This window comes from Phocoena phocoena, chromosome 4 (assembly GCF_963924675.1).
Source record: "Phocoena phocoena chromosome 4, mPhoPho1.1, whole genome shotgun sequence".
NCBI classification, from domain to species: domain Eukaryota; kingdom Metazoa; phylum Chordata; class Mammalia; order Artiodactyla; family Phocoenidae; genus Phocoena; species Phocoena phocoena.
The window spans coordinates 58,554,134-58,680,574 of record NC_089222.1 but is presented as its reverse complement, the minus strand read 5'-3'; the positions used below and the strand labels follow the sequence as shown (position 1 = coordinate 58,680,574).

Sequence of the window (126,441 nt, the reverse complement as noted above, 5' to 3'; positions counted from 1 at the left end):
AAATCGAGGTGTCAGCAGGTTTGGTTTCTTCTGAGGCCTCTTTCCTTGGCTTGTAGATGGCTATCTTTCCCCCTGTGTCTTCACATGATCTTCCTTCTGTAAATATCTTTGTTCTAATCTCCTGTTAAAAGACCAGTCATACTGGATTAGGGCCCACCTAATGATATCATTTTAACTTAATTACCTCTTTAAAGATCCTATTTCCAAATAAAGTCAGAGTTTGAGATGCTGGGGGCTGGGATTTCAACATATGAATTTTTTGTGGGGGGCACAATTCCACCCATAACACACACACACACACACACGTATATAGATGTATGTATACACACATATCTGAACCTAATTACTGTATATGTAGAGAGATACATATAGACTCATATATATGTGTGCATATCTATTCATACACACATACATATGTGAATATATGTGTATATGTATACACACATACATATATACACACATACATAGAAATGATATTTTTTCTGAACAATTTGAGAGTAAGCCAGAGACGTCATATCACATACACCACCTTTACCCCTAAATATTTCTATCTTCTACCCCTAAATATGTCCACTTCCTAAAAATAGGGATATTCTCTTTATAACTGCAGAGCGTTATCAACTTCTTAAATGCACTCTGAAATAATACTTTTATCTAATCCACCTTCCATACTCTAACTTGGTCAGTTGATCTAACAAGGTCCTTTATAACATACCCCCCCCCTTTATAACATACCCCCGCCCTTCCAGTACAGTGAAAGGTATTGCATTTAGTTGCATGTCATTTATCCTCTTTTTATATGGAAGATTTTCACAGCCTTTCTTTGTCTTTCATGACATTCACATTTTTAATAAACAGTCTAGCTTTTTAAAAAATGGAATGTTTACATCTTGTGTGTGTGTGTGTGTCTGATGTTTCCTTGTGATTGGATCGAATTAGACTGAGTTTGGCATACTGCACAGGCTGTGTTCCTCTCAGGGTATATCCATGTGTCCCCTCATATGTAATGTTAATTTTTTTTTTTTTTTTTTAGCTGTGTTGGGTCTTCGTTGCTGTGCGCAGGCTTTCTCTAGTTGCTGCGAGCAGGGCCTACTCTTCGTCGTGGTGCAAGAGCTTTCCATTGTGGTGGCCTCTCTTGTTGTGGAGCACGGGCTCTAGGTACACAGGCTTCAGTAGTTGTGGCACACAAGCTCAGTAGTTGTGGCTTGTGGGCTTAGTTGCTCCACAGCATGTGGGATCTTCCTGGACCAGGGCTTGAAACTGTGTCCCCTGCATTGGCAGGCAGATTCTTAACCACTGCGCCACCAGGGAAGTCCCAATGTTAAATTATTGTGTTTGTGTGTGTGTGTGTGTGTGTGTGTGTGTGTGTGATGTTAGCTTTGATCACCAGGTCAAAGTCTCACTTCTCCACTGTACAATTAATGTTTAGTGTACAGTTACTTTGTATCCTGCTATTTTCACTTAACACTAGAGAAGATTGGCAGAAACTGCTAGTTTTTCCTCAGTATCCTTTCTCCAAAATTTTTTAGCTGGACATGTTTCTTGAGGCTGAGTATGGTCTTATGACTAAGTCCTGTCCAGTGGTATGGGAACAGAAGTGAATGTGATTTCTAGTTCTATGTTTTAGATGGATAGAACATGCTTCCCTCTCCTACTTCCCTCTTCCCAGTGGCTGGGATTTAGTCATGATAGCAGAAGCTATGTTAGTCATCTTGAACCATACAATGGAAGCAGCATGTGGAGAATGGCAGAGCAACAAGATAGAAAGAGACTGGGATCCTGAGAATTCATGGAGGGGAGCTGCCATACCAGCTGAGACTTTTACAGAGATAAAGAAAGAAACTTCCTTCTCATTTGTGATATATTTGGGGTTTCTGTAATAGTTTCTCTACCTCTGTCTTAAGTAACATAGGTATTTCCCCTCATTGCTACATACTTTTCATAATTATTTTTAATGGCTACACAATATTCCATCAAGTGATATACTAGTAATTAACAAACCACTCGCCTATTAAGTACATATTGCTTATGTTTTTTCATTATTGTATATGATGTGATTAAGAGTTTAATGTATATATGGCTTTTTCATTTTTGTGGATTATTTCTTTAAGATAATTCCTTAGATATGTGATTATTAGGTTAAAAATAGAAGAGATCATGGCTCTAGGTAGGTTTTGTTCAAATGTCTTCCAAAACAAACTCTCTGTGGTTAATTCTGATGTGCAATGTTGAATTACTACGCTTTCAGATAACTAATTAAATGTCATGATAAGTGATTTGAAAAACAAAAATGTGAATTATTAAGGTTAATTATAATTGATACATTAGAGGATATTTATTTTCATATTTTCCAATGTCAGTGGTATTACCATGTTAATGCAATATACAAAAAATGTCCAAAGTATGGGTACGTACCTGGAAGATATACTGCATCACACCATGACCAAGTTATTGCCTTTTCAATTCTCCATTTGATTTCATAAAGGAAAGTCTCCATTTGGTAAAAATCTAGGTAGAATATAATCCATAGTTATACCTGTGATTGCCTTTTAATTATGGGAAAGGACTTGTTTTCTATTTATAGTCATAATATAACATTTAAAAAAAAATTAAGTTTAAAAAGGTCAAATTAAAGAAAATATTAAGTATATATCCTATGTGGAAGTAAAAATAGAGACAGTTGAAATCGAGGACTGCAATTTGGAAATAATTACATAAGGAAAGATATTGAGCCCTAACAATCTCTGCTAACTCCTTGTGATCTCCAGCAGAGTGTATTTGTTTTTAATGAGAACAGTATGGTTAATTTACATTGCAGAATTTAAAGTTAACAGGCCTGAAGCAGAGATAGTATAGGATATTTAGCAATTTTCTTGAAAAAGGAGTACACCATCTCAATCTTTAGTTGACAGAGAGAACTTTATCACCTATTACTTAACCAGTGTAGTAGGCACTTTACATGCATCATCCCGGTGATCCTCACAATACTACCGTGGGATGAAGAGCGTAATCCCCATTTTAGAAATAGGGCTTAAAGCAGTGAAGTTTTCTCAATATGAGATAGAGGGAAGATTAAATATAAAGTTCCTAATATGTCTGGCACATGCAGCAGATACCAAATAGATAGTAGTCATTATTATTGTCATAGTGTTTGGCAAGCTCAGAATTTAGTCTGAAGTCTGCTCAGTTCAATCCCATGTCTTTATAGAACACCATGCTGGGTCCTATAGAATTACGGAAAAAGAAAAAAGATAATTTAAAGATAACTCAAAATTCATGTTAAATCCATGAATCATTAACTCAATAGATCTTTACTCAGTGCTTGCTATGTTCCAGATGCTATGGAACGAGCATCCAATCATTCCATGTACCCTTAGTCTAGCTCGGGATGCCACAGGTTGCTACAGTGCCCTGTTCTTTCCCAGCACATGTAATCTGATTTAATGCCTATCATCTGTGCTGAGGAGTGTGCTCTGGGGGAAACATGTCCTGTGACAACCACTTGACCTCCGGTATGCATCTTAGTGACCAGTAGAGTTTTACTAACGTTTCCCTCCAAGAAACACTTTCAAACTTTTTTTTAAAACCTCTCCATTATATATATATGATCCCAGCTATGCTAAAAAAAAAAAAAAATTAAAGGAAATTTCTCAGATTTCTTTATGGCTGGTGGGATTCCAGTATTTCTTGTAACACTTTCCATATATATATATTTTTTATAAATTTATTTTATTTTTGGCTGTGTCGGGTCTTCGTTGCAGTGCGTGGGCTTCTCATTGTGGTGGCTTCTCTTGTTGTGGAGCACGGGCTCTATGCGCACAGGCTTCAGTAGTTGTGGCACACGGGGTCACTAGTTGTGGCTCATGGGCTCTAGAGCACAGGCTCAGTAGTTGTGGTGCACGGGCTTAGTTGCTCCGTGGCATGTGGGATCTTCCCGGATCAGGGCTCGAACCCGTGTCCCCTGCATTGGCAGGCGGATTCTTAACCACTGCATCAACAAGGAAGTCCCACACTTTCCATATTTTCTATGTTAAGTTTTTGTATATAATAATAGAAAGAAGAAAATAAAGTAAAACCTACTGGTGTTGAAAAATAACGTGAAGTCTAACAATATTGAATGTAAATGTACATAGGTGTAGCATCATTTACAACGACCACTGACAAGACCTATCTGCTTCCATTCTCCTTCCCCTTCTCCTACAAAACCAAATGGTTCGTGCAAGCAGGGGTTCAGGGACAGCATGTCCTTCTCTCAAATACTTTGGCAGCATTATGAGGTGGTAATTGCATAGGGAATCCTCAAAACAAAATCTGGAAGCAGCTGGGCGAGACAGCCCTCTTCTGGGGAAATAAGAAAATGCCATCACCCCAAAGGATGTTGGCTGGATTGTAAAGGGCATTTAGGGCCCTTAAGGCACAAGGGCACTCAAAAGGTATTCGCTGAGAATAATGAATTTTTGAAGCTAAAAGGTTATTTTGGAAGTTGAAGCATAAATGTTTATTTTTGTAAATATTGAGCATGTGTTTAAAATTTCTTAGCCTCAATTTCTCATCTGTAAAATGCAGAAAATGACCTCATAAGGTCATTTTGAAAATAATGTGAATAAATGCAGTTATTCAGCATAGTGCTCAGCACATAGTAAATGCTTAATAAATGACAGTCATTATTTTAACTCTTACTCATTTCATAATCTTTACAGTAATCATTTTACCTTGTGGAACTTCTCCAGTGTTTACAAAAAAGGACTCTAAGGAATCTGAGATATTGCATCTAAGAAAAACGAACATGTGTATGTATATACATTTTAAAGGAACGATTTATGGCTAAAAAACATGAAAACGTTGAACTTTGAGATCTCTTCACTGAAAAATTGTTTATTAAGGTGTTAATGTTTTATATAATTGGTTCAATATTTATATAATTTAAAATTCTGAGTTGCCCTTGAATAATCCACATATCTACAATACTCACATGTATATAAACTACATATTTCCTGATATTTAACATAGACTTCTCTAACTTCCATTTATCAGACAAATAAAACATTAATCTTTCAAAGCTACACCTTTAGGAGTTCACAAATTCCTATTTCTTTGAGTTTTTTTTTTATTATACTTAAACATTCTTAAAAGAGGAAGCTGAAAGCCCCAAACCAAAAGCCTTAATCTGCCTTTCACAATATGTATGTGTATCAAATCATCATGATGTACACTTTAAATATCTTACAACTTTGTGAATGACACCTCAATAAAACTGGAAATAAAAATGAAATCACACACAAAAAAGCCTTAATCTGAACCAATGTTGAGAAATGGAGCAACGAATAGGATCTTTTATTCATCACACAGAAAAAATACAGAATATATCTAGTAATTTAGTATTGCCTAAAGAGAATATACTTTGTATTTAGAGAAATAAAAGATTAGTTGTCAGGAGTTGCTTTTGCAGAATGATCAATAAGTGTCTTATCAATGGTCAGATACTGATACCAGGGACCATCGCCTCTTGCACGCATTAGACTTCGTACTTCCAGCTCCTTTAACCTGTAACAAACAGAATGGTGATGTTGTGACTACAGCATTTCCAATTATAAAGTTAATGAATTATCTCCATAAAGAACAACAACTTGAGAGTCTTGCTTTTATGTAAAATATAATGTCCCTCCACAGATCCATATGTATGCATATATCTGATATGTACCTATAAGCAAAATTTGGGACTTATTTTGGCTTTTATTATCTTGCTTATGTAGTTAGCCAATGAATATTGCTTTTAATCACCCAAGCGTCACTTGAATTGATAATCAATTCTCTCCTCCTGTCCCTGCTCTTTGTCTGGACAGATCACTTTCACTTGAATAGTGATAATGCATTTCCTGTCTTCTTGCCTTTTAAATGTTAAGAGAGTCATTTACAGAACGCCTACTATTATGACCACATACTGTGCCAAGTGCTAGAAATTAAAAGGGAACAAGCCTTCCTGGAGGAGCTCACATCCCCTGTCTATACTGGCTGCCGATCACCGTTAGGACAGAAAACTTCCTGAAAGAAGAGACGGTAACTTATTCACCAGCCACCAGCATCACACTGAGCCTGGTCAACATTGGACAATCCATATTTGTAAAGAAAAGAAAAAAGAAAAACCAGGATTAAGAAAAACATTCTCTGACTCTAAGATCTACTTATTTGTCCTCATCCTTCTTCACAAACTGAATAATCTCTATTTTAGAAAGATACTTTCCTTCTTCCACAGCCAAGCCTTTGCACAAAACTACCACGCATTCCTGGAATAATCCCTTCTCCATCAAGCCTTTTACTTTCCATTTTTATAGACTACATACTAACTTTTTATGACTGGAAATCTGTCACAGTTAAATTATTCACTTTATTAACCATAACCAGTTTACCAACCCTATCTATGACAGATAATATACCTTTGTGATAGTGTATATAAGAGAATACATTTATCTTTTTTTTAGGATTAAATATCAACCTTTTTCTTTTCTACTCTTTATAATAATCTAAAATGCAAGTAATTAATATATTCATCACAGGGGACTGGTTAAATAAATTATTGTTCACCCATATAATGGACAACCTATGCACCTGTTAAAAAGAATGAGGGAAATCTATATATAGTAACATGGAAGGAGAGGACAGATATATCATTAGCTTGAAAAAGCAAGGTATAAAATGAGTCTGTGTGGCATCTTCCCATTTCATTAAAAAGCAGAGAAAATCATTTGTGCTATGTATATGTACACATGTACGGAGTATTAAAAATTCTGGAGGACCAAAAATAAATTATCTCTGGGGGAATCAATTACGTAAGACAGTCTCTTTCTATTTTATACCTTTCCTTTAAGCTTCAGTTTTCCAAATACCTAAACATATATTTTTAAAAATGTGTAGGTACTCCCCATTCCATTCTCACACTTGCATCTTTCTTTTAGGAGTAAAAGTCAGGGTCCTATTTTAGTTTTTTAAAAAATATTTATTTATTTAGGCTGCTCCAGGTCTTAGTTGCAGCACACGGGATCTTCATTGCTGCGTGTGAGATCTTTTTAGTTGTGGCATGCGGACTCTCAGTTGCGGCACGCGTGCAGGATCTAGTTCCCCGACCTGGGACCGAACCCAGGCCCCCTGCATTGGTAGCGCGGAGTCCGACCCACTGGACCACCAGAGGAGTCCCCTGTTTTTATTTTTACTTTGCTTTGTTTTGAAATTGTTTGGGATTGTTATATGTCTAAGAAATTTTGTAATCTGATGTTTTATCAAAGGTATATGTCTGAAGTTCAAAAACGTCCAAAGCTAACTAAGTATGAGGCATAATGCTATTCCATGCTCTTAAATACTTAATGACAGTTCTATATGGTAACTACACATACATGTAATTACATATCTACAAAACAAGCCAATCATATGTTCATTTAATCATTTAAATAGCTTTCAATATCATAGCAATTTTTGTAAACTACAAAATTAGAGCAGAATGAACAGAAAGCAGATCAATGGTAGCCTGGGGCCAAGAGTAAGGGATGGGGATTGATTGAAGGGACAGGAAAGAAACTCACTAGGTGATCATAATGACCTCGATAGTGGTGGTTACAGTTATATATTTTGTCAAAACCCACTGAACTTAATGGGTACTTTTGATTGTATGTAAACCTCATTCCAAACACCAAAATAAATCTCAGAAAAGATCATATTTAAAAGTAGAAAAAGAAAATATGAGTGAACATTAAAAAATAATTTTGGGGCTTCCCTGGTGGCGCAGTGGTTAAGAGTCCACCTGCCGATGCAGGGGAGACGGGTTCATGCCCCAGTCCGGGAAGATCCCACATGCCACCGAGTGGCTGGGCCCGTGAGCCGTGGCCCTGGAGCCTGTGCTCCACAACAGGAGAGGCCACAGCAGTGAGAGGCCTGTGTACAGCGCAAAAAAAAAAAAAAAAAAAAGTTTGGACTTGTGTATTTACTTATTTTATTATTATCAGAGACCTATATATGACACAAAATTCCAGAAGCTAAAGAAAAAGACTGACAAGCTTGACAATCATTAAATGAGTAAATATATTAAAAGCAATTAAAGCATCAGTACACAGTAAGTGTTCAAAAACATATTAGCTACTACTGCATTTTTGTTATCTGAAACATAAAAACACTAAGTTGCAAAAAAATTCTACACTGTCAGAAGACAAATGACAAGCTAGGAAAACATATCTGCAACAAAAACAGAAGAGGCTATTTTAATCAATGCACAAATTAATAGAAAATGGGCAATTTATGAAAAAGAAATATAAACAACCAATAGATATATGAAAAAATACTCAACTTTGCCAAAAAATACAAAATTGAAATGATGAGATAACATTTTTCAACTGTCTTATCAGCAAAAATGTTTAGGTTTGATAAATTCCTTTACTGGGAAAGGTATGGAGAAACAGAATTATCCTGTATTGGTGACAGAAAAGACCACTGGTATAACTTTAAAGAAGAGTTTGACAAAAGCTATCTAAAATTTAAAGCATAACATTTGGTTTATCAGTGCCACTGCTAGGAATTTATATTCCAGATACACTGAATAAATATGGAAAAATATATGAGGATATTCACCACAGCACAATGTATAATTGTCAAAAAACTTGGAAAGAGCCTAAGTACCAACAATAGGTCCCCCACCGGTTAAAAAAATTAAGGCACTTCCATCCAGTGCAGCCATTAAAAAGAATAGAGTATATGCTATTACCGAAAGATCAAGATACAATTGGCCCTATCTATCTTCGGAGGGCCAACTGTTCTATGCCATTTTATATAGGGACTCGAGCATCCTCAGAATGGTATCTACTGGAGGTCCTGGAACAATCCTCCTCAGTTACCAAGGAATGACTGTATATTTACATGAAAGGAAGACAAGGTACAGAACAGTGCTGATAACAGGATTCCATTTGTGTTAATATATTTTGTAAATGATATATAAAAAATATATTTTTAATGCATAAAATATAAGAGATCATTAAATAGTAGTCACCTTTAAGGATGACACTGGGTGTAAGAAGAAAGGAAATTGGGTGGGGAAGGGGAAGGAGAGGGCTACCTTGCACTTAAAAGTCAGGACATTCCAAAAAACAATTCTTTTTAATCTGACAGATATTATCTCCTAATAGCCTTCTAGTCTCCAATTCATAATCTCCTCTCTAAACAGGCTAATTCTTTCTCCATCTTCACCGTTTTACACAGAGCATCCTACACTGTTGAAATAGTTTTATTAAATTTCTTCCTGTGGTTTGCAACTGTAGGAAAGGATTTTCTTCCCTGCACTCCAACCTCTGCCCTTTTTTTTTTTTTTTTTTTTACCGTAATTCAGCTTTTTCAGCTTCAACTTGAAGGACAGCCATTGTTCTTTCATAATTCTTTTCAGGACTATCAAAGAAAGTTCGGGCAATCCATCTTGATATAGGATGCTACAAGAGAAAATGTGTTTAAAATTAGTGTCTGAAAAGTACTTTGCTTTTGCAGTTTACTATTCTCCTAAAATGACCATCTCAGGTAAATCAATAACACTTTTATGTATCAACCACTTTATATATTTTTCAAATAATTTTAATTTGTTCGGTAGATACTACCTTTGTCCTCATTTATAGATGAGCAAATTTCACAAGGTTGTACAGTTACTAGGTTGCAGCATCTGCACTCAGGCCAGGTCTGTCTGACTCTAAAACCTGTGCTCTTTCCTATTATACTACACTATAAGTATCTTAACTGGCAGATTTTGGAGCCAAACCTGGGGTCTGGTGATCTCAAAATGGTGCTCTTTCCACCAGTCAGCCAAGATAAACTAATTATATGGCTTACCTTAAGATTTAATAATGAAGTATTTCTTTTCTAAAATATAATTCATTCAGATAATAAAACATGATAAGATATACTGTAATCAAGGCCATCTCACTAAAACACTTGTAAAGACAAGTAACAGAATTAATTTTGGGTTTTAGTAGCCATGACAGTATGGTAAAATGACTAATTAACAGTGCAGGCTCTGGAGTCAAGACTGCCTGGGTTCAAATACTGACCCTATCCCTTAGACAGAGCACTTAACCTCTTTTAAGCGTCAGCTTCCTCATCTCTAAAGCAGAAATAATAATAGTACCATTTACATGGAATGAGATAGTATTTTCAAAACACTTATCATAGTGCCTGCTACACAGTGGGTGTTCAATAAATGACAGCTAGCATTAGTAACAGTACAGTTTTCCCTATGGCATAGAACATAGGATAAATTCTGACTGTTACTCTCTAGGTTGAGAACACAGTGCAGAGTCAGTCTTTAAAAAACCATAAAGCTTAAGGTAATAAAACAATGCAGAAAATTACCAAAAGTTACTTATAAAAAGTGAGCACAAAATGTATCATTTACTTGTTATAAAAAATTGAATACAAAACTATACCACAATTGCTAAATTAAGATATTAACCAGTACATTGACAAGACACCTAACTGAAAATAACTTTCAGTGACCTATACCAACCTTGAAATATTCCCAGTGCTCTGGGGTATAGCCTTCTGGAATTTCTGCTAACTCAGCTTCACCTAATAAGAGAAAACAGTGATATTCAACTTTAGTATCAGGAGTTTATAATGTTAATTCTTCACTATTTAAGTAAGAAACCAACCTCTTGTGATTTTAAAGAACATTTTGTTTTGTAGCAATGAAGATATCTAATATTTTAAATTCACTTCAAGCTGGTGGAAAATCATTCATTAGATAGTTTTTAGATGTCTTCTATGTGTAATGTATTGTATATAGGCATTATATGAGGGTTCTCGTTTTGTTTTTATATAGTGTAAGAAGATATAATAAAAGACATACTATTCCTCTGGTTTTCCTTAAACATCCTAGACAAAATATTTAGGATTCAAGATGTTAGAAGTACTGTGAGCAGAATTTCCCAGGAGACCTAATAGTTACTATCATTCACAAATCTATTCTTTCTTGGAAGATTATAACTTTATATGTTCCAGGATGGATAAAAAAAGTTCTTCCATCCCTCAGCCTCTTTTCCACCTCTATCTCTTTCTATTTTCCTTATTCAGACTTCTCAAAGCTGGTTTTGGGAAATGAGAAAGAGGAAGAAGACAGGCCTTTTATGTGGCCTATAGAGTCAGTGACCTTAAAGGTTTTTGGAGAAAACAAAAAGTTAAAAAAAGAACCACTGTGTGCTACTGCAGATTAAGATTTGGTTATTTTAAAATAAATTCTCATGTTTATGTTTATTTTATTATTTGAAGAACTTTCCCTTATAATATCCATAATTCCTTTTTTATATTAATGTACACAGGTTTTAAAATTTTACTAATTTAGTTGGTGGGGGAGATACTTACCAATGAATACATTCACCAGAGTTATGCCAATTGCTACTGGAATCCCAGTCAACAAAATGTAGAATCTCTGTTAAGATTAAAAAAAAAAAAGTTTTCACATAACCATTTCCTAACTCCTTTCCTCACACTCAAACTGTCCTCATTACATGATTTCCTTATATTTCTTATAACATAAACTTGCCAAATTGGAGATGCTGTATAAAATTATTTATTTCTGTAATTTTCTTTTGCTCTAGCTTTTAGATGCCTATATTTAGTGTCAAAAATGAAAGAAGAAAGCAAAGACTAATTGTATAAGACAATATATATTTAAGTGATTTTTCATTTTTGGTTAAAGCAATGTCATAAAAGAAATTTTTATATTAACAATAAAAGTGTAAGAAGATGAGGGTGATTTCTGGAGTTTGAGTTGGTCATCACAAGAAAAGTAGGAGCTCAACCATGGAGATGGAGAGGGCATTAAGCACAATGGACAGGCAAGGGAAGGTCTAGAGGGCAGCCAGTGGGTCACGGCTTTAGGAACAGTGGCAGAATCCAGTCTTCCACCTTCTAAGTCTCTACTTTTCTTTACAGAGTCTTGAGATACAAACATGCAGTCAATGCCCTGCTTCACTCTCTGAAATCAAAGTTCCTAAACAACAAAGAAATAAAAAATCATATCCCAAAATAATGGAGTTACATATTTAAAGAAGTCCTTCAATGAGTTCTTTGTTAATTTAAAGAATATATTAGTAATATAAATAATTATCCCCAAATGAATCCATTTTCAGTTTTATAATTTATAGATTTTTCTTTTGGTCAGGGAACACAGATGATTTCAAAACACCATAATCTTGAGAAGAAAGGAATGTTTCAATTTTTACCTCCAATATGCATGAATTCTCTTTTTGAAGAAGGAAAGGTTCACTAATTTAAAAATAAATTCAGGGGGCTTCCCTGGTGGTGCAGTGGTTGAGAGTCTGCCTGCGATGCAGGGGACGCAGGTTCGTGCCCCGGTCCGGGAGGATCCCACATGCCACGGAGCAGCTAGGCCCATGAGCCATGGCTGCTAAGCCTGTGCGTCCGGAGCCTGTGCTCCGCAACGGGAGAGGCCACAACAGTGAGAGGCCCGCGTACCGCAAAAAATAAAAAAAATAAATTCAGTAACAAACCAGACCTTACTACTCAATCTCAACATTTTTTTGAGAAAAGGAATATGAATTTACAAAAAAAAATCTTTTATAAAATGAAAGATGTTTTCTAAATAGGAAAAAAATTTCCTATTTATATGTAAAGAGTTTAGTTCAACAAGTTTTAACTCACCATTAATTTCAAAAAACGTCTGTCATAGAATCCAGAAGGCTTGATGATAAACAGTCTTTTCCCATGGTCTCCACTGTGTCGCACAGGAGCTGGAAATATTAAATAACCCTGTTATATACAAGGTTTATAAGGATATACTGTTATATTTTGAGATAAAAGTCAGACTATACGAAAATGTACATGCATAAATGTTTAATATGAATTAAAATAAAGCATCCCGGGGGCTTCCCTGGTGGTGCAGTGGTTGAGAGTCTGCCTGCCAATGCAGAGGACGCAAGTTCGTGCCCCGGTCCGGGAAGATCCCACATGCCGCAGAGCGGCTGGGCCCGTGAGCCATGGCCGCTGAGCCTGTGCGTCCGGAGCCTGTGCTCCGCAGCGGGAGAGGCCACAACAGTGAGAGGCCCGCGTACCGCAAAAAAAATAAATAAATAAAAAAAAATAAAGCATCCCTTCCAAAAAATATATATACATATATATATATGATTAAGATAAAAAAATACATGCTTCTTTATTTGAGTACTAAAGGCAGGGAATACTAGGATATCTTTAAACAGAGATTGATGTACTGTTCTAAACTACAGCTCTCCTCATTTTTATTCAACATATTCATCAATATTTTCATCATTTTTATTCATCAATATTCAAGATATTGATATTTGTTGAATAAATATCTAAATGATTATTTGAATTTGTTTCAGTAGCAGGCAGGGAGATCAGATACTCTTGGTGGGCTACGTACCTTTGTTTACCTCTGCAATAAATATTTGTTAATGCTGCAAAAGAAATTAATTTAAATTGCGTCATATGATGAGGCAATATACATTAGGGACTTGATGCAAAATAAATGGAAAGATATTTTTTCAACGTCTCTCTAGCAGGAATTTGAACTTGTTCAAAAGAACACACTCTAATATGTCTTGATAAAATCCCTTTATGAGCCATTTCTTCTTTTTTTTAGTTGATATAATAATTTAATAATTATTATATTACATAATTTATTATAAATTTTACAAAAATTTATATTTTACAAAATATATTACAAAATTTTACAAAAAATTTTTGTAAAAAATAATTTACAATGTTGTGTTTGTTTCTGGTGTACAGCAAAGTGATTCAGTTATAAATATATATATTCCTTTTCATATTCTTCTCCATCATAGTTTATTACAAGATACTGAATATAGTTCCCTTCGCTATACAGAAGGACCTTGTTGTTTATTTTATATATAGAGTTTGTATCTGCTAATCCCAAACTCCTAATTTATCCCCCTCCCCTTGCTTTCCCTTTTGGTAACCATAAGTTTGTTTTCTATGTCTATGAGTCTGTTTCTCTTTTGCAAAACTTCATTTGTATCATATTTTAGATTCCACGTATAAGTGATATATAATATTTGTGTTTCTCTGTATGACTTACTTCACTTAGTATGATAATCTCTAGGTCCATCCATGTTGCTGCAAATGCGTAAGCCATTTCTTATTGTAAATATCCTTCTCTTCAAATCCTCTCCCAGACGGTATTTAATCAAGCCTTGCTGAAGATAAACTGAGGCAAAACTCTCACTCTTGGATCTGCTTTCTATGCGATTTCCCTTTCTTGGAAGTCTGGAAGGACCACTATGGCCACTCTAAGCCCTTTCTGCTAAAAGCAGGAAAGGCTCTAACATTACTGAGAAACTGAGGGTTACTATGCTTCTGCTCTGTAACCGCATTCAAGGGAATTTCCCATGAGTCATTGCCGAATAAAAAACTAATTTCCCATTAAAGGAATTTTAATCATAATAGATGTCAGAAAGATTTGTATCCTTTGTTCAAGCTTAAATGTCAAGAATGACCTCCCCTCTCCTGAAATCTATTCTTTAGGCCCAGGTGACATCTCATCCTCCAAGAAACCAACATGCTTCCCAACCAGATGAGAGCTCTCCTACCTCTGAACTGCTGTATATTCTACTGATGTGTAAACTTGCTTTCCCTGCCCCCACTGAAATATAAGTGCCTCGAAGGCAGGAACTGTCTTAAATTTTGATACCACCTGCAGCAGCCTGCAATGAATTTAGAAGGTTAATTCACAAGAGAATTAGAAGCTGGCACAAGTTTACTAAGTATAAATCATCTACTAAGGCTTCTAAAATAACAAGAGAATTTGACAAGGTAAGTATGTATTTCTGCAAATCATTTGAAAGATACAATAGAAATTTCTGTGGACTAGATGAAAAAAATGGGCTGGAAAACAGTACAAACCACTCATTAATTCAATAAATATTTCAGTGCCTACTATGTACAGGTCTTATGCTAGGTCTATAGTATAAGAGGGATTTAGATTCTGCTGGGAGGAAAAAATAGATAATTACAAATCTATATTGTAAAAGACAACAATCTTTGTTGTCTATAAGGACAACAAAGGAAAGAAACAGGATGTAGTGTCAGAAAAGAAAAGGCTCAGAAGTAAAGCCCCTCTTTAGACAGGCTGGTGGAGTTGGGGAGGTATGAGGAAGACACATTATAAACTGAGAGAAGTAGCAAGTTAGAAGAAATCTGTTATGGGTAATTGGTTGATTGATTATACCCAAAAGGTGCTCATTACTTAATGCAGTAACCTGCCAAAGGGCTCTCTCACAATTTCTATGAATGGCCTGAGTGTGGTGGAGATGGTATTCCTGATGATACAGAGCTACTGCTACAAGAGTGGCTACTACACTAATGATGAAATAGGATCCCCCCCAAAGTCCTCCTACACATTTACAAAAGGCTGAATCTAAAAGGATTAAGTATAGTAAGTGGAAAGTCCTACTTGAACACTCCAGAAGTTTAGTGGCTCACAAACTTAAGAAAAGTCACTGGTGGGAGTTCCCTGGTGGCCTAATGGTTAGGATTCTGGGCTTTCACTGCCATGGCCCAGGTTCAATCCCTGGTCGGGGAATTGAGATCCCGCAAGCTGCGTGGAGTGCCCAAAAACAAAAAAAGAAAAAGTCATTGGTGTCATGTGGATGTGGTTACCAAAAAATCCCAAAGGTAATCCAATCTTAATCTGATGTACCAGAAATACAGGGTCAAAACAGAAGGAGCCCTCCACCTCCATGTCTTACCAGACCTGTGGAAGTATGTCCATCCCAGAGTACACTGTTTTAGAGGGACAATCTGGAGCACGTCCTAAGTTAAGCAACCAACCTGGAAATTGACCTACTGAAACTGAAAGAACTGAAGCTGACTGGCCTACAAAAAAGAAGTCAGGATAGAGACCAGAGAAGTGCCTTTAAATAGCTGAAGGCTGTCCAATGACAAAGGCTTACACTATTCTGTGCTGACCTGAAAGGAAGAACTAGGATCAATGTGCGAAAGAGAAATTTTTGGCTTAATACAAGGAAGAAGTTTCTAACAATTTTAGTGGTTGAAAATAAAATTGGACTGCCTCCCCAGTCCCCATTATGGAGTTATTCGAGTATCACTAATGGAATGTAACAAGGATTAGCATACTACAGGGGGTGGCCTATAAGATTTCTAAGGTCCTTTCCCTCAAAGAATCTGAATAGATGGCCTCTCTTAGAATAAAAAGACGTACCTTTCCTACTGATCAATCTCAATGGTTTCCTTCCAATACCAAGAACTCTTTCCTGCTTTCAGGTCTTTGCACTTAACCTTCCTCTTTGCTTGGAAGCTTTTCCTCAGGCTCTTTGAATGGCTAGCTCCTCACCCCATCCTTCAGAGGTAAGATCAAATGTTACCTCCTCAAAGAAGTTTTCTCTGACTACCCTATATCCACAGCTGGTATCCCACTTATTCTCCTTAATATCATTTGGTTATTTCCTCTAGAACGATAAGCACTAAGCTGAATCATTCAGTAGTGTATCTCCAGTGCACTTTAGTGTCTGCCACATGGTAGGAACTCCATAAATACTGTTGAATTTACATTTCTTAAGTAAATTTAATATTGGTAGGGGATCTTTCTTTAGTCCCTGAAAGTAAATCTTCTCTGAAGAGACAGTATACTCCCAACTTTCCCTTTCAATCAGACGGACAGACAGACACACACAGAGAGAAACACGTAAGGATTAAACTCTATGTGGGGTTTTAGGGACAACTGATTACAAATGACAGTATTAGTAGATGTGGAAAGTGTAACAAACAAAAAAAAACTATGGAAGAAAGCTTGAGCTGGCTGCATTCTAGCAATATTAAACAGTTAGTAATGTGAACTTCTTGCTTTCTTTACATATAATTACCCTACTGTTAAACAACAATTATTCATGCCATTAAATGTGTTAGGTAACTGTTATACTATTAACTGTTCTAAAGGATATTTCATAGCACTAAACTCTTTTCAAACTTCAGAGCCTTCATGATTTGTTGTTGTAGTAGGGCCATCTGCTTACAATCTAAAATTATTAGCGTGAACATTGCTTACAACCAGGTGACTGCCAGGATTTCTGGAACTCAATCCTTCTGCCACAAAAATAGGCATTTTCCTCCACTCTCTACAGCCTGGAATGTCTCAATTAAGGTACTCAGTAATTACGTGGAACTAAGGTTTCACTAACCAATTTTTTTTAATGCAAATAACTTCAGGAAAGTTATGCTTTGGACAATTGTGGTACTTGTGAGGATCAAATAAGATAATATCAGATTTTTTTGTGTCTCCAAGACAACACCCAAAATTGGTCATTTTCTTTCCCTCATTCTCAGACCATTCCCAGTTAATGGCACCACCAACTCAATTACCCAGGCTAAAAAATCTCAGTCATCTTCCTGTGCCTCATTCATCAGCTGTCAAGGCCTCTTGATTCTAAAATTCAAACTTTCCATTTCTCTCCAAGACCTTTTCACCTCAGTGGCTTAAGAAATCAACATGCCTGATAAGCCATCCAATATTCAGAAGCATCTTCCTAAAACATACTACTGATGCTGCTCTTCCACTAAAATACTCTCGGGTGCCTACAAAATCGTTAAGATACTTTGGCTTTGTATTCAGTCCCTCCCCTAATTAGGTCCTAACTTCTCTTTTTTTAACCTTCTCTCTCAACACCTACCTATCCCAAGAGCCCCATATTCAGATATATCTGAAAACACATCCTTTACTTTTCCATCAATTGCACCTGTTAAAACTATCCCTAGAATCCAGTTAACATGCCTCATCATCCATGTCTGAATTAAGCCACACTACTTCGTTTAATACTCTTCTCAGGTTTTAAAGCCATAATTATATGCACATCAGCCTTCAACATAAAAGTTCTCTGCAGCTGAGGGGAGAACTTAAGCTTATTTCTAGAATCCCTTGATATTTGACATTTAATAAGTAATTAAACAGAATACTTTTATCTGCTTATTTTCTGAGAAAGGTTTTCACTGAGAGTGATTGATGATAACATGACAGTACTAGATGTTTAAGGTGAGACCACAGGGCCCTGTAGAAGGTAATGCCCAGTGCTGTAGATTTTTCCCACTCACTCTTTACCACTACCTTTGAGGTAAGTTAAAATTATCACCCTCTTTTTAGAAACAAAACAAAACAGTTCTTATGGTAAGAGACAAGTTCATTCAAAATGACATTTCTAGAAAGATGCAAAATTATGCAGAAACACATTTCAGGGTTATAAATATTTGTCAGTGGGAAAGAGATTAGTTTTATTTTATTTCCGTCAACAGAAAATAAGCACACTTGTAATAAAATCCTCTTTTCTTTCTAAATCCTCTTTTTTAACGATGAAGAAATGCAGGTTTGGAGCAATTAAGTGCCTTCCACTTAGCTTCCCAGATGTGATGACCCAAGCTCACAGAGTTACTAAACTCTGGAGCTAGGATTTAAACCTAGGCGGTCTATATCCAGAGGAAACAAAACCAGACAAAGGTTCTCTCCTCTGTTGGATCTTACGTTCTCCTAGAGGCAGACATAAACAATAATATAAAACAGATTACAACCTTTCATTCCACAGTGATAGATTAGGTTTCACATGCAATATACCTTTGAAAGCAGGTACACTGCTGAAACACAGTAACCTCACTATAGCTATCACATCCTTTCCTGCTTCCAGTGGAAAGGGTGTAGATTACCTGCGAGGATCCTTCCAGAACTCCAATGGGGAATAGTGTATAAATGGGATCTAGGGGAGAAATTTTACCTCAGTTTATCTCCAGGTAGGCATGATTAAGTACTATGGGGGGAGGGGGTATTTGAAGAGGATATTTGTAATCAGAAATGGCTTACAAAGGAATTTTATCAAAGAATGTAAGCACATGTAGTTTTGTAACAGGTTCAAATTCCTGCCAGAAATTTGTTCAATGCCACTTTTTTTCCTTTCCATTTTTCCAGCAAGTCCCTCATGGCATCAGTGTATAATGCCTCATCATGTGAAGTGACATAATTCAAATTAAATTGGGAGAAGAGCAGTAAACAGAAAAAGATATTTTTAAGTTGGAGAAGAATCTTTTGGGCTTTAAATTTCACTTCCTCTGTATCTACTTGTATTGCATAGGACAAATCGCTTACAGTATATTTTTGATCAAGAGGATTAAATGAATACCTTTAATATCTTAGAATGGCGCCTGGCACATAATGTGTGCTCAATAAATGTTAGCTCCCATTATTATTATTCACTTAATACAGTAGTGCATTATTTTTGTAATAATTGAGTCGCAGTTTCCTCATCTGTAAAATGGGGTAACACTGTACTCACTTTGCAGAATCCAAAAGGGAATAAAGCAGACTGAATACAAAGCATTTGATGCTTTGCTATTATGATTATTCATTCCCCTAGAGTTCAATCCACAGTCTCCAAGAGGCTCCAAATAATCCTCCCATGACTGCACTGACTTTCCTAAGACCTAGGAACTTTTTCTTCATAGGTCCCTTCCTCTCTAAGAAGACATTAAAAATAATTATTTTATGATTCCGTTGATATAAAACGAATACAATTCAGGCTGGATTCAGCATCACATATGCATTAACATTATAGCCCTTTTCCTTCTGATTTTAAAAGAAATTTAAATTAAAACATTTTCGTGGACACCTAAAAGTATCATGAAGGCACTGTGCCTAGCAGATGAGTTAGCCCTGAGCCTCTCCACCTGGCCATATATCAGTATTATTACTTAGCATCATTGGGCTCCTCAGCAACATGACTTCCCACCTTGTGAGATTAAAACGTACCGCAGGTGGAACATACAAAGAATCTTGGTGCCTGAGAGACATGGGTCTCAGCTCTTTGCCTTTCTAACATCAGCTTCATCCGCAAATTACCACCAACAGGATAGGTGAATGACAAAGCGTCTCACAAATTCTAATTAATTACTTAAACACGATCGATTTGATTACTCCAGGAAAACCCTCAGTCTCCTCACATAGCCCATGCTCCGTCTCTCAAGTCCCAAGTCCTCAATTTCTCCCAGCTCTCTCCGGATTCCACCAAGGTCACCCGGGAAGAGTCCTCCATCTCTCCTCCCGCGTTTCCTGATAGCGCTTTCCCCCAAAGCCAGTACCCACCGACAGTCTTCGGAAAGTCACGGGTGAGGAAGCCCCCGAATACAAGTCTAGTGTCAAGGCGGCGGCCAGACAGAGCGGCCACTGCAGAGACCGAAGCCCGCTGTAATAAACTCATGGCCGCCATGGCTACTACGGGCAAGAGAAGAGCGGGCAAATGTAACGGGAGCCGAGAGAGCCAATTTCTCAACGAGGGCGAAGCCGGAAAGTGGCCATGTTGAGTGAGGGCAAAGCCAATTCCTGTTCTCGTCATCCGGTCGGCGTGAGACGCCGGAAGTGACATCATCGTTGGCGGAAATGCTGTTCGCTTACTTATGCGGAAAAATGGCTGCCGCCAGTTTGGCTGTTTTCTGCTGGAGAGTGTCGGCGGCCCTGAAGGCTTCCAGGTCGTTAATAAGTCCTCAGGCCCCTGCTAGCACAAGGTAAGTGATGTGAGGAGTAGGTCTGTCCACTTCTCCAACTTTGGTTCTTGTTTGGTTGGCGAGATACTGAGAAACGCTTAGGGATAGAAAGGCCTCTGGGATGGCTGGGCCCGAACCCACCTCCGTGAGGAGTGAGTAACCTTGGAGAAGTCCCCCACCTGCGACATTTCCGTATCTTCCTCAAACATTTTGTTGCCACCTACTGTGGACCAGGCAGTCGTGGGGTCTGTAGAAAACCAGTATTTGTTGAACTAAACCTAGAGGTGCGGAAGCATCCTGTTCGGCTGGGTGAGTTGGAAAAAACTTCACTGAAGAGCTTTTGGCTGTGGAACTGAAGGCTGTGTCAGATTTGGATGGATTTAAAAAGGGGTGGGAGGGTGTACGCCCAGAGTCTGTCAAAAAGAGATTGTTCAGTAAATGTTGAGTGAATAAATGAAGGTAGCCAAATGAAGGTAGTCATTTTTTTTTTAAAGGAAGTAATGTATGTGCTCTTGAATCCAGCACATTTATTGGGCATCTCTCAGATATAGTGAACTTACATTAGCCTCAGAGATAAGCAATTTTTTTGGTTTGTTTTTTGCAGAGGTTCAGGGGTTGTAACTGGAAAAGTAGCAAACTTGAATTAATCGTCTCTTCCATCTCATCATCGTTTTTCCTTAAAAAAAAAAATTCTGGATTTTTATCATTACTGTTGAATAAATATCTGTTCATTTACAGACACTTTGGAAAATAGGGTAAAGTGCTTTGAAGAAGAAAGTAAACATCAACTATGGTTTTACCATTCAGAGATAAACAGATTTTCTTTTATTCTTTTTAACTTTGAATATATAGACATACATGAGATTTTAAAATAAAATCAGGATAATATTTACGTATATGCATTTTTGTGTTCTACCCTTGTTTCTCCAACTTTTTATTTTAAAAAATTTCAAACCAAAAGGAAAGTTGTAAAGTAGTACAAAGAATAACTGTATACTCTGCACCTATGTTAACCAATCCTCAGCATTTTGTCACATTTTCTATACTTTTTATATCCATACCTTTATTTTTCTGAACTATTTGAGGCATGTCAGAATTGCAAACATCATGACACTTCAGCATATATCTCCTAAGAGCAAGAACATTGTCTTTTTTTAAAAAATTAATTAATTTATTTTTGGCTGTGTTGAGTCTTCATTGCTGTGCACGGGCTTTCTCTAGTTGCGGCGAGCAGGGGCTACTACTTGTTGTGGTGCGCAGGCTTCTCATTGCAGTGGGTTTCTCTTGTTGCGGGGCACGGGCTCTAGGTGCGCGGGCTTCAGTAGTTGTAGCATGCGGACTCAGTAGTTGTGGCTCGCAGGCTCTAGAGCACAGGCTCAGTAGTTGTGGCACACGGGCTTAGTTGCTCCGCGGCATGTGGGATCTTCCCTGACCAGGGCTCGAACCCGTGTCCCATGCATTGGCAGGCGGATTCTTAACGACTGCGCCACCAGGGAAGTCCCAAGAACGCTGTCTTAACCACAATACTACAATGATCACACTGGGGAATTTTTCTTTCTTAATTTTTAATTCAGAGTCCAGTCAATGAACATTTATCCTGTTAATTGTCGTGTATCATTAGTCTTCTTTAATCCAGAATGGTTCGTTTTTTCTCTTTCATGATATTGACATTTTTAATAAGGTCAGCCTTTTTAGAATATTCCTTCATTTGGATTTGTCTGATTGTTTCCTCATGATTAGATTCACGTTAAATTTTTCTAGGTAGGAATACAACATTTGTTATACACTTCATTATTGTATTTTATTTCTCCAGGTCATTAAATATTCTTTATAAACATGACTTTTAGATTACTGCATAATAGATTATCATACAGATGCACAATAATGTTTTTAACCATTCCCCAGTTGCACATTTACATTATTATCAGCTTTTTGATATCATATATAATGCTTTAATAGACTTTTTAAAAGTATAATTGACTTAAAATATTCTATTAGTTTCAGGTGTACAACATAGTGATTCTATATTTTTATACATTACAAAATGATCACCACAATAGACACTTTGATTTATCAATTCCCATCTATGATAATTTGTCTTTTTTTAAAAATTTTTATTTTTTATTTATTTGGTTGCATCAAGTCTTAGTTGTGGCATGCAGGCTTCTTAATTGTGGCTCGAGGGCTCCTTAGTTGTAACATGTGTGGGCTCCTTGGTTTTGGCATGTGAACTCTTAGTTGCAGCATGCATGTGGGATCTAGTTCCCAGACCCAGACCCCCTGCATTGGGAGCTTGGAGTCTTAACCACTGTGCCACCAGGGGAGTCCCTCTGATAATTTCTTTAGTTGAAATTTCTAAATTCAGTGGAATTACTGGGTTAAAGGAGGAAGCATTGGGGTCTCTGATGTGTTGCAAAATTAAAGTTCAGAATGTTTTTATCTGCTTATATGCCCACTAGCCACATATGAAGGACTTAAAAATGTTACCTTAAAATATAATTATGTCGGGCTTCCCTGGTGGCGCAGTGGTTGGGAATCCGCCTGCCAAGGCAGGGGACACGGGTTTGAACCCTGGTCCGGGAAGCTCCCACATGCCGTGGAGCAACTAAGCTCGTGCCCCACAACTGCTGGGCCTGCGCTCTGGAGCCCGCGAGCCACAACTCCTGAGGTCTGGGCACCTGGAGCCCGTGCTCTGCAACAGGAGAGGCCACCTCAATGGGAAGCCCGTGCGCTGCAACGAAGAGTGGCCCCTGCTCACCGCCAACTAGAGAAAACCCGTGCACAGCAACAGAGACCCAGTGCAGCCAAAAATAAATAAATTAAATAAATAAATTTTAAAAAATACCTTTAAAATATATAATTATGTCAATATATTGGCTCTGAAGTTACAGGATAGCAACATACATAATGGCATGTTAAAAATAATTTCTAAAGCATTTTATGAGTTTATCGTTTCTTGGGCAGAAACCCCAAGTTGGTTTTTTGACATTGTAGATGAGGAAATGATTCCGTTTATTGCTTATAAAATCCAAATGTTGTGAAACTTGAATCACTTGTTTATATATGTTCAGTTGCAGGTTTTCTCTTTGTCTGTTGACTAAGAATACACCAAATGTCACATCTTTTCATCAGTGTAGATTACTTCATACCACATTGTCTAGGAGAGGACTGGAAGAATTTTTTGATGACCCAAAGAATTGGGGGGAAGAAAAAGTGAAATCTGGTGAGATATTTGGGTTGACCTATATTAAATAATTTTATTGAACCCTCTGTCATTTTGGGATTATTTATCCAGTTTGGGAATTACTTAAGTGTTTCCTTTTTTGATTTCCTTTGGGAATGTCTATTAGAGAAGATTAGAAGGACAGTATAATAGTAGAGTTAACTGTTCCTTGGAAGGTTGGCAAAAGGTTTAGAAGAGGAGTAGGTTGAAATTAAAGTGCGGTTTGGGGTTTGTTTTACATTTCATTTTTTTAGAGATAGTTGAATATTAATTTATAATGATACTAAGTATTTTGACATTAGACTGTGAAGGTACATTCTATACTAATAATAACAGTTTTTGAATGCTATTGCTAGTCACATTACTAATATTTTCATATGTGTTATCTAATTTAATCACAAATCCTAATTTTATATTGTACTATAATATAATAAAGCTATTACACATTTTATAGATAAGGAAACAGGTTTAGAGAGGTTAAGTAATTTGCCAAAGGGCATGTAGCTAGAAAATTATTTCATGTTATGAATTTATCATTTTAATAGGAGCTTCATGGACCTGTCAGCAATTAAGGAACAAAAGTAATGAAGATTTACATAAACTTTGGTAAGTATACTGAGTACATTAACATCTAAGTGTTTGAAGCAGTTATAGTATAATAATGAGGTATAAACTTTATCTGATGTAAGAAATTAAGTAAAGTGATTTATAGTACTGTTTTGTGATATATAAGATCATTAAAATTTTTATAAGTACTACAGAGGTTAAATTACATTATGACAGATATATCAGAGTTCTTAAGTAGTTGGGAGTTTAGAAATTTTACTGTAACTGCAACCAGTCATACTACCACTTTTATACTAAGAATTTCAAGAAACTAATAAAGCAAAATGGGGATGAGTTGGTCACATTTAGGCCTTCTTCCTTTTTATTACCTTTTGCATGGTCTGGATGCTTTAGCTTTGTTGCTTTGAGGAAGAGTATTGGAGGGTGCACTTAATTGGAAATTTGGGTAGGTTTTTCTGGCAGATTCTCCTGATAAATTAGAAAGAATTGAGAGGATTTAAGACAGATTTGCATTGTATATATACATATATAAATTGAAGTATAATTGACATAACATTGTATTAGTTTCAGATGTGCAGTGTAATGGTTCAACATTTGTATATATTGTAAAATGATCACAATAAGTCCAGTTAATATCTGTCACCATACATAGTTACAAAAAGTTTTTTTCCTTGTGGTGAGAATTTTCAAGATCCATTCTCTGAGGTACTTTCAAATATGCAGTACAGTATTATTGACTATAGTCACCATTGCCGTATATAACATCCCCATGACTTTTTCCTTTTATAACTGGGAATTTGTACCTTTTGACCCACCTATCCCCCTACATTAATCGACTATATTTAGCCCAGAGGTATGTTTGTTTGGGCTGTGCTGTGTTTTAAAAATTGGAAAGTTTCACACAAAAATAAGGATTTCTGGCTCCTCTTAAATAATCAGACCTGTGATGTTGCAACACTGAACCTGCATTTTTACATGGTGACAGTTGGCTGGTCTAAATGGAGCAGTGCATACCACTTCTTACCCATCTTGTTGTTCTTTCACCATGCTCCCTTCACTCATAATTACTATTTGTCCAGGCACTGTAGTAGGCATTTAAAGTTTTATTCCTTGATTTAAAGGGTTATCTTTCATGGCAGATTAAAGAACTGTAAAATGCTTATAAAACCACTAATATTACAGGCTTATTTATGTGATACAATAAGAAATATATATTTTCTCTTTGTCTCTGATCGCTTAACACACAGCTCCTAAATCCCTTGGAATTGCCTGAGTGATATGAGTGTCTTCTAATCAGGCAGCTCTTGGGGGTGGGGGCTGGGGGGTATTGTTGTGTAGCTTCAGGATAGAGGCTGATTGCCAGAAAGGCCAAGGTGTGATTAGCAGATAGAGCATTCAGCCTCACCACCACCCCCACTTTTGGGGAGGGAGAGGGACTAGAGATCGAGTTCAGTCACCAGTGGCCAGTGATTTAATCAATCATGCCTACATAATGACACCTCCATAATAAACCCTAAACAACTAGGTTTGGAGAGCTTCCGGCTTGGTAAGTACATGGAAGTTCTGGGAGGGTGATGTGCCTTGAGAAGGCATGGAAACTTTGCACCCCTTCCCCGTATCTTGTCCTGTGCATCTCTTCCATCTGGCCGTTTCTGAGCTGTATCCTTTATAATAAACCAGTAAGAGAGTAAAGTGCTTTCTTGAATTCTGTGAGCTATTGTATCAAATTATCAAACCCATGGACAAGGTTGTTGGAACCCCCAGTTTGTAGCTGGTCAGTCAGATATGTGGGAGGCCTGGAAATTGCTGTTGGCATCTGAAGTGGGGGGCAGTCTTTCTTGTGGGACTGAACACTTAAATCTGTGGAATCTGGCTCTGACTTCAGGTAGTTAGTGTCAGGGAGATGGAAAAGACAACATGTTACTGTCAGGAGAGAAAAACCCCTCATTTGGTGTCAGAAGTGTTATGTTTAAAACAGCACAGATTCATGGTAAAAAATATGTTGTTTTAAAGCACGTTTATTGTTGGTTATTTGTAAAGGGATCATTAAGGCAGTTTCAATATTCATCCTGGCTAAAGCCAAATAGTTTATCTTCTGCCACTCCTTCCCCCCAAATTGTCTTCTTCCATACCCAAAAGTACCCCAATTCCTTTGTTTCATTTTCTTTGCCCTCCACATTTATTTCCTTTCCTTTCTTCCAGCTCTGATTCTCAATCAAACTTATTTATTCACAAAAGTCACACTTGAGCTTTATCACCTCAGTGTTTTGATTTCAGTGATTTGATTGTGTTTGCTTTGGTTTCCTTTCCAGCCTAACATACCCCATCTCTATGAAGCTTTCGTTGATCATCTTAGCCAGAAGGAATGTCTCATCTCTCCCACTTAATTCTCCTGGTAGTTGTTGTCTATACCACTGAGTATACCACACCACATTTCAGTTGTGGAGGGAGGGTTTTCCACCCAGGGAGTTCAGGATTTGAATCTTGAATTAGGCACGTGCCCCCCGAAACCTTACTTCTCTTAGCTTTAGTTTCTTCATTTAGAATGTGTAAATAGTTCCAACTTCAGAATTGTTGTGAGAATTCAGTGAAATAAATGTATATATGTGCTTATTTAGCACATTGCCTGGTGTATAACAGGAACTGAATAAGTGTTATTTATCTTCCATCCTCTCTCTCCACTTGGAATGTAGGGACTACGTTTTATGCTTTTTTGTAACTCTTCTGGCACTTAATGCAGTATGTGGCACATGGAAAATTTATTGAACAAACGAGTAAGAATAGATATAGTTCTATATAAAGGGTTATTCTAAAGGACTTTTGAGTACAGATCATTAATTTTGATGTCAAAAAATCACAGTTTTATTAATATAAGCACAGAATAGCATTACAAGCTCTGTTTTTTGATATAGGTATGTTCTCCTGAAAGAAAGAAACATGCTCCTAACCCTAGAACAGGAGGCTAAGCGGCAGAGATTGCCAATGCCAAGTCCGGAGCGGTTAGAAAAGGTGAGATTTGTGGGAGGCTGGAGACTGCTGAGTGTGGGATAAAAGCTAAAAGGTGTGAGTGTATGGTTCCTATAATTCTTGGCAAGTAGATTTCTTTCTTTCTATTTCTGCTTGATTTTTAGAAAATTACAGAGCTATGCAACTATCACTACTATCTAATTTAGAACATTTCCATCACTCCAAAAAGAAACCTCATGCCCATCTGCAGTCACTCCCATTCCTACCTACAGCCCTCAGCATATGTGTGGACATATGTTTTTATTTATCTTGGGTAGATACCTAGGAGTAAAACTGCTGTGTTGTTTGGTAAATCTGTGTTTGAAATTTTAGGAAACAGCCCAACCGTTTTCTAAAGTACCTGCACTATTTTACATTTCCAGTTCTGGTTTAGCTACTTCTGTACCAACTAGGTCAGATTTGTTTAATGCTTTTTTTTTAATTGATGTAAAACACCCATAACAAAACTTATCATCTTAACCTTTTTAAGTGTACAGTTTTTAAATTAAAGCATAGTTAATTTATAAAATTGTGTTAGTTTCAGGTGTACAGCATAGTGATTCAGTTTTATATATATGTATTTTTTTCCAGATTGTTTTCCAATATAGGTATTACAAGATATTGAACATAATTCCCTGTGCTGTGCAGTAAATCCTTGTTGCTTATCTATTTTATGTATAGTAGTTTCTGTTAATTCCATATTCCTAATTTATCCTTCCCCCACTCCCTCTCCTCTTTGGTAACCATATGTTTTTTTTCTATGTCTGTGAGTCTGTTTCTGTTTTGTATATAGATTCATTTGTATCTTTTTTTTTTAGATTCAGCATATAAACGATATCATATGATATTGATCTTTCTCTGACTTCACTAAGTATAATATTCTCTAGGTTCATCCATGTTGCTGCAAATGGCAGTATTTCATTCTTTATTGTGTCTGAGTAATATTCCAGTGTGTGTGTGTGTGTGTGTGTGTGTGTGTGTGTGTGTGTGTGTGTGTGTATGTATGTATGTATATATATACATGTGTGTGTATATATATGTATTTGTATATATACACCACATCTTCCTAAGCCAATTGTCTGTTCATGGGCCCTTCAGTTGTTTCCATGTCTTGGCTGTTGTAAATAGTGCTGCTGTGAACATTGGGGTGCATGTATCTTTCCAAATTCGAGTTTTTCTTTTTTCCAGAAATATACCAAGGAGTGGGATTGCTGGATCATATGGTAGCACTATTTTTAGTTTTTAAAGGAAAATTTTCTGTAGTGGCTGCACCAATTTACATTCCCACCAAAAGTGCAGAAGGGTTCCCTTTTCTCCACACCTTCTCCAGTATTTATTATTTGTAGACATTTTGATGATAGCCATTCTGACCAGTGTGAGGTGATATCTCATTTGGTTTTGATTTGCATTTCTTCAATAATTAGAGATGTTGAGCATCTTTTCGTGTGGCTGTTGGCCATCTGTATGTCTTTGGGGAAATGTCTATTTAGGTCTTCTGCCCATTTTTTGATTAGGTTGTTTGTTTTTTCAATATTGAGTTGTATGAGCTGTTTGTGTATTTTGGATATTAACCTCTTGTCAGTCACATCATTTACAAATATTTTCTCCTCTTCCATATGTTGTCTTTTCATTTTGTTGATGGTTTCCTTTGCTATGCAAAAGCTTTTATATTTTGATTATGTCCCATTTGTTTATTTTTGCTTTTATTTCCTTTGCTTTGGGAGACTGATCTAAGAAAATATTGCTATGATTTATGTCTAAGAACATTTTGTCTGTGTTCTCTTCTAGGAGTTTTATGGTGTCATGTCTTAGATTTAGGCCTTTAAACCATTTTGAGTTTATTTTTTCATATGGCGTAAGGGAGTGTTCTAATTTATTGATTTACATGTGGCTGTCCAGCTTTCCCAACACCATTTGCTGAGGAGATTCTTTTCTCCATTGTATAGTCTTGCCTCCTTTGTCTAAGATTAATTGACCATAGATGTGTGGGTTTATTTCTGGGCTCTCTATTCTGTTCCATGGATCTGTCTCTTTGTGCCAGTACCATAGTGTTTTGATAACTGTAGTTTTGTAGTATAGTCTGATGTTGTAGATTAATTGACTGTGGGTGCATGGGTTTATTTTTGAACTCTCTATTCTGTTCCATTGATTTATATGTCTGTTTTTGTGCCAGTGCCACTGTGTTTGGATTACTGTAGTTTTGTAGTATAGACTGAAGTTTGGAAGGGTTGTACCTTCAGCTTTGTTCCTTTTTTCTCAGAATTGCTTTGGCAATTCTGGGCCTTTTGTGGTTCCATATAAATTTTAGGATTATTTGTTCTAGTTCTGTGAAAACTGTCATGAGTATTTTGATAGGGGTTGCATTAAATCTGTAGATTCCTTTGGGTAGTATGGCTATTTTAACAGTATTATGTCTTCCAGTCCAAGGGCATAAGGTATCTTTTCGTTTCTTTGAATCATCTTCAGTTTCCTTTATCAGTGTTTTATAGTTTTCAGTGTATAGGTCTTTCACCTTGATTAAGTTTATTCCTAGGCTTTGTTTTTTGACACAATTTTAAAAAATTTTTTTAACTTTGTGATATTTCATTTTTAGTGTAAAAAAATGCAACAGATGTCTGTATATTAATTTTATATCCTGTTACCTTGCTGAATTCATTTATTAGTTCTTGTGTGGAGACTTCAGAGTTCTCTATATAGAGTATCATGTCATATGCAAATAGTGACAGTGTTACTTCTTCCCTTCCAATTTGGATACCTTTTATTTCTTTTTCTTTTCTGATTGTTGAGGCTGGGACGTCCAATACTACGTACTACGTTGAAAAGAAGTGGTGAGAGTGGGCATCTTTATTCCTGAATTTAGCAGGAAGGCTTTCAGCTTTTCACCATTGAGTATTATGCTGGCTGTGGGTTTGTCATAAAGGGCTTTTATTATGTTGAGATATGTTCCCTCTCTGCCCACTTTGGTGAGAGCTTTTAACATGAATGGATGTTGAATTTTGTCAAATGCTTTTTGTGTATCTATTGAGATGCTTGCTCATGTGCTTTTTATCTTTCCTTTTGTTAATGTGGTGTATCACATTGATTGATTTGCCTATGTTGAACCATCCTTGTGACCCTGGAGTGAATCCAACATGATCATGGTGTATGATCCTTTTTAAGTATTGCTGGATTTAGTTTGCTGATATTTTATTGAAATTTTGTGTGTCTGTATCATCAAAGGTGTTGACCTGTAATTTTCTATTTTTTTGTAGTGTCTTTGTCTGGTGTTGGTATCAATCAGGCTACTGGTGGCTTCATAGAATATCTTTGGGAGTGTTCCCACCTCTTCAGTCTTTTGGAATAGTTTGAGAAGGTTTGGTATAAATGTGTAAGTTCTTTGTATGTTTGATAGAATTCCTCAGTGAAGCAGTCGGTCCTGGACTCTTGTTTGCAGGGAGTTTTTAAATTACATATTCTATTTCACTTCTAGTGATCGATCTGTTCAAATAATCTGTTTCTTCTTAACTCACTTTTGGTAGGCTGTATGTTTCTAGAAACTTTTCCATTTCTTCTAGGTTTTTCAATTTGTTGACATATAACTATTCATAGTATTCTCTTATGACTTTTTGTATTTCTGTGGTATTGGTTGTTATTTCTCCTCTTTCATTTCTTATTTTGTTTATTTTGGTCCTTTTTTCTGGGTAAGCTTGGCTAAAGGTTTGTTAATTTTGTTTATGTTTCAAAAAACCAGCTCTTAGTTTTATCGATCTTTTCTATTGGATCTCTATTTTATTTATTTCCTCTCTGATCTTTATTATTTCCTTCCTTCTGCAGACTTTGGGTTTTGTTTGTTCTTCTTTTTCTAATTCTTTTAGGTGGTAGTTTAGGTTGTTTATTTGAGATTTTTCTTGTTTCATGAGGAAGGCTTGTATTGCTATGAACTTTCCTCTTAGAACTGCTTTTGTGGCATCCCAGTGGTGGTTATTGTCTTTTGCCTTGAGGTATTTTCTGATTCGTTCTTTGATTCCATTATTGACCCATTGGTTTTTTTGTAGCATGTTCTTTAGTTTCCATGTGTTTGTTCTTTTCCCATTTTTCTCACTGTGGTGCATTTCTAGTTTCATACCATTATGGTCAGAAAAGATGCTTGAGATAATTTCTATCTGCTTAAATTTGTTGAGGTTTGTTTTGTGACCTAGTATGTGGTCTGTCCTAGAGAATGTTCCATTATGCTTGAATGCATGTGTATTCTGTTTTTTTTTAATGTAGTGTCCCATATGTCAATTAAGTCCAACTGGTCTGTTGTGTCATTTAGGACCTCTGTTACCTTACTGATTTTCTATCTGGATGATCTGTCCATTGATGTCAGTGGGGTGTTAAAGTCTCCTGCAATTATTGTATTATTGTCCATTTCTCCCTTTACATCTGTTAGTATTCATTTTATATATTTAGGTGCTCCTATATTGGGTGCATATATGTTGACGAGTGTAATATCCTCTTCTGTATTGATCCTATTATATAGTGTCCTTTGTCTTTCTTTATGGCCTTTGTTTTAAAGTCTATTTTGTCTGATAGGAGTATTGCTACCCCACTTTCTTGTCATTTCCATTTGCATAAAATATCTTTTTTGATCCCCTCATTTTCAGACTGTGTCTTTCACCCTGAAGTGAGTCTCTCAGGCAGCATATTGTAGGTTCTTGGTTTTTTTAATCCAGTCTGCCTCTCTGTGTCTTTTGATTGGAGCATTTAGTCCATAGACATTTAAAGTAATTATTTATTAGTATGCACTTTTTTCCATTTTAATCTTTGTTTTCCAGGGGTTATTTTATAGTTTTTCTTAGTTAATTTCTTCTTTTTGTTTTTCCTTTTGTGGCTTATTTTCTTTTGTAGTATGCTTGAGTTCCTTTTTTTTGTTTGCCACGCTGTGTGGCTTGCAGGATTCTTATCTCCCCAGCCAAGGATTGAACCTGTGCGCTCGGCAGTGAAAGCACAGAGTCCTAACCACTGGACTGCCAGGGAATTCTCTTGAGTTCCTTTCTTTTTGTTTTTGTGAATCTGTTGTAGGTTTTTGATATGTGGTTACCATATCATAAGTATGGTATGTTGACCCATAACTATATCTAGTTGCTTTAAGCTGATAATCATACAAGTTCAAACACATTCTAAATGATCTACATTTTTATTCTTCCCTCCCCAACATGTTGTGATTTTGGTGTCCTGTTTTACATCTTCATGCTTATCCTTTTGCTGTTTATTGTAGTTACCATTGCTTTTACAAAATTTCTTTGATTGTTTTTTAACCTATGTACTGGCTTATTTAAATGATTTTCAGTCCTTTTATATATTTGCCTTTCCTACTGTGATTTTCCCTTTCCTGTAGAGTCTTTCTTCTTTTCTATTTAGAGAAGACCCTTCAGTATTTCTTTTAGGGTAGGTTTAGTATTGCTGAATTCTTTTATTTATTCATTTATTTATTTGTGGTACGCAGGCCTCTCACTGTTGTGGCCTCTCCCGTTGCGGAGCACAGGCTCCAGATGCGCAGGCTCAGCGGCTATGGCTCACGGGCCCAGCCGCTCCGCGGCATGTGGGATCCTCCCAGACAGGGGCACGAACCCGTGTCCCCTGCATCGGCAGGCGGACTCTCAATCACTGCACCACCAGGGAAGCCCTAAAATTATTTTTATTTATTTATTTTTAAATTAAAAAAAATTTTTTTTGGCTGTGCTGTATCTTTGTTGCTGCATGAGGACTTTCTCTAGTTGCAGCGAGTGGGGGCTACTCTTTGTTGTGGTGCTTTCATTTTTTTCATTTGTCTTTCCGTCTGCTATTTTGATTGGGTAGTTTCCATTATTCTGTCTTCCAGATTACTTATTTGTCCCTTCTGCGTCATTTAGTATGCTATTCATTGCTTCTAGATTGGTTTTCATACTGGCAGTTGAATTGTCTAATTTTGATTGGTTCATCTTTATAAAGCTTCTGGTTCCTTGTTATAGTGATCTTTATTTTTATTATTTTTATCTGCTTTTATTTATTTATTTAAAATTATGTGTTTATTTATTTATTTTTGGCTGTGTTGGGTCTTCGTTGCTGCTCACAGGCTTTCTCTAGTTGTGGCAAGCAGGGGCTACTCTTCATCACAGTGCGTGGGCTTCTCATTACGGTGGCTTCTCTTGTTGTGGAGCATGGGCTGTAGGTGTACAGACTTCAGTAGTTGTGGCACGTGGGCTCAGTAGTTGTGGCTCATGGGCTCTAGAGTGCAGGCTTAGGAGTTGTGGGTGAGCCACAAGTTGTGTGTGAGCAATGGGCTTAGTTGCTCCACGGCATGTGGGATCTTCCCGGACCAGGGATTGAACCTGTGTCCCCTGCATTGGCAGGTGGATTCTTAACCACTGTGCCACCAGGGAAGTCCCTGCTTTTACTATTTCCATTTTGAACTCAGGGTCTGTAGACTGGTGAGGTCTATTTTATTATTTGTTCTTTCAGGGGATTTCTCTTGTTTTTTTAAATTGGGAGTAGTCCTCTGTTTTTTGTTTACTAAACTTTCTCTGTCTCTGTGAATTTAGGAAAAACAGTTATCTACTGTGGTCTTAAAGGGGTGTTTTTATGTGGGAGTGTCCCTATGTAGACTGTGTCCAATATTCTTGGTGTGAGGGCTGGTTTTGGATGCCAGTCATGTCCTTCTTAAGAGTACTCATCATTATTTCCTTGATAGGGGGTGTGACTGGTGTCTAGAGTCTGTGCTGGATGTGAGGCAGGGCTTCCTCTTGGCTCTGTAGCTGTCACTGCCCAGTCAGGGGTGGGGTCTGCTCCCCAGTTGTTGGAGTAGAAGCCTGAGGGTCAGGTTCAATTAGTCTCTGTTGCCCTGCCCCAAAGGAGGTGATTGCTGAAGCAAGTGAGGCTCCTGTGGTCACAGCAAACCTGTGCACCACCTGTGTGGTTCTGTCTGGAAGCATCCCAGGGTCCTATCACTTTCTGTGTTGTGTTTGTTCCAGATCTAGTACAAGGCTGTGGCATGGAGTAGGGTGGAGGTTGGGGCATTGTGTCTGCAGGAATTGAGGTGGCTGTGCTACAACCTGAGATCTTGGCTGCCTCTGTGACAGACTTCTCCAGGACCTGTCTTCCCCAGATCCAGTGCTCAGCTGCACAGAGAGGGCAGAGCCAGGGTGCTCTCTCTGGGACACCAAGCCTGGCCTATCTGGGTACTCTTGCCCTGGGCCTGTCTGCCTGAGATTTAGCGCTTAGCTGCTTTGCATTCTTGTGGCCAGTGCCCAATGCGCCCACTGACAGTGTCTGCCTGACTAGACACTGTTCCCATGTGTGTACTGATAATAGTCTCTGTGGCTCTGCCCAGATCACATCCCAGGCACCCTGGTCTGTCTCTGCCTAAATAGACTGCATCTTTGCCCTGATCTCATGCCAGGCTACGGTGTGGAGTGAGCGAGGCCGGGGCATTAGCCCTTTCAGATTGGGAAGTACAGCAAGGCAGCAGCTGCCAGTACAAGGCTCTCTCAGACCTAATTGTTAGCAAGCCAGCATGTGTGCACTCCTCCCAAGTAGAGTCTAGGCTTCTCTAGCTCTTCTGTCTATCTCAGCGGATTTCCCACCAGGCAAGGGGGCTTGTCTCCTCGTGCAGGACCCCAGGACTGGGGTGGAGGTGCCCAGATTGTGGGTTGATCACTCCCTCCCTAGAGTGAGGGTCTGCCCATGTGAACCTTCTCTTCCTTACAGATCCTTCCCAGGGGCACAGGTCCTGACCTGATGCCCCTTTTTTTTTCTGTTCTACCTGGTTACATGGAGATCTTTCGTGCAGCTTTGGTTGTGTAGGAGATCTTCTGCCAGTTTCCAGTTAGTTTTCTGTGAGAATTGTTCCACATGTAGATGTATTTTTGATGTGTTTTTTGGGGGGAGGTGAGCTCTACTTCCCCCTACTCTGCCATCTTGATTCCCCTGCTGTAGCTCAATAATATTATGTTCACATTACTGTAAAAAGGTCAACTATTATTTAGGTTAGATTTTCTTCATCATTAAAAAGAAATCACTTGGGTTCTTTATTTCCATTCCTAGAGGTAATCAATCCTGTGTGTTGCCTATTTATCCATCAGAATTTTTCTCTGCATGTAGAAATGTGCCTGATAATTTTTATTTACACAAATGTGGTTATACAGTATATACTCTTCTGAAACTTGCGTCTTCTACTTATTAGTATATTTTGGAGATTTTTCCGTATCAGTAAGTGAAGAAGATCTGCCATTATTTTTTTCATGGCTGTACATGTTTAAGATATTTCTTTCATGTAGAGGTTTTATGTTTTATTTAGTTAGATTTATCAGGTTGTTTCTTTTTTTCATAGAGTGCTTTCAGGGTCAGCTCTTTATTGATTTTTTTCTGTTTCGTAGTAAGTAGTCAGTGAGATTGGAACGCAGCTTTTTGTAATGGCTTCAGTCTTGCTGCCTTACCTCAGCTGCTTCAGGTTTCTTTCCCCACACTGCTCACCACCATTAAGACCTGATATTCCTGCAGAGAGTCAAAGAAGGTATTGGATAAAATCTCAATTATTTACCCTAATTATGGAGAAGGTTATTCTGCCTTTATAAACATTGATTTAATCATATTTTGGGGTTTTTAAACTTTATTTTGATAAAACATGAGGCTGGCAGAAAAATTACAAGAAAAATACAAGGAGGCATCCTTCACCCAAATTCCCTATGTATTTTACCACGTTTGTTTTATCCGTCTTTGCCTCCTCTCCACATAACTACATTTTTCCTCAGCTATTTGAGAGTAAGTTATATATGTGATATCCCTTTACCCATAACTACTTCAGTGTATACTGCCAAAAAAACCACGGATATTTCCTTATATAACCACTGTACAGTTTTCAAAATCAGGAAATTAACATTGATACTATAATCTACAGATCTTACTGAAATTTCATTAGTTATTCCAACATGTCCTTTTATAGCAAAAAAACCCCCGGGCTGGTGTGTTTTCAGTGTTGTCTCTTGAGTCTCCTTGAATCTGATTACTCAGTCTTCCTTTGTGTTTTATAACATCGACACTTTTGAAGAGGATGGGCCAATTTGGGTTTGTGATGTTTCTCATGATAATCATGATGATTGGCAGGAATATCATAGAAGTGATGCTGTATTCTTCACAGTGCATCATGTGAAGAGGCATGCAATGTTGATTTGTTCTGTTACTGAACTTGTTAGCATTAGTCATTTGGTTAGCCTGGTGTCAGGTTTCTCCACTGTAGAGTAACTAAATTTTTCTTTACATTGAGATCATGTAAATATCTTTTAAACACTCCAACTTGGACTCGTTGGTTTTAGCATCTATTGATGATGATTTTTGCCTCAATCAGTGATTATTACTGTGATGTTTGCCAAATGGTGATTTTCTAATTTCATTGTTCATTCTACATTATTTGTTAGCTTTCTTCCGTAAGAAAGGGCTTTTCCTTTTCTCCATGTCTTCCTTTCCTTTCCTTTCCCTTTTCTTTCTTGAGTCATGCATTCCAATTTTATTCAATGAGTTAAAATCCTTTAATATCATCATTCTAGATTTGGCCAGTGTGTTTTCCCTTCAAGCTGGCCTATATGTCCTCATCATTCTTTGATGAGGAACGGCAAGATATTCTGGATTCATCCTGTACTTTTCCTGCCCCAATCCTGGAATCAGCCGTTTTACAGAGGAACCCTGATTCCTTTGAATGGAGAATGGTATATTTAGAAACTAAGATCTGGGTGGTACATGTTTTCATTGCTACAAAACATTTGTAAAGTAATGTTACTTTATTTTTAGGTATATTTGGCAACTCTTCTTTTAAGGAAAGTTATGCTTTAGAGACTCTTCTAGGTGGATTGGCTGTTTATAAGTAGCACATTTTTTATTTGATGAAAAAGCTTTTGCTATAATGGTGCTGTTCTAATAAGACTTTTAAACTTCAATAATAGATTATCCCCTCTCCCTGCTTTATTTTTTTATTTTTTTTCCCTCTCCCTGCTTTAAAAAATATATTTCAGAGGTGAACTTCAGCCCAGTAAATCATATGTACTATACTTTCTGAATTAGTAGAATCTAAAATAGTAAAAGTTTTAAACTGAAAGTGATTATAATTTTTTTTAACCTCAAATACAGTTTTCTCAGTGCTTTGTGACACTTTGTGACATACTACTAATGAAAATTTATCAAGAAAAGTTTTAAAAGAATTATTCTCAATTTAAGATATAAGCTGAAGCTTCGGAACTATGTAAGGACACTTTTGGCTCTGGGAAAGTTGTAAACTAGAAAAGAAAGCTCTTTGAAGTTGGCTTTTTTGAATGGGGTGTATCTAATTGATACTTTTGATTTTCTTTCTCATCTGTTGGCATGAACTTGAATAATTGGATGTTAACTCTGTGGACTTGGTAGCCATTTATTTTCTTATCTTTGTGAGCTAACATTAGATTTCAGTTAGGAACCTCAGCCCTGACCTTGGGCAGACTCTTTAATGTAGGACTAGTCAACAGCCAGGTTTACTGAGTTCCTAAGGGTCAGAGAGCTTTGTATTAGGCCCTGATTGGTGTGGTCTCTTCACTCTTCTAAGTTTGTCTGTCTTCAAGATGGGATTTGTCATTCTTACCCATCTTTTATTTCTCAAGGATTTTGTAGAAATTCATGTAGTGTGAGGATTCAGTGTGGCTTTGAGTTAAGTAGGCCATAAAAGTGCTGAGTGTGAGCTGCATATATAGGTTATGAAGTAGTTTATCTAAATATGTGGCTTTCACATCTCTCTTAGGTTCCACAGCTACCTGGGGAATTATCTTTATAATCTAATACCCCTCCCCTTTTTAGGTTTCTTATAAGGAACAAGTATTTATATACAGTATTTCATAGCTGTTATGATGCTTAAGATAATACACATATATCACTACCTAAAAATGGCTCTCAGGATTTAGAATTATGAAAAAATTTAGCTCACCTGTCACTACAATCCCCAATGTATGAATATTTATTTTTGAATAAATATATATTGCTCAGCCAATATATTATGTACAATGTCAAACATAATAGAAATGTTAAAAGAAGGAGATAAAAAATAGAAGTTCTAATGGTATCTTCTTGTGTCTTGATGGATCTTTGGAGATTAGTATCAGGATAGGTTGGTATTCCATTCCCTATAATAGCAACAGCTGCCAAGTAGGTCAAAATATCTGTATCTGAGTGTTAGGGACACACTAATTAATTAAGGCCAAAACATAGGTTTTAATATTTAAAAAGCAGCTGTTAATCACTTCTTAATAGCTCATTGAGTTTTAAAATGATGAGTCAAATTGGGTCTCCAAAAGGAATCTATGCAGGTGTATCCTACTCCAAACAAAAGTAATATATGGAAATTTGAGCTGAATAGATTTTCATTTAAATGAAACTAAACTTAAAAAAAATTATAAAAAGTGATATTACGGACACCTATGTATATGCATACCCAGCCAGAAAGATTTTTAGGAAATATTTGACAGAATGGTTCTTTGACAAAAAGATTCATCATAGGTTTTCTGTAGCATAGTCATTATGTGTTTTCTTTCTTTGGAATTCTGTCATGTGGTGATTGTTGAAATTATATCTTTCTGTTCTCTTCTCAGGTAGTAGATTCCATGGATGCATTAGATAAAGTTGTCCAGGAAAGGGAAGATGCCCTCAGACTTCTTCAGACTGGTCAAGAAAAAGCTAGACCTGGTGCTTGGAGAAGAGACATCTTTGGAAGAATCATCTGGTACATAGTGGCTCTTCTAAGATGAGAGTGAAGTCCCATGCCTCATTCCCTATCCAGCATCTTTTAAGAATATGAGATATATTAGCTGTATCTAATATACAAAGAGGCCCCCAAACCCCTTTTGAACTACAGGATATGAATGAAGGTAGCTGTATCTGATAGCCAGGCATCCCATTCCCATGATTCAGTTATTTATGGGTTCTTTATAATAGTGGTTCTTAATCTTATGTGAATCAAATGACCTTTTAAGAATTTGATGAAAGTTATAGATCCTTCCCCCAGGAAAAAGTTACATATGCACATATAATTTTAGAGGGTTATAAATTCCATGAAGCTAATTTTAGGACACACCTATCCTCTTTGCCCATTTCTGGAACCTGGAACTATTAAAAAAAGAAGCTCTCCAGGAATAAGGCCGCATGAACTGGTCTCAGTTTGCTCCCATTGCCATTAGGATAGGCCCTAGTCCAAATTTTGAATAAAAATAAACAGTTTATTTTCATTAAATCTTTCCACCTTTGTGGCATCTTGTCCCCTATGTCCAGTTCCAAAGTCCTGTCAGACGTTGGGAAAGGATGTGATAGTAAACATTCACACTGAGGTATAAGTAATTGAGAAGACCCAGTATATTCTCTCTTCCAGGGGTTTATTTGCATTTGGGTTGAACTACCAAAAGGAAGCATGTTCAGTAAAATTTTTGTCATCAGTCAGCAAGATGAGGAAGGCATTTTGGGTGGTTGGAGACCTTCCCTGTACTCCTGAAATTACACTACAAAACAGCACTTACGCATTTGGTAGATTGTTTTAATGGAGTTTGCGGTAATGGGGCTGCTTGGAGCCAAATTTAGGGGAATGGCTGTGTTGTCTGTAACCGTGTAATCCAGTACAGAAAAGAGAGTAATTGCCAAAACACCTGCCTAAGAACTTTGATCTATTTTCTTTTCTTTTCTTTCTTTTTTTTTTTGGATCTATTTTATTTTGTACTAAACTTTATTGGGATTAATCCAATTGAGGCCAGTTAGGAAAGGGTGAGGATACGGGAGAGAATGTGTGTCAATTTTAGAATCTGTAAGAGTGCTATTCTCATTAAGGTTTAAAAATTTTTGCTTTTTAACTTTCCTGGAGTTAAACAAAGTAGGGAACAAAGCAGTTATATCAGGACTTGCCTGATGGTTCAGTGGTTAAGATGTGGCGCTTCCAATGCGGGGGCTCCCGTTCAAATCCTGGTCTGGGAACTAAGATCCCACATGTTGCGTGGCCAGGAAAAAAAAAAAAAAAGCAGTTACATCATCTTTCCAATGTAGCTTATTAAATGAAACATTATAATTCCAATGCCTTTTCCCTAATTTTCTGTTGCATGTTAAAATATTTAAATTAGCCTTTTAAATGCAGAGATTCTTCAAAACATTACATCTAAATTTTTTTTTCTGACAAAAAATCATGTGGCAGTAATGTCAGAGAATACTTTTTGGATGTGTCTTTCCCTTGGTTGTTGAAAGATAGTGGTAGACTATCATCCTGCCGAACTGAGGGGATTCCTGATAAACTGAGGGAATTCAGTACCTTTATCTGTTCTGCTTAAAGCAGTGTGGTTCATTGCTCCAGTGGCACTGCCTGTCAAATTATATGCTAAATGCCAAAATTACAAAGAGATCGGAACTTAGGCTTCTGACATTACAGGTTAATTCTGGATTTTTAGAGAAGATTGGTTATATGCCCTGAAATTAATCCTTCTGTTACTTTTTTAATTGAAGTATTTTCAAATAAATGTTACAGTGAATTCACAATTTCCTTTTTTCCTACTCAGCATTATGATTTTTTAGGTTTTGTTATGTTGAGGTAGATATAGATAGATATCTATATCAGTTGGTGCAATTTACTTACATTTTAAAAACAAAACATACATGTAAATATCAGTGTTTCAAATTATATGTGTGTGTATACATATGTATGTGTACATATATAAAATTAGTACACACATATATATGTAGTAAAAGTACAAAATATATCTGGTAATGATACACTCCAGTTTATGGCTAGAAGCTATTGTGAAAGTAGAGAACTTAAGCTGTGTCTTTAAACTTTTATATATATATATATTTTTTTAAAAGAGTGATCTGAAGCAAACATTGCAAAATATTAACATCTGCAATTTTGCAGTGGATTCATAAGTGTCTTATATTTAAGCTATAAAAATTTTTAAATCTTTTAAAAGCCAATTACATCTCATTTTATTGAAAACATATTTAGTTCAAAGAAGGCTAAAACTCTGTAAAAAAGTGAAAATGTATTAAATGTTTTCTGTAGGGTGATACCTTTTTGTTTTCTTGGCAGGCACAAGTTCAAGCAGTGGCCTATACCTTGGTACCTAAATAAAAGATACAATAGAAAACGATTCTTTGCAATGCCCTATGTGGAACGTTTTGTCAGGTGAGCACAAGTACCATTAGTACTAAAATGTATCGTTACATCAGATGACGTGTGTTAAGCTTTTATATAAATAATACATATTCATTGTCAAAAAACTAGAAAAATCAGGTAAAAAAAGAAATTAGTTTTATGTAATTTCACCATCCAGAAATAGCTACTGTTAACATTTTAATGTATATCCTTTGAAAAGTTTTGTTGTCTTTCTATTCATCAACCTGTTCTGTGTAAGTAATGATTAAACCTTTTTGGATTGTTAAAAGGAAGGTCCAAATACTTCGCTGCATAGAACGTGAGCTCATGTTATTGCAGGGCTTGCTGAAATGAAATAAGCAATTGAAGAAATTAACTGCACTGGCTTTTCCTCCTCGCTGTCTCCAAACCTAATGTGCAATTTGATCCTTTTGTCCCTTAGCCGTAATAGGTGAAGCTGTAAATAATGTGACTTTAATGTATGAGAATTTATGAATGCAGTGTCACTTTTACAGGCCTTAAATATATTGTTTTTGAAACTACCTTTAGCCTTACCTTCAGAACATGCAGCATAACCTTCTGAATATTCTTAAGAATAGCAAACCTTTAACATGGGTTTATTTTTTTTAAATGGCCAAAATTTAGTTGGAGCAAAGACTGATGAATAGAATGCGTAATCTGATTTCAACTTTGTTTAGTCTTACTTTACACTTAATTTATAAAGTAGCTTATATGTTTGGTATATGTATTTTTATCTCTATCCAAATATAACCCTTATCTCAAATTTCTGTGACCTCCCCCATAGCACTGGCATATTGTAGTTATTCAGTACCTTTTTTTTTTTTTTAATATAAAGCCCTGTATTTCACCTTCACTCTGGAATGAGTTTTGCTGAATATAGAATTCTTTTTTAAATAAATTTATTTATTTTTGGCTACATTGGGTCTTCATTGCTGCGTGCAGGCTTTCTCTAGTTGCAGCAAGCAGGGGCTACTCTTCTTCGTTGCGGTGCACAGGCTTCCTATTGCGGTGGCTTCTCTTGTTGCGAAGCATGGGCTCTAGGTGCGTGGGCTTCAGTAGTTGTGGCTCGCAGGCTCTAGAACACAGGCTCAGTAGTTGTGGCACATGGGCTTCGTTGCTCCGCGGCATGTGGGATCTTCCTGGACCAGGGTTCAAACCCGTGTCCCCCGCATTGGCAGGTTGATTCTTAATCACTGCACCACCAGGAAGTCCCAGTACCTGTCTCTTAACTGTATTGTTATATTTCAATTTAAGTACAGTAGAGGCTTGGCATCCATGAATTTATCATTTGCAATTTTGATAATTCCAAAGTGACCTTATAAGTCAACATAATTTAGCTGAGGCACAAAGGCCTAATGCCCTGGGATGCTGATAGGTAGAGGCAAACCCAGAGTGGCTAGTCCAGCTAGCACTAAGCATCATCTCTTAGCATGGCTTTATTCTCTCAGTTGTGGGGAAATGATGTTAGACTGAGTGCTATTTGAAATTAGGGAATTCCTAAACACCTCAGGACGTATCTCAGGATGTAAAATATCTAATGTATTCAATAAAACTACATTATTTCTAAAAATAAAGGAGAAAGTCCAGTCTGTTAGAGGCTCACAGGTCTGTTCTTTCTTTCCAGTCAGGAAATAGGAAGGAGAATTGGTGTAGCGTTACAGATGCTTTTGATTTCATGTTTATCTTTGACTTGTGTAGGTTTACAATGATTATTCAAGTTTAATAATATACATTACACACCTGATACAGAGACGGGCATGATTGAGGTCTTTAAGTGATTGATTTGGACATATATTGACAGTACCGAGTAACAGGGAAATAGTTTTGTATAAATTGCTGTTATGCTTTTATTTACCTAGATTGAGAACTGAGAAACAAGCCCGCATCAAAGCAAGGAAGAGAAGTTTAGCAAGCAAGAAAGAAAAGTTTCTTCAGGAAAAGTTTCCACATCTTTCTGAAGCCCAGAAGTCAAGTCTTGCCTAAGATATCTGAACTCTTAATTTACCATTTTGTTCTTCTTGGATTACAATCTGTATACAAAAGTAAATACATATTAAGTGGTTTATAAATAACTTGTGTTTTTAGTCAAATGACTGTCGACTGTTTTAAGTGTTATTATGGCATGCTAAATCTGGAAGTGGTCAAAATCAGGTATAAAGTTCAGATTAAATTCCCATTTTATAAATTCTGACATCTAAGCAGACTTTTAATCGCCTGTATCTTAGAGTGGGAAAGTGATATAACTGCTATAGCAAAGGCAATAAGGTAATTTTGGAATTCAGGTAACCTTTTTACTACTATTGTTACTAGATATGAAGGGGCTATGGATTCTACTGTTAATAAACAGTGAGTACTTCCATTCAAAATAATGATAAATACATTTACTACTTAAAGTGGCAAGTTACAACACAGCAGTCCAAAAAAAAAGTATTTCTGGAGTGGCTAGTAATTTTTATTTAATTTTAAAAGCCTAAGGTAAAAAACATAGGCAGTAAGTTTTACTAGTCAATAAAAAGCAATTCTACCATAAACAGAGTTGGAAAGCATTTTACTGAAAGCAAAATATTTAGAGAAAATAGACATTTTTACAAAATTATAAAATGCTTGTAATAAGAATAAGTGCATTTCAAGGAAAGCACAAACTTATTTTAATTTACAGAGCCAGTTAAAGCCTTAAAAAATTTAAGTGGAAATTGAAATATGCAAAAATGTATAAACATTCTACAAAAGATGGTTGTTCTTTTCCTGAGTATACTAAAGCTATGAAACGTAAGGTGACAAAGAAGGTAGTCATTTGGGAACTCTTCTCAAGGGCATTTCCTTTCTACACACTGCTTCCCTCCTTCTTCATATTCTTGTTTGGAAATCCACATCTGCTGAAAGGTGCCCTGTGAAATGGAAAGAAAAAATTACGTATGTACCTTTCTATTAGAAAATTTTTTCTTTTAATATCTTCATTATCACAACTCCTAATTTTTGAAGAACTCTTAAACCCCTCCCCAAATAGTACTCAAATTACACCCTTCTGGGCTTCCCTGGTGGCGCAGTGGTTGAGAATCTGCCTGCCAATGCAGGGGACACGGGTTCAAGCCTTGGTCTGGGAAGATCCCACATGCCGTGGAGCAACTAGGCCCGTGAGCCACAATTACTGAGCCTGCGAGTCTGGAGCCAGTGCTCCACAACAAGAGAGGCTGCGATAGCGAGAGGCCCACGCACCGTGATGAAGAGTGGCCCGCACTGCCACAACTAGAGAAAGCCCTCGCACAGAAATGAAGACCCAACACGGCCATAAATAAATAAATTAAAAAAAAAAAATTACACCCTTCTTTTTTCTGCCCTCCTCCAGAACACGCAAAGACACTATTTAGTCTTGCCCAAGTTTATATAGAATATTAAATCTTTCTATACTGTCATGAGGATTTAGAAAATGCTGGGAAAGGAAGATGAAGAGTTTAGCTATGATGGACTGATTAAGGCAAAAACAGAAATTGTTGGAAGGCTTGATCCTAGTACAGCATTGATGAAATGTTCTAGCATTTGATTAATGGTAACGTTTAGAACTCAAACTAGGATAAAGTTTTACAAGTACACAAACGACAGTACACACGCACTATGCAAAATAAACAGAAGGTCAAAGGAGGAAAATGACTAAAGGAGGAAGGAACGTGGACTACGTTACTACTAAGACGTGTAAGGAGAAGAAATTCGTTCCCTATGATTATTCAAGTGGATTCATATATTGTATCCAGTTTTGAACTAAGATCACTAAAAGACTAGAAACAGAACATAGACCAGAAATATATAAATGGACAGTTACAAACATTTAATAGTTAATAGCTTTTTAAAATGTTTAGCATAAGTACTTAGTGACATTTACTTTGGCTGCTCTGAGGTGAAGGGGAAATCCTCCAAATTTAGGGTGCAGATAAGTACAAGGACTTCCTCTTGATTCACAGTAGGCACCAGTCCAAGCAGCATGCAAACCCCAACACCATGACTTCACCATTTGCCCTAAGAACCAATTCCTGACTTACTCTACCTCACCAACAGGCCAGGGAGCAACCAGAACCCAAGAAGGAATGATTTAATTTTTTTTTTTTTTTTTTTTTGCGGTACGCGGGCCTCTCACTGTTGTGGCCTCTCCCGTTGCGGAGCACAGGCTCCAGACGTGCAGGCTCAGCAGCCATGGCTCACGGGCCCACCCGCTCCGCGGCACGTGGGATCTTCCCAGACCAGGGCACGAACCCGTGTCCCCTGCATCGGCAGGCGGACTCTCAACCACTGCGCCACCAGGGAAGCCCGGAATGATTTAATTTTAAATGTGCTGCAGGTTAAGTCCTGACCAGAGCCAATGGGAGTATTATTAAAAGAGGCAAGGATAAGTTAACAGATGCCCGCCTCTGTGTGAGAGGGGAAACTAATTAGGCTGACAATACCCACTAATGAGGCATTGAGGCATTTTGTCATTTTGGAACATGTAAAACTGGTATCAGGTCCTCTACTAATTTGATAGCTAAAAACTGCAAAGATAAATGATCCATGGGGATTTTTAGTCTTTCTACTAAATTTAGTATTTTCAGTGATACATTTAAGTTAAATAAGAATCTTCAACTATTTTGTAAAGTAGTTTATCTACTAACCAAAGAAGCTAGAATGGAGCCACCGATCCATGAACTAAACCTCCGTTCCACTGTTGTATTATTTGCAATCAGTTTCAACCGCATACTCTAAAATAGAAAGGGAAGAATAAGTATTAGTAGGATCAAATAGAACAAGTGACTTAACTTAGGAAATTCAAGTTATGACCTTTTAGTGGCTCTGGTTCAAGCACTAATTACACATGATTATTTTGTAGTAGCCAGATTAATAGTAGGCATAGGTTGGACTACTGTATAGGATTTTAAAGTACTTTGATTATGTCTTGTAATGTGTAGTTGAATAAGAGAATAAATTATATAAACCTTACAAAACTGCATACTAGATAGCATGGCATTCAGAATTTAATCCTAAAACAGCAAAATAAGTACTTAACACTATAAATCAGGTACTGTGCTAAGTGCTTCATATATTATTTCATTTTGTCCAACATCAAGTATAATTATTATCCCAACCTGCTGCCCTTTCTGTAGTGCTCAACTTTCTAACTTACTTTTTTAGGCCTTCAAAATCCCTCCTCATTTAGTTCATCCCTCATATCTTAGTTCAACCCTCCCTATTCCTCCCTGCCCCCATCCAAATCAAAACACAGGCATAAGATCTCAGGAAAGTTTATTCACACTGCTTTCTTTCAAGTTAGTGTTTCTGTTCTGCTGGAACACTCTCAATAAACATGGTTTTATGGCTCAGCACTATCCCTATCTCACTTCCTGTATGGAGAGATTTCCCCCCTACCTAGGAATTTGCTTCTGGGGAGTTCTCAAACTGTTGATACTTACCAATTATTCTATATATGAACATACAGTTTGAGTCTTTTTCACAGTGAAATAACTGTGTATGTAGCAGGGGTGGAGTATGTGGAATGGGAGGGAGGGGTGCTGAGAGCAGGAGGGATGAATACAGGGTTTTGTAGGTGAGGAACTGGTTGATATCTATTACAATGGATTTCATTAAATTTTTTTTGTTGTTGTTGATTTCATTACATTTTAATTGCCTCCTAAAAGACAAGGATAGTATCTAACTGGTCTTGACCAGACCCTGGACAGCCCAAGTCTATATTCATTATTCTGGGACTTTTATGAAATCTAATGATTAGTACTATAATTAAGGTAGATGCCAGGTCAGTCTATATCTCCAAGAATGTACGGAGGTATCAATCTTGTGCCTATATCAATACTTACATAACAAATATAAAAATGTGGCATATGTAAAACAGTCCTTTTTATGAGAAACCAAAGGCTATCAAATACACAAATTCTATAGATTCTGTTAGGGCCTATGTAATCTCTAATAAAGTTTTTTAAAATGTAATATTTATTGCAGGATACCTTACAAAAAACTACTTGATGGAAGTTTAAAAATCTAAAGACTATGACTACTATACTACTCTGTTACTAATGTGCCACGTAAACTACCTTCTCCCTAAACCAGGTTCTTCTATCCTTTTGAAAGTTATCACAGTGCACCAAGGGATGTTTCTAAAACATAAAAGCTCTTCAGTCCTCTGCCAAATTTTATCTTGTAAGTTTGCTATTAATAAGTGACATGACCTGGTACCTATCTCTGTGGGTTGAACTGTATCCTCCAAAGAGGTATGTTGATAATCCCTAGTCCCTGTGAATGTGACCTAATTTAGAAATAGAGTCTCTGCAGATGTAGGGTGGACCCTTAATCCATTACAACTAGAGTTCATTTAAGAGGACATACCCACAAAGGGAGAATGCCACATGACAACGGGGATAGACACTGAAGTGCTATAACTGCAACCCAAGAAACGCCAAGGATTGCTGGCAAATCATGCAATGCTAGAAAGAGGGAAGGAAAAATTCTCTTCTGTACGTTTCAGAGAGCATGGCCCTAATGACATGTTGATTTCAGACTTCTAGCTTCCAGAACTGAGAGGTAATAAATTTCTGTTGTTTTAAGCCATCCAGTTTGTGGTACTTTGTTACAGCAGCCCTAGGACATAATATACCATCATGCTCATCTTTCCAGCCATATAGCCCTCCCTACTTCTACACAGACTATAAGCCAACTACTTCAAAATATTGGAATATGCCATCTTCCCTTCATATTCGGCACATGGTATTCCCTCTACCTAGATGTCCTTTCATAAACTGCCAACCAGCTGAACTCCTATTCATTCAAACAGTTTCTTAATGAGGCTTTCCTCTGACACTCCTAGGGAGTTAAGTGCTTTCCCCTCAGTGTTCTTAAGAGTGCCTGGTTGATGACATACTGAACCACTTAGCACGTTAGTTTTTATTTTCTGCATGTCTACTCCTCCTAACTGACTAAGCCCTTGGTGGGAAGGGACTATATTTTCTATCCTTAGTGCCTAACAGACTATAGGTACTTAAGTATGGACTCAATGAATAAAGTGAGATTCAAACAGTACAAGAGTAACTAATAGATGTCATCTAGAAAAATTTGATTAATAAGGGGTATTAACTTTAAGTAATACCATACCAGGCAGACACAAAATACCATCAACCTACTGAAAAACAAACTATATAAAGTTTCACCAGCAGTGAGGATACATATGACTGAAAAATACCACTAAAGAACAAACAAAACTTACCGGGGGTGTTTTCTGAGAGAGTTCTCTATTCAACCTGTCAGTAAAGCTCTGAATTAGCGTGTTTCCTCCTGCCACTATAACGCTGCCATAGAGACCCTGGGATGAAAACAAAAATAAATTAGTTCCAAATGTTTCCAACAGTTTTAAATACAACTACAAATGAAACCATGTCTTCCAGTACAATTTTCCCTTTTTTAATTTTTTACTTCTACATAGACCTACTAGTTTAATCTAGTGGTTCTCAATCCTGGCTGCATATTCAACTCATTAGGGAGCTTTTAAAACACCAATACCTGGGGGCAATTAAATAAAAATCTCTGGGGATGGGGTCCAGGAAAAGTTTTTGTTGGTTTATTTAAAACTCTCCAGATGAGGGCTTCCTTGGTGGCACAGGGTTACGAATCCACCTGCCAATGCAGGGGACATGGGTTTGAGCCCTGGTCTGGGAAGATTCCACATGCTGCGGAGCAACTAAACCCATGCGCCACAACTACTGCAGCCCGTATGCCTGTGCTCCACAACGAGAAGCCTGCGCACCGTAACAAAGAGTAACCCCTTGCTCTCTGCAACTAGAGAAAGCCCACGCGCAGCAACAAAGACCCAACGCAGCCAAAAATAAATAAATAAATTTATAAAAAAAGAAAACTCTCCAGATGATTCTACTGTGCATTAAAATTTAAGAATCACTATCTTAAAGCAATTATTCTACAATCCAATCATAATTTTCTGGCAGATAGCTGCCAGTATTTCATTAGAGGTATATTTCATAATTACATCATCTCAGAATGCACATCTAGAAGTTACGATGTTTAAAATTAGACAAGGTTTAATGATTATGGTGGATAATGCATACTCTGACAACAGTCCTGGCCAAAATGACTGCTACCTTTCTCTTCTGCAGAGACGAACTTTTTCAAAATCCATGTGCTGAGGCCTCCCCCGCCAAAAACAAATTCTCAGTAATAAGGAGTATATTTACCTCTAATCTGCATGTATGCATCAGAAAGTTAAATGTCAGCCTGCTTTTTTAGTGGCTAAATTCATATTTTAAAAATTTATTCCAAATGTCTAAATCATCTAACTTTTGAAAGAGAAAATGGAATATAGAAGCATCTCCTCCTTTGCAGTCAACAATAGTTTAAAGGAGAAAACTCAACAAAAAACAAAGTTAGCAATGTCTTACAGTAAATGTACTTCAAATCAACTGCCTTCCCCTTGAGTTTACACTAAAATATTGCATACTTACAACCCCATTATCCTAGAAGCAGCACATCCCTGGCAGGTAATTAGTTGAAATAAAGAACATTTTTCATAACTACCCGGAAGTCTTTTTTGAACAACATGATTTTTTATAGACCCTTAGCTATTAGCACTATGCTCTAAGCAAATGCATTAACTCAAAGAAAATCAAGGCAATATGTTGGCTACAAATTAAATCTAGCTTTTAAATAAGATATAATCTAATAATTAGTGTGGTATGGAATATGGAGTTAGTCCTTAAAACTTGGCAAGAAATAAACTGATGAAACAAACAGCTTGGAAAAGCACAAAAAATATGAAGCTTATATCTAAACTCCATGTAAAAGTTACATAATTTAAACCCTAAACCACACCTTCCTGAAAAATAAAAACTGTACTAGGTACATTAAAAATCACCAATAATCTATATCTTGGTATGTCACGTTTTAGGAAATCTCTAGAACAGTAGTGTTCAAAAGAACTTCCTGTGATGATGGAAGTGTTCTACATCTGCACTGTCATAGAGCAGCGACTAGCTATTTATAATGTGGCTAGTGCAACCGAAGAATTGAAATTTAAATTTCTGTTTATTTTAACTGAATTGCCACATGTGGCCAAAAGCTACCACACTGGACACAGCTCTAGAGTTTTGCATTTTTCCTTTTCTAGTAGAACTTCATTTTTTTACATATTTTTATAAAATGGACTTCAAAGTCAATGGCCAAAGTTGCCAACTTAAATAATGATGGCCATTATAAATAATGGGGCACTAGATTGCCCTAAAAGATACCTTTATGCCATAAATGAGACTGGCACTTACTGGTCTGATATCAATATCGCACATTCCAACACTTGTAGTGACAACATGACTGACGCCCAGCATTGTATTTCCTGATAACCCCTATAACAAAATAGAAATGAGTAGTCACACAGAAGACCTTCAAACAATAAAGCACATCCAAAAAAGTTTAGTCAGTCTTATTTAGGTTTTGTAATTACAAGAGATCTTTAAAGGAAAAACCAGGCTAATTATAAAAATAAGCTTTTATACCTTTACATTGGAAGGGTCAAATAATCCTTCAGGAATCTTTAACCGTTCTGCTCCAAAATCACAGTTGTAGCCATTGGGGAATTCATAATGAACAGTTGGCATCTGTGCGGCTACTCTGAAAACATATCAAACAATATTAAACAAAAGACAAAAACAATCCTCTTCAGAATTATAAACTACTAAGGAATCATCAACTTATAAGAAAGCAGAGTGATAATATCTTATTTTCTTTTAAAATGTTATTCAGTAATTCTTAACTTTTTACCTTTAGACCAGTTAAGCATATTCTACAATTTTTTAAACTAAACAAATCAATTTCTTTCCTCATTTATAAAGTACACAGTTTAAAAAAAATTTTTTTTATTTTTATTTATTTTTGGCTGAGTTGGGTCTTTGTTGCGGTGCGCAGGCTTCTCATTGCAGTGGCTTCTCTTGTTGCAGAGCACGGGCTCTAGGGTGCACAGGCTTAGTTGCTCCATGGCATGTGGGATCTTTCCGGACCAGGCTCAAACCTGTGTCCCCTGCATTAGCAGGCAGATTCTTAACCACTGCGCCACCAGGGAAGTCCCTACAGTTTTTTTTAAATTGAAGTACAGTTGATTTACAATGTTTTGTTAGTTTCTGGTGTACAGCAAAGTGAATCAGTTATATATTAAGTATACAGTTTTTTTTAAAAGATTAGTATGAAGGTTTTAATAAGCTATTAAGTTTTAAGTCTTGTAGAAAAAATAAGAAAACATACTGTTCATCGTAAGTTGAATCTGATACTTGAAGTACTGAGGCTTGAAAATCCTGGATAACACACTATGGATTTTAAAAAAAGGATAAGAAACAAAATTATTGAGATTTGTCTTTGCAGTCTATACTTCTGTAACATTATTTTAAAAACACTTTTCTTAATGAAACTGTACCACATTCCTGGATGGCTAACTCATTTCAAGGGTATAAATCTACCCAGTAAGGACTCTGAGCATCAAGAAACCCAATTCTAAACACTCGCATTATAAGTTAAATTATATAACATTTAAATTACAACCATTATGGAAAAATGATGAGATAAAAACAAGTGGGAACCCTTGTACCCCAGTCCTACATAACAAAATTGGTTTTAGAACACTGTTTTCCCATTTAAAAATTTTTTTTCTTTAAAATTTTTATTGGAGTATAGTTAATTTACTGTTTTCCCCTTTAAAATAAGCTCAGAAGCAAGATTTCATTAGCTGAATATATATAAAATGCATATATATTGTATCTTATGGAATTTTTAATGACTGACATAGTATAAAACAGTTAAAAAATTTGCAGTGAAATACATAGGACCTCTGAGCTGCTAAAGAAAAATCCTGTCTAAGGTCTAGGCGCAATTATTAATCATCTTCACAATTTTTCCTTGTACCAAACACCCACAAAAAATCTTTATCCTTAGGTGTAAGAAACTGTCAAATAGGATATATCCCTGCCATAGTAAATGATGACTTTCATATCCTTTTACTGTTAAAAATGAATGTATATTGTGGTGTGAGAGGTTGTTTTACTAACCTCTCCCCTGTCAGTAAGTCATGTTCAGAGATGGATTTTCAGTAAAGAAAACCTTTTGTTGGCTCCTTGCTGTGAACAGTAACACATTTTTTTACATAGCTGACTCATATTAGGAAAGAGAACGTAACTGAGCCACACCAGCAGGCCTCTATACACTAAAACCATTTTCTTAGTCAAAAAATGTACAGAATAGCATAATGCTTGTTTTTATCCCAAAGCTCCTTTCAGGTCTCACCACAGTAATCCAAGTGAATATAGTTTGTTGAGATATCTGACAAGCATGAAAAGCACACCCCTACTCCGCCAAAAGCTATTAATTGTTTGTAAAATACCATTAAAAATATGTTTGAAAATATAAAGTGCTCATACTCTAGTCAAAGACTTACAGCCTATAATGCTTTCATAAAGAGAATAAGGGTTACTTACGTTACACATGTAATTGTGCCAAGACCTTGTAACCTGTGGCAACTTCTCTTTTCTTTTCCAGTTTGCTGGAGATCCTTCACGAACAGCTTCCTGAGTGCCAAGAGCAAGTGCTAGGTTAACAGAGTTCACAACATGGGGGTGGGGAGTTGGAGGTAAATCCCAGAAATAAAATTCATTCATCACTTACTTTTGATGCAATCATATATGGAGGAATCAGTTCTATATTCATTTCTTGGAAGAGTTCTCTGCACTGCATAGTAATAAAGTCTCCAGCAAGAGGGGATTTTACAATGCCTATGAAACAGATTAAACAAGGCTAAGAAAGCATTCCATCCAAACTCCCTGGGACAAATTTCCTCTGTGTATTTATACATGATTAATTGTTTTCAAGCAGAATTAATGGAACTATCCCTCCAGGCATGAATGAAGCCATGCATCAGTTTTAAATATACACTATATACTAAAGATTTAAAAAAAAAACACTTAAAGACATGACTGGGAAACTGATATGCTTTGATAGTCCAAGTCATTGCTTTATTTCATGATCTGTGTCCTCTGTGCGCCCTGGTTAAATACAGTTACCTTGCTGAAGGACATAGCCATCGTGAACTGGAATTGCAGTGGTATGAGTGGCTCCACTGTCCAAGATAAGCCCAGTAGAACGACCATTAGCAAATCTAGTTTAAAGCATTAAGGAAAAGAAAGTATCAAGGTTCCTAAAATAATGTTTATTGTAAAGGGAAGGTTTTATTAAGGCATTTTTAAAACATGTGCGTTGTGGCTTAAAATGCGTTAAAAAAAAATAAAATAGGGCTTCCCTGGTGGCGCAGTGGTTGAGAGTCCACCTGCCGATGCAGGGGGCACGGGTTCATGCCCCGGTCCGGGAGGATCCCACATGCTGCGGAGTGGCTGGGCCCGTGAGCCATGGCCACTGAGCCTGCGTGTCTGGAGCCTGTGCTCCGCAGCGGGAGAGGCCACAACAGTGAGAGGCCCGTGTACCGCAAAAAAAATTAAAAAATAAATAAAATAATAAAATAAATACGGGGATGAAAGTTGGCATCAAATAATAACTCTGGTTTCAAAACAAATGACAACAGGCAGGACTTCCAGAATGGTGGTGTGAGGAAGTCAGAGAAACCTTTATCCCAGAAAGACATCTGTTAAACTGGTCCAAATCAGCACAATTATTCAAAGTCCCTGGCACAGATCAAAGGGCTACAACAAACTGAGAAGCATTTAACAAAATCTATAGAAACTTGGTAAGAACAGTGGGAGGCTGTGACATTTGAGATAAGAACTAAAACCATTCTCACATAGGATTAAAGAAGAACCATTTCAGCAGTTTGGCGGGTGAGTGGCTGTTATCATCATCTCCCCCAACTCAATAGGAAGAGCTATTCCAGGCAGATTCAAGAGCCAGTGAATATCAGCAGACTCCACTTATCCCATTTTCCACAGCTCTGTGCTGCAGAAGGCCTACATCACATGAACATCATAAACCAACATTTAGGAGTAGAGCCATTCACTGGATCATCAAATATTCACTGAGCATCTATTATGTGCCTAGTGATAGGTCTGGTGCCCAATAAAGGAGGGCAGCAGGGAGGTCATTCTCTCACTAGCACTCCTTAAGCAGAGAAGACACAAAGAGGTGAACCAAAACTGTCTCTGCCCTGAAGGATATCCTGATAAGTGCAGCAGAGATCAATAAAGCTATAAAAAGAACAGTTTGAGATGCCATGGGAGAGTATATAGGAATATAACCGGTCCCTGGGAAATTCAAGTATAAGCTGGGGAGGGGGACATGGGGAAGACGAGACACATGCAGGAAGGCCAGGAGGCAAGAGAGCGTAGTGAAGAGGTCAGGGAAGTGCAGCGTAGTTCAGTGGGGCCTGAAAGGAGAAGAAAGGCAAGGCTGTGGAAGATGATTCTGGCTTAAATCAGCAGACTGGCAATTACCAAAGATGATCAGAGCTGCAGTGTGAAGACTGGGCAAGATAAGAGGAAGGGGTGCACCTAATGCAATGGCAGTGGATAAAGAAATAAATGGATTTGAGGGTTTGGTTTGGGGCCGGGGGAGGGTGGAGAATAGACAGGTCTTGATAACTACAAAATCTGAAGGGTTAATGAGAAATATTTCTGGTCTAGACAACTGGGAGTAAGATAATACACAAAGGAGAAAGAATAAATTTGATGGGAGAGAAGAATTTTGGATATATTGAGTTTAAAGTGCTTAAACAGATAACTAATAGAAAAAAGTTATAGTAGACAGCTGGACGTGGGCCTGGAGCTCACAAGAAAGATCTGGGATACAGACATGGATTTGGAATTTGTCAGTGTATAACTGGTATCTGAAGCCAAGGAAATAGATAGTTAAACCAGAAAGAACATGTCAAGAGAGATGAAGGGCTAAGGGCAGAGAACTAAGGCATGGGCAGGAATGATCAGAGGAAAGAGGTCTGAGAATAAATGGCCAGAACGATAGGTTAGTAATTTATCTTTGCTATTACTGGTACTCCATTGATCTCTGGCCATCTATATACATAAACACTAATTTTATCTCTGTTAGTACAAAGTGATACAGTAACACCAGACTAAAAGTATGTAAGCTCTCCTAAAGATGGCAATTATAAAACCTGGACAAATTATTTTAAGTGACCATTTTAAGATACTGGAAAGTATTCAAAAGTAGTCAAAACTCAGCCAAAACTTATCTTCATGAAACTGCAACCAGAGGGGGTAAAAACTGCAAGTTTGCAGCTTCCTCACCTAAAAGTGCTTCCCAGCTCCATGGCTATAGTTCAGGAAAGCAGTGATGAAAAATCGCAACTTTACCACCTTGAGTGAACACAGAAAGGAGTTCAGGGCTGGAAGAAAAGCTGGACATTTAAGGTAGAAACTCTGGAAGAAAGAGAACCACAGAAGGGATAAAACCCAAAATCTGAGTATAAAATCTACCCAAATCTCTGGTTGACAACTGAACTATTCAACTGCAGGACTGCAGGGGGACCAACAAAATGCAGAGAACAGAAGGGCAATGCATTCTTGAAAAACAGAGGTGCACCAATGAGTTCTGTGATTTTGCTACCTTTTTAAATAAATGAATTCTCCAACAGCATGTAGCTCTGACAGCAGAAGGCTGAAGCCTGCCTCGCAAACTGAGGTGTCAAGAGGACAGAGCCTGAGGCTGGCAGATAAGAGCCCAGCTATCAATTAAGTCAGATAAAACAATACTACTCTTCTTACTAATATTTTTGTTTTGGAAAACAGAGTTATCTTTTTCATAAAACTGTTATTTTTGTCGACATTAATGTGTGTATTTTTGTTATTTTTAATTAAATTAATAAGAAAATGTTAAAAGGAGTCTTAGTTTTAAATTCTCAAACAGTAATATTGATAGTTATAACCTACAAAAAACAGAAGCTCTGCGTCATCCTCAGTAATTTTTAAAAGTGTAAAGGAATCCCAAGGCCATGGTTAGGAAGTCAAAACAATTTTTAGAATAATACTAAGATGTTATTTGCCCTTTTCACTGTCATTCTCTCATAAATGTACAAGAGAGTTTTTTTCCAGAGGCTATGTCATGTGTGATACACAACAGACTGAATGTGATATGAGAATCCAACTTCTGCTGTTAAGTCCAACGTTAAAGACATTTGAAAAGTTGTGAAACGAAGCCACTCTTCTCATTAATATTTTTGGTTTTGGAAAACACAGTTATTTTTTATTAAAATATTTTATTTATATTATCATACAATGGGCTTATTAATTTACTTAAAATAAGCAAATATAATTTTTTTAAGTTTCTGTCTTAATTTCTAATATGGCAAATACTACCAGATATGATCCACATAAATAAAAGCTCTAGGTATAAAAAGTTTGAGAACCTCTGGGCTAGAAGAACACAGTAAAAAACACCAGTCAGCAAAAGCCAGAAGTGTTAGGAATTCTAGAGGACAATCTACTTCCCTTACCAAATAAATTACAAGAGAAAATAAAGGTGAGGGTGGGTACAATCTACAGACCACAAGAGACCTAAGAGACATATCGAACAAAATACAATGCATGATCCCTGTTGTTTGGGTCCTGATTCAAATATACTACACTGTTTTTTAAAAAAGAAAATAAATTGTGGTTATATCTTTAAAAAAAGAGACATATGGTAACATCTTGTACAGATACATGCTTAATGTCTGGGATTTACTTCAAAACCATGGTGGGAGGGGGAGTGCCTGTGGTTATAGCTAATACCACTTAGCTCTGTGTTGAAAGTTGTTGACCCTGGGTGATGGGCACATGGAGGTTCAATATAATATTCTATCTTATTTTGTGTAAGAAATTTTCTATAATAAAAAGTTAAAAAATAAAACAATACCAATTCTGTTTACATACTCCTTGTAAGGAAGCAGCCAAACAGATCTTATGTTCAAATTCAGAACTGCCGTTTTCAAGCTGTGGACTGGGACCAGTTTGCTTACTTTGACTCTGATTCCTGACAGGATTATTATGAAAATTAAATGATATAATGCACACAATGAGTCTGCTAATACTCTCCCTCCTTCCTCTACTCAAAACCTGCAATGGTTCTCTTGAGTCTAAAGTTTACATTTTTAAAATCTAACATGCAAGCCTTCTATAGTCTGATCTAAACATATTTTTACAACTTGTTCTGAAGCCGAACATAAATCTTCAACTCTAAACTAAGTCACTGTGAAGAATGCTTACACTTTCCACCTCCACATTTGTGCTAAAGTCATCTCCAAGACACACCACGACAGACAAATGTTAGATTACAGTTACCACAGTGATTCTCACACATATAAAATTCGCTTGAATATTACAGCAATCCAGGGAGGTATACCAGATAAATGAGTAAAAAGTGAAGTTCAAATTTTAAGTACCTAATTCAAGATCAGTTTATAAGCACTGGAACTTGAACTCTAAATGTAGGTCTCCTTTCCCCACATCCTGCAACTAAATTCTCTTTTCTTTACAAAGGCTTGTCAGGCTACAATATTACTCCACTGAACTACAATTGCTATTTGAAAAATTCAAATTAATCATGTACTTCTTTATGACTTTTGCCAATGCTATTTTGAAGTACTATTTAAATCTGTTATTTAGTTTTCAACAAGAATATTATTCTTTGAGATCAGGACATAATATTTCCTTGTCTGTCCCTTAATATGCTTGTAAAAAATATTTGGTGATTAAACCTTAAATGAATTTACAGCCAATTTCCACTTTTCTAAGGTACTGGAGAAGAGGAAGGAAATGGCAATCTTTGAATTCAGCTAGGTCAACTGACTTAAATACTGTCCTGTCGTCACATTCCCCTTCTAAAAACAAAAATTTCTGTTTTTGTTAAACTTTGTTAAATTAATGAGAAGAATTTGAGTGCTTCTTTCCTGTCTCCCTCTCACATTTTCACATGCATCAGTTCCAATAAGAATACTAAAAGATAGATATCTAAAAGCAATGGAGAAAAACGCCTCAACTTCTGAACAAGCAAGAAGTGGCTCCTGGCTTCCTGCTGAAGGTATCACCTTTAGCAGCACCACAGTTACTCCTAAAGAGAAGTTGGGTATTACTCTTTCAAGGATACGCTGTCAAAACGGCAGTTTTGCAAAGGAAGAATGCAGGGATGTTGTAGTGTTCAAACATTAACTCTGTCAGTTTCTCTCTCTTTGCTCTGGTATTCCACTTGAAAAGAGGGAAAAAGAAATGCAAATTATTTATTGTTTAAAAACTAAAGTGTTGATTTATCTCAAAATTCATTTTAGCACTACATTAACAAAGATGTAAAACATTAATAATAGAGTAAAATACCATGGAAAATCTTCTTCATAATATCTTTACAACATTTATTTCTATGTATTTGTAATAAATTTAATAAATATAAAGTTTATTATTTAATACATAAAATTGTTTGCTGCTATGAATTCTAGAAATTACACTTTTCAAAGTATATGGAAATCTGGATTCTTATAAACGAAGTATTATTAAATCTTATTTTTTTAAATCTTAAGAGTGAATCTAAGTGTGAGGGACAACTCGAATTCCGTTTGGAGGCATCTTTGAGCTCGTGGAGTACACATAATGAGCAAAGCTCACCCTCCCAAGTTGAAGAAATTTATGGACAAGAAGTTATCATTGAAATTAAATGGTGGCAGACATGTCCAAGGAATATTAAGGGGATTTGATCTCTTTATGAATCTTATGATAGATGAATGTGTGGAGATAGCAACTAGTGGGCAACAGAACAATACTGGAATGGTGGTAATACGAGGAAAGAGTACCATCATGTTAGAAGCCTTGGAACGAGTTATGAACAATAGCTGTCTTCAACAGAGAAATCAACTGCTTCCACATGTCCCCTCTCCACATTTTACTGCGATGAAAACTGGGTCGTGTACATTTTCTTACTGAACTTTTTTGTTAAATAAACTTTGGTAATAGTCAAAAAAAAAAGAGTGAATCTAGTCATCAAAATCTTAAATATGCATTTTAAATCACCAAGTTCTCCCACTTGTAGATGGTACTCAAAAGAAACTAGAGTTTAGAAAACAATAACAAAATACTGATAATTTATAATCATTATCTAGTCTTCTGGGCCCTTTTGACTCTGTACCAAATGTATTTCACAAGAGACTCTGGTCTAGCAATTTCCAGCCCTAGTTCAACATTGACTTTAAATATAAATTTTATTATTTAATAAGTATAATTGTCTGCTGCTACGAATTCTAGAAATTACAGACTTTTCAAAGTATAGGGATATCAGGATTCTTATAAACATGAAGTATTATTAAATCTTAAGAGTGAATCTAGGGACTTCACTGGTGGCACAGTGGTTAAGAACCCGCCTGCCAATGCAGGGAACACAGGTTAGAACGCTGGGTCTGGGAAGATCCCACATGCCGTAGAGCAACTAAGCCCGTGAGCCATGACTACTGAGCCTGCACTCTAGAGCCCGTGAGCCACAACTACTGAGCCTGCATGCCACAACTACTGAAGCCCGCGCAATCTAGAGCCCGTGCTCCACAACAAGAGAAGCCACTGCAATGAGAAGCCTGCGCACCTCAACAGAGTAGCCCCCACTCGCCGCAACTAGAGAAAGCCTGCATGCAGCAACGAAAACCCAATGCAGCCAAATAAATAAATTTATATTAAAAAAAAAGAGTGAATCTAGTCACTCTTAAGGTTGAGTATAAAAGCAGATATACACTGCCCTTGAGGGATAAGGGACAACTGACCAAAATGGGAAGCAGCCCAAGGAACTCAAATGTTAAATTCCTGGAAAAAACAGATAAATAACCACCAGAACCCACTAGGGTGCTTTAATTATTGTTCTTTGAGTATTTTAATTATTGAAATAATAAAAATAAAAGTTGTAAGAGTATTTATAAATGAATATCCCTTTCCCTAATCTTCAAAATTCAAAATATGAATTTCTATGTCTCTTAAAGAAAAAGGAAATACTCTTCAAATGAGTAAATAAACAACCTAGAGAAACTCGAAAAAGTTTGTCTCACCGGTGCTTCTGACATGAGAACAGGATGCAGGCTGGCTTCTGATTTGACATGCATTTTGTAGGTATGATCCAAAATAGCCTGGAAACTATCCCAATCTTCAACTAAAATATAAGATTAATACCTTGAAAATAATGCTTAATCGAAGATTAATACAGCATCTTTTGAGAGACTGTGTCTAATGGTTTAGCACTAATATTGATACTGTAATATACAGAACCTACTTATTTTACAGCTCTGCCTCATAACACAGCACTTCATATAGACATCATCTTTGTCTTCTAGATACGGTTTCTCCAGCCCCAACAGTTACAACCCCTAGACCTGTCCCAGGTGTAATTAATGTATCAAATAGACGTAAAATACCAAATAATTATTATTCAATAAGTACTTATTGAAGGCCCAAAACGCAATTCAAATGGTAGGAGAAAACACAGAAGAACTGTATGATCTAGCATTTAAAAAGCTTACAATCTATATGAAAAAAGATGTAAAGACTTAAAAAATATTAGAGAATAGTATGTTTTCAATTTGCCTTCCACCTAAACATCCCACTGAAACTGCTCGCATAAGTTACTGATGAGCTTCTAACAGGCAAATCCAGTGGATACATTTGTAATCTCATCTGACCTCTCTAAATTACTATCTGACACTACTGACTCAAGAGTTTACAAACTTTTTCTGCCGCAGTCCAACAAAGCAATTTCATTCCTTGATAGGCCTCTCAGGATGGGGGTTTTTTGATCAATGGACCTCCTCTGTAGCTTTAACTTCTCTTTCCTCTTCTTAGCGTAAAGCTCAGTGCCACAGTTGAGAACAATGAGAATCACTGGACTTCTTTACTTCTAGAACTTTTTCTTCTCTTGGCCTTCTCCTGAATTTTCTCCTACTTCCCTAACTGTTCCTTCTATTCTCCTTCACAGGCACCTCTATTGGTTACATACATGGAAATAAATTTTCATAAGGAATCCTATCCTCAATCCTCTTCTCATATCCCAAACTCTTTCTGGTAAAAAAAAAAAAAATCAGCTCCATGTCTTAAAATCTCTCTCACCTGCTTACTAGATCAGCACCTATATTCAAACACTTTGAACTAATAAACTCATCTACTTGCTGTGCAGAAAGAGCTAACTTAGCAGACCTGAGAAAGGCCTGCTTGCAAGGCTGACCCTTGGCTGGCATCTAGGAACTTGTTTGGTAAACAGTTCCCTACACTGATATAAAACTTCCCCCAAATACGAATAGCTCACTGTGCCTCAACTGTTTATACAGTGTGGTTTATGTGGAATACCTTTCCTTCTGGGAGTCTGGGGTTTTGGAACATGTTAGGCACAGAGTACCTACATGACCAGCCCCTAATAAAAACCATGGGTACTGAGTTCTTTTTTTTTTCTGTATCCAAAAGACAGTCATTTGTTCCAAGTATCAAGATAATATAAGAAATAAAATATTTGCAACAAAAAATGTCCTTCCAGTTTTTTTTTTTAACAGCTCTATAGAGGTATAATTTTCCATAACATGGATCCATTTTAAGTGTACAATTAAATGATTTTCTTTTGTAAATCTACAAAGTTGTGTGAATATTATTACAATTTAATTTTAGAATATTTCCATCATCCCAAAAAGAAACTTTATGCCCTTTTGCAGTCAATTCCCATTCCATCCACAGCCCCAAGAAACGACTACTTTACTTTCTGTCTGTATAGATTAGCTTTCTCTGATCATTCCATATTAGAGTAATCATACATTATGTGGAGTTTTGCATCTGATTTCCTCTATTTGGCGTAAGGCTTTTGGGGTTCTTCCATATTTTAGCTTATATCAGTATTTTGTTCTTTTTATTGCCAAATAGTACTTCATTTTATGGGTATACCACATTTTGTATACCCATTCATCCAATGATGCACCTTGGGCTATTTCCACTTTTCGGCTAATATGGATAATGCTGCTCTGAACGTTTGCATATATGTATTTGTGTGGACATATGTTTTCATTTCTCTTTTGTTGATACCTAGAAGTGGAACTGTTTGGATTACATGGTGAATTTATGTTTAACCTGTTAATAAACTGTCAAATTTTTCCAAAGCTGCTGAACCATTTTTTGTTCTCTTCCAGAAACAGATATGGAGGTTTCAGTTTCTCTATATCCTCATCACACTTGCTACTGTCTGTCTTCATAATATAGCCATCCTGTGAGTGTGAAGTAGGGTACTGAGTCTTTAATGAGCTCTACTAGTAGACCACACACACATGTTCCTGGTTACTGGAGGGATTAAGCACATCCTTTATGACTTCACTGTAAGCTCTTGGAAGCTTGCACTGGTTTCCTCTGGACTTCTCTACATGCCCCTTTTTTCTGTCAGTTCTGCTTTGTATTCTTTCAGCATAATAAACCTTAACTGTGAGTACACTGACATGCTGAGTCCTGTGAGTCCTTCTAGTGAAAAACTGGACCTGAGAGTGATCTTGGGTCTTACACTTGCTTTTTAAGACCATAAAACTTGCTCCTTCCCCTGCTATTCCTACCTCAATGCATGGTACCCCCCATTCAGTGACTCCAATCAAAAATCTAGGAAACTTTCTCAACTCTTTAAACACTTAGTACCATTTGTCTTGGATATCTCTGACAGCCACCTCAGGATCTCTGCCAACAGTATTAAAATTTTAACCCTCTTCATTTCTCATTTGGACTCACCTCCCTAACTGATCTTCCTATCTCTAGTATCTCCCTCCAATCCAGCCTACACAGGACTGTTAGATTAATCTTTCCAGCTGGCACATATGAGCATTTATATATAAAATACTGTTTAAATTCCTTTGGAGTTACCTTTCAGTTACCAGCTTAATATACTCCTGGCATTACATGCCCTTTTATGATTGCTCTCTGCCTACCTTTCCTGCAATTGGCCATAATGTACCTACTGTTACAGCCATACTTAATTGATGACACTTCTAAATATGGAAGTTTCTTCCACAACACCATCTCTTCACACATGCTGGTTGCTCTAATTTACCCAGCCTTGTCAGTCAGGCTAATTCTTATTCAGTGATCAAGATTCAGTACAAAAGTTACCTCCTTTGTGAAAACCATCTCTGACCCCCAATGATAGAGTTAAATACCCACCCCTCTAATCCCACTGCTTATCAAACATAGTTATATTATAGCACTTATCCTATATATATATATATATGTGCGTGTGTATATATATATATACACACACACACACACACATATACACACATCTATCTCCTCTACCTATGAGTTTCTTGAGGAAAAGAAACACGTTTTATGCATCTTTGTATTCTCAGTGCCTGGAACATCAGTTTATGGAATAAAAACAAAAAAAAAATAGCTGATGTTCAACTTTTAAGAAGCCATTGGTTTATATCTAAAATATACTATGCATACTCTACATTTAGAATCAAATCCATAGAAAAAAACATCGTACCCATCCCATTTTTCAGTGGTGAAATGGCCTCTGTATTCTCCCTCGGAACACGCAGGGCATTAGTATCTATGTAATAGGTGGGACCGCCTTGTTTGCCTTTATCACCATCTATTTCCATCAATGTACTTCCATCATCTCTTTCTACCACCATACCAATAGCAGTAGGGAAATCCACCTGTAAGAGTCAAAAACATTATTTACAAATTTTACCTGCTTCTACCAAGAAGTCATTTCCACCAACTAATGTATTTTACCATATTTGCGTCAGAATTTCCGCATGAATTTAACTCTACATGAATGGCTTTTGCATATCCAATTAACTCTACCATTCCACTTACCTTGGGACAGTCCTCACCAGCGTACCCAGCTCTCACAGTATAGGATCCAATGTCAAAAACAAGGGCTCCAACTTCATCTGAAAAGATGAAAAGATAATTAACATTAACGACTTACAAGTATCATGTGAAAATTAAGAGTACGTAATGTGCTTATATTCATATTATTACTAGCTTGAACCAAGTTTTAAATACACCTTAAAGATTCACTTAATTAAAATATAACAAGTCATACACAGTATATCAGTAGAGGTTCAATCAGGAAAGAGGTGGTACACTAAAATTAGGCAATTTAAGGAGAGTTTACTTATTAAAGGGTCTACTTACAAAAATACAGGCAAAATATAGGAAAACCAGAAAGGACAGTATGGTACCCTAGGACTAGTAATAACAGAAATCTGTTGCCACACTTAGAATTGAAGAAACCAGAACCCGGAGAGAGACCTGTATTGGGAGGGCATCGGACAGGAGCTGTGATCTTCAGTTGAGGGATGGAATCAGCCTTGGCTGACCCTGAGGAAAAGGAACCAGACTAATACATTTGCCAACCTCTCTCACCACTGGCTAGGGTGATCTTATAATTTCTCACCCAAACTGAGCCACTACTGAATGTGATAGGAGCCCCTATTAATAATTATACCAGGACAAGAGACACAAAGCAGCAAGTATGGTTACCCTACCATTGGCCAAACCAGAGGCCAAGAGAGTTCACTGATGCAGTCTACAAGGGTCAGTCTTTAAGGGCACAGAGAGGGTGGAAATGGGTGGAAAGTGGATCTGGAGGGGCAAAGGAAAGCTATCCAGTACACTAAGGTATACCATTCTTTTCATACGTTAATCAACATGATATTTCATGCAATTAGGGAATAAACTTAGCAAAACCCCAAGAAAAATAAGGAACCTAAAGAATAAGAATTTAAGGTATAATAATATAGGCCAGGTAAAAATCATTAAAATGAAGGTATCATTGAAGTTTGCACATTTCCAGATTTGTAGGAGATAAAAGTTTAATACTGAGAGAGAAAGCTAGTATTTTTTTTTCATATTCAAATTCAGAGAAAAGCCTCTAATTACACTTTAAAATGCTTCACCCAAAACAGCACGCCTCCTAAAACAAAGCACTTGGGTTTTCTAGGCACTGATTTTTCAAAGGATTTTTTCACTCAGTCATTAAAAATAATAAAGAAATACTACTTAGCTCAATTAAATTGACAAAAATTAGTAAGGCTGATAAGACCAAGTATTGTCAAAGATGTAGAAAAAGAGGAGCTCTTACACATTTGCTAGTAAAGTTGTAAACTGGGACTTCCCTGGTGGTCCAGTGGTAAAGAATCCGCCTTCCAATGCAGGGGATGCAGGTTCAATCCTTGATCAGGGAACTAAGATCCCACATGCCGCGGGGCAACTAAGCCCATGCGTCACAACTACTGAGCCCATGCGCCTCAACTAGAGAGACTGCGAGCCGCAAACTACAGAGCCCTGGAACCTGTGCTCTGGAACCTGCACACCACAACTAGAGAGAAGCTCACGCGCCGCAAAAAAAAAAAAAAGTTGTAAACTGATACAAGCACCATGGGCAATTTAGTCATATCTACTAAAGTTGAAAATGTGCATACATAGAAATTACACTTATGTCTTCTCTAGAGAAACTCTCTCACGTATATCACAAGGAGACATGTAAGAGAATGTTCACTGGCTATGTGACCTCAGGTGATTTACTAACCTCTCTGCCTCACTTTCCTCATATGTAAAATGTGCATAATAGTCCCTATCTTGCAGGATGCTAGAAGTATGGAAGCACTTAGAACAGTACCTGGTACATAATAAGCACAATAAGTGGTAGCTCATTATAATTATTATCATCACACTGCGTGCCACAGGAATAGGTAGGAAGATTAAATGGTCTCTCAGTAGGAAAATAAACTACAGTTTATTCATAGACTGAAATACTACATAGCAGTTAAAAATGAATGGTCTAGGGCTTCCCTGGTGGCACAGTGGTTGGGAGTCCACCTGCCGATGCAGGGGACGTGGGTTCGTGCCCCAGTCCAGGAGGATCCCACATGCCACAGAGCGGCTGGGCCTGTGAGCCATGGCCGCTAAGCCTGCACGTCCAGAGCCTGTGCTCCGCAGCGGGAGAGGCCACAACAGTGAAAGGTTGCGTACCGTAAAAAAAAAAACAACAAAAAAAACAAAACAAAAAAAACAGAAAAAAAAATGAATGGTCTATATCTACATGTATTAACATGGATAAATCTCAAAAGAATTAGTTTAAAAAGCTAGTTACTATGCACACATATTTTGATACTACTTAATTCATTATGGATTCACTCACTTAATAAAAGTATAAAAATATGCACAGGGTTGGGGAATATTACATACCAACTTCAGGTTTCTGGTAACCTCTAAGGAGGCAGAGAAGAGGAATCTATATCAACAATATAGATTTTATCTATATTGTTGATTTCAACAATATCAATTTTATTTCGTAAAATATCTGAGGCAAATTTGACAAAACATTACATTTATTTAATCTCAGTAGTGAGTACAGAAGTATCATATATAAACTTACATATACTTTACTTTTTAATGTTTAAAGTATTTCAAAAACTAAAAAAATAATTTAAAAAATAAAGATCAATTATTACACTACAATTATCACAGTTGAGAGATGGTGTCCTTACAGAATAGTGATCTCATTTTTATTGAAATAAAATGAAGAGCCACCTATGTTTGAAAGGAAGTTTCTGTATTTGTTACATTTCCCAAAGTAATCAACTTTTCTCTACACAATCTCTGATCCAAATTATTTTGTCTGAAAGGAAAGGTCCTTAAAAGCAGAACATTGCATCTGTTTTCACCACAGCATGTAAACTAAGGTACAAACAGTAAGTATTGTACACCAATGACATGAACTGGTAAACTCTAACACTTTGATTAACCAGAATGTTGGGTAAAGAAGTATCCTAACTAAATGAATTAATTGCTTGGTTAACCAAAATTTTCTACTCCTGTTCTCAAGGATCAACCTTTTGCCTTGCACCAGGGCTTTTAACCTTTTCTGTTCCATGGACCCCTTTGACAATGTTCGAGGCTGAAATTCATATGTTGAAGTCTTAACCCCGAGTAACTTAGAATGTGACTGTGTTTGGAGATAAGGTCTTTAAAGAGATGATTAAATTAAAATGAGATCATTAGGGTGGGCCCTAATTCAATGACTGATATCCTTACACGAAGAAGAAATTTGGACACAGATATGTACAGAGGGAAGACCATGTGAAGACACAGGGAGAAGACGGCCACTGAAAGCCAAGCAGAAAGGCCTCCAAAGAAAACAACCCTGTCAATACCTGATCTCAGACTTCTAGTCTCCAGAACTGTGAAAAAATTAATTTTTGTTGTTTAAGTCACCCAGTCTGTGGTACTTTGTTATGGTAGCCCTGGAAAACTGATACAGACAGCTTAGGACACTTATGAATGTCTTCTTAGAATGTTTTCAAATAGCCTATAAAAGAAACTAATTAGAATAAAATTCAGTTAGTTAGGGCTTCCCTGGTGGCGCAGTGGTTGAGAGTCCGCCTGCTGATGCAGGGGACACGGGTTCGTGCCCCGGTCCGGGAAGATCCCACATGCCGCAGAGCAGCTGGGCCGGTGAGCCATGGCCGCTGAGCCTGCGCGTCTGGAGCCTGTGCTCCACAACGGGAGAGGCCACAACAGTGAGAGGCCCGTGTACCGCAAAAAAAAAAAAAAAAAAAAAAAATTCAGTTAGTTATATCCATGGACTCCTTAGGGAGGCCAAGGACTCCATGTTAGCAGTCCCCTCCTCTAACTTACCCTTTCTTAGGTAACCTGCTCCACTCTTACAGCCTCAATTTCTACCTAAACAGTGGTACTTCCAAACTCAAATCTCTCTCAAGCCCTCACCTTCATCCAGATCCAGATCTCAAACTTCTTACTGTACACTGCTTTCACCTGATGTCCCATGGGTACCTCAAATTCAACATACCTGAAGCACTGTCTCCTTGTCCCCATCCTGCCTAATCTAATCTCAGCTGTGCTTATCACAGTTAGTAGTGGCTCCAGTCATCAGAGGCAAAAGTCTTCCTGAACACCTTCATATTTCATATCCCTCATCAAGTTCTGACAAATATTTCTGCTACATATTTCTCAAATCCCTTCTTCTTTAATACCATTGCCACTGCCTTGAGTCAAGCTCTTATCTCAACCAGGAATTACAACTCCCTACAGGTATTGTGCTTCCATCTTTACCGTCTCAATCCACCTTTCAAACTGCTGCACTGTTATCTTTCAAAACTGTAACTGAACATTTTGGTACATAAATCCTTCAATGAAAAGAAAAGGGAGAATCATCAGTGGTTTTCCATCATCCCAAGATAAAATTCAAATTATTCTACCCAGGTGATATTCAAGACCTAGCATAATCTGGCAGTAGTCTCTCCTCCCACCTCATACACTACCATTACTGAAGATTATGTTGTCTCCTAAACACACCGTCTACTCTGCATATGCTGTCCCTCTCTATTCTTCTTTCATCATCCTCATAACCTCCTTTGTAAAGTCCCTTGACTCTTCCACATTGAGTTAACTTTTTTGTCTGTGCTATCTTTGTATCTTCTATATATTGTCATTATTGAACATACTTCACTGAATTTATCATCCATATAAGACACTATAAACTATAAGCTGCACCATTAGTTCACGCACCACTAGGAGAAAAACATGCTGCCAATTAAGCTCTGCCACGCCATCAATAATATTCCAACTTCAGCTCTTTAAATGTGTGTGTGTGTGTGTGTGTGTGTGTATGTGTGTGTCTGGGGTGGAATGTACAACTAAAAATAAATTAAATATGGTGTCTATTTATTTGACTGACTCACCTACAAGACTGCGAGTTTCTTGAAGGCAGAAGCTATACTTTGCACATAGCAAGCACTCAAAATTTTTTTGTGTGAAAAGAAAAATCTAACAAATCAGTTATTTTCCTATCTTAATCAGTGTGGTAAACTGGACATAGTAGAATTTTAATTTGAAGAAGACTCTTGATTCTCAAGAATTTGGAAACCCTTTCACAGTAAACCCTTTGGAAAATATGACCCACTATAAATACTGGCCATACAGTAGTAGCTCAAACACAAAATCATACACTTATTTTTGTGAGTTTTATATACTTTATATGTGAGATAGGCTTTAAGAAATATTCCTCTACATATGCAAATGAGAAACAGGATGTTTATTCTGAATACCTAAACCATACCTGAATATGTTGTGGTTCCATACTTGAAAAATGGCTTATGGAGAAACAACCAAAATCTTTTTATTTTTAATTTTTTTTTTATGGGGAAGGGTTTTACTGAAATGCCTTTTCTTTTCCTGCTCCCCACTTACTAGAAAGTTATGTAACTCTGGGCTGGTTAACCTCTTCTACACCTCATTTTCTTCTTTAATAATATGGGGATAAGTAGTACCACCTACAGTGGTTGTTGTGGATTAACTGACCTAATGCATGTATTAAACGCAATGCATGAAAAGCCTCTGGAACAGTTCTTGGTACACAGTATGCACTCAATAAATGTTAACTGTTGGCATTATTAGTATCCATTTCTACGTTAGTCACATTAAACAATGCCTTGTAAGGAAATACTCAGTGGACAGCCTTTAGGTTCTTGGATCAGTGAACCTGAAAGTCAAAAGAGTCAGCAGCCTCCATAAGGCAAAGGTACATAGATCAGGTCTTTCTGTCAGGATTACATCTTCAGATGGGGAAGAAGTAAATCATGAAGATCCACTAGGCTTTCTCAAAAGTAAAACTGGAAAACTACTGACTCTCACATTTGAGAAATCAAAACCAAAAGCATATATGGAGAAGGAGAGGGTGAGGGTCAGCGTGTCACCTGAGTGGGGACTCAAACGTCACTCCAAAACTACTAAAACCTTTGAAAACCTTATTATTTTCATCTCCTACCTATAAAATGCCATCCGCTTCAGAAAGCAACAATAACAAAAGCAACACTTTGGGTTTGCCTCTTTCTTCTCTAACTCATCAAACACAACACAAAGCATGAATCATACACATCAGTGCTTCATCTAGGTATCTTGCAAAACCGGAGGCTCTGACTCAGTAGATTTAGAGTGGGGCTTAAGAGTCTGCATTTCTAACGAGCTTGCAGGTGATGCTGATGCTGCCGATCCTTGGATCATACTTTGCGCAGCAAGTGTAGCATTATCCCATTTACCTTCACAACCACCCCAATGGGTAGGAACCATCATTCCACAAAAGAGGAGCCTGAAGTTGGGAAAAGTTAAGTAACCTGCCCAAGGCCAATGAGCTAACTAAATGGGGAGCCTGATATTCTAACCCCGGTCTGTGTAGTCCCCAGGCCCGTGGTAATCGTTCACTACACCGCAGCCCACCCAACCGTAACCATCCTTCAATTACATGTGTTCCTAAATTAAGCCGGAGCAGACCCGCCCACAGGTAACTCCGGAGCATCCACAGTCAATAAATAGGCAAGAGTCACTGAAAGGTGTGAGGCAGAGTGAGCTCGGGGCGCGGACGCTGAGTCCTGAGTGACCGCCACTCCTTCAATCAGTTCCACTCCTCAGGACTCGCTCTGCCATCTCCGGGACGCCGCGGAAACCTTCCGTCCACGCCGGAGAACTGCCAGGACCTCCCAAGTTTAAGAACATGCGAGCGCACACACGCCGACAGAGCCGGCTGTGAGAGAGGAAACCCCAGGGCCGGTCACCCCAGCCGCGGCTCGCCGGGCCGGGCCCTTGAGAGGAGCTGCCCGCCCAGCCCCGAGGCGGCGAGCACCCTCGAAGGCTGGCTCCTCCGCGGGCCGAAGCTGGCAGGAGCCGCAGGGGGCGGCGACTCCGGGCGCCTGAGGCACTCGCTGAGGCGGGGGGTGGGGGGGGGGGTCCAGGGGCGGGCAGAGCGCGGGGCGGAGATGGGGCGGGGAGGCCGGGGTCCCGAGATGGGGAGACCGGAAGGGCCGCCGGGGAGGAGAGGGGAGGGCTGGGGGCGGCGGTTACAAACCCCACGCGCTAAAAAGGCGCGCTCTCCATCGGCAGCACTCACTCACCTCCCCCGTACACCCCGCCGCTCATGGCTGCTATCGACGCGACTCCTACGCTAAAGGCCACCCGGTGAAGTGACTGCAACGGCCGCGACTGCGGGTCCGGAGAAGCGTTGGTCCCCGACTCCCTTAACTTCCACTGCCACCCCCCTCAGGCAACAAAGCGGCGTCCACCCCGGCGCGCAGTCACACTTGCTGTCTCCCCCTTATTAGCCAATCACGAGAGGCCCGACTACCCTTCAGCCAATCAGAATGAGGCTGTGCTGCATCCCTGCCGCGGCACAGCCAGTTTAGCCAATCGAAGGCATCCATGGGGGCGGGGAGAGGGGAAAGCGACGGAAGGAGGGAAGGAGTTGGGTTGCGGAACTGGGGGGGCGGGGCTTTCCTAGTGGGCGGGAAAGTGGGGCGGAGGGAGCAGGAGAGGGAGGAGGAAGGCCGAAGGCAAGAGTCGGGGGCGGGCCTAGGGGTGTGGCTGGGCGCGGAGGAGCGATGGCGATCCGGTAGAGCGAGGTAAACCTCTGGAAAACATCTGGAATTTGAGGTGGCCCCACGCAATAGTTCCGAAGGTTCTGGATTGTAATGAATGAAGGTTTTTTTTTTTTCTGAAAAAGTATTTTCAACTAACTTATGTTGAAAAAAATTAAATGTTATGCTCCACTTTGGGGTAGGAGGCACCAATGAATCGTACAAATCAATAGGACCCAGAAATTTTAACAAAGGTTATTAATAATTAAAAGAAGATGATAAACTATCCCAGCTAAATTTAGGTATCGCTTAAAAAATTTTTTTTAAGTGTCATCAATTTCTTTTATCCTGTGAGACAGGTGTAAAGCAATGTAATCAATCCTCATCCAAGCAAGCACCTAGTCCTAAATACATCTCAGGACGGTCTGCTTAGTCCCCTATGTCTACCAGCCCAGTCCAGATGACCGTTATCTCTCCCCTGGATTACTGCAACAGCTTGTCGCTTGCCTCTTGGCCACACTGCAGGCAGCCTGATCTATAAAAACGCCCAAATCATATACCCTTGTGGGTTGAGAGTCATTAGTGTTTTTTTTTTTAATAAATTTATTTATTTATGGCTGCGTTGGGTCTTGCTGCCCGCGGGATGCGCCTGGATAGCCATTCTTAAATTGGTTTGACTAGAGTCTAGACATATAGGTAGTTCTTAACCTTAAGAATAATTGAATAAAACCCCATCAGTCTCAGTGCCAGCAGCGCGGCAGAAAGTGATAGAAGGGTGGGAAACAAGGCTAGTGAGAAAACCCTTTCCTGTTCACTTAGCAGTATAATCTCAGTATCCCTGATCATTTAGAAACTCCGTTTACCCAATGAGATAATGCAGAAGTCAGCAAACTATGGCCCCAGAGCCAAATCCAGCCTGCTTTTGTGTGTGTGTGGTTTTTTGTTGTTGTTTTTAATAGTAATTTTTTACCAAAAAATTTTATTGAAATATAGTTGATTTACAATGTTGTGTTAGTTTCAGGTATACAGCAAAGTGATTAAGTTACACATGTATATACAAATATATATATATTCGTTTTTTACATTCTCTTCCATTGTAAGTTATTACAAGATATTGACTATAGATAGTTCACCGCTTTGTTTTTGTATGGCCAGTGAGCTAAGAATGATTATTGTGTTAAAAAATTTTTTTAAATATTTTTAAGAAAAACATTTTGTGATATATGAAATTCACATTTCTGTGATAATAAACTAAGTTTTACTGGAACACATTTATGGCTGCTTTTGCTCTGTAAGGGCAGAGTTGAGTTTTACTACAGAGGCCCTGTGGCACACTAAGCTGGAGGATGCATTTACTATTGGATCCCTTATAGAAAGAGTTTACTGACCCCAGAGACAGTGCATGTAACACATCTACCACAGTGCACCAAGTACTCTATGTTAACTGTGGGTCCCATGATTACAGCTCTCACTGTGGATATATAGCAAATCCCCCAAATAATTCTATTTCCACTCTATGTTTTTATATTGTGTTAGACTAATAAAGCTGATGAGATGCAAAATGAATAAAATATAAAAACTTACTTTGGTAATAGTTAAATATTGAAGAGATACTATTTTTGTATATAATACACAATAATCCATTTTTATCAATTTACCATTTAAACACATAGTAATTCATACATAGCAATTTAAATAGATTATATATATTGATATCTCTTATCAGTACTATCTCTAACATCTCCCATGGAAATAAGATACCATCTGGGTTGAAAAAGAGTGAAATATTTGTTCCACTAGTTCAGAGTGCATCAGAAAACAAAACAGTTCTGCAGGGTTAATAAGGACCACACACCTAGCCTCCAGGGAGGCCTGAGATTCTGTGACTGTCCTCTTCCACAGAGAACACACTGGAGTGCTGAGGACTCTTCAGTCTGACAGCACAAAGAGACAGCTTGAGAAAATACTGAAAAGTCATGGTGAGATGTTTTTACTTAAAGTGTTTTGCTTCATTTGATAATTTGGAAAGACATTAGAAAACAGATTAGCACAATGAATGTAGCCAACATTTTACAGTAACTTTAAATGGACTACAGTCTATAAAAAATTTTCAAATCACTATTTTGAACACCTGAAACTAATATATCGATAATACTGTAAATCAACTATACCTCACTTTAAAAAAAAAGAAAACATCATTTGTAATTTCAGGTCAGCTTTTTCTCTTAATGTATCAGTGGACACATTGCTTTATAAACCACTTGAAATATACTTCAAATGAAATGAACTTCAGAGTACATTTGATGTCAGGATTAATCGTGTTAGTGCAGATAAAAGGGCACACGTAAGCCTTTCATAAATTTTAATCAGCAAAAAATGTAATAGGGCAATAAAATTATTGGCCCTAATCCACTAAGTTGCTGGAGGAAGGGACTTTTGAGAAAGGAGACCTATTCTGCATCCTAAGGGAACTGTGCTTCCTCGGTAATAATGACATTGTTTCCTTTGAGGCAAGACTTATACCACGGCAGCTTGTTTTCTTCCATTCTTCCATAATTAGAAAACTGGTGGAATATACATTAAAAGAAAAATACTGACCCAGCAGAATCTATTTTACAAAGTATAAAATATCTGAGAGCTTTTTTTGCATTAATATTTCTCCTCTATAGCCTATATTTTCTCTAAAGTCTTGACTCAGCCTACATTATTGTTACTGATAGCTAGTCAGATCAAACAACAACAACTCAAGTTTATTGTCTGTATGTCAGTTCTCAAGGGCATAATATACCAAAGCAATCAATGCTTGCAGTTTTCCCACCTGAGCCAACATATTCTGTATGTCAACCTAAAAATAAAAGATATTGAAGTAACATGTATGTAAACATCTACCCACAGTAGATGCTCAGTGGTTGACTCTGAATCCAGATCTATAGAAATAAGTGCCCTTTCAGAAATCCTTTGTAATCTCTGAGCATCAAGAATTTCCTGTGTACTTGGTGCAACCCTCGGTTTTGCCTCGCTGGGTCGCTGGTCTTCTATTATTGTAACACTGCACCAGAATGCGTCTGATGCTGCATCCTCGCTCCTTCTTTTTACCAGCTCTGTCAGAATTCAGATCAGAGCAGTCATTACAAAATGTTACTGCTCCTGTCCTCTGTCTTAGCCTTTAACAAGTTTAGAGTTGAAAAAGAGAATTGCAACTGTTATTAATGCAAGTTAGGAAACACATTCAAGGGTTTATCATCTGTTAAGAATAACACAAAAATTTATGTACGTTTAGAATTATTTCATGCTGCAAAATACATGACATTAGCAATTATGAAAAAGAACTTTCAATGTAAACATTTTTGTGTGGATTTGTGTATATTTAAAGAGTCATCGTAAGTACCCTCCTCTTTTTATAGAAATTCCAAAAATAAAACACTCACGCAAGCACTACTGAGATAAAGAATGAATATCTGGGCTTCCCTGGTAGCGCAGTGGTTGAGAGTCCGCTTGCCGATGCAGCGGACACGGGTTCGTGCCCCGGTCCAGGAAGATCCCACATGCCGCGGAGCGGCTGGGCCCGTGAGCCATGGCCGCTGAGTCTGTGTGTCCGCAGCCTGTGCTCCGCAGCGGGAGAGGCCACAACAGTGAGAGGCCCGCGTACAGAAAAAAAAAAAAAAAAGAATGAATAACTGGAGTCCAGAATTTTTTACCAGTAGACATATGATCAGTCAGATTCATCTGTTTGCCATTAGAATAGTAAGAGATCTGCTAACCATTTCAAATAATATGACCTAGATATACAAAGAAGCAAATGAAATTATATTTGATCATAGCTGGTACCTTTATAACACAACAATTGGTTTGTTATAGTATTAACAATGTGATCCTGAAAAGACAAAGAAGTAAAGCAGATGAAGTGCTAGATGCTCTCTGGATTTTATGTCTTTACTATTTCATTATCACTTTAAAATCTCTTTGTTCATTTGATATAGTTCTTGTGAGATATCACAACGAGTAAACGATGTCAGCATTTAATCAATTGGTGCCATAAAGGGGTACTATGCTGCCTTGGGTTGCTTTGGGGCAACTCATGGGCATCCCGCTGATCTAGGACAGTGCCAACACCATGTTATGGGACTGTTACACAGCCCAAGGAGCAACGGTGAATGGAGTCCAAAGTTCATGCTCCTGTATTGCTTCATTAGAACAATTGAAACCATTTTGGAATCAGAAGAATTTCATCTGCCATATGATAATAATGACTATAAATTACTGACCTCCTAATACATGCTATCATAGGAAACGTGCTTTATATATAATATTTTCCATGTAATCCACACAACATCCTCATGAGGGTTTTGCATAAGAGGCCCAGAGTGTCAGCAAGTTGCCCAATATCACACAGCTATTGAAAGAGTCAGGATTTGAAACTACCAAGCATGCTGTTCCTACTTCCTAAGATAGGTTTTCTTTCTACTTCCTCTACACTTTCAGTAAAGTTTTATTACATATATATATATATATATATATATATATATATATATATATATAAATCAAAATGTACAAAAAGAGGGCTTCCCTGGTGGCGCAGTGGTTGAGAGTCCGCCTGCCGATGCAGGGGACACGGGTTCGTGCCCCGGTCCAGGAAGATCCCACATGCCGCGGAGCGGCTGGGTCTGTGATCCATGGCCTCTGAGCCTGCGCGTCCGGAGCCTGTGCTCTGCAACGGAAGAGACCGCAACAGTGAGAGGCCCACGTACCGCAAAAAAAAAAAAAAAATGTGCAAAAGAAATGTCTCTCTCCTACCTGTGTCCCTAGCTGCCAATTTTCCTCTTCAGAGATGTTCTATGCTTCTACAAGTAATTATGTAAATATATCCCTCCCCTCGTTTTTCTGATATAAATGGTAATTCACATTACGCTAGTGGGTTTTAAAAAGCATTCTCCTTGGAAACTAATTTTAAGATGTTTACTTTTTAACATTTTTAGTTTTAAAATTTTAGTGGATAGTCTATACACTTGGCTAGAAACTGAAACAATACAGTAAGTCCTCTACATATGAACCCTCAACCTGCGAACTTTAAAAGATTCAGACATGCATTTGCATGTCCAATAGTTAGTTCACGTGTCTGGCATACACTGTCATGTGCGTGCATCTTCTACAAGTGGTTGTGCTTTTGTGTACTTTACTAGACAGTACTGTATATAGTACAGTAGTACAGTATCTTTATTTCAAGCCCAGGGTGTCCGGAAGCAAGGGTGAAAGCAACAGTGAAGTAGCTGGTACTGCTAAGAAGTGCCAGGAATTGGACATCCACAGAAAGGACAAAGAGTGACAATAGGAAAAAGAAATAACTGAAGAACTGAAGGATTCATGATGCAGGAAATGGCAAGGGGATTCTCTTTATTTGAGGAGGCACTGTTAGTTTTTGAGGCACAGGACCCAAACGTAGAATGGTACACGAAGGTTGCAACAGTCGTTCAGAATGCAATCCAGTGCTACCATGTCACCTACAACGAGAAAAAGAGCTATACCCAGACGTCACTGGATCGTTTTTTCAAGAGGGTAGATAGAATTGAATCCAGCAAGGAACCAGAACCTGTGCCATCAACGTCAGGCATGACTGAAAGTGCAGCTTGCCCTCTGTCCCCTATTGCTGACAATCCTTCAGCTCTACCATCCCCCACCTCCTCTCCCTCTTCCAGTCAGTAACTCTTCTTGCCTGCTCACTCGATGCCAGCCCCTGGATGCCAGCTGTTGTGCTGTACTACTGTACTTTTCAAAGTACTGTACTGTAAGATTAAAAATGCTTTCTTTATTTTTTGTGTTTGTTTTTTACATATTATTTGTGTGAAAAGTATTATAAACCTATTACAGTACAGTGCTATATAGCTGACTGTGTTAGTTGGGTACCTAGGCTAACTTTATTGGACTTAACGAACAAATTGGACTTATGAATGTGCTCTCAGAATGGAATTCATTTGTATGTAGGCAAGTTACTGTACAAAAGAGTGAAAAGCAAGTGTCTCTCCCTCCGGTCCTTGAAATTCTTCAATTCTTCCCACCAGACTGAACTACTTTCACCAGTTCTTTTATTTTATTAATTTTGGCTGCGTTGGGTCTTCGATGCTGTGCGTGGGCTTCTCTAGTTGCGGCGAGCAGGAGCTACTCTTCCTTGTGCTGCGCGCGCTTCTCGTTGCGGTGGCTAATCTTGTTGCGGAGCACAGGCTTTAGGCGCACAGGCTTCAGTAGTTATGGCACAAGGGCTCAGTAGTTGTGTCTTGCGGGCTCTAGAGCACAGGCTCAGTAGTTGTGGTGCACGGGCTTAGTTGCTCCATGGCATATGGGATCTTCCCGGACCAGGGCTCGAACCCGTGTCCCCTGCGTTGGCAGGCGGATTCTTAACCACTGCGCCCCCAGGGAAGCCCCCCAGTTCCTTCTGTAAGCTTCTAGAGATCATCTTTTCAAATAAAAGCATATATTTGTATCCTTTCCCCCACTATATTTTGTTTATTTAGATAAGCAGTAGCATATTGAACACATTGTCTTGCACCTGACTTCTTTCACTAAACCATAATATCTTGAAGATCATTCCGTGTTAGTTTGTATAATTCTATCTTTTAAATTTAAACATCAGACAGAATTCCATTACATGTATACACCATAATTTATTTCACCAGTTTTCTATACATGGACATTTACATTATTTCTAATCTTTTGCTAGTGTGAAGAATACTGCAATGACTATCCTCTTCTGTGTGCATATGTGAGAGAGCTTTTTATGCAGGATGAATTCTCAGAAGTGGAATTGTTGAGTCACAAGATATATGCATTTATTTCAATGGTCATTGCCAAATTACAGAGGTTGTACAATTTACATTCCTTCACTAACATGTTCGGAAGTACACTTTTTCATCCAAACCTCACCAACACAGAACTTTATCAAACTTCTGTCAAGATGGAGTTTTTATAAAAGATGTTTCATTCATTCACTAGCTGTTTAGGTAGAGCTCCTGATTTTACTTATTGAATCTACTGATTCATGGTATACCAGACCCAGGAGTACATTCAGGGGACTCCAGACTGTGGATGACAAAAGAAAGGTGAACCTTTGGTCAGCTAATTTATTGGATACCTACTCTAAGCCAGGCACCGGGAATACAGGGAGAAGTGAGCCTGGGTTCTACTCAGGGACTATAACTGTTCCCACTTTTGGTGAAAATGGCTGCAAACATATTCCAGTTGCTACTTGGAGAATGGATCCCCAAAGTTCATTTAGGCTTAGACCTCCAAAGCTTGAGAAGTGGTGGGTGGTGGTTCTGCAATTTTTTCATTTGAAGTCTTTTATCTTCCCTTTGGCATATGAAAAAGGCAGTTGCAAACAAAAGAGAACGCATTTGGCACACCTAATAGGTGGTACTCACATTTTAATTGCAGGGTGCTCTGTATCTCCAGCCAGGGAACAGTCTATAAGGTTTGTTTCATTTTGTTGGTAGGTGGGGAGAGGGTATTTCTTTTGTTCTTTTTTTGGGTGGTAGGGGAAGGATATCAAAGTTTTTTTTTTTAAATATGAGAAACAGAGGAATTATTAATTATAAAATCATCAGCATTTGCAGATGATTCTAATAAATGCCATCTTCCAGCTCTAAACTGACTACACAAAAGGCTTTATTTTGTGGAAAATTATTTTAATCATTAGATATGTAAAATAATAAGCAGAATGTTTAGTTTTTAACAGATATCTGGTCAAAATGGATATCCTTCCCTGTTAGGGTATACTTGAGAATGCAACAGTTATAAATGCACCATATATTTATAATCTTTTTTAAATTGAAGTATAGTTGATTTACAATGTTGTGTTAGTTTCAGGTGTACAGCAAAGTGATTCATATATACATCTATCCATTCTTTTTCAGATTCTTTTCCTATATAGGTTATTGCAAAATACTGGGTATAGTTCCCTGTGCTATACAGTAGTTCCTTGTTGGTTATCTGTTTTATATATAGTAGTGTGTATATATTAATCTTAACTTCCTAATTATCCATCCCCCCACCCCACCCACCCTTTCCCCTTTGGTAACCATAAGTTTGTTTTCTATGTCTACAGGTCTATTTCTGTTTTGTAAATAAGTTCATTTGTATCTTTGTTTTTTTTTTTTTAGATTCCACATATAAACGATATCATATGATATTTGTCTTTCTCTGACTGGCTTACTTCACTTAATATGATAATTTCTAGGTCCATCCATGTTGCTGCAAATGAGAAAAGGCTATATTTAAACTTACCATTATGTTTGTTGATTTCGGATAAAAAAAAAATCAAAAAGTACCCATAATCCAGATGGAAACACCCAATCGTTGAAGAATTGGAGCATAAAATTAGGTCATAATTAGCCTATTATGCATAATCAATACTATAAAAAATACTATGATTGGGCTTCCCTGGTGGCGCAGTGGTTGAGAGTCCGCCTGCCGATGCAGGGGACACGGGTTCGTGCCCCGGTCCGGGAAGATCCCACATGCCGCGGAACGGCTGGGCCCGTGAGCCATGGCCGCTGAGCCTGCGCGTCCGGAGCCTGTGCTCCGCAACGGGAGAGGCCACAACAGTGAGAGGCCCACATACCACAAAAAAAAAACAACTATGATTTTTGAGTCCAGCCTTTCTTTCCCATCCCTCCTGTTACCTCATATAGCTTCTATAGAATCATATTACACTACTCTTGAGAGTAGTGAGATTACTCACCTTGGTTACCAACTGTCAGGCTTTGATAAATTTACACAGGGATTAAAAAGCTGCTGATTTTACTGTTTGTAGCAACAGTGCTGCTCCAAATCCAGGAGTATTTTTTGGGGACTGTAGACTCTGGGCAACAAAAGCAAGCAGAATAACTTACAAGCTGAACCTTTGTTTATTTCATGTTGTTCTGTCAGCTGTTAGAAGGATCCATGTCATTCCCACTGTGCCAGCTGGGCTATAGTAAGAAACAGAGACAGCAGTGCTCCCAGAACGTTTTTGGTGTCTATCCCCTGGGACATGTGAACAAGAAGATTCTGAAGGATTCAACATGATATCCCTTCTGGAAGGTTCTTGAGTAACACTTGACAGTAACAGTTTTAATTGTAATTGCTAGTTTGAAGCCTTATTTTTAAAACTTTACCTAAACTTGCTCTACTTCACATAGCTATCACTATGATTATATTTGCAACTATTAACTAATATTTATTGAGCTGTGTTTATTGTAAACTGCTGACCTTAAAGTTACAATAGGAATAAGGCAAAGAAAACCAGGAAAACAAACATAGTGCAGATAAGTATTGAAAGGGAACACAGAGAAACAAAAATAGCTGTACGTGACTAGCAGAGTTATGTGTACGGTTATTTTTTTGTGTGTGTGATACTTGGGCCTCCTCATTGCGGAGCACAGGCTCTGGACGCGCAGGCCCAGCGGTCATGGCTCATGGGCCTAGCTGCTCCGCGGCATGTGGGATCTTCCCGGACCGGGGCATAAACCCGTGTCCCCTGCAACGGCAGGCGGACTCTCAACCACTGCGCCACCAGGGAAGCCCCAGGGTAACATTTTGGTACGTATTATTTCAGGGTTTTTTCCTTTGCTTATACTATCTCTTTATCTCTATAAAGATATAGATATAATTTATAAATAATTACAATATTTTAATATATAATCATATATAGTTACACATAATTTTATTTATATAATTTGACATATATATTTAATAAAGTAACAGCATATTATGTAAGTTCACATTCTGTTCTGAAACATGCTTTTTTCACTTAATATATTTGGACAGGTTTCCACAATATTATATATAGATTTACATAATTTTAAAAAAATGATTGTTTTGGACTTCCCAGGTGGCGCAGTGGTTAAGAATCCGCCTGCCAATGCAGGGGACAGGAGTTTGAGCCCTGGTCTGGGAAGATCCTGCATGCCCCGGAGCAACTAAGCCCGTGCGCCACAACTACTGAGCCCACGTGCGCCTGGAGCCCTTGCTTGGCAACAAGAGAAGCCGCCGCAGTGAGAAGCCCATGCACTGCCAGAGTAGCCCCCACTCGCCGCAACTAGAGAGAGCCCGCGTGCAGCAATGAAGACCCAACGCAGCAAAAAATAAATTAATTACTTAATTTAAAAAAAATTTCACTGTAGGGATAGTTCGTTATTTATTTAAGCAACTGCCTATTGATCGACATTTCAATTATTTCTAATGTTCTGCTGTTATAAGTATTCATATAGGGCTTCCCTGGTGGCAGTGGTTGAGAGTCCGCCTGCTGATACAGGGGACACGGGTTCGTGCCCCAGTCCGGGAACATCCCACATGCCGCAGAGCGGCCAGGCCCGTGAGCCATGGCCGCTGAGCCTGCGCGTCCGGAGCCTGTGCTCCGCAACGGGAGAGGCCACAACAGTGAGAGGCCCGCGTACTGAAAAAAAAAAAAAAATTCATATAGATTAAATGATAGTTTTATCTCCTGTTATAGATACTTTGGATGTCTGTGTCATCGCATATTTGCGAATACTGATTGATGTATACAAGTTTAAAATGTTTTTACGTTGACATTCACATTAAGACATCAATCATTTTCTTTATAATTTTTGTACTTAGTATCATGCATAGAAAGGTGGATAAGGACTTCCCTGGCAGTCCAGTGGTTAAGAAGCTGCACTTCCAACCCAGGGGGCATGGGTTCAATCCCTGGCTGGGGATCTAAGATCCCGTATGCTGCATGGTGTGGGCAAAAATAAACAAATAAATAAATAAATAGAAAGATTTATTTTTTAAAAAAATGTGTATAGCTGCCAGGAACTGGGGTATTTTGTTGTCGTTTTATTTGTTTTTCAGAAAATCGAGCCCTCTGCTGAATTCTCCAATATGTACTTGGATGGCCCTGCTCATCATTTTTCATTTATATCAGGAAAACTGTTCAAAATCAAAGCAGGAAGGGGGAGCTGCTGCCCAGGACTCAGCCACCCTGCCCTGACTGTGCTCCGGCTGCTGGCAGCTGAGTTGATCTTCCGAGGCTCTGGCTGAACTCTATCTCCCGGCTAAATCCAAATTCTGACTGGCACACTGACGCACACTGCTTGGGGTCCTGCCTGGCCTGGCTCTCCCCACTCCAGCTTCCCTTGATTCTGCCTGTGCCCCTGGCTAGCCAGGCACAGCTGAACTCCCAGGGTGCCAACCTCATTGGTCTTCCTGAACTCTATACTTGCTCACTCCTTCCAAACTAGTCTCACACCCTTGGCTGCAACTTTTTAACTCTTGACCTGCCTTATTTGTTGTGTGGTCTCCAGCTCTGAAAGGCTAACAGAACAAATGCCAAATGAAACTCCTCTTCAAATAGTTCACAGTGTATGGAATTTGCAATGATGCATATTTGTTACTCAAGGAAAAAAAAAATCCATTAAGTAAGAAAAATCCAATTAGCCCTCTGAAGACAATGCCTCACACACACTTTCAGATATCTAAATTAAACCACAGCATACTCCTAATACCATCCACAAAGAGATCTGGGGTGGGAGGGGGGATGCCAAGGGAGAGAGGTGAGGAGGACATATTTATATGAAGGAAGTTAACTCTTACAATTAGCTATATTCTAATGAAAATAAACTGATTCGGAAGACCTAGAAGATGACACTACAGCATAATAATTTATAAAACAGTGTGGAATTTTCAGTAAACTTTAAAAAATACTCTTTCTTGAAGTTTATGAGAATTTATTGCCACAAGTTGTTTTCTTGCTCTAAGAATTCATTTTCTCATAAACTGTACAGAATATCTTGTAAAAAATAAACCTATGGAATAGTATTTCTAAAATGCAGTAATTCTTTTATCCTCTCTTTTGTCATTTATAACTCTTTCTTTGAATCTTTCAAAGAATTTCCAATTTTCTTTGTAGACTGACAAAAATAACTTCAAATAACCCTGGAATCTGTGTATAAGCATAGGATCATGGCATTTCTTTCTGAAAGAATTTGCCTATTACTTCTATTAAATTTTAAAGATGAGGGATAGCAAATGATAATCCTTCATTATTTTTCCACCTAACTCCAGCCCTTGTTTTCTTGCCTTTTCCTGACATGGGAATGTCAGAGCCTGGATTTCCCTTAATCATGTCTTTAGATTAGTTTTCTATTACTGCTGTAACAAGGTATCACAAAATTAATGGTGTAAAACAACACAAACTTATTCTCCTACACTTCTAAAAGTCGGAGGTCCAAAACTGAATCTTAGGGGGAATTAATCAAGGTATTCACAGGGCTGTGTTTCTTCTGGAGGCTCAAGGGGAGAACACATGCCTTGTTCTCAGCTTTAGAGGTTTCCTGCAACCCTTGGCTCGTGGTCCCACATCACTCTGTCTTCTGCTTCTGTCAACACATTCCCTTCTCTGTCTGACCCTCCTACCTCTGTTTTATGAGGACTCTTGTGATTATGTTGTGCTCACCCAGATAACCCAGGATAATCTCCCAGTATCGAGGTCCTGACCTTAATCACATCTGCAAAGTCTCTTTTGCATGCATAGGGTCCAGGGATTAGAACGTGGACATTTTGGGGGAGACCACTATTCCGTCCTAATCCAGTCACATACTTGAATCTACTTTATAATTTTGCCTGGATAACTCACTAATGGGAAAACACCATTAATATTTTTTGCTTTTAAAACTAAAGTATAAATGCAATAGCTATGTCCATAAAGAGAGCAGAAGAAGATATTAGGGCAAATACAGTTCTGTAATGATCTATTTCTGTAATTACACAACCATGTGTTCTCTCTGCCAGTTCCCTCCTTTCATACCTTGGTTCCATCCATTCTCATATCCCCCATGCCTGGTCTTTAACTAGGATCTTCTTTTGGGCATTAGGAACTCCCCATTCTAAGATCAAGAAGCTCCCCTACATCCTTGAACACAGTTTCTCTTAAATATAGTTCATGACTAACTACGATTAAAGTTTGGTTTTCCACCAATACCACTGTCATCTCTAATGTAGGCCGCTTCCCATTGTGTTTCCCCAGTGCTCACAGGGGAAGGAGGAATTGGTATATTTTATTTACTTGCTACTTCCCTACTTTTTCTCCACCACTGCTCTCAATACCATATGTGTTTTGGAAGGAAGCCCAAGCCATTCACTTACACGTCCCTTCCCCTACCTTCTCTAATTATCTATGGAAATTCAGGATACTCTCCACTTTCCTTGATCATTTCAGGATTTCAGTCCTTCTGTCTACCCTATCTATTGCCATCAACCTCAACAGCTGCATACAAACTTTCCAACATTCTGACCTCACAATTCTTACTAGGATCAACATAATTCCTTAATCTTCACATGCCCCCTCTCCTTGCCAGCTGGGTCCAGTAACACTCACTCATTGATTCTGCCCTGACCTTCCATGGTCAAAGGCTTTGGGAAGCTCTGCATCACCATTTGGAAAGCTCAAAAGAAAATAGACCTTCTTGCAGTTGAACTCTGACTTTATTTTTCATTTCTAGAAACTGGGCTTCGACTTGATGTCAAGAAGTTACCAAGGAATAAAATTGGTTTTCATCTTGCTCAATTTTGTTTAAGGCCTGTGACAGTCTCCTCTCCCCATAGGCCTCCAGGGGTCCTGACCTCTCTCCTCCCCCCAGTTCAAGGCTGTGGCAAACTTTCCTGGCACTTGAAACCGGCCTCTCTGTGTCATCTCAACTCTGAACATTACCTGCGTCTAGAATCCAGCGGCCACATCCATCCTGAGGCTGAGCAGTCACTTGGACCCTGGCTTTGATAGGTTCACGTATTTCCTAACTACTGTATTCTGCCTGCTTGGCTGGACATTCTTCCAGTACCAACAGCTGGGTCTTTATCCTCGGCACCTGTTCACCCAAGTAGACTGGTCCAGCTTCATTTCGGTCTACCCCACCAAGCTGCAATGAACTTTTCTGTCACCAGCTACGCAATGAGTTATAATAGCCCCCATGCTTTCTACCACTCTCTCACTGCTATCCAGTTGGGTTTTCCTTCTCCCTTTGTTCTCCAGTAGCTCACCCCACAGGCTCTCTGCTTTTTTCTTGCATTATTTCCTTCCCTCACCGCTCCAGGACATTCCAAACATTTTAGATCCTCTCATGTCTTGGTTTCTCTGCCACCTTCTCTCTGCCAATATTCCAAACTTGGTTAGTCCCTGGGGTCATCATTAGGACCATCTACAAAACTTCCAGTTCTCTTCCCTCTAGGTAACTGGTAGGGTCTTACTTCTCCAACCCCTCTGCTCTGGCCAATGAAATATAATCGTGAAAAGTCTCATTTCCAGGCAGAAGCTTTAAGAGAGAATGCTTCCTTTACCACATTCTCCTTCCCTTCGCCTCCATGATCTACAGCACACTGAGCGGCCCCAGTCGACTGACAATGGACACGTAGCAACAGAAGAAATAAATCTATGTTGTTTTAAGCATTTGAGATTAGGAGGTTGTTATTGTACCTAATCTAACCTATCCTGACAGATACTGATCTTCCCATCTGTTTTCTCCTCTCATCTTCCTGGTCTGTAGTGGACCTGGTTGTTTCACCTGACAGCATTCCTTGAAAACCACCCCTTCCTCAATTTGGGTTTATGTAATTCATGACTTCAGGGGTGAGTGTATGACTCAGACCCAGGCAGTCAAACTATCCCATCCCTTAGGCCCCAGCGATTAGTCCAGTGGTGGTCACATTACCCAAGTTGGGCCAACTGTAGTCTATATTAGGGTTTGGCTGGAAAATTGGGAGAGAAATGCTCTTTTTGTGGGTGCTTGCTAAAGCAGGTAGACTGTATTCTGGAGCTGGCAGTGGCTACTTAGGAAAGCAGAGCTAAACAATGGAGAAAAACATAGTTTTGATGACATTTTTTGAGGCTCTGGATTTAGCCATGTCATAAATCATTATGCTCTTTAGATGTTCCTGTTATGTAAGCCAATAAATTTCCTTTTTTCCTTTAATCTATTTTGAATTGAGATTTTTGTCGCTTGCAAATGAAAAAGTGCTGATTAAAACAGCTGCAAAGCATTAAGGGAAACATCAGGAAACCATACAATTTTCCTTTATACTTTTACCCTAGAGAATATCAACTGAATTCTCACTGGGATCAGCAATCCTTTTGCTCAGCTTTATTTACTTCCTAGTGTACTCGTCATGGTGCATATTCCAAACATTCTCTATTCTCCGTAATTCCTTTCCCACTCCCTAAGATGAGCTAGCCTTTCACTTCTCTGAAACGAAATTCATCTCTCTTGAGTGTCCTCCACTTTAACCCTATTCCTAGATAGATTTTCATCTATCCATCTCTTTCCAAACTTAACTGTATCACTTGTTCCTCCGCTGGTGGCTTTTGTGTCCTGGTTTTCCTCTTATATCTCTGATCACTCCTGGGTCTCCACTTCTTTCCACTGCAGCCTGGGAACAGCTGTTCACAGCCTCTACCTGTCTTTTCTTCCACTGCAGATTCCTGGTATCTATTCCTTTGGCTTTATCTGTCACCCACAGGCAAATAGCTCTCAAGTCTATACATTCCAGTGTTTGCCTGCTAGACTTTTGCATTCACATGCCCCAGTTGGAAATGTACCTCAAACACAACTTGTCCAAAAGTGAAATTATTCTACTCAATTCAAACTCTGAGCTATTCTGGGCAATCTCAGCTTCTCTCCTCTGTACCCTCAGATCCAATTAGTTACTGTGTCTTATCAATACCACCCTATGATACCTCTCTAAACTATACCCTCCTTACTATAAACACAGCTACTAGTTCTGGCTTTTATTATCTGCTTTGCAGACTCGTGCAATCATTGCCACAGTTTCCCTAGGATGATCAAACTCCAGCCGGCCCAAAACAAAATGAAGTAAAAAGATACAAAATGAAGTAAGTTTTCAGTTGCTACCTCTTGTCCAGGCACATACATCAGCTCAGGACTCTCTGTTGAATGTTTGTTAGAGACCTGTTAGTTTCACAAGCCAGATCTCAATATTTCATATCCACAGTGATATCCTCAGCATACTTGGGAATAGTACATCTTATGCTCAGGGGTCATTGCTGCAAAATTCTTTTGTAGTCCTCATGGCCCCACTGAAAATTTCAAACATGCTATTGCAAAAGTTTCCAGAACCCATGCAATATCATTGTTTTGTTAGAGAGTGTTCACCTGGCCTTGTCCCAGACTCTTTGACCTTTTTGTTCCACTACTATCCTGAACAGCCTTTTATAACAGGGCCTTACAATACACTGTTTTATAAAAGTCTCAACTATAGGTGTATAAACCTGTAAGAATCGCTCTAACAGCGATAACCTACCCAGCCTCCTGCCTCTCCCCTTTTTAGCTCATTCTCTTCAGAAAATCGTTCCAGTTCCTTTCTTGAAGCACAGCATGGATCACTCTTTAAAAAATTCAGTTGCTCACACTAACTACATAATCCAACCCCAACTCCTTTGCCTGGTGTCCTAGTCCATTTGGGCTGTTATAACAAAATACCGTCAACAGAGTAGCTTATACAGTTGACCCTTGAGCAATGCAGGGATTAGGGGCACCCACCCTCTGTGCATTTGAAAATCCGAGTATAATTCATAGCTGGTCCTCCCTATACACAGTTCATCCGTATATGTGGTTCTGCACCTGGGATTCAACCAACCGGGGATGGTGTAACACTGCAGTATTTACTATTGAAAAAAATACACATGTAGGTGGATCCATGCAGTTCAAAGCCGTATTGTTCAAGGGTCAACTGTAAACAACAGAAATGTATTTCTCATGGTTTTGGAGGCAGAGGAATCCAAGATCAAGACGTCAGCCTCTCTCCTTGGTTTGTAGATGACTACCTTCTATCTCTGTCTTCACATGGTCCTTCCTCTGTGTGCACCCATGTCTGTGTCCAAATTTTCTCTTCTTATAAGGACATCAATCATATTAGATTAGGACCAATGAGTCTTAAAGACCTCATTTTAACTTAATTACCCCCTTAATGAGCACTTGTCAATATTTTCATTTTTGAAAAGCAGATTTGACTTAGATATGCAGAGATAGGGGATGCTGTAAGGACACAGTATTATGAACAAAGTCCAGGAACCTGGCAAGGAAACCTCAGGGAATGACAAGTGGACAGTTTGGCTGGCTAGAGAATCAGGTGTGGGAAATGAGGATGGATAAGTGTTGTCATGGGCTGAATTGGGTCCTCCAAAATTTGTATGTTGAAGTCCTAATCTCCAGGATCTCAGAATGTAACTTTATCTGGAGATACATTCTTTAAAGAGGTAATTAAGTTAAAATGAGGTCTTTAAGGGGCACCCTAATCCTAATTCTAACTATCTTTTATAAACTCTGTGCAAACACTGAATTAGCCAATATACTGAACCATTTCTTCTAGGGGAAGTACAGGATTAGGTTCCTGCGAGCCTCTGATCACAACATTTTTTCCAATGAACCAGTGAACACATAACTTTGTTTTATGTGTGTTTCTGTTTAAAGACACCTTATTTAATATACACTGTTGATTCATTAACATTAAACTAACAGCCAACTGCACCATAACTCATGCCTGAACAAAGCCTAACTAACATCTGTATTTTTTCTGTAAGGCACATCACAGCCTTCTTGTGCTTAGGAAAACCGGGACAGCACTTCAGCACTACGCTGGGGAGTCATTTTAAATAGCAAAACCACCAAGAAAAAGCACATAGATGCAAAAGCATGGCACTAAATAGACCATAAAAAGTTTACTGGTTTACAGTATGAACTCAGCTGGGAACGCACGTCTTGAGCAACTCAAATTTTTGGTTGCACTGCACATGTTTGTGAATGACTGCACAAGTGCTGCAAGTATTGATTTTGGAGTTAGGGATAAATTCTAACAAGTAGATGAATTCGCAAACACAGACTCTGTAAGTAATGAGGATCAACTATACTATTAATCCCATTTTATAGATAAGGAAACTAAGACTCAACGCAGTTAAGGTCTTTCACAAGGTCACTGCTTGTGAAGTTGGCACAGCCAGGATTCAAACTCCACTTTGTAAAAGAGGGAGATTTTTTCTTCACCTGCACTGAGTCAGAGTTGAGGAAATCAGTCAAGAACACTAATACAGAGGCTGCAAATAGCGAACAGCCTTTGCAAAATCTTGCCAATTACATGAAGCATGATTTCTGGGAATGGCATCAAGATATTAGTGAATAGCAGTCTCACACTTTAAACAAAGAGAATTGTTCTTAGAAGTACAGTAGTAATATATTTATCTGAGGGCCCTACAGCCCAAGTGACCAAAATCCACAGCTTTTGTTTCTTCAGAGTTCATGTTGTCATCTTCTCAATACAATTCTGTTTGGAGAAAAAAAAAAAAAGTGCATTCACACCCAGGCATTACATAGTATACAAAAGCATAATCAGGGACATATTATAATACGGCAATTCAAGGAATTAGTTGTCAAGTCTGTAAAGGGGCCTTCATGCACCAAAAGCATAGTCTATCACGATAAGCCATGTTTTAAAAAAGAATTAATTCATCCAAAACGATGTACTGAGCTGCCACTGTGTACTGGGTGTTATGTTCAGTACTCAACATCAGAGTGAATATGAAATAGTTCCTGCCCTGGCCATAGTCACAGAATAGTGCCTGAGGCAGGTGTAATTGGGTGTGCCTGTGTGTGTGTTCCTTGGCGGTTTCACTCTGTTTTCCCCCCTCCCATACTTAATGCATCTGTACATTTGCACAGCTGCTGAGAGCCTCCGAGGAAGACTCAAACCTTAGGAATGAGATATGTATAACATATCAGCTGACCTGGGAATGTCGGAAGCCAAATTACAAAGCAATTTCAAGACCCATGAGAGAGAATTCACCTGAGGCAAGGAGTCAGGAGTGATAAGGAGGGCAGCAAGAGGTTCCGGGAGTCCCAGAGCAGTGGTGGCTTGGGGCACTGTAGGAGAGCTTTTTCTTGCACCTGTCTTCACTGAGCCACCACCCGGACACCACCACGTGTTCCTGTTTTTCTTCCCATCCCTCTGACCTCTGCTTTGTGGAACCCACCTCCTCTCTCTAGCTTCTAAATAAGACTGTCCTAGGAGTCCATCCTCAAATCTCTTTTCTCTTGTATCTCTTCTCACTCCCTAAGTGATCTTCTCCAATCTCAGGTTTTTAAATTCAGTCAAGGACCCAACAAGAAACAGATGGCACAGTCAAATTACAGTAATTCAAGCAGGGCTCACTAAAGGGACTATTTGTAAAAGTGTAAGGACAGCAGTACTCTCAGGCTAATAAGGGGAGGAGCTGTTTCCACCCAAGGACAAGGAGGGGTGAAGGGACAGAGCAGTTACTGCATCTGGAGAGACAGCTGTGTGGAAGCCTGCCTGACAGGAGCTGTAAATTTTCAGAGAGGCTCAGGCAGCTGAGGAGAACTGCAGGGAGGGAGTTGGAGAATAAGCTATCCCACCTTGCTCTCCTCTCTTCTGATCTGCTGCCGGCGGGCTGAATCTGCTGGAAACCAGATTGGAGTCCACTGACTTAATCCCTACGGATTAGTCTATATGGAGGCAGGGAGCAGAGTGGAGAGAGAATCTGGAAGGCCTGCAGAGATATCCAGCATGCTCTCATACGTGGAAGAGTCACATGTATAGCTCCAATGCTAAGTTGAATCACAATGGCCTGCTCGAACATCTCCACCCGAATTGTCATTCGAGTGTCCCATGCCCAGATCTGGTCCTTGCCTATCCTGTTCCTTCCCCACACCCCCCGCCAGTTTTACCACCATTCACTTGATTGCTTAGACCCAAACCTAGCTTTCATGCCTGAATCATTTACTTCTCTTACATCCAATCCATGAGCAAGTATGTCAGTTCCACTTTTTTTTTTTTTCAAGAGACATCAGTGGTTTAATGGATAGGGTTCAGCTCCACTTTTAACTAGTGTCCAGGGAATTCCTGGCAGTCCAGTGGTTAGGACTCGGAGCTCTCACTGCCAAGGGCCCAGGTTCAATCCCTGGTCAGGGAACTAAGATCCCACATCCCACAAGACATGTGGTGCAGCCAAAAACAAAAGCTAGTGTCCAGAATCTGGATACTTCTCATCACCTCCACAGCTCCCACTCTAATCCATACCCACATATCTCTTGCTTGTATGACTGCAACACACTACCACCTGGTGTCCCCACCCCTGCTCTTGTTCCCACTATGGTTGATTCTACTTTGGGCCACGTTAGGTCTACACAGCAGCCAGAGTGATCTTTCTCTAGTTACTCTCTAACTCCTTAACCTGTTTAAATTTTCTCCCCAACCATGTCTACTTAAATGCCTGTCATATGTTTATTCATTTATTTGTTTATTGTCATTTTCTCCATTAAAGTGTAGGTGTTATGAAGGCAGGGATCTTCTTGTCTACTGAGTAGTCCCCTCAGTTGAATAGACTTTCTTGAATGAAAAAATAAATAATACCTCTGCAAAAGACGCTGTTAAGAGAATGAGAAAACAAGCCACAGATGGGAAGACAATGTTTGCAAAAGACATCTCTGATAAAAGACTGTTATCCAAAATATACAAAGAACCTTTAGAATTCAACAGTAAAAAAAAAAAACTTGATTAAGGAATGGGCAAAAGTCCTGAACAGACACCTCACCAAAGAAGATGCACAGATACTCTTCCCATTCTCCACCAAGACTCAGGATCAGAGTGAAAAGGAGAGCCTATGCGGGAACTTTGCATGTGTAAGCTTTGCCTCAACATCTGTGTGGGGCAGAGTGGAGACTGACTGAGCCGGGCAGCCTCAGGGCTGGAGCGGCTCACCAGCTGGACCTCTGTGTTCTCCAAAGCTAGATACACCATCAGGTCCTTTGGCATCAGGAGAAATGAAAAGATTGCCATCCATTGTGAGGCCAAGGCAGAAGAAATCCTGGAGAGAAGTCTAAAGGCATGAAGTATGAGTTAAGAAAGAAAGAATTGCTCAGATACTGGAAACTTTGGTTTTGGGATCCAGATACACATCAATCTGGGGATCAAATGTGACCCAAGCACTGGTATCTATGGTCTGGACTTCTGTGTGGTGTTGGGTAGGCCAGGTTTCAGCATCACAGAAGTGAAGAACAGGTTGCATTGAGGCCAAACACAGAATCAGCAAATAGGAGGCCATGTGCTGGTTCTAGCAGAAGTATGATGGGATCATCCTTCCTGGCAAATAAATTCCCGTTTCTATCCAAAGGCCAATAAAGTACACCTGAAACTAATTTAATATAAAATGTCAAATATATATCAATGAAAAAAATTTAAGTAAAACAGAAGCCAATAAAATGTTTTCAGTAAAAAAGAAGGGATATGCAGATGGCAAATAAGCATAGGAAAAGATGGATGCTCAACATCATAGATCATTAGGGAATTGGAAATTAAAATGAGATATCACGGGCTTCCCTGGTGGCGCAGTGGTTGAGAGTCCACCTGCCGATGCAGGGGACACGGGTTCGTGCCCCGGTCCGGGAAGATCCCACATGCCGCGGAGCGGCTGGGCCTGTAAGCCATGGCTGCTGGGCCTGTGTGTCCGGAGTCTGTGCTCTGCAACTGGAGAGGCCACAACAGTGAGAGGCCCGCATACCGCAAAAAAAAAAAAATAATAAAATAAGATATCACTACACGTCCATTAGAATGGACAAAATCCAAAACACTGACAACGCCAAGTACTAGCAGGGATGTGGAGTAACAGGCACTCTCATTCATTGCTGGTGGGAATGCAAAATGGTACAGCCAACTTCCAGAGATGGTTTGGCAGTTTTTTAAAAAATTAAACATAGTCTTACCATATGATGCAGCAATTGTGCTCCTTAGTATTTACCCAAATGAGTTGAAATTTATGTCCACGCAAAACTTGCACACAGGTGTTCATTGCAGCTTTATTCATAATTGCCAAAACTTGGACGCAACTAAGATGTCCTTCATTGGGTAAATGGGTAAATACACTGTGGCACATCTGGACAATGGAATATTCTTCAGCACTTAAAAAAAAAAAAAAGAGCTATAAGCCATGAAAAGATGTAGAAGAACCTTAAATGCATATCACTAAGTGAAAGTACCCCATCTGAAGTGACAATATCCTATATGATTGCAAATATATTACATTTTGGAAAAGGCTGAACTATGGAGATAATGAAAGGATCGGTGGTTGCCAGGGAAGAGTGGAGAGGGAGAGATGAATAGGTAGAACATAGAGGATTTTTAGGGCAGTGAAACTGCTCCGTATTATACTATAATAGTGGATACATGCCACTACACATTTGTCATGGAATATAAAATACCAAGAGTGAACCCTAATATAAGCTATGGCCTTCAGTGACAAGTAGGTTCATTGATGATAACAAATTTACCACTCTTGTTCATGATGTTGATAATGGGGGAAACCATGCATGTTGGGGGGGAAGGGGGGTATATGGGAACTTTCTGTACTTTCTTCTCAATTTTGCTATGAAACTAAAACTACTCTAAAAGTAAAGTCTATTAAAAATAATATGTGTGGAGACCCTGGGGAAAAATGGACCATAAATCTAGAAAACCTGTCCCACTAAACTCTGAAAGTAATCAGAACCCTGAAAAACCCTAGTTTGGTTCTCTTATAAAAAATGCAATATGGGGCTGCCCCGGTGGCGCAGTGGTTGAGGGTCCACCTGCCGATGCAGGGGACACGGGCTCGTGCCCCAGTCCGGGAAGATCCCACATGCCGCGGAGTGGCTGGGCCCGTGAGCCATGGTCTCTGAGCCTGCGCGTCTGGAGCCTGTGCTCCACAACGGGAGAGGCCACAACAGTGAGAGGCCCGCGTACCGCAAAAAGAAAAAAAAAAGATTTACTAGTGACAAACACTTTAATGGGCTTGGCAGTTGTTGTGAGACAGAACACCTAAGCTAATAGTGGAACTGTATTTTGCTTAAATTAAAGACTCAAAGATGCTCTTTTCAGATCTCCGAGTCCTTAAAAAGTTTATGAAGAGTGTTTGTAAAAGGGAAGATTGCTTGTGCTCATCTTAAAGCCATTTAGTGCCTGTATGAGCCTGAGAATCCTAAGTCCTCGGGATGATCTATAATGCATGGAGTGTATGCTCTCAGCAGTGTTTTTCCTCTTTTCTTGACGTCAGTTGCCATTTGTAAGTGTTGCCAGGGTAATGACATCTAAAGACAGGCCTACAAGAAAGGACAGCATACTTATTTTTTCTCTTTTAGCATCAAATATATTTAAAATTCATAACACATTCAGTTTGATGAAATTCTACTTCACAGAGAACCAAATTTCAAAGTACAGAAAAGAACTCTCCCACTCCCCCCACTACCGCCCACCAACCTGCCCTTGTCTTTGCAACTCTGCTCTTAATGACTGGAGTTGTTCGAAACATACTGTTATATATGCCACGGGTTTTTTTCTGGGGAAAAAATTGTGAGGAGGTGCTGGCTGTATTTTATAAAATAATTTTTGGTAAAGTCAACAGAAAGACCTAGTTTACCTCAAAGGCAGGCATGGGAAAAATTGGAATCTGTTTAAAAAGGGAATATTTCAGGTTCCTTGGAAAGAATGTGGCTTTTGAAAATTAATTAAGAAATAATACTTGGGGTTATCAGTCAACATGGTTAATTGATATATTTCTAATGGGATAGGTTTGTCACATCACACTAATTCTAAGTTTTATATCAGTAAAAGGGTTTTACAACTTTACACATTGACAAATATATTTTTATTTTGGCAGCAATAAATAAAGCATCACGTGTTGAGGAGGAACTCATCACAGTTAAGCTGAATTTCATTCTGTTTTGAAATGAAGTCAACCTAATATTAGAAAATTGCATTCTGGCATGAGCCTCAATATTCTATTTCTGTTGGTGGCTCATTCATTTCAAAATAAGTACTTACTGTTGTAAACTCTTAAGTGTGTATCTTTTGGCATTATTGAAATTCATTTATTTACCTTTCAAACGAAGTTCAAACCATTAAACAGAAGTCGTTTTCTAAGGAAATCCTTTGCAAGATACAGAAATCTTTTTATGCTTGAATAAACATTTTAAAATGTTTTATATGAGATACAGGGACTTCTTGTTATTGAGCACGCTTGCCCTCTAGGATGCCAACTGTAGAGAGTCAGAAACACATCTGTGCTCAAACACCCTTAGATTCTCTTAATAACCCATTGTGAATTTGATGATCGAGTATATTTACCTTTTTTTGCGACAATTTCTATTTTCAGCCTGAACCACTCCTTGGCAAAAGATTCCATAAACTTAGTACCAAGTGTGTAAGATTGTATTTAATAATATACCTCTCTTTATGCATCTTAGAATTGTAAGATTCAAGCTTCAAATCATGTGCCCACCCCCTTTTTTTTTTTTTTCGGTACGCGGGCCTCTCACTGTTGTGGCCTCTCCCGTTGCGGAGCACAGGCTCTGGATGTGCAGCCTCAGCAGCCATGGCTCACGGGCCCAGCCGCTCCGCTGCATGTGGGATCTTCCTGGACCGGGGCACGAACCCGTGTCCCCTGCATCGGCAGGCAGACTCTCAACCACTGCGCCACAAGGGAAGCCCACGTGCCCTTTTGCTATGAAGTTTGATGGAAAATTCTGTGTCCACTCCTTTCCTAATTTCATGGGATGAGATCATACCACTTTCCTGAGTCTCCACTAGAGGCCCAGGACTCAAAAGTCTAAAATCCTGGAGATCATTCTCTCTCCTTGGGTTATTTTGGAACTTCCCCAGCTCCATGATGACTTCCTTGAGAGTGATCAGCATTTCACATGAATGTGCAAATGGATTTTAGTTTGATCCTTAAAACAAATGAACAGATTAATAGATGCTGAATGGTAACATCTTCATGGGGTGAAGAAATTGCTGGTGCAAGAAACGGGTGGGGAGGAGAAAATTACGATTCAAAATACCCACTGGGTTGTGTTGGCTTTCTCAAATTTTCTGAGCCTCTGTTTTGCTTGAATTTTTTTTTTTTTTTTTTTTTTTTTTTTTTAAACATCTTTATTGGGGTATAATTGCTTTACAATGGTGTGTTAGTTTCTGCTTTACAACAAAGTGAATCAGCTATACATATACATATGTTCCCATATGTCTTCCCTCTTGCGTCTCCCTTCCTCCCACTCTCCCCATCCCACCCTTCCAGGCTGTCACAAAGCACCGAGCTAATATCCCTGTGCCTTGCGGCTGCTTCCCCCCAGCTATCTACCTTACTACGTTTGTTAGTGTGTATATGTCCATGACTCTCTCTCGCCCTGTCAAAACTCACCCTTCCCCCTCCCCATATCCTTAAGTCCGTTCTCCAGTAGGTCTGCGTCTTTATTCCTATCTTACCCCTAGGTTCTTCATGACATTTTTTTCCCTTAAATTCCATATATATGTGTTAGCATACGGTATTTGTCTTTTTCTTTCTGACTTACTTCACTCTGTATGACAGATTCTAGGTCTATCCATCTCATTACAAATAGCTCAATTTCATTTCTTTTTAAGGCTGAGTAATATTCCATTGTGTATATGTGCCACATCTTCTTTATCCATTCATCCGATGATGGGCGCTTAGGTTGTTTCCATGTCCTGGTTATTGTAAATAGAGCTGCAATGAACATTTTGGTACATGACTCTCTTTGAATTTTGGTTTTCTCAGGGTATATGCCAAGTAGTGGGATTGCTGGGTCATATGGTAATTCTATTTGTAGTTTTTTAAGGAACCTCCATACTGTTCTCCACAGTGGCTGAACCAATTCACATTCCCACCAGCAGTGCAAGAGTGTCCCCTTTTCTCCACACCCTCTCCAGCATTTATTGTTTCTAGATTTTTTGATGATGGCCATTCTGACTGGTGTGAGATGATATCTCATTGTAGTTTTGATTTGCATTTCTCTAATGATTAATGATGTTGAGCATTCTTTCATGTGTTTGTTGGCATTCTGTATATCTTCTTTGGAGAAATGTCTATTTAGGTCTTCTGCCCATTTTTGGATGGGGTTGTTTGTTTTTTTGTTATTGAGCTGCATGAGCTGCTTGTAAATTTTGGAGATTAATCCTTTGTCAGTTGCTTCATTTGCAAATGTTTTCTCCCATTCTGAGGGTTGTCTTTTGGTCTTGGTTATGGTTTCCTTTGCTGTGCAAAAGCTTTGAAGTTTCATTAGGTCCCATTTGTTTATTTTTGTTTTTATTTCCATTACTCTAGGAGGTGGGTCAGAAAGGATCTTGCTGTGATTTATGTCATAGAGTGTTCTTCCTATTTTGCTTGAATTTTAAGGGTAAGAGACATCTATTAGTGAATCCCTTATAAGCAACCTTATGACAGTTCATCAGTCATTGAGTCCCTGCTTTGGTGTCTTGCACTGCTCTGGAATGTTACAGAATTTGTGCCTTCCTGTGACTTTCCCAAGTATCAACCTTCAGAGACTATGTAAAGAAAACCAGTATGACCCTCTGATGCAGGCACAATCTGTTCTTCCCTAAGCTCCTATTCCTCACAGATTCTCTGGCTCTGGGTTCTTTTTTCTGGCTCTCCTTCTTGCAGTGACATTCTTAGACCTCCTACCGGTCTTCACCAACACCAGCTCTGTGCTGCCTGGTTTGCTTAATTCTGGCAGGCTGCACCCACTGAGACAGCCTCGCCCCACTAGCTCCGGCCTCAGGGACCCACCCTGGCTCACCTTCCTCCTCCACTCACAGACTTCCCACCAAAGGAAAGGGATTAGACATGTTAACTTTTTCCAGACAGATTTAAAATGCACAGGGGGAGTCACTGAGCAGAGCTCACAGAGCGTTCATACTGGGAAGCAACAGAGTTGAGAGCTGTGTGACCCTGGGCAAATTACCTAACGATTCTAAAGCTGTTTTCTCTTCAGTAAAATAGAGATGACAATGTTTACTTCACTGTGTTATTGGAGGGAATTAAATAAGATAATGTACAGAAAGAGCCTTATGCATAGTAGTCTTTTTAAAAGATGGTAGCCAAAAAAATTAAAAATAAATAAAATAAAAAGATGGTAGCCATTATTACTTTGAGATTATTTCTGAATTATTGTGTGTAATATTTGTGTGGAAGTCTGAGCCTAGGCTTAAAAACAACAACAACAGCACAAGTTTGGCCATAGAATTTTAAAGTGAAAATGAAGAAATGGCCCATAACTGCTGTATTTATTTAAGCTTCTAATTTTTTTTTTTTTTGCGGTACGCGGGCCTCTCACTGTGTGGCCTCTCCCATTGCAGAGCACAGGCTCTGGACGCGCAGGCTCAGCGGCCATGGCTCACGGGCCCAGCCACTCCGTGGCATGTGGGATCTTCCCGGACCGGGGCACGAACCCGTGTCCCCTGCATCGGCAGGCGGACTCTCAACCACTGTGCCACCAGGTAAGCCCAAGCTTCTAATTTTTATGCATGCTTGTTCAACTAGCATATATTAAATCTTTCGATTTGCCAGGTGTTATGCGGGCAATAGGTAGCTGAGTAGATATTCCTCTCCTCCAGGGATTTGCAATCTAGCTGAGAAGACAAACATGTAAATAACCATCTAGTGACATGTGACAAATATTGAAAGCGTCATTGCTGTGAGAAGCCCTTGACTCTGCCTGGAAAGGACTGGGAAGACCACATCCACGTTCTCAGTTCCCTGTAGAAGCAGCCGGGCAAAGAGGAAAGCTTTCCCACTGTTGTGCTAGCCAGGGTTGAAAACTGGTGGCCTGCGGACTCTATCAGGGCTGCAAATTTCTTTTGTTTCGTCCATACAGGGTCTTAAAACCAAGAATATATTACATAAGAGTCCAGAATTACGGATTTTCCAAAAAATTACAAGATGTGACCTGGCAATTCTGGACTGTAATCAACCAGATCCAGACTAGCTGCTTTGTTTTATAACCAAAGCTCTTGACTCATCTGTCTGCCCTACCCGGCCTCTGTAGGCATTTGTGATTTCAACCTTCCAACAGACACACCTGGGTCCAAATTCCAGCTTTACCACTAATTGTATTGCCTTCAACAGCTGACCATCAGTTACCTGTCTGTTAAATGGGATCGATAATACCACCTTTGCTTTTTTTAGAAAGTGGATTCTAGAAGAGCATGGATTGGACCAGAGCCTTTCAAAACATAAAACAACAAACACTATGCTGTACACCTGAAACTAGTAGAATACTGTAAATCAACTCTACTCCAATTAAAAAAAAGACAACAATCCAATACAGCAATCACTAGTCAGGTGTGACTATTTAAATTTAAATCAAATCAAATAAAATTCAGCTCCTCAATCACACTAATCACATTTCAAGTGCTCACTAGCCATATGTGGCCTGTGGCTACCTTACTGGACAGTACAGTTGCAGAGCAGTTCCATCATCATAGAAAGTTTCATCGGATAGTGCTGTAGACAGCATTGCCCAATAAATCCACCTGAGGTTATCCAATTGTCTGGGGGATCTAATTTTGTTTGACCTACTGTGTTTTACAGATTAGGGTTCCAAGTCTTTGGAAGTAGATGTTAATGTCTAGAAGATTGTTAAGTTGCAAATTATTTTTGTCCTACAGAGATAAACAATTTATGTCCAGTGGAAAAGAACCCTAAAGGTTTTGGTTTTATTGCTCTGTAGGACATTAGTCAGTCTTCTCTATCTTTCTTTGCAATCTTATCTAGGATTCTTTTCTTCCAGTGGTGAGACACACACACACACACACACACACGTGCGTGCCCACACGTACAATCTCCTCTCCTCCCCTCTGAACCATCTATTTCTCTCATAAATGAGGTAAGCAAATCTTGGACATTATATATTTGTATGGAGATCATGTTTCTAACTTTTAAAAATGTGTACTATTTAAATTTACACTTTGGGCAAACTATGTAGCCTGCAAAGCCTCACTGAGGAATACTTTCTAAAACAGAGACTTTCCTCATAGGGTTCTTAAGAATTAAATGGGATAATGAATATAAAACATTTAATGCAGCTCTTGGCATGTAAAAATTGCTAAATAAATGTTAGGCTTTATGATTATTATTTAAGAACTCTTTATCTTAAAGCGTTCTTAAATAATAATCAGCGTGTTTCTAGATATCTAAGCATATCAATTCCTACTTTCAGGTAGCTCCAATCAAATGCTGGAAGTCCCAAATACATTCTGGGCACAAGGCCTGTATCTCCCAACTTTGGCATCACTCTATCTGCACTCAGTACCTTTTCATCCTTTCTGCAGCAATGGGAGAAATTTCCCGGCCAACATCTGGCTTCAAATTGTGAGAGAAAGTCTTCCAGGCTGAGAACCACTAAAAACCCTCCCCTCCAGGCGCCGTGCTCTCTTCTCCCTCCCCCCTCCTCTACCCCTTCCTGCCAGCCCAAGTCCTGGATTCCACCCTTCCTGCCTGGCACCATAAATGCTCCCTCCTGCTGCTGCCTGCCGTCACTCAGGCTTAACTCTTTAAGTGCTAAAGACCCTTTTCCCAGAACGATGTGCAAATTTACAACATTCTTATCTTTTGGGATGGAGAATTGTTCACAGAATTCCCCTTTCCTTTCCCCAAAGCCTTCTTACCCATTCTACAGTATCCATTTGTATCAATCGTATATAAAATTAAATTTTTGGGGCTTCCCTGGTGGCGCAGTGGTCGAGAGTCTGCCTGCCGATGCAGGAGACATGGGTTTGTGCCCCGGTCTGGGAAGATCCCACATGCCGCAGAGCGGCTGGGCCCGTGAGCCGTGGCCGCTGGGCCTGCGCGTCCGGAGCCTGTGCTCCGCGGCGGGAGGGGCCACATTGGTGGGAGGCCCGCGTACCACAAAATAAATAAATAAATAAATTTTAAAAATTAAATTAAATTAAAGTTTTGTTGGGAATGGCACCAAAGATAATTTTTTTATAGCTCAGAGTGTTTATTGAAGATCTTCTATATGTGCAACACTGTAATGTCTCTATCATCTAAGGAACATAGAAAAGAGAGAGGAAGATTTTGTTCTCTGTTTTTCAAAATTTATATACCCAGGCTATGAAAACTCAGTCTAGAGCATAACTTGACAGGGTCTCGGCACAGAGGCACAGTTCGGATTTTTGCAATAAACATAGTAGAAACAGTGCTGAGTTAGAATGAAATCGAGATGTCTGGAGAGAGATCTGCAGGTCACTCAGAGCTTTAGAGAAAGGCCCTCCAGTCTCCAAAGGGTAGCCCTCAGTATTATGGGCCCAGTTTGGGTTTAGACATTAGAATCTTATGAGGAACATTTGGTTAGAAAGCTGCAAATTGGATTGTAATATGTTTTCTCTTCAGTGATACTTGGGTGGAGAGAGGCAAAGAAAGCTTGAACTCACTTTGAAGCTAAATACTCATATCCTGCCTTTGATGCACATCACACGCAGCACTTAGTTTCATCGCAGAACTCATTTTCTATCTATTTATTTATTTATTTATTTGGCTGCATCGGGGCTTAGTTGCGGCATGCGGGCTCTTTGTTGCGGTGCCTGCGCTTCTCTCTAGTTGTGGTGCACGTGCTCTAGAGCACGCGGGCTTCGTTGCCCGGCTGCATGTGGGAACTTAGTTCCCTGACCAGGGATCGAACCTGTGTCCCCGGCGCTAGAAGGCAGATTCTTAACCACTGGACCACCAGGGAAGTCCCTATATTCTATTTAAATTTTGAGTTGCATCTGAAAATAAACAAATCATCCTCAACACATTGTCAAATGGTAATACTTCCTATTAGGATGCTAATTACATGGACAAATATCTAGGTAAATTAGGTCAGTTCCAGCTGTATCAATCTCAGTTTGCAATTCCTACCTGTAAAACCTGGGATGAGTTAGTTAACCTCCTGTGCCTCATTTCCTCATCTGGGAAATGGGGATAATAATAGTAAATGCCTGACAGGATTGCTGTGAGGATTAAATGAATCAATACACAAAGAGCACTTAGAAGGGTGTCTGCTACATTGTAAGCACTGTGTTAACTGCTATGTTAATTTTATTGTTTTTTTATTATTAAGCCATTTTACCTCAAATTACTCAGTGTGCTAAGATTGTGACCTTTGAATATTTGTATAGAACTTAGCATCCTGTAAATAGGAATGGGTATTCAATATCTGGCTGTCATACTAAATAACAAACTGCAATGGTGTCAGTCTTAGTTGTTTAAATGGAGAAGCAAAGCACAAAGCAGTAAGAACAATTCCACCATTTTAAGATATGACCATTCTAAAGTCAATTCTTTTTTTTTTGTGGTACGCGGGCCTCTCACTGTTGTGGCCTCTCCCGATGCAGAGCACAGGCTCCGGACGCGCAGCCTCAGCAGCCATGGCTCACGGGCCCAGCCACTCCGTGGCATGAACCCATGTCCCCTGCATCGGCAGGCGGACTCTCAACCACTGCGCCACCAGGGAAGCCCAAAAGTCGATTGGTTTTTTTTTTGGCTGCTCTGAGCGGCATGTGGGATCTTAGTTCCCTGATCAGGGATCTTGCCCATCCTACTCCTGGACTGGGGCATGACTCCTGGATTGGGGCATTGTTAATGTTATATCAGTCAGGTGTGTAAGGGAAAAACCAAGGTAGATAACCACTAATTTAACCAAATAGCCTAATCATTGGTTCTCAAAAGGTAGGGACCCGTAGCATCAGCATCACTGAGGAACTTGTTAGAAATGCAAACTTTTAGGCCCTTTGCCAGGCCTAAAGAACCAGAGACTCTGAAGGTGGAGTCCAGAAATCTGTGGGTTTTTTGGTTTTGTTTTTGGCCGTACTGTGCAGCATGTGGGATGTTAATTCACCAACCAGGGATCGGATCCTTGCCCCCCTGCAGTGGAAGTGCAGAGTCCTAACCACTGGACTGCCAGGGAATTCCCTAAAGTCAGTTCTTTAGTAAGGACCAAGAAATGTTCTAAACCAAATGCTAAACTCTGTGTTTTAGTCTGTTAGGGCTTCCTCAACAGGGTACCACAGAGTGGCTTAAACAACAGAAATTCTGTTTTTTTCGCAGTTCTGGAGGCTGGAATTCCAAGATCAAGGTGCCAGCAGGGTTGGTTTCTGGTGAGGCCTTCTTGGCTCACAGACAGCCATCTCTTTGCTGTGTCTTCACCTGGCCTTTTCCCTTGTGCACACACACTCCTAGTGTCTTTCTTGTAAGGACACAAGTCTTATTGGATTACGGTTCATTCATGTGACCTAAATTTAACCTTAATTACTTTCTTAAAGGTCATATTGGGGGTTGGGGCTTCCACATATGAATTTGATGGGGGGAGAGGGACAGGGACACAATTCAGTCCATAAAACTTTGCCTCATTCCTCCTTATTTAATTGCCTTAAAATTTTTATTCTCCTCCCTGGCTTGAGAGTAGGTCCAACCTAAGTCATAATGGCTAAGAGGGTTACCTCTCACCACACTTCTAGGCTTTTTTTATGTCTTGAGCAAAATTCATTGTGCGTTGTTTTGCTTGAGGTACGTTCTTTTTTGTACTCATTCTGTTCCCTGCTCTTAGAATGCCTTTCCCAACCTTGACATGTCCACATCATATCTATATCTTGGAATCCAGCCTAGCTGCTGCTTCCTCCAGGAAGAGTGTCTCAATCCTCCCTGATGGAAATCCTCCCTTCTCAGCTGAACTCCCAAAGTATGGTGTCTCCCTTTCAGAACTTTTCATTTTCTCCATTTTTCTTCAGCTCCTCTATGAGTTCCTTGGGTGCCAACCAGTTCTGATTCATCCATCATAATCCTTCCCCAGCGTAGAGTCTTATTCTACACAGAGGTTCCAAAAAATGAGTTGAATGAAATGTCAATTGCATGCCAGTGACAACCAGGTAGGAGCAGACAGAGTAGGAGGGATCTGGAAGGACAAACACCAAAGCATAACTGTGGTTATCCTTAGAGGAGTGAGATTTCAGAGATCTTTCATTTTATATTTTGTATATTTTTGAATTGTTTGAATTTTTTGATCTATATGCCTTCTTTTTTTAATAAAAAAAAGTATTGAAAGTTTCAAACACCTTTAAAAAGAGGTAGGTGGGAGGAAGAAGACTGATGTCAGGAAGCATGGTTATAAGACCTAAAACACATTGTCTTTCTGGCCAAGATAGTGAAGGAGGAGGGCTTTGGAGGCACCTGACCGAGGTGTGTACACATGCAGAGGTGCTCATCCTCAAAAGTAATTTACAAGGTTTTTTAGAATTACTTGATTATTTAAGATATGTGCATGAATTAACTGACAAAAATGAAAATTTGAAAAAAAATGCTGTGCATGATAAATGCCTTATCCTTAATTTCTGTGGTATTGAAAAAATTTTAAGTATATATAATGAAATCCATTTTGAAATATAATTTTTATCACATATCAAATCTGCAACTTATCATTTAATTTTTCTCTTCTGGTCTTCACCACTACAGGGAGAGCTATCCCAGTGTTCCAGAGACAAAACAGAGATAGTTTTTGAAATTAAAAAGCACAGGAACTTCCCTGGACGTCCAATGGTTAAGACTCCGCGCTTCCACTGCCGGGGGCGCAGGTTTGATCCCTGGTCAGGGAACTAAGATCCCACGTGAGGCATAGCCAAAAAAAAAGCAGTCTTTCAGTGATAATTAGGAGAAGATAGATTTTAGTACAGTAAATGATAACATGGTTGGGGGAAAAAAAGGTAAAATCTATTTCAGAATGTTCCTTCAGATTTTTATGTATACCTTTAGGATCATCAACACAAAGCTGAATTCACACACACACACACACACACACACACAAACACACACACAACTACTAAGAGAAGTTAGAGATATTTATGCTCATTACACTTAATAACACATAGTGTAGAACCTAAAACTATGGTGGGTTACTTTCACTCTGCTTTGAACACGAAGTAGAAATGAGTCCAGAGAAAACGTGAAGTGTGCTCTTTCCAAAGTCCAATCCTGCCATAGAACACACTGAATGTTGTCCTCTGGGAGAGAGGCAAGCCATTTAAATTCAGAGAACACATTCTCAACACTGGCGAGCTATTTTTAGCTCAAGCCGTAGCTTAATTTGGAATCCAACCAGTTGAGGTCTTGCCTTTTCCTTGGATTGATTTTTTTTAAATGGCAGTAGATAGCTATACACATGGAAAAGGAGTTTTAAGCATTTTAAATGTTCTTGAAGAATATATATTCTAAAACCCGTTGAAAACAAGGTTCATGGTAGAGCTTTGAAACTTTTTATCTGTAGACTGTTGTTTTAAAATTCACAGTGTATGGCCCTAAAAAAAGGAAAGATGCTTTTAATTAGTTTATTCAACCACAGTTCTGCAGGGAAGCCAGCCTGCACAGCTACCTGATAGAATAGCAACTCTGCCTTGATGCCAGGTGCCTGGCCTGGGAGGCCTGACCAAAGTAAAGAAGTGGGGAATTTCTTGGCTTCCAGGAGACTGAGCTTCTTATGCTCAAAAGGATCTCCCAGGGTAGCCAGACATTTATTCCATCAGCTGCTGCAAGGAACCTGCTCCTGACTGTCCCTCAATGAGTCTAAATTCAAATTCTAATTAATTAAAATAAAATTAAATATTAATTTTCTTTGTCACACTAGCCACATTTCAAGTACTTGGTAGACACATGTGGCTAGTGGGCTACCATATTGGGTAATGTAGAGCATTTCCACCATGACAGAAAATTCGATTGGACAGCACTGGTCTACACCAATGACAAAATAACATTAGGCCATTTTGTAAGAAGCACTAGACAAGGAGTTGAGAGACACAGAATTTGGTCCTATTCCAGCTTTTTTTTTTTTTTTTTTGACAAGCCCTTATGTAGTACTTACTATGTACCAAGTGTAATTCTGAGCACTCTAGAAAATCATTTAATCCTCACAACTATCCCCATTTTCCAGATGAGGAGACTGAGGCACAAAGACATTAACTTAGTGAGCCAGTACGTGGTAGAGCCTGGCTAGGAACCAGGAATTCTGCCTTCAGAGTCTGTGGTCTTAACCACTACTTAATGCTGCCTTTCTGAAAATCCATGTGACCTGGGGAAATTTCTTCACCTCACTCATCAAACGAGGAAAGCAGACCGAATGCCCCCTGAGGTCCTTTCCGCTGCCAATGGCCTAGGATTCATTCACTTACGCAGTGGTTGTTGAGTGTCTGCTTTGGATGGGGGTATATTAGATGCTGGGTATACATCAACAAACAAAGCCTACACAGTCCCTCATAGTGAGAGAAGCAGACATTATTCAAACATAAATACATGGACAATTGCCGTGGGGAGCAGTGTGCCAAAGGATTGGCCTTCAGTACTGAGAATGTTTAATGAGATTTGACCCAGTCAGAGAGGCCAGGCGTGACTCCTGTGAGCAGGTGAAACTTGAACAGTGCAATCAACACCCAGAGGAGGGACGATCAGGGGGCCTGCACTGTCCTGGCTGCTGCCACCCAGTGAAGGTCAGCTGTGCCCCCTGCAGTGATGTGTTTACCACGGGTCTCTGTGTTGGGGGGCGGTGGGGGGGAAAGGGTGAGGCTGAAGTCTTGGGTGAGCAGGACCACACAGAAACCAAATTTGCCCTTCCTTAGGGCACTCTTCTCCCTGGTTTGCCCAGATTCGTGTCTCCTGGGCAACCAGTGCACGTGCCTACATCAGAGTTAAAAATGGAACGCAGGCTAACATCTGTAATGGGGACCGAGAATAATTTGAGTTTCAGCCTGTGCACAACTTAAACACAGGGGCTACCTGAGCACAAGCCTGTGTCAGTCATGTCCATAGGTGACACAGCAAGTGTGTGCAAAACTGAGCTAGGAAACTTTGAGTTAAAGAATTGTTTCAGGGCTTCTGACTCCAGAGACTTTGCTCCAGAAAGAGCACTGATTCTTAACTCTGTAAGTGGGAAATTTTGTTAAAGAAAAAAAAAAAAATTAAAAAGAAAGAAAAGAGCAAACAGGAACCTTGTTCTGAAGAGGCTTCTTCTCCTCTCACTTTTCTGCTGTGGGTTTTCCCCAAGACTCAGGCCTCAGTTTCTTCCTCTTCAGCAAAGTCACTCTATTTCATGACTTTAACCAGCATCAGTAGATGGTGCAAATATAGACAGGAGGCCACCAGGGATCCTGCTCTAGCCTTGAACCTGGACACTAGGAAGAAAGCCTGCCTTCTGAGACTTAACTACTGAACAAGGGCAGTGGTTCAGAAGAGTGACTGATTCTATAGAGGCACCTTAAAATGACAGCTGCAAACTCAGTGCTTACAGTGGCAAGACAGGTGACAGAAACGAGTGATGTGGGCTGGGTGGAGTTCATGGTGAACTAGGGATTGTGTGCTGCTTCTATGACTCCAGCTAATTGTTGCCCAGTTCCTTTTTTCCATTTTGCTTTTTTTTTTTAAAAAAAGAGAAGTCAGAAATCTGTATTTTCATGTGCTATGTGGGCAATTAATGCTGTACTTTAAGTGACACAATCCACATCTGCAGGACAGATGTGGTCTTTTGCTCCTAAGACTTGATAATCTCACCATATCTAATGAAAAAGGCTGCTTATGGGGAGAGGAGTGACCAGAAAAAAAGAATAATGAAGGGAGGGTGAGTAGAGAGTGAACAGAGACCAAGGCTCTGTAATACCAGGTAAGCAGAGCACAAGAATCTGCTCCACATAACAGGTGTGTATTGAATCACCTGTGTGGAGATGACTGCCTCAGATGGTTATGGCTTGGTAACAACAGCTTCTAGAATTATGCAGCTAACGCTAGTCACTTGGGCTTGGTACTCCCCATGCTACTTCTGCTTATAATTTGGTTTCCCAGGATCTGTCCACAGATAGAGAATGCAAATATGAATATCCAGTTTATTTGGTATTTTCACTTCACCTCCTAAAATAATAAATAGGCATTCTGATTTTATAAATTCATCTCTTTTGGTTAAACCCAGGACCTCATAACCTCATATCAAGCATATCAAGACATGCTTGATAATTAATTTTTTTTGTGATGATATATATGTATGTGTGTATATATATATATATATATATATATATATATATATATAATGACATATATATACCAGGTCTTAGATTTGGAATCAGTCATTCCTCCAAGGAGCCTTGTCTTCATGAGTGGGAAATGGTATTTAAAGGCCACAATCTGTGCTGTCATTACATCTAGGCCTTTTCTGTGGTCAGAGCTAGGAAATACATATTTCTGTAAACTTTAAAAAAAAATCACAGGCACATACTGATATTTCCAATTCAAATTTAACATTACAGGGATATATATATATATAATATTACTGTGGAAAATCTTGATTCCTAACAACATTAACATAGTTATTTGCTTTATCCTGCAATATAAAAGTTACAAAATAATATTACTGTTAACAATAAAACTATTTAATGCATGAAGTTTATGATTTCTTTGCAGCTCTATTTGTCCCTAGAATATATCCCACTGGTATATTAATCCAGTCAAAATGCTGGATTAATAACTTGAAGTAATTATTTTCTCTGTGTAGTTATATCACCAACTTTATACACAGTTTAAAACAAGGAAACATTCATTTTAATTCTTTTTCAATTTTTAGAGATTGCTTTTTCTTTTTTGACTTATCTTGGAAATTTAAAATATTAACAAGATGCTAAAACTGTAAAATAAAGTGTACTCTGGAAAGGATTACTTCCATCTACATTTTTATTAGTTTTGGTTTATGTTTGCAACATTTTGTTTTACAAATATAAGCATATAGGTATCTATTTTAACCATATCCTCTTCATAGTCAATACTGAGAGGAGTGACCAGGGGAGACTCACACTGTCCTGGCTGCCACTCCAGTGAGGGGTCAGCCATGCCCACATGTACCCCATGGTGGTATGTTTGCCGTGGATCTGTGTGGGTAAGAGCATTGTGGTTACGTAAGAAAATGTCCATATTTGTCTTTCCCATTTGGATACTGTCAGTTAAAATTCATTATGTATAAAGCCAAAGCATCCCTCTTCTTCTCGAACTAACTCTGCCTCCAAACTTCCTTCTGTGTGTTCTCAGCACCTCAATTCTCCTAATCACCCAGTATCAAAACTTTGGTCAACGTGGACTTCTCTGTTCTGTTTAGTCTCATACTCTATCAATCACTAAGACATCTGACATCAATATTTTTTGAGCATCAACTATATGCCAAGCACATGATAAATAAGACATGATTGGTGACTCCAAGGGGGAACTTACATTTCAGTGGGGAAGTCAAAGAAAAAAATAAATGATCCCAGTATGGTGTAAGGTGCTATAATCGAAGTAGGCAGGGGATGGTTTGGGAGAACAAAGGGAGTACAAAAAACTCTAATGAAGGAGAACTTCATTAAGGGAATGATGCCTGAGTTGAGTTTTGTGGGGGAAGTGGGAGTAGGATTTATTCATGAGAAAGAAGAGGATGAAGATGAGAGAAAGAGCATTCCAGGGGGAGCTCAGAGGTAAAAGAGAGCAGGGGGCTTCCCTGGTGGCTCAGTGGTTGAGAGTCCGCCTGCCGATGCAGGGGACACGGGTTCGTGCCCCAGTCCGGGAAGATCCCACATGCCGCGGAGCGGCTGGGCCCGTGAGCCATGGCCGCTGGGCCTGCACGTCCGGAGCCTGTGCTCCGCAACGGGAGAGGCCACAACAGTGAGAGGCCTGCGTACCGGAAAAAAAAAAAAAAAAAAAGAGAGAGCAGGATGTGCTTCAAGAACTACAGATTTTTCAGTATTCATGGAGTGTCACAGTTTGGCAGAAGAAGAAAGAGAATCAGAGACCTGATGGTGAAGAATTTTGTTCCCTTACCATGTTACAAATTTTGGTTTCTTACCTGAACTCTCGGGGAAGCCCTTGAAGGATTTAAAATTGTGTAGGGATATAATCAGAACTGCACTTTAAAAAAAATCGCCCTAAGGTTGTTCAGAGAATAAGAATGAAATGAAAGAGGAAAAATCTGAAGGCAAGACTAATGCCATAATTCAGGGGAGAAACGCTGAGTGCCTGAACCAAGGGCAGTGGCAGAAAAGATGGTGGGAAGAAAACTGACTTGAGAGAATTGAAGGAGACAGAACCAATAGGACTGTCAAATGGATGGTGACTCTAGGACACTCCCAGACTTCTGGTTTTGACAACTAAGTGGGTGGTGGCACCACTCACTTAGAATAGGAGCACAAAAGGATAAGCAACAGGCTGGAGGGTGGGGAAAAATGATGACGGTACCAATTGGAATAACAGTGTGAGCAAAGTATTCCTTCAACAAATATCTGTTGAACTACTCTGTGAAAGGCACAATGTTTTCTTGGGAGTTTGCAACAGATTATGATATGCAGGAGTTTATTTACAATAGAGAGAGGATTAGAGAGGGTGACAGGAAAATGAGAGGGAAAAGAGCAGAGGGATGAGTTTTAATGGGGATGAGAGTATGGAGCTTGCATTTGAGAATCGTGAAGAAAGTAACTGATCTCAAGGATCCGAACAGTATGTTGACCTAAAATTGCTTCAGTATGAATGGATGCTGAAGCCACAGAGAATTTCAGAGGCTGGAGAACCTTCTTTTATCTTCTTGTAGCTTCCTTTCCATTGTCATTGCTATCACCAGAGCTCAGACACTTTCTTCCTGTTCCTTTAATCTGTGTATTTCTCCTTCTTTTTGTTTGTATTTTTTATTTTAAAATATTTTACTTAAAAATAGTTTCCTATAAGCAAAAAGAAGAAAATTTAAATACAGTTTATAATCCTGTCACTCAAAGATAAATACTGTTAATGTTTTAGGATAATTTTCCATTTTTTTCCTAATGAAGGGCGAAGAGGAGAGAAAACATATTTTTTTATTTACAGAAAGAGGATCATATTGTATATTTTGGTTTTTAACATGCTTTTAAAAAACCCAAACAGTATAACAAGGATCACTTCCTCTGCCCTTAAAGGTTCCTCTATAGCATAATGTTTAATGACCTAATAGCACTATGTTGTATTTTATTGTTGTTTCCAATTTTCAGGATTAAGAACAACTCTGACCATTCCAACATTATGCCATCTTTCCCTTCTCCAAATTCAAAATGTTTATTGTCAGTGCCACTTATTTTACCTCTTATCACAATCTACTTTATGGTATTTTTATATTGTTTTTTAACTTTTTATAAGCTTGTGTTTTGGTTTTACCAAATATTGTGTGTATCAGCTTAGGTTGTTATGCTGCAGTAGCCAACAACCCCCAAATCTCAGTGGCTTACAACAACAAAAATATATATTTTTAAAATAAATTTACTTATTTTATTTTTGGCTGCATTGGGTCTTTGTTGCTGCACGCTGGCTTTCTCTAGTTGTGCCGAGCAGGGGCTACTCTTCGTTGTGGTGCACAGGCTTCTCATTACGGTGGCTTCTCTTGTTGCGGAGCACAGGCTCTAGGCACGCAGGCTTCAGTAGTTGTGGTGCATGGGCTTCAGTAGTTGTGGCTCGCAGGCTCTAGAGCAAAGGCTCCGTGGTTGAGGCGCACAGGCTTAGTTGCTCCGCGGCATCTTCCTGGACTGGGGCTCGAACCCATGTCCCCTGCATTGGCAGGCAGATTCTTAACCACTGCGCCACCAGGGAAGTCTCAATAACAAAAATATTTATTTCTCACTCATATTTCATGCTCTTCACTTTGGGGATGTGGGCTGAAGCAACCTCTATCTGGGACATGCCATTCTGTGGCAGGGGGAAAAAATGTTGGGGTAGTCATGAAATGACCCTTAAAGCTTTTGCTTGAAAGTTTTGTACATCACTCCCACTCATACTTTATTGGTCAAAGCAAGTAACATGGTGAAGCCTGATGTCAGTGGGTGGGGAAGTAGAATCCTCTCACATGGAGAGACAGTGTGTCATTGAAGCAATAATATAATCCACCTCAGTTCTAAATTCCTATGGATACATGTGTTTTGCTTATTCTTTATGTATCATCTTTATGAACTAGGTGGATTTTGTGGGGAAAATTATTAAATAGCTTTATTTTTCTTACTGTCTTTCAAATATGACTGAGTGGCATCCCCTTTCCCAACTATGGACGTTATCTTGGGCAGAACTGAAAGATTTTCTTACAACTTTGAGGTTTCGATCACACAGTCTTGTCTTTATGACTTAAAAAGTTCAATTTGATCAAAATTAAAACTTTAATCCCTCATTCAGTTAACACTTCTCTCTTCCACAGCTGCTCTTAATCAGACCTAGGTTTGGATATTTGAAGTGAGTCTGTTTTTCTCTACTTGTTCTACCTCTTCCCCTAATCATTTTGCTTCACTGGTGCCACATTGGTTTAGGCCCTCTGTCTAACAGATGCAGAGTTTCTGGCTCTTTCTCTTATGGGATGTTTTGTGGGTTGTTTAAAGACTCTTTGCTAGAGGTCCCCACTGCACTGTTCCCTGATGTGGGCAAGCATCTTCCAGTTGACCCCACCACTATTCCCATAGCTCTTGCTTCTCTCTTTACACCCCAGGACCACTCTTCCTCTCAGGGCCATCTTGTCAGGTAGACAGACCTGTAGAATGAAGATGCTATAAGACACTCATGCTGATCACCTACTCTGATGTCCAGTCTGGTTCACTGGAAATGCTCAAATTTTTGCTCCACCAAAATCTGAAAGTGCTGGCTATTCCCACTACAGCCCTCACTCCTCACTCTGTCATCAGCAGCAGTTCTAGTGAGCCCTTGCCTTTAGACTTCCAGGTGCAAGTCAGTTTTGGGGTCCTCCAGACACCTGAAGACCCATGGCAAGTTCTCTGAGATGTTCTCTTAGAGTTTTTTTTTTTTTTGGCGGCTTGCTGGATCTTAGTTTCCCAACCAGGGATGGAACCCAGGCCCTTGGCAATGAAAGTGCCAAGTCCTAACCACTGGACCATCAGGGAATTCCCTCTTACAGCTCTTATCTCACTTAAGGTGGGGGTGGGATGGGAAGATTTCAAAGCATAGCTCCCCAATAACTGTTTCCAAAAGTGACTCTCACCTCCAACAGTCCTCATCTCATCTACAGGCTGGAGGCGGGAGTTGGTCTTAGAGTCACAAAGTAAGTTTTATAACCTCTTACCAGTTCCCTAAAGCTCCTTTTGTTTACTACTTTGGGGCAATAACCATTACAAAGACAAAAGAATATCATGCCATATATATTCAGAATTTATATTTTCTGTGACATGTTTTACACCTAAACTGGTTAACGTCAGGAATGAGAGAGATGGGACAGGGTGACATCCAGTTATTTTTATAAAAAGTTATCTCTTTCTTATACCTAAGATAGCTGCATAGAAGACTTTCACCACTATTTTTTTTTAAAGCACGGACTTGTGAAATAGCAGACAAGATTAGAAAGTTCAGAATTCTGATTGATATAAATGAAAAGGATTATAATACCAAAGGAAAGCAGCTATGAAAACTTACATGTCCCATCCATCCCTGGAAACTCTGATCAACTGGGAAAAGGGTTAGAAAGATCTGGGAATTCAGAGCTCAGTCATACCCCAGTTTAGTTCAACTTAGCTTTATCTGTTCTTAATCTTATAAGCAAAAGAAAGCAATGCAGAGACCCAGGAGTAATATTTCAAATCTCAGCTGCTAGCAAATGAAAAACAGATTGAACAAGTTTGGCTTATGATTCATTCTACAATTGAAAGCCATTGCCCTTTAATTTAGCCTTTTGAATGCAACTATAGTAGGTTTGCATCCTTGTATCTGGATAATGAGCCCACACACCATGAAGGCTGATGGCTGTGTCTGGGCTGCTTGCTGGCACTACATAGCACTGAGTGCAATGACATTATGCTCCCAACGGTGTTAATTATAAGGGTCTTAGAATAGAAACCCGGAACAGAAAATCAAAGATGTTCTTAGTTCACCACTAGCAAACAAATGGCAGAAATTCTCTCTGTTGGAGGTAAAACCACTGAGATATTGACCAACTACTGAAGCCCAGGATACTTTAACAAACTGTGTAGTTGTTAAGAGGAATTTTTTTCTGAAATTTTATTATGAAAAATTTCAAACATACCAGAGTTGATAAAATTGTAGTAACCTCTCACGTATTCACCACCTAGATTTTATAATTGACATTTTGCTATATTTGCCTTCTTATATAGACATCTACCTATCTATTCATCTTTCTATCTATACACCAATCCATCTTATTTTTTTATGCACTTCAAAGTAAACTGCAGACATCAGGACACTTCACCTCTAAACACTTAAGCCTGCCTATTAGCTAGAGTTCAACATTTGTTTAGGGATTTTTTGTGTGTGTGGTAAAATTTACACACAGTGAAATGCACAAATCTTAAATGTACTGCTTGACAAGTTTTAACAAATGCATACACCTGGAACATAGATTTTTAACCTCCGATCTAAATGACTATATTTAACTTTTAGCGTTGTGTATTCCATCTCATCAAGTTTTGCTGAAGTTCAGGTTTTTTTGTTTTCAAAAGCTTGAATTTCAAAGACCACCAAAAGGATAAACTACAGGCTACCACCACCTACTCAATTAATCCCTCCACTCATTAAACAAATATACCAGCAATAGCAGACTAGAAAATATTATAAGAATGGTGCTGTTCACAAATGCATCTAAAATATGAAATATCTCAGAACAAGTTTACAAGAGAAATGTGTGACATAAATAAAGGAAGCCATGAATCAACTGAAAGATAAAAGAAGGCTTTAATAATATGAAAAAAAAGCCATATTCCTAAGTGGAGAAATTAAACAGTATAAAGATGTTGATTCTCCCCAACTTAATTTATAGGCTTAAGACCTTTGAAATTGAAATATCAGTGGGATTTTCCATCTATACTATAGCAAAATAATTATGAACTTTATGACAGAAAAGTCTAAAACAGAAGAATAAGAGGGCATATTACCCTATTAAATAAATGCATGTATAATAATCACAAGCAAGAGATGGTGGCATTTGGAATAAAGAGGTAATACTGGAAGTGGTGAGAGGTGGTCAGATTCTGGGCATTTCAAAAGTAGAGAAAATAGACTGTGATGGTGATTCAGACATGCGGCATGAGAAAAAGAAAGAACTCAAGGGCGATGCCAGGTTTTTACCTGAGTTACTCACTGAGAATTGGAAGATGGGGATAAAATATTAGGAGGGAGAAAAGGGGCTCAGGAGTTCAGTTATAAGTTTCCAATGTTAAGTTTTAGATGGTCATTACACATGCAAGAGGAAATATGAGGTAGGCGATTGTATATTTGGGTCTGAAGTTCAGGGGAGTGAAAAAGTCCATGTCCAGGCTAGAGTTATAAACACCAGAAAAAATCTAGGGAGTAACTATAAAGAAAGAGGAATCGAGGTCTGGAAACTGAGAGCTAGGTAGACAAAGAGAGGTGTTGCCCAGATTCCGCTTCAAGGAAAGACTTTTACCCTACCTGCCAGCAGAAGCTTCCTCAGCCAACATGGGCACCTTGCCCAAAGCCCCACCCTCTCCCAGGGCTGGAGTATAGAAGCTTGGCCATTTTTGTCCAATGACAGGACAGCGCTGACCAGTAACACATGCTCAGGCGCCCCACTGGGCTGACCACTGTTTTGTTGGGCCTCTATTGCAAGTGACTTCTCTCTCCATCTATTCTGGCTCTCTCCTCCTTCCTTTCATAGGTGTTCATTCCTAAGACACATCTCATACACCAAACTCTCTCAGCATCTGCTTCCAGAGAACTAAACCTATAACCTAAAAACAAGGAGAAACCAGTTAGGAGAGAAAGAGAGGCCTTTGAAGCAGGAGAGTAACTAAGAAAAAGGGGAGGCTTAGAAGCCCAGAGAAGTTCGAATGGTTACTCCACGAAACCTGCTGTATCAAACATCCTGGGGTGCCCCCCGATATCTCTTCTTGTCTTCTTCCTGAGTTTTAGAACTCCCAGATTTCAGGTGGACACCTGGCCAACCAAAATAAAGACAAAATTTCACAGTTTCCCTTAAAGATTTTGTGGTGATGTGATAAGTTCCGGCCAATAATACGTCAGTGGCTGCTTCAGAGAATCTTCCTTCAAAACAAAACAAAACGTGGGGCTTCCCTGGTGGCGCAGTGGTTGAGAGTCCGCCTGCCGATGCAGGGGACATGGGTTCATGCCCCGGTCCGGGAAGATCACACATGCCACGGAGTGGCTGGGCCCGTGAACCAGGGCCGCTGAGCCTGCGCGTCTGGAGCTTCGAACATGTCTGGGATGGCTAAAACTGCATCCTGGCCAGGGTTGACACCTTACCTTAGGGATTGTGGAGCAGAAAGAGGCAGTCAGTCTGGGATCCAGTCAGCCTGGAATGGTAGACTCTCTATATGAGCTCTGGAGTGCTTTCATCCAGACTTTTATAAGAGCAAAAAATAGTGATTGTTTTGGAGTTTCTGTCGCTCTTAGGCTAATCTAATCCTAAATAGTACATGTACTCTAATCTTTTTCTACCCCAGGGTTGACCACTCCCTCCATCTGGCCCTTCTGCTCTTTGTGCATGCCTCTGTCACAGCACTTTCCGTAATGGATTGTCATGATTTAGGTGTCTTAGTAGGTGCTCTGAGTTTGTTGAAATCTGTGAATGGACATCAATCCGTTAATTTGGATCCTTGTAACTTAAACATTTCTTATCCTTCCAATTAGATCACAAGCGCTTTGAGCACAGGGACCTTTTCTTATTCTCTCTGTAAAATTTCCATTTGGTTCTTTACATTTTCTGTTTCTTTGCTGAGAATTTCTTTTCATATGTCAGAGTATAATTTTCAAAAAGTTAAATATATAACTTTCATATGAACATAAAGTGAGCACATGTCAAATATTTAATTCACTCATGAATGATAGAACTTGCATGATGGTGAGGATGGTTCAAAAAGAATTAGAAAGAAGGAAGTATTCAGAGTTTTGCTGAGAATTTTTATCTTTCTATATGTTTCAAGATGGTTCACCCTTACTTCTTAGAGAGTTTTTATAATAGCTGCTTCAAATACTCTGTCATATAATTCTAATGTATGTGTCAGTTTGGTGTTGGCATCTATTGACTGTCTTTTCCAATGTGAGTCAAGACTTTACTGGTTCTTTCGATGCTGAGTAATTTTGGATTGTGCTCTGGATATTTTGAATATTATAGGGTTCTGGGTCTTACTGAAATCCTATGGAGGATGCTGATATTTTTGTTTTAGTGGGTAATTGACCTGGTTGGCTCAGGCTACAAATTTTGATCACACTTCTGGGTTTGGGGCTGCCTTCAGTTCAGGTTAGGGAACATTAGAGGGATAAAAATTGGAAAGTCACCACCAGTTCAGTGATACTTCAATTCTGATCTTCTTCTCCAATCTATCTGCTATGATTTACTTTTCAAGAGTCCTAAAATAGCTGTTCCATGCATTCCGTCTAGATTTCATCGTGGTATTCAGTGGATGAAATAGAGTGAATTGTGCTCTCTTGCCCAGAACAGAACCTTACTAAGTCATTTAAAAAATGTATGTCCTTCATTTCTATAGAGGTTAAATAGAAGAAATGACCATATGAAGAATGGTTCTGAGTTGCTAGGAAAGTCCTTAAGATGTATCCTGATCCATTGCCGGGTTTAAAGTGCTCTGTGCAAAGAATTTGGGAGATGTGCAAAACAGCATAAACCTTGAAATTAAGCAGTCCTATATTTGAACCTACATTTCATAGAATGGAAAATAGATTATTATGATGTTCACTGAGAGGATAAAAATCATATCATGTTTGTAAATTCCCCAGCATATATAAGATAGAAAATAAATGTTAATTCCACTTCCTTTTAGAATTTGGTATCAGGAAAAGATTGCCTGAAGAAATAGTATGCTTCTTTTGATCATATGGTAAGAATTATGTAACTTGTATTTTTCTTCATGCTTTGGCTGACAGGAGGCTCAGAGCTAAGTGTGACGAGCAATCAATATGTTAATTTGTGGAACTGGTATATTTGCCTCTGTAGAATAGCATGCCATTTTATTTTCCTTTTTTTTTTTGTTTGTTTGTCTGTTTGTTATTTTGGCAGTACGCGGGCCTCTCACTGTTGTGGCCTCTCCCGTTGCGAGGCACAGGCTCCGGACGCGCAGGCTCAGCGGCCATGGCTCACGGGCCCAGCTGCTCCGCGGCATGTGGGATTTTCCCAGACTGGGGCACGAACCCGTGTCCCCCGCATCGGCAGGCGGACTCTCAACCACTGCGCCAGCAGGGAAGCCCTATTTTCCATTTCTTTTAATTGCAATAGCCAAATAGTATAATGTGACCTTTATGGTAAAATATTTTAAGCTTTTTGGATGTAGATAGAACATAGCCATAAAAAAGCTACTATATACTATGCCTTTTAATTTATATGGTACTACTAAACATTTTATGTTCCTGAATTGAAACTTTGCAGTTATTTCCTTATAAAATAAATCACTTCAAATTAAAATAGATATAGTTATTTCAGAGTCATGAACACTTGGTCATAGAATAGTCACAGCTTACACCTAAAATTCATATTTTACAATTAGAGCTAGCATTTTAGATCTTAAACTGGCATTGCTCCTATATATGACCCATTTTAAAAACACTTAATATAAGATGCTGCTAACACACGAAGAATATTTTTCTAACAAAATTAGGTGATGTGATAAGATGTGGCTGTATAATCTTCCTTCCTTTAAATGTTATTAGCATATTCATCACAGTTAACAGTATGCCTTTCTTTGTTAAACACTGTAGGAATTAGTTTATAGTCTAAGGCATTCAGAGTAAGCACAAGTTGCTTTAAATGACTCCTATTTAAAATAGGTTTGGTTAGATTTTGAAATAATGAAGTGTCTCATGCATCTGATGAAAGCTTTCTTTTTTTCTTTCAGATTTCCCTTAGAAAGAGCCATTTTTAAATAGAAGTGTTTTCTAACTACAGGTCGAATTTCTCCAGCTTGATTTATGCCAATATGTTTTTTAAAGAGTTGTATGATTATGTTGTGAGGCCAGATGTTTAAACAATTTTTGTTTTTAAGTTGCAGGCACAAGCTCACCTTTCACAGGGCAACACAACTTCCTAATTTTTGATTGAAAACTGTTTCTGAAGCCTTAGATTTTTCCTCGTAATCCAGTTCATGGCAGTGCAGCAGTATGTTTGTGCACCCAGATTACTGAATTTGAGGTAAAACCTTGCTTTCTAAAATGGGTTGGCCAGTTTCTGCCTGCTAAGATGTCTTTTGGGATTAAGTGTGCTTGTAATTTGCCACATCAACTAAAATAGGATCAAAACCTGTACCATGTCACTAGAAAGTCCTCCTAAAATTCAGTTGGCATCCTATAATATTGCAGGAGATGTCAGTGGTATTCTTGTTTGCTTTTTACATTTTCTTGCTCTTGTTTAGCGAAAGATATACAAATATTCTTCAACTTTAGGCAAGAATTGATGACTGTAGCTGGGAACTGGAAAAGCTAGATTAAGAAACCTCAGATTAATATCACAATTTTAAGGTGGAGCAAAATAAGCAGGGAAATGTTCACCTAAAAGGAGATTTATTAAGTAAATAAACATGTGATTAGTTTCAATTGTTTAACAGAAGAATGGCTTGAAGAATATACACAATTAGTGGAAAGAAGGCAGTTACAAAACCCACATCTCAATCCAGCCTCACCATAGGCCCCCTCGACCCTCCATTCACACTGGATTTGCAGTGTGAAGATTTGTGTCACACTCTGTCTTACAGATGAGAGTTCTCACAAGCTATCCCTTCTTTCTCCTTATTTTCTTCAAGTTTCAGCTTAAATGTTACTTCCTGATCCCTGAGACTAGGTTAGACATTGTTTGCCTTATGCACTTGTACCTGACCACTAAAAACAATACTGAGAGGTAAGCAAGTTAGGTTGTTCTCAACCTCATTTTATAGTTGAGAGACAGAGATAAAGAAACTGAGGCACAGAGTGGTGACATGATTTACCTGTGATCACACAACTAGTGAGTGACGGAACTTGATGAAATGTCTTCTGATGGTATATAGCAAGTCTTTTAAGTTAGCTAAATGGCTCTTAACCTAAATAAGGTTCTCTAAACTTCCAAAAGCAAACAAATCTAAGGAATTGTAAGAGTTTGATTTGCCATCTTATATTTGGGTTGAGACCAAAATATGATATAATAACTGAATAACTGAAATATAAGTTTTCCAAAGAGTAGGAATAGTTTTCCCAGCACAACTTATTGAAGAGGCTGTCTTTTTTCATTGTATGTTCTTGCTTACTTTGTCATAAATTAGGTGACCATATGTGCATGGGTTTATCCCTGGGCTTGCTATCCAGTACCATTGATCTATATTTCTTTTTTTGTGCCAGTACCATACTGTCTTGATTACTGTAGCTTTGTAGTATAGTCTGAAGTCCGGGAGCCTGATTCCTCCAGCTCTGTTTTTCTTTCTCAAGATTGCTTTGGCTATTCGGGGTCTTTTGTGTTTCCATACAAAAAGAATGAAATTAGAACACTACCTAATACCATACATAAAAATAAACACAAAATGGATTAAAGGTCTAAATGTAAGACTGGACACTATAAAACTCTTAGAGGAAAACATAGGGAAAACACTCTTTGACATAAAGCACAGCAAGATCTTTTTTGACCCACCTCCTAGAGTAATGAAAATAAAAATAAACAAATGGGACCTAATTAAACTTAAAAGCTTTTGCACAGCAAAGGAAACCATAAACAAGATGAAAAAACAACTCTCAGAATGGGAGATAATATTTTCAAATGAAGCAACGGACAAAGGATTAATCTCCAAAATATACAAACAGCTCATGGAGCTCAATATCAAAAAAAAAAACAACCCAATTAAAAAACGGGCAGAAGAACTAAATAGACATTTCACCAAAGAAGACATACAGATGGCCAAGAGGCACATGAAAAGATGCTCAACGACACTAATTATTAGAGAAATGCAAATCAAAAATACAATGAGGTATCACCTCACACTGGTCAGAATGGCCATCATCAAAAAATCTACAAACAATAAATGCGGGAGAGGGTGTGGAGAAAAGGGAGCACTTTTGTCCTTTTGGTGGGAATGTAAATTGATACAGCCACTGTGGAGAACAGTATGGAGGTTCCTTAAAAAACTAAAAACAGAACTACCATATGACCCAGCAATCCCACTACTGGGCATATACCCTGAGAAAACCATAATTCAAAAGGGCACATGCACCCCAATGTTCATTGCAGCACTATTTACAATAGCCAGGACATGGAAACAACCTAAATGTCCAACGGCAGACGAATGATAAGGAAGATGTGGTACATATATACAATAGAATATTACTCAACCATAAAAAGGAATGAAATTGGGCCATTTGTGGAGATGTGGGTGGACGTAGAGTCTGTCATACAGAGTGAAGTAAGCCAGAAAGAGAAAAACAAATACCGTATGCTAACGCATATATGTGGAATCTAGAAAAATGGTACAGATGAACCTATTTTCAGGGCAGGAATAGAGATGTAGACGTTGAGAACAGACATGTAGACCCAGGGGGGAAGGGGAGAGTGGGACGAATTGGGAGATTAGGATTGACATATATACACTACCATGCGTAAAATAGATAGCTAGTGGGAGCATGCTATAAAGCACAGGAAGCTCAGCTCGGTGCTCTGTGATGACCTAGGTGGATGGGATGGGGGGCAGTGGGAGGGAGGTCCAAGAGAGAGGGGATATAGGTATACATATAGCTGATTCACTTCATTGTACAGCAGAAACTAACACAACATTGTAAAGCAATTATACTCCTATATATATATATATATATATATATATATATAAAATTTAAAAAACAGAACAAAGCAAAAAGAGTAGGAATAGCAGAAAGGGACTTAAGAGACAGTGAATAACAGCTTAAATATGAATTTAAAGTGATGTTGTTTAAAGCACAGGAGACTGCATTTTATATGTTGGAAGACAATGCATTTCTGGAGTTAGAAGGGGGAAAAGGCACTCCACATGGTACTGATCAAAATGTCAGTGGAGAAGTATGTCCTGTTTTGTGTTTCACAGTTTCAGAAAAGAGCAGAGAACTCTAGGGGTGTCAAGGCATTTTACAAAGCTAATTAAATATTACTAGAAATATTATCTGAAATTTGGAAATAAGGGAAAGAGTTACCACATGTTCTTGCCGTCCAGTGCTGGTTTGACTTTCTATTTCCAGGCCTATTTTATAATTCTGCAGAGATTAACTTATAGATACAGTTGAGTCTCAGTTCTCCCGGTAGTGTTCTATAAAGTCGCCACGAACACTGAATTAGCAAATACTACTGCTTCTATGGGAAATACAATGTTAAGTTCCTGAGAGCTTCGGGTCACATTTTCATTAACTGAGCAATATAGAACCTTATTTTACGTGTGTTTCTGTTTGAAATACCTTATTTAATATATACATATGTAGTGTTTATTCATTAGCATTGAACTCATGGCCGATAGCACTATAACTCATGTCTGAACAAAGCTTATCTAATACACACCACACGCAAGGCACACCACCGCCTGCTTGCAGTAGGAACACTAGACAGCACTTCAGCACTACGCCATTTTAAACAGTGAAATCACCAACAGAAAACCACAAAAATGTAAAAACCATGGCACTCAATAGACCACAAAAAAAGGCACTTGTTTACAGTGTGAGAGCTTCAAGAAGAAGGCAGAGTATCATTTTGTTTGACCTCAGCTGGGAACACGCCCATCAGGCAACTCAAATTTTTCCCTGCTCTGTACATGTTCTCGAATGACCACAAAAGCGTAGTGAGTATTAGTCTGGGGGTTACAAATGAGTTTTAATGAGCAGAATTTCGCAGATAAGACTCCGCAAATAATGAAGATTGACTTTCTTCCTCCTGCAGAGATGCGAATAATTTCTAACCAGTGAAAAGAACCCTATAGTTCGTGGTGTATGGCTCTGCTGGAGGGTTACCCAATTTTATACCTAAGACAGAGATCAATTAGTCTGCCTTTGTCAGCCCAGTTTCTCATTTGCTCTTTGAACTGATTTTAATATCTTCTGGTTCCTTTTTCTTTTGGCCGCGCTGTGCTGCTTGAGGCATCTTAGTTGCCGGCCCATGGATTGAACCCAAGCAACAACAGCGAAAGCGCAAGTCCTAATGAGTCCTAACCACTGGACTGCCAGGGAATTCCCTGGTTCCTTTATTAATTAACAAGTTGAATAAAATCTTTGACACGTGTTCAATTTTTATTTACCTGAGAGTCAGTTTTTTTTACAATTTGGAAATTGTACTTTATACATTTTCAGAGACTAAGACACTGAGAAAATATACCCATAACTGCTGAATGAGGAGACAGAACAAGAAAAGTTCTAAAGTCCTTTCTTTGGGGTCTGAATTCCGCAATTTTGAGAGACTGAAGAGGCTTAAGAAGGAACTGGTGAGGGATAATTCAAAATTATTTAAACTATATTGATTGTAATAAAACTCGTTAAATATCTTTACTTTAGTTAACATTTTCTAACCCTAATCTTTATTAGGACACTGTCAGAAAAGAAAAGAATTCTCTTAAAGTGAAAATGGAAATAAGCTATCTAAATAATGTACAGAGAATATCAAAAGATTATTTAAACCATTATCTGGTAAAAGGTAACAATTTTTTTAGTCTTAATAATAGAGGTTATATTTAGTATCATGAGAAATCATTGTCGGTTTGTCACAGTTTTCTGCCATTTGTGATTTCAATAATTGTGGTATCATATAAATCTACTATAGAGTCCCCCACTGAATTAACGAAGGAAAATGAAATTATGCTGATTATTTCTTTCTTTTAGCTTTAATTGCCAGGAGGCTTAGAGTGAAATTTGAAGCCAACAATAACAACTATATAGTTTTTCAAGACCTGTGCCTTTATGAGCCTTTTCTTCCTAATCCTATTTGTAACTTACACTGCTTACTTATAAATTGACTAAAAATATGTTTATAATATAGTATATGTTAATTAATTAAAAATGTATTACTATTTATTTATAATTTTCTCAATCCTTGACGTTTTAACTCCTATTTCTATTTTACTCTTTCATTTTACGGGTCTTTTGTTGCCAGCCATACAATTCTGGCATTAGAAGGGAAAAAGTATTCTCTGTTGTGGAAAGAGACAGAGCATACACAGGAAAACAGACAACTAAAGGAAATAAATAAATAAAAGAAAACATTAAATTGTCTTTGGTATAGAAATAGGGTGAGCCCTTGTTTTCCAGCCGGCAGAACTATGTCTATGGCTTCTTATATATGTGGGCATCATGGTTTTATGATCATGAACCAGGGTTGGCCTTAACAGACCACTGGCTCATTAGCTGATTGTTGCTAGAAGAAGGGCTTCAGGGTAAGGACTTCCTACACTTGACATGATAAAGGGTAAAAATCATAAAAGGCTCACTATCTTTTAGGGGGAGGAAGATAAGATACTTTATTTCTCAGGACTAACTTTACACCCCAATGCCAGAAAAGTCAGACAAAAAATTGAGAGATTTCCACCTGTCAGATGTTACCTACACCACCTCCCTTGCTTGAAAAAGGAGGGTCATGAAAAGCTTTAGAATAATTGCAAACTTACTCAGAAATATAGATTATTTTAATTTTGAATTGCAAAATTGAAGATTAACTGCATCGATGACAGGCAGTAGAAGTGGTTCTACCCTTGAAATCAGCAGGAATAATTAGTGTCTTAGTAGAAAGAGGAACTGCAGCCTCAATGCTCCGGGTTCTTGGTGGGAGTGGGGGCTTATGAGGAGATGGAGTGGAAGGAGAATTCAGTCTTTTTAAAAGTAAGTATTTTCATATTTCAAGAGCAGGATGTATTCATTTTTTAGAAAATTTTGAAAAATTTAGAAAGAGTCACAGAAGAACACAAAAATCACTTGCCACACTACCACTCCAGAGATGACCTTTTTTTTCTTTTTTTTTTTGCGGTACGCGGACGTGCAGGCTCAGCGGCCATGGCTCACCGGCCCAGCGGCTCCGTGGCATGTGGGATCTTCCCGGACCGGGGCACAAACCCCAGGGAAGCCCCAGAGATGACCTATTTTGTACTAAGATTTGACTCTGTCTTTCTAGTCTTCTAGTCTTTGTTTATGTATGCATACATTCCCTCTCTGAGGAGCTATGGCGTTACAAAAAGATCACTTAAAGAAGGGGGCCAGGGCTTCCCTGGTGGCGCAGTGGTTGAGAGTCCGCCTGCCGATGCAGGGGACAAGGGTTTGTGCCCCAGTCTGGGAAGATTCCACATGCCGCGGCGCGGTTGGGCCTGTGAGCCATGGCCGCTGAGCCTGCGTGTCCTGAGCCTGTGCCCCGCAACGGGAGAGGCCACAACAGTGAGAGGCCCGCGTACTGCAAAAGAAAAAAAAAAAGAAGGGGACCATACTTTTACAGCAGATGATAAATAAATATTTGATTGAAACTTGATCTTTAAAAGGAGCAAATTATGAAAATAAATTCAATTTATCTTATATTGAACAAAATTTAGGTTGGAGTTGAGACTATGCACAAAGTCTTAGAATGAATCAAGTCTTAACTTTGTTTTGGAGCAATTGATTGAACAAAATATATTTGATACGTATAGCATAATTTAAAAGACGGTTCATTGATTTTTAAATTAAATCATTCTTTTAAAAAATGCCTATTGTGGTATGATTCTTGTCTACTTCTTTTGTTTAATTAACAAGTTTAATCTTCTTAAACTGTGTCAGATCAT

The 126,441-nt window shown here is 38.7% G+C and overlaps 3 protein-coding genes and 2 pseudogenes across 4 annotated transcripts; 3 read left to right on the top strand and 2 right to left on the bottom strand.

Moving 5' to 3' along the window:
- Nucleotides 1-4,859: 4,859 nt before the first annotated feature.
- On the bottom strand, nt 4,860-20,297 carry NDUFB5 (NADH:ubiquinone oxidoreductase subunit B5). 2 transcript variants are annotated; one of them, XM_065876376.1, is made up of 6 exons: nt 20,153-20,297; nt 12,682-12,770; nt 11,380-11,446; nt 10,526-10,587; nt 9,355-9,461; nt 4,860-5,544 (listed from the first exon to the last, which is right to left on the bottom strand). In XM_065876376.1, the coding sequence occupies exons 1-6, from the start codon at nt 20,274-20,276 to the stop codon at nt 5,424-5,426; spliced, it is 570 nt and encodes a 189-aa protein (XP_065732448.1). In that variant the 5' UTR covers nt 20,277-20,297; the 3' UTR covers nt 4,860-5,423. The 2 variants fall into 2 exon arrangements, with proteins under 2 accessions (XP_065732448.1, XP_065732449.1); XM_065876377.1 differs by lacking the exons at nt 11,380-11,446; nt 12,682-12,770 and having other exon boundaries at nt 5,317-5,544; nt 20,153-20,276.
- Nucleotides 20,298-20,419: 122 nt separating this feature from the next.
- MRPL47 (mitochondrial ribosomal protein L47) lies at nt 20,420-43,686 on the top strand. The gene is made up of 7 exons (XM_065876733.1): nt 20,420-20,571; nt 23,622-23,773; nt 24,319-24,379; nt 27,253-27,349; nt 38,950-39,080; nt 41,415-41,510; nt 43,361-43,686. Exons 1-7 carry the CDS (start codon nt 20,447-20,449, stop codon nt 43,482-43,484), a joined length of 786 nt encoding a protein of 261 aa, XP_065732805.1. The 5' UTR covers nt 20,420-20,446; the 3' UTR covers nt 43,485-43,686.
- Nucleotides 43,687-43,929: 243 nt separating this feature from the next.
- Nucleotides 43,930-71,597, bottom strand: ACTL6A (actin like 6A). The gene is made up of 14 exons (XM_065876221.1): nt 71,410-71,597; nt 64,310-64,386; nt 63,972-64,146; nt 60,526-60,626; nt 58,599-58,696; nt 53,576-53,670; nt 53,181-53,287; nt 52,994-53,083; nt 51,771-51,832; nt 51,029-51,143; nt 50,798-50,878; nt 48,739-48,834; nt 46,142-46,228; nt 43,930-44,389 (listed from the first exon to the last, which is right to left on the bottom strand). The coding sequence occupies exons 1-14, from the start codon at nt 71,432-71,434 to the stop codon at nt 44,309-44,311; spliced, it is 1,290 nt and encodes a 429-aa protein (XP_065732293.1). The 5' UTR covers nt 71,435-71,597; the 3' UTR covers nt 43,930-44,308.
- LOC136122565 (small nuclear ribonucleoprotein G pseudogene) lies at nt 59,093-59,422 on the top strand (annotated as a pseudogene).
- A 20,945-nt stretch (nt 71,598-92,542) lies between the features above and the next one.
- LOC136122662 (large ribosomal subunit protein uL5-like) lies at nt 92,543-93,032 on the top strand (annotated as a pseudogene).
- The last annotated feature ends 33,409 nt before the right edge of the window (nt 93,033-126,441 follow it).

Bases quoted from the DNA above. Each gene is read 5' to 3' on its own strand.
- NDUFB5 (XM_065876376.1), bottom strand. From the start codon at position 20,276: ATGGCGGCCATGAGTTTATTACAGCGGGCTTCGGTCTCTGCAGTGGCC. The intron at 10,588-11,379 runs GTAAGTATCTCC...TTCTCTTATTAG, and splicing joins TCTGGTGAATGTATTCATTG to GTGAAGCTGAGTTAGCAGAA. The intron at 9,462-10,525 runs GTTGGTATAGGT...TTTCTCTTGTAG, and splicing joins AGCACTGGGAATATTTCAAG to CATCCTATATCAAGATGGAT.
- MRPL47 (XM_065876733.1), top strand. From the start codon at position 20,447: ATGCTGTTCGCTTACTTATGCGGAAAAATGGCTGCCGCCAGTTTGGCT. The intron at 23,774-24,318 runs GTGAGATATTTG...TCATTTTAATAG, and splicing joins GGAAGAAAAAGTGAAATCTG to GAGCTTCATGGACCTGTCAG. The intron at 41,511-43,360 runs GTGAGCACAAGT...TTATTTACCTAG, and splicing joins TATGTGGAACGTTTTGTCAG to ATTGAGAACTGAGAAACAAG.
- ACTL6A (XM_065876221.1), bottom strand. From the start codon at position 71,434: ATGAGCGGCGGGGTGTACGGGGGAG. The intron at 53,084-53,180 runs GTAAGTGATGAA...CTTGGCACTCAG, and splicing joins CATATATGATTGCATCAAAA to GAAGCTGTTCGTGAAGGATC. The intron at 51,144-51,770 runs GTATGTTTTCTT...ATATGTTTTCAG, and splicing joins GATTCAACTTACGATGAACA to AGTAGCCGCACAGATGCCAA.